Below are 124,675 nucleotides of genomic sequence, written 5' to 3' on the forward strand. Positions count from 1 at the left end.
GTTTTCAGGAACAGGCCCTTATTTTGGATAGCAAGCAAAGAGTAAGTACTAGAGACTGCTACATAAACATCTTATTTTTCCATTAGATCCATGCACAGTGTTCTGCTTTCCTAAGCCCTTCTTCATTCTCTTGTAACTTCCCCAACCCTGAATCTCATCAGAATATTGTATGGAAATTTAAGCAGAAAGAATCGAATAAGCTTGTGAAGTGTTTGTCCTTACACTTGAAGAAAGTACATAACAAAGCCAGAAGTATGTCTTCCCTCAACATAGTTGCTGTAACTGTCCTGGAAATCACAAAGTCAATTCCATTACATATACAGGACGAAAGCTACTAAGAAAGCAAAGCAGGAGAACAAGATTGAGGTGGGAGAACATCTTGAGAACTGAAGTCTTGTCTTATGAGGGAAAGACAGGAGGTATTAACTGATGACTGTGCAGAAAGAATGGAAAAAGCCCATCAATAGTTGAAGCTTATGACTGTCAATATGTCATAAACCATGTAAATAAGAGATTTGCTTTGGAAAGAAAATGACATACTCTGCAATATGTTAAATTTGCAGTTTTGTGTTATCCATACTATAAGAATCTTTTACTCTGAAGACACCATTCCAGCTAGAAAATTGGTACACATTATTACTCTTTTTATGACTGCATGTGTTTCATACTGTGAATTACATTTTTGTTTCTCATGAGTGGTGGGATAGAAGCAGTGATCATCTATTCCATGCTCAGAACAAGATATTTGAATTAATTGTAAAAGCTCTGCTTAGTGCTAACATTTTTATGTTAAACATTAACAAACACACAGACTGCCTGTGACTCTCCTCAGAGGCTTAGTATTAGAAAGCAGAAGCAAGGGAAGATAATGTTTTTATAAATTTTGTACAACTGTAAAGCTAAGATGTTGGAAAAGCACTTCTAAGGTAAGTAGATGTGTGCGCCATGAAAGTCACCTAATTAAAATATTTTTAATACCATCAGACTGGTGCCAAAAAACTGAAATAGACTTTCTTGGGATTACTCAGATCTACCTACAGTGCACTGCTCCATTGTACCACATATTGCATTAGGTAACCTCCACCAACATATGCAGAAAGCATATGCTATATATTTTTCTCACAAAGGTCTTTCTTCATTCTGTGTGCACATGGAGTTGTTTTCTGCTGGCAGCTGCCACACCACTGACACAAGCCTGTGGGATCTACCAAAAATAACTAAGACAAAGTTATTGTCAGTAGGCTTAAATTCACCCGGAAAACTAGACTCAGATCTAGAACCTGAGAAAGGCGGAAGGCAAATGATGAATGAGTATCTAAGAGATGTGCCGTAGGAGGTCAAGAGAAGAAAATATCTTCTTTCATTACCGGTTTATTTGGTCCATTACTGTTTGTTTATGTAATAAACTATTACTAGAACTAATGGCTAATTGATAAATATCCAAAAGGAAATGAAAGTTGCTAGCTGCCGGAAACTTTCTAAGCTCCTTATGTTAAATTATATGCCAAACAGCTATTGCAACCAGCATCATTATGGCATAAAATGAAGATCTAATGTATCTGATGTAATTTACATACAACTACTTTGTTCTTTTCAGTATTACTTAAAATGGTAGAAAACATGGACTCTTTAGAAACTTCTCATAATAAAGAAAATAGTCTTATTTACTCTAATACTACTTATATACTCTATTTTGCCTTGTATTATTCAGCACAATTTGAATTAATGCCAGTATTCTAGTTCGGATAGTTAATACATGTCTCTTTTTCTCGTTACACAGGAAGAAAAGGCTGCTGTGATCATTCACAATTTGTGCAGTGAGGGGGACACAAGTAACTTCCTTTTAAAATGTGCAGAGACAGAATTCTATTTTAAAAAAAAAAGAATTCTGGTAGTTATTTTGACCATGATATACAGATAATATTGACTCATGCCCATCACACAGCCATGGGCTACACAAGCCACCACAGCTAATACTTTTCCTAGTCACCAGCAGTCTGTCAACTAAGTAAAACTTCCTGGTGGTTCTACAATTCAGTAGCCAGACACACATGTGCTGAGACACATGTGTGGACTCCACACAACATTTTTACCTGTAAGATTAATTGGATTTGACATCTGTTATTTTGTTCAGCTTAGAACCACAGTTTGAACCTGTAGAAACTGTTATTTTAAAGTCAGTAAAGCACATTAATAGTGTTGCACTACAAAGACCAATTGCTTTGCATCTCCGCTCCTACCCAGCAGACTCCTAATGTATTTTTGAAACTGTCAGACAAGAGAAAATGATAGAAGTCTAAATTAATTTCAGCATTATCTTCTTTTACACTCTTGCCGTTGAATCCTAACCTTCTAGCAATCAAGTCCCATAACATTACCATGTAATCATACATGGAATTTTAAAATAGCAACCAACCGTGACTGCAGCTTCATAGCCACATTAACATCCTTTTTGATATCATTTGCATTTACTTGGTTTCAGATTTACATGGTTTTATTCCTTGTCAGCTCCAAATATTCTGACGTGCTCTTGAAGGCAGAGAACAAGCATTCTATTATTTACAGAAATTCCAGCATGCAAATATTTTTAAGAACAGACATTTTTTAAAAATGCCTCCATTGCCATTAAAACATATGGGAAAATCATTTACTTCTTAAGATAATGGTAAAACTAAAGGCTAAATTCTTTAAGTAACACTTTATTTTCATAGTAGTCTGTCACAGCTCTTCGTAGTGAGGAATGACATTCCAGACCGATTGTCACAGCGCCTCAGTGTGCACAGTGACCTCCAAAAACATTAAGACACTAAAAATGTGTCTAGACTATGTGTACTACATTATTTTTATAAGGTAATTAGCATTAAAAATCACATATAGATCCTGTCAAAAAACAATAGCACAGCAAAATCTCCCTCATTCGTACTGCTACCTTGCAATGTTTGAATACAAACAGCCTGGACACCTCCCAAAGCAAAAACCAAACTCATTAAAACTAGAGCCAGTTCTTGTTCTTGACAGTGCAGTGGCTTCTGGTCAGTTCCTTCATCCTGTAAATAATAAATACTCTTACATAGTCTTAAATAGTATTTGTGTGCATTACTTGTCACAACTTAAAGCAGAAGGTGGATTTTGAAAACTGGTTGTAAAGAGCAAAACACTTCTATGAATTTTATAGTACAGTGCAAAGTTTCAAGTTTTCCAGTAATTGAATAAATTTTCTCTACCAAATTAGAATGAAGATATATCAGTCCTATCCGTGTAAAAAATAAAACATTATTGCTGTATTCCAGCAGTTTTCAGTACTGAACTACTTGCTTAATGAATAGTGTATCCAAGACAGAGATTTAAAATGTTTTACACTGAAACCACAAAGCAAGAACATATTTTCACTGCTAGGCAATTTCTGGGGATATGTGATGTTTGCCAGGAGTATCTGCAAGAATACAAAAAAATAAAGCACTCAAGACAGACTGTTACTGTCACTTAAAAACAGACTTTGTCTTATTCCTGGAAAGTATCAGAAGCTGATGAATAAGAACATCTAACACCACCTGCTTTCTGCCAGAAAAGTGTCCTCACAACAGCTTCAATTTTGCAGGGTCACTGAAACAGACTGCTTTTAGCTATTTCTTTTTTTCTTATGCTTATAACCAAAGTGAAACCACCATGCTTTTCCTCTCTATCTTAAAGTAGTTTTATTTCCTCGTTGCTGTGTTCTTTTCTACCAACTTGTACTCATCCAACAAGTACATAGAGTTAACTAGGCAATCTGAAAGGTGCTTACCAATAGATAATTGATATTCTGTTCCCACTGTTCAAGTATACACTTTAACAATAAAAAATTCTATGTAAAACACAGCTCAGTGTCAATATGTCAATATGAAACAAGAAAAAATATATTATGTCGCTGTAATCTTGTATTTTTTGCATGTACTGTGCTTCAGAATAATGTTATTTACTTTTTTATGCCCTATGCGGTAGTTTTCAAGGAAGCCTGCTTGGATTGTCATATACCCCTGCTGTTGCCATGCAGTAAGTAACCAGCTTCTGAATTTTCCTTTCAGATCAACAGTCTACCTGTTGGAGCTATCTTTCACAACTTGCTTAAAATGCTTTGTTTCCCTGCTGGCCTGAGGAAATCAAATGGAAGTATGTCTGTTCTTGATATTTCTTCCACTCTGAAATTCCCCAGATTCCATGAACATGAGTGGATGTCTGTTGTCAGGGTTTCTTTGTAACTGAAAATAATTAATAAAAAATTGTCTTGTCATTAGTCTTGTCTTAGGATCCTGAAATATTAAAATTAATGTTGACTTTTTGCTGAGGTAATAAGTTCTATATGTTCTCACTGATATTGGTACAGCAATCTCCTGAACTATTACTTAAATAACTACTATCCTGTTTTGACATCTTACAGAAGTGATACTGCATACTGTTCTAAACTTGAAAGCCATCACTGGATATAAACAGATGACTGATTACGTACATGCAGATCTTTCACAAGTATGATAAGCCAATCAAACTTATAAAACATTGAGAGCCACTTCAGTTGTGTATTCTGATGTCAAGTAACATTGTACACCATAAATAATTTTCCCAGCAGATTCTTACTTCATGTAAGCACATGTTCAAGAATATGACATACATTCATAATGTTCTGTTATGTATGATAGTCCTCATTTCAATATCATCTCACAGAGAGATGTTTAAAAAGCACATGATCTATGCTTTCTTGCTATGTTTTCCTGTCTCTTAGGATGCTCAAAATTTTTATATGAGAATACATCAGTTAGTACTCAAAGGGAATATTATTTGCCTGTATCTTTTTGGCTGATAGCAGTAATGTTTGCAAGGAATGTGCTGAAATGGGTTAAATCCTTTGAACTCTTAATTTTTTCCTATATGAACACAAAGCTTTGCTTCTGATAATAAAAAATATTTACTTCACTGCTATAGAACTGTTGACACAAGAACAGTTTTCAATTTATCTTGATGGAGCTAGTGTATACGACATTAAGTTCACACCAAGATACGTCTGTAGCAATGACTTTATCACTTTACAATGATTCAGAGCAAAGGAGAAGGCTTTGTTCACAAAAACTCAAGTCTATCGAAGCTATAAAATACCCCAAAATATGCTTCATTCCAAATTCATCCCCAGGTAATGATCACATTTCATGGACTGGCTTTCTGAGTGTTTCGTATAATATTTCCCTGAGATTACATGGGTCCTATCAATTTTATTTATTATTTTTATTTGAACTGACATCAGAACTTCTACCAATCACTAACTACAGTGATTAGTCTTTGTACATCTCTCACTGATAAGAGAAAGTCAGCCGTGAGTTGACACACCTATCTGCAATCTTCGTATAATGCTGAAACTAAAGGATTCCAATACTCTATTTCCAAAATGTTCCATTCATTTTTCCGTACGGGATAGCTGTAATCAATGTTGCTTGCTTACAAGTATGTTTGCATGTAATGCTCTTGATAAAATTTACTGAAGATGTTTCATGTAGGTCAACGCAGGAGCTGTAATGCATTAAAGAAGATGAAATTTGTGCCTTGAAGCTATCCCTATGCCCTTGTAATCACAAATGTTTTAGTAGCTGAGCTGGTTCTCAACACAGTTGAGCAATATATCATCAACACTGCAAATGTCTGCTTAAACTTCCGTGACAATGTCATAGTTAATTAAAATGTCTACAGTGCTATTTAATTGTGTCACTCCCAGTTCTGGTCAACCTAGCAAGACAACTCTTATTTGGACTAGTACTGCATGGTTTTCCAGTTCAACCATCTGGCATGGCTACTTGTTTCTCTAGAGGAACCCCAGCAAATGCTGTTGAATATATTCAGTTAACATTTCATAGAATCATAGAATCATAAAATCATAAAATCATAAAATCATAGAATGGCTTGGGTTGAAAAGGACCTCAAAGATCATCGAGTCTCAACCCCCCTGCTAAGTGCAGGGTCGCCAAGCACTAGACCAGGCTGCCCAGAGCCACATCCAGCCTGGCCTTGAATGCCTCCAGGGATGGGACATCCACAACCTCCCTGGGCAACCTGTTCCAGTGCATCACCACCCTCTGTGTGAAAAACTTCCTCCTAATATCTAACCTAAATCTCCCCTGTCTCAGCTTAAAACCATACCCCCTTGTCCTATCGCTATCCACCCTCACAAACAATTGATCCCCCTCCTGTTTATACACTCCTTTCAAGTATTGGAAGGCCACAATGAGGTCTCCCCGGAGCCTTCCCTTCTCCAAACTAAACAAGCCCAGTTCCCTCAACCTTTCCTCATAGGAGAGGTGCTCCAGCCCTCTGATCATCTTGGTCGCCCTCCTCTGCACTCGTTCCAAGAGCTCCACGTCCTTCTTGTGCTGGGAGCCCCAGGCCTGGACACAGTACTCGAGATGGGGCCTCACAAGAGCCAAGTAGATGGGGACCACCACCTCCCTCTCCCTGCTGACCACTCCTCTTTTAATGCAGCCCAGAACATAGTTGGCTCTCTGGGCTGCCAGCGCACACTGCTGGCTCATGTCCAGTTTCTCGTCCACCAGGACCCCCAAGTCCCTCTCTGCAGGGCTGCTTTCGAGTACTTCTTCCCCCAGGTTGTATAAATACCTGGGATTGCCCTGGCCCAAGTGCAGCACCCTGCACTTGGCCTTGTTGAACCTCATTAGGTTCTCATGGGCTCACTTGTCCAGCCCGTCCAGGTCCCTCTGGATGGCTTCCCTTCCTTCCAATGTATCAACTGCACTGCTCAGCTTGGTGTCAGCTTGGTGTCATTTTACTTGTTCGATTGGATATATCACCAACTTCAGTTGACTGGCTACATTTTCAGCCTGGGTACTGCTCCTGTCATAGAATCATAGAATGGCCTGGGTTGGAAAGGACCACAATGTTCATCTAGTTTCAACCCTCCTGCCCTGGGCAGGGTCACCAACCACTAGACCAGACTGCCCAGAGCCACATCCAGCCCAGCCTAGAATCCCTCCAGGGATGGGGCATTCACAACCTCCTTGGGCAACCTGTTCCAGTGCATCACCACCCTCTGTGTGAAAAACTTCCTTCTAATATCTAACCTAATCTCCCCTGTCTTAGTTTAAAACCATTAGCCCTCATCCTATCATTGTCCACCCATGTAAACAGTTGTACCCCTCTCCAGTTTATATGCTCCCTTCAAGTACTGGTAGGCAACAATGAGGTCTCCCCAGAGCCTTCTCTTCTCCAAACTAAACAAGCCCAGGTCCCTCAACCCTTCTTCATAGGAGAGGTGCTCCAGCCCTCTGATCATCTTAGTGGCCCTTCTCTGGACCTGTTTGAAGACCTCTGCATCTCTCTTGCGCTGGGGGCCTGAGACCTAGACACAGTACTCGAGATGGGGCCTCACAAGAGCTGAGTAGAGGGGGACCACCACCTCCCTCTCCCTGCTGGCCACTTCTCTTTTATTGCAGCCCAGAACACAGCTGGTCTTCTGGGCTGCCAGCGCACACTGCTGGCTCATGTTCAGCTTCTCACCCGCCAGGACACCCAAGTCCTTCTCCGCAGGGCTGCTTTTGAGTACTTCTTCCCCCAGGTTGTATAAATACCTGGGATTGCCCTGGCCCAAGTGCAGCACCTTGCATTTGGCCTTGTTGAACCTCATTATGTTCACATGGGCCCACTTGTCCAGCCTGTCCAGGTCCCTCTTGATGGCTTCCCTTCCCTCCATTGTAGTGACTGCACCACTTAGCTTGGTGTTATCTGCAAACTTGCTGAGGGTGCACTCGATGCCATCGTCTATGTCACTGATGAAGATGTTGAAGAGCACCGGTCCCAAGATCAACCCCTGAGGGACACCACTTGTGACTGGCCTCTACCTAGACATAGAACCATTTATCACAACCCTTTGGCTGCGTCCAGCCAACCAATCCTTAATCCACTGAACAGTCCAAACTTCAAATCCATACCTGTCCAATTTAGAGAGAAGGATGTGGTGAGGGACCATGTCAAAGGCTTTCCAGAAGTCCAGGAAGATGACATCCATCACCCTTCCCCCATCCATCGGTGTCATCACTCCATCATAGGCCACCAGGTTGGTCAGGCAAGATCTGCCCTTGGTGAAGCCAATGCTGGCTGTGTCAGATCACCTCTTTGTCTCGTATGTGCCTTCCCATGGAAACCAGGAGGATCTGCTCCATGATCTTCCCAGGCACAGAGGTGAGGCTCACCAGCCTGTAGTTCCCTGGGTCATCCTTTCTCCCTTTCTTAAAAATGGGAGTAATGTTTCCCTTTTTCCAGCCACTGGGGACTTCACCGGACAGCCATGATTTTTCGAATATGACAGAGAGTGGCTCAGCAACCATATCAGCCATCTCTCTCAGAACCCCGGGATGGATATCATCTGGCCCTATAGACTTATTGTCATGGTTTTATGATTTTTGGTTACCGGTATTTCACATCATAACATCATGTAGTGCACTGGGAGTTAAAGAGTTAATGTTCCACTTCCATGGATCGTGGACAGTTCTGCGTACCTGGTTCTCAGAAGAGAAGAAGAACTACACCTCCCAGAGGACTGCGTGCTGTTCTGTTACCATTTTCTGTTCAGAGGGAAAGATAAAAACTGTTTGCATATCACGAGATGTCCCTTCTCTTCCCTTCTGCTCGTCCCAGCAGCATCTCTCTCCCTAGCTGTCTTGCTGCCAGCATTAGAGTAAGGCCTTTTGTTTTTTGGACACTATCTCTCATTTTATTTGATTTATTATCTTCAATTTTAATTATATAGTATTATAGTGTGCTAGTTTGCATTTCAAAATCTTATTTAGTAAATTTGTTTGTTTCTCCTCAGATTGTTGCCGCTGTTTTGTTTTTAGGCCCATCTCCCTACTTTTTTTACCTTTTCCCTTTCCGGGGGTGTGGATCTGTGAGTCCCCCGCCCCATTAGTCACGGAACTGGGCTGAACCTGCATGTAAACCATTGACACTTATATACATGCAATTGCATGAGGAGATCTCAGAATTGTTCCACTGTTACGGTGGGACAGAATCCGCTCCCCACACCCTCACCTAGAGGTTCAGGGTCCTGGCAGACATGGGAAGCCTGACCACCAGCGAAGACTCAGGCAAAGCACTCATTGAGCACCTCAGCTTTTTCTGTGTCTGAAGAAGCCAGCTCTCCATTACCTTTTATCAGAGGGGGAGTACTTTCCCTGGCCTGTCTCCTCCTGCCTATGTACCTGTAGAACCCTGTCATGGTTTTGTGACTTTTTGTTATCGGTATGGAGAGCTCCTGCACTCACAGATGGGTGTCCTTAAAGAGCTTCCAGCTCGATTCTGTTCCTATGCCTTTAAGGACAGTTTCCCAGGAGATCCCACCCAGCAGTTCCTTGAGCAGCTGGAATTTTGCTCTCCTGAAGCTCAGCATCCTGACTGTGCTTTTTCCCAGGCCTGCATTCCTCCAGATCCAAGATCCAGATCCTCCACCAAGTCATGGTCACTACAGCCCAGGCTGCCTCCAGTCTTAACCTCTCTCCTCCGCATGGGTGAGCACCAGCTCCAGTAGGGCTTCACCTCAGGTCAGTGTATCTAATACCTGGACTAGGAAGCTATCCTCATCAGACTCCAGGAATCTCCTGGATTGTCTGCTGCCGGCCGTGCCGCTATCCCAGCAGATATCCGGGTGGTTCAAATCCCCCATCAGGACAAGAGCCTGCAAGCAGGACACTTGCTGCAGCTGAAACAAGAAGGTCTCGTCAACAGGCTCCCTCTGATCAGGTGGCCTGTAGCAGACCCCAACCATGAGATGTCCTTTACTGGACGAATCTTTGATTTTTAACCCATAAGCTCTCAACCTGATCATGGCTGTTTCTCAGACACAGCTCCTCGCAATCTATCCACTTCCTAACATAGAGGACAACTCCCCCACCCCTCGTACCCTGTCCATCCCTTCTGAAGAGCCTGTAGCCCTCAATCTCTATATGCCAGTTGTGAGATTCATCCCACCATGTTCCCATGATAGCAATTAGATCATACTTTCCCAGTGGCGCCACGGTTTCTAACTCGTCCTATTTATTTCCTAAGCTGTGTGCATTGGTGTAGAGGCACTACAGCTTGGCTATCGGCCTCATTGCCTTCTCAGAGGAGCCCTCCCTAATACCTCCAGGGTAGGTCTGGGGTTTTCCCCTAGTGCTCCCAAAGTAACAGTGTCCCCACGCTCTTCTCTGTCACCCAGTACACCCCCTTCTGCAATCATATCTAGTTTAAAGCCCTGCTAACCAGCCCAGCCAGCTTACTCCCTAGAATATTTATGGCCCTTATAGTCAGTCACCTCCCATCCGCCATCAGCATTCCTTCTTTCTCAAGGCTGCATCCCAAGCCATGGTACCCAAAGCCCTGAGTGTGACACCACTCGCAAAGCTATTTGTTCAGCATGTCCACCCTCCTCCTTTTGTGTGAATCCCAGTCACCAACTAAGAGGACAGAGAAGAACACTACTTGTGCTCCCAATCCCTTCAGCAGTACTCCTAGAGCCCTAAAGTCCCTTTTGATTGCCCGAGAACTTCTTTTGCCCGCCACTTCATTTCCAAAGTGGAAAACTAGTAAAGGTTAATAATTGGAGGGCTTGACCAGGCGAGTGATGTTCCTAGCAACATCTCTCACCCAGGCTCCAGGCAGGCAGCACAGCTCCTTGTGGGACGGGTCCACGCAGCATATCAGGCCCTCTGTTCCTGTCGGAAGGGAGTCCTCTATTATGATAGCCCTTCTTTCTTGAGGGTCATATGTCTGTTCCTAAGTATTGAGCAGGACTGAGTTAAGAAAGAATACATACATTGTCAGGAGGTGAAAAGAAAGCAAAGGAGACCTCTGCACCTAGAATTTGTTTTCATGGTATTTGATTTTTTTCTGCATGCAACCATCCACCTGCAATAGATTTTTTTCTGTTTGCTGACTCCATATATCTTAGGATGATATTTTTTAATTATTGTATTAGTTTAATTACTTGTCTGTTGTTCTAGAAGACAGAATCTAGAAAAGCTGTTTTATTTCCTAGTGAATTTTTATACCTAGTGATTTATTCCTAGTGAATAGAGTTTCTAAGAGAAATCAGAATGAGCAGAATACCTGCAGGAATGTATCACTGTTTATTCCACTTGACTGACAATTTGACAAGAACACCATAGCAAACCTGATGAGAAAGCTCTCAGTAGGGACAACTCACTGACACTTGGGAGCCACTCACAGGCACAACAACAGAAAAGAAAAGAACCTGACAATAAACTAACCCCAGAAGGCTGCATAGCACAGCAGGAGAGAAAGCACAAGAATGGGAAAAAATCAGGGTAGGAGTAAACAATACCATAAGAAGCAATGTTATGTTCAGAGAAAAATCAGTTGTGGTGATTGAGAATTATGGACACGTGAAAAATATGCTGTGTCTTTTTTGAGGATGTGTGCAAATACTGAGCTGTCTGCATGCTCACTGCATAGCCAGGAATAAGAATTAATCACGTTTTTCTAGAAGAGAGTTAAAAACAGGATTATGAGGTGACAGGAATTAAAAAGATACCCAATAGTTCTGTGGAACTCCTTCCCAAAATACAGTGCAGATACAGTAAATACATGTATCCTCCAGCATTTGAAGGAGAGATCTATAACTTATTACTGCACAGAAATTAACCAGATTCTGGTCATCACCCTGGCTGAGAACAGTTATCACCTCAGAGGAAAGTTAACATACACCCTTGTTTTCTTCCTCCTCTATTGCACAGCATTTGGCATTTGCTTTGATTTGTTTTAAACAAAGCTCACAAATCACATTTATTTGTTCTTTTGAGTGGTAATATTCGTCTCGTAGCATCCACTTCTGAAGCCTGCTTAAATAAATCAACATGGAAAAATATCAGATGCCTGATTACTCTTGAACTTAAAAATACATTTGGATGATCTTCAAAGGTCCTTTCCAACAGAACTGTTCAATTCCATTCTAAATATGAAAAGACATTACAAAGCATTTAACAAACAAATATTTTTAATCTTCAGTTTCTCTGTTTGAGGGAGAAAACTGTTAAGATTTAGGAGCAAACCTTCACCAGCTGAAATTCAAGTAAGCAAGCATCACAAAAAGCAGCCATTGCTCAGTGGCTTGCCCACATGCATGTCTTAGGCAGCTGCATCTAAGCTGGCAGCTTGATGTTTGCAGAATAAGTTCAGCATTGCCATTCTTCTCTTGATTAAGCACTCCTCTTCTCTCCTGCAATTAAAACTATTTTAAAACTGTCCAAGCTTTCTGAAAATGTGAAGGCCTACAGAACACATTTCCACCTTCAGACATTTTATTTACAGAAAATAGTTTGGACATTACCTCAGAAAAGGCTACAAATTAAAAAAAAGGCTTTAACTTCATCACTACAAATCGTTCAGATTAATTCTCACAAAGGCAGCTCTATTATTTCCACTCCTCTTTCTTCGTGAATACGAGATCATTATTTCTTTCACCTGTGATGTAATATGAGTACAGTGACACTGTTCACAAATGGATCTACTCTTCCTCTCCAGCACCAGATCCAGTGTTATTCTGGTATACATGTCACAGGTAAGTAAGGTCTTTTAAGTGCTTCAACTTTTCCAGAGCTATTACATCACTGTCAGGCCACAGCACATGGAATACACCATAGTCTCCTTAATTTGCTTGTTGAATTCCCTTTTTTTTTTTCACAGTTTATGATTCAGCTGCATGAATAGGAAGAGGGAGGAGCAGGGATTTGTTGATCAGCTGTAGGAAAAACAGATCTGAGACAGAGACAGAATTTTCTGCAGACAATACCAGATGGACGCTGCCATCTCAGTGATGCAGGCAGAGTAACCAGCTCAGTCTGAATACCAGATCCCTCCTAGTCTGCACAAGTACAGTCATCCTTAACTTTTAAAGGCCTCACCACCTAATAGAATAACCTTTAATGAATTTATAGTTAAAAGCTGTCACAGAAGTCAAATCCTTTTTGATGGTAGATGTGCTCTATGTTAGTGGAAAAAGACAGGCATTTGCATAGCTCTCTGAATGCTGTAGATTTTCATCCCAATTCATTTCCAAGAAACTAGGCATAGACTAGACTGGACTAGAATAGTTCATTTGGAACTTAAATGATTATCTAGTCTAACTGCCTGAATAGTTCAGTGCTAACCAAAAGGTAAAGCATATTGATAAGGGCATTATCCAAATGCCATGTGGACATTGACAGTCATGGGGCATCAACCAGCTCACTAGAAAGCCTGTTACAGGCCTCAGAATAAAGACATTTCTTTTCATGTTCAGTCTGAACCTTCCCTGGCACAACTTTGTACCATTCTCATGCATCCTGATGTTGGTTCGAGAGAGAAATGAGGTCATCTCTTGGCCTCCTCGTCTCCAGACTAGACAAATCAAGCATCTTCAGCCCCTCCTCACGGGACATGGCTTCCAGCCTTTTCACCAGCTTTTGGGGCCCTCCTCCAAAAATATTCAAGAAATTTATAATCCCTTTTTATATTGTGGAGCCCAGAACTGCACACAATATTCAAGGTGAGGCAGCAACAATGCTAATAGTAGCAGAAGAATCTGTTTTGGCCAGTTGGCTATGCCAGGGCTGCCAGGGCGCACTGGTGATTCATGTTGTGCCTTTTGTTGGCCAGCACTCCCAGATTCCTTTCTGCTGAGCTGCTCTCCACAAAATCTCCTCCCAGTCTGTGCCTGTGTCTGGCATTACTGCACATCAGGTGCATAATCTAGCATTTACCCTTCTTGAACTTTAAGATGTGGATGATTGCCCAGTGCTCCAGTTCATCTAGATCCCTCTCCAAAGCCTCTTGTCCTTCCAGGCAGGCAACAGTATCTCCCAGTTTAGTAGCATCAGCAGATTTATTAAGGATACCTTCAACTCCTGCATCCAGATCACTAATAACATGTTGCACAGGACTGGACCTAGAACTGAGCACACAAAACAACACTAGTGGACAGCTGCCCGTCAGGTGTAGCCCCATTCCCATGACATTTGGGGTTCTGTCACTGAGCAAGTTCATCTCCCAGTGGAGCACAAACCTCAGAGCTGGACAATTTGTCTAGAAGAATACTGTGAGGTACAGCGTCAAAGCATTACTAAAACCTTTAAGTATGTATCAATACATATATATGTAATGTCCTACGATAATGAGACAGAACAGTTTCAGCAGAACTGTAACAAATATCCCAGAGTTCCAGATTTAAATGAAAAACAATGTGCCTCCTGTACATTAGGGAATATATGCACTCCCTCTCTCTGACTTCTCAGGAAAATCTCTCATTTTCTAGATGCAAGAAACGGACCATGGTATAGTGTTCTGTACAACTCACACTGTGGCTCACTCAGCTCCCCTGTTTCCATTCTGCTCCTCTGCTGTGAAAGCCAGAACATGTGTGGCCACTCCTAGGGTGTGCTTGGCAAACTTCAGAGCACAGACGCCAAGCTCCGGAATGCGTTTTTTCCAGCATCGATATGTGGGACTGTAGCTGTCTTCCTGGCTGGATTTCTTTGAGCTGCTGGCTGGCTCCATGTTTGGCTGCTGAAACTAATGCAGGTTTTGCCAACAGGACTGGTGTGGGGATTAGTCTGGTTTAGCTGTCCTAACCTTCAGGATGCCATGATCCTTCAATTTCCCTTTCAAAAAGACAGAAAAAAAAAAACAAAAAAAACCATACTTTCTTATGTTTAAGAACAAGTTTCTCGAAGCATTTTTGTCAGAGATCCTTTTTCAGTGGGGTTGGACTCAATGATGTATAGAGGTCTTTTCCAACCCCTACAATTCTGTGATTCTGTGATTCTGTGACTTTTGTGGTGCAGGAAGAGGAAGTGCCGTATCTATCTCAACTATTGCAACATACACAGCAAACAAAGCCTTCTGCAAATTCTGCCCATAATTTCTGTGCAGGTCATAGATATATCACGTTGTTTCCCTGACTTGCTGATAGCCACGTGGGAGAACCACTGTGTTGCTATATTTCTGCCTTTTATTTAGGACTGGTTATGTTGAGTATTTTTAAGTTGGCAAAAGGCAGAACAATGCCTTTGTGCCTCAGTGCTATTTGTGTCTCTGAAAACATAGTATAGAGACATAAAGGCAAGTTATGGTGTACAACTTATGGCTAAGCCAAGATGACTAAGAAGAATAGAAAAGAATATCAAGACAAGAACCACTGTCTGCATCTTGAACAAAGGTACTATTACAAGTTTTTCCATGAATCCTTTGTATGCATTTGAGGATGGTAACACTATCAAGATCTACCTGAGCTGCTAGGTAAATAATACAACCCAAAAGCAAGTTGAAGGTATTGACAAGTTAGGAAAGTAACACCTATGTCATTACAGCTTGAAAGTATGATTAGGATGTATATAATGTACACCCTAAAAATGGGCTGGAAAACAGCCCTTCTCCAGTACCTTTGGAAGATTTGAAAGAAACTGTATTTTATTGATGCACAAGGCATTATAATGCTCCACTGGGGTTAATATAATTCTGCACTGATGGGATTCAAGTCAGTGCTTACAGGCCACATGAGAATCTATGATGTGTTTGCTCCAATATCTCTGGTTTCAAGTGAAGAAGTAACTTTTGTACTACTTTCCATAAGAACATCCATTGCTGAGCATAAGCATGGCCTGCAGAGGTAAATACTCTTGGCTTTCTGTGCTTTGAGAAGTTCTCACGCATTTGGTGGCTTCAGTCCTTCCTGGAGCACTGCCTGGGGTGGTGTTGCTCCACTCCCAGTGAGAAACAGAATGCAATTTGCACAGACTGTTCCTCAATCTTTTTTAGAAGACTGAAAGTTGGGAAATGTTTCCATCACTGAAGTGCTTGGAAAAAGAAGGGGAAAAAGATTAAGAAGCCCAGACGCACAAAAACAAAGAACAGGGAAAAAAGATAGAGGAAAGAGAGAAAAGGAAGCAGCAGAAACTGCATCAGAGGTGGATGTATTTAGAGACTACAAGGTTTAAACACTGTGAGCTTATGTGTAAACCACAGAGAAAGAACTTTTCAAAACTAGGGCCTGTCGTTTGGGGCCTGTAGACCTTAGGACACCTCTGGAATGATGTAGTACTTGACAAGTATTAGAGGGTGTAGCAAGTGCTTTTCCAGAGACAATGGCAAGGAAAGAACAGTGAAAAGCACAAAAAAAAAGCCTTGTACAGTTAACTTAAGACTTTATAAATCATCATTCTTTTGTTACTAAGATAAAAGATTGTGCATAGGAGAACTAAAGTATTAAGAGGGATAAGCATTTCAGAAAGATCCTTTTTTTTTTTTTTTTGTCTGGAGGGGATATGGAAAATAAATGAAACTTTTATTGATCCAAGGGGCTTAAACTGAATTTAAAGAGGAAGGAGAGGAGGAGGTTCTTTGATAGGAAAGGACTACAATAATGGATTGAAAGAAAGCAAGAAACTTTAAGGAGTTTGTAAGGACAGAGGTAATATTACCATGTTTGCAACTGGGGACATGAAAAGTGGGTGCATACTTTTGGGTACACATCAAAAGCCTGGGAAATGCTATTGGATGATTCTAAAAGCTCCTTATCCAAACCAGTCTGGTTTGGAGGAGATAGCTTTTCTTACAGTTCATTTCTGTTTCTTCCTGGGGCCAAAACCAGGAAGCAGAGGGAGAAAGAAAAAAAGAGAAAAAAAATGAAGAGGTAAAGAAAAATAAAAAGAAAAAAAAAGAAAAAGAAAAAAAAGAAAAAAAGACAGAAGAGAAAAAGGAAAAGGAAAAGAAAAGGAAAAGAAAAAAAAGGAAAAGGAAAAGGAAAAAAGGAAAAGGAAAAGGAAAAAAGGAAAAAGAAAAGGGAAAAGGAAAAATAAAAATATTAAATATTTAAACAGTGTAAGAAATTTGGATTTTAATTGCATTCTGAGTTGAAGATAATTCTGGAGATTAAAAACAGTATATCTACAGATTCATGGATTCTCTAATTCAGAAGAAAAATATAACCGCAAAAGTAGTCCTGTTCTTTACTGGTATGCGATAGCTTGTATTGTATTTACATAGTCAGAAATTGATAAACATGTATATAGTTATATGAATAGGAAATTTTAAATGGAGCTGTTTACAGCTGCAGAAGTGAGTGAGGCATTATTCTACATTTCTAGAACTTTTGATTCAATTTTGCTTTGCTTTATGTACCCAACAGATATGAAGATGAGGATTAAAAGCATTTGTACGTTATGTTTGATGCTTGGTAAACAGACTTATTTAGTTATGGGAAAAAAACTTTCATATCAAAGTGTAGGAAACTTTACACTGATTTCTTTTAAAAGATAAGGCATGCAAACATTAGAGGTTAGAAGCAGGTCAGGTGCAGAGATGCCAAATTTGCCAGGACCTCAGTAAAACCTGCAAATATAAAATGCTTTGCAAACATTAGCAATGAGATAGGAAAATATCCTTGAAAAATACATTCGAAAAAAAAGCTCACAAAATTCTGCGACCCCTTGCAGCTGTGATGAGCAGAGGCAATGTGAGAAGGGCAGAAAGGAAAAAAAAGAGAAGATCTCAAAAAAATGGAACCAAACAGAATGAGGTAAGTCCCATTGACTTCCTAATTATATTTAGATGACCATGGTATGAGGAAATAATACAGGAATGCACAGCTTTGAGCATCTTACTCCCTTCTTCCTGAAGAATAAAGAAATATAAAGGAACTTCCTCCAAACATACACTAACAAGTATGTAAGATGGAAGAAACGAGTCTGAGACTTCCAAATTAGAGACAGCTGAAAGGGCATCTTTCCCCTGTTGTGTATTCCTAGCTCCCTACTCTGAATTTGTTGGGAAATACACATTGTCTTTTTCTGGAATGTGCAGGTTTATCAACACGGCTTCATCATGCACAATTTAATGGTTCTCTATACAGGTAAAAAAAAAAAGTGATAAGAGTTTAAGGTTGTTTTGTCCTACTGTTTTTTTACTTTCTTTTTTTTACCCCTCTTTCTCTATAACTGTTGCAAACAGGCAAACCCATGGTTTGATTGTGCAATCTTAATGACTCTAGTGAGGTGTTTGGAAATAATCACTTGACAAGCATATTGCAATGTGCCCATTTGTTTCTGAACTACATGAACTCTTCACGGAACTCTAAGAATTCTGGTTCAATTTAGGAGCTCTCAAGACTTCTTTTCTGATAATTCATAATTCAACATTTTTAAATGTGTTTGTGACATTTTCAAATTATGTGGTAGTAGTGTTGCTGGGCATGACAGTCCTCACTGCTATTAAAATGAATTAACGTACTTCGGATGTATCGGCATCCATACAGACAAGCATATTTGGATGAGCGAGAGGACTTGCAGACAGCTTAATTTATTTCACTGTGTTGCTGCTGGGATATATCTTAAGAATCACCTACAGTGATTTCTGTTTGATAGTGATAGGGCAAGGGGGAATGGTTTTAAACTAAAGAAGAGGGGAGATATAGATGAGCTGGAAATTCTTTGCTCAGGGGCGGTTGAGACCCTGGCACAACTGCCCAGAGAAGCTGTGGGTGCCCCATCTCTGGAGGCGCTCAAGACCAGGTTGGATGGGGCCCTGGGCAGCCTAAGGTGGAGGCAACCCTGCCCACGGCACGGGGTTGGGGCTGGGTGGGCTTTAAGGTCCCTTCCAACCCAAACCACTCTGTGGTCCTATGATTGTATGATCTTGCAATGCCTGGGTTCTACCATCCGTGCCCTCACAGAACCTGAATGTTCTACTTAATTAAGCATGAGCTAATAAATGCATTCCAGGTACATCAACAAAACTTAGATTCTCCCACTACAGATAATCAAAGGTCTCTTCTGTATCTATTTACAATTATAATTTAAAGTAACTATTAACATAAGACATTTTCCTTTAAATCATCGGTGCTATCTTTGACGCTCAAAAGAACATTCCTTTAAAAAGCTCTTTTTCAGGAAACTGCATTACATTCAGAGTGCTATGAAAAAATATCTTTCTACATGCAAATGTGATCTATGAAAATTATGTACTTTTCAATAGTAACAGGTTTCTTTTGAACTGCAGTGTGACTGTCAAACAGCAATTGTCAACCAGCAACCAATTTTTTTTGATCTTGACCTAGTATTAGTGTGCATGGCCAAACATAGGCATAAGGGCATCATTCTATTTGCTGCCTCTAAATCACCTTTTATAAAAGCCTAAGAAATAATACTCATTGTGCTGGTATTAGAACAACCTGTCTAACAGCTTCATACTCTGTAGAGTTTTGCTGAAATTGCATCACAACTACATCTCACCTTGAAATCAAATCAGTGCTAGCAAAAAGGTGAAAACCAACATGCAAGGGAATGCAGCTTTAAAATAAAGAAAAAATCATCAATCTAATGCTTATGGACTTCTATCTCTAAATAATTGTTGTGAGAGAGAGGTTAGAGAAAAAATACTGATGGTAACAGTGGTGAGTATGTGCTATTTATATTTTTGATAGAAGGCACATCAATTTGATTTGGCTTGTTTGCCTGTGTGTGTATAAAATTTTAAATGCTAACCTTTTTGTCTCTTCTGTATATCAATGAGTAAAGGGTATCGATATTCCTCCTGATCCTACAATGGATTCACAAAGCCCATTACAACTTCTATTTTCCTTCCAAAATGCAATGGGATTTAACAACACATAATTCAGATTATTTTTATTTTTATTTTACTTATACTTTTACTTAAACTTACTTTATTTTGAAAGCAGCTAAACACTGCATAATTACACTTTTATGTAGCCTTAGTAATTCATGATTCTAAAATTGCATAATATGCCACTAAACATTACATCTTCACTTCCCTGAGTTGTGGACCAGATGGGATACATTCTCCTTAAGCATTCAGACAGTTTCTATTTAAAGGAAAATGTAACTATTTAATTTTTTTTGCAGGAGAGTAACTGTCTGATTTTAGTACTCAGGACTCATGGGATATGTTCTAGGCCAAGTCAGAAACCTGAACTCAAAATACTATCATTGGTATAAAGTTGTGGGTTTTGTTTTAAACATTTTGCTTTTTTTATGGTAATTTGTTCACTAGTTAACACAGAAAAACCTGTATGACAGTGCTTTACTTATGTCTTTTTTTCCAAATTACAAACTCACAGAGCAAAACAAATTGTAGCAGAAAGACAAACATATGTAGGTAATTCTCATAATATTTTCTGTTTCTAGTATGCTAGAAATAACCTTAAACTATGGATTTCTTTTTCTTCCTGGAAATTTCTCACAGTTAAAATAGGAGCGAGTCTTCCAGACCAATTCAGAAGAGTTTATACCTAAAAATAATGGACTTTTGGGGGTTGTTTCAACTTTTGTTTGCAAATGGAATAGTGAAATTTCAGAAACGCAAATGTTATTAACAGGTTCTTTGGGCAGCCAAGTTATCAGGTAAAATATACACAGAGATGATAAATACATAACAAAAAACTGAACACAGGGACCATGCCTCATGTCTTCATTTTCACAGCTCATACAAAATCAACAATTTTCTCCTCCTTCTTCTCCTTCAAACCAGAAGGCAAAATCTGCTCCCAAATCAGTACTGGAAACTTTTGAGTTTGCCACAGTAGAAACAGAGCAAGGCAGGAAAGCCACATATTCCTCAAAACAGTAAGGGTTTGGGTAGAAGAAACACTGAATACGCTACCAGATGTCCCTGAAAAGGTTGAATGGCTGTTTTGTGTGAGTTTGACACAGAACTGAGCCAAATGGAAGTGTTTCTCTAATAGTTTTTAGCCATGGAGGTCTGTCTATTACCTGATGTCTGTCTATCTGTAAGAATTACAGATTCTATAATCATAGAATCATAGAATGGATTAGGCTGGAAGAGACCTTCGAGATCATCAAGTCCCAACCGCCTGCTGTGAGCAGGACTGCCACCCAAGAAGATTTACAAATCGTAAGGATAACTATAGATTATAATACAAAAACCAGTGGTCTCAAAGGATTGTAAGGATTACTGATTACAGATAACACAGAGTTCTGCACATAGTCTATGCACCCGAGATTAGATTGTCTTCTCTTTAGTCTATTTTGGTGGGGTTTTTTTTCCCTTTTTCATATTTTTTTCCAGATGGGTTAACAGAATGCTAAATGCAGAGGGCTGATAGAGAGAAATGAGAATTATCTTTCTTTCCAAATTCCACATTTATAATAGTTAGTAGGAAAAAAAAAAGAGAGAGAGAGGGAAAAGAAGAAGAGAAGAGAGAGAGAAAGAAAGATGCCAGATGTGTGTCCTAGCACACTGATGTGAAGGAAACTTTACAACAAATGTTGACATTTTGGCACTGAGGACATTGTTCTGACTGGGGTCTAAGTGGTGAAATGTCAACATTCTTTACTTCCACCTAGTAAAATATTTGTTATAAAGTGTAAATAAAGACTATAGAGTTTTTCTTCACATTAACTTTCTGAAACATCTGGATTTGTGTTTATATTGGTCTACACCACAGGCTTATCTTCAAAGAAACCTGCTTTTATTTTCTATTTTTAATGGATCCTCTCAAGCATGTTTTTCCAAGTATGACAATATTGTTTGACCATGGGAATGATCTTAAATAAAAAGTGATAAAAAGCTATAAAGAACCCTAGCTGAACCTGCAGGATGCTCATGTGAAAGCAGGTGAAATATGATACAATATGGGACGTTCTAGAAATACATACATTGTACAGACAAAGAACCTTTCGGCTCCAGCTGCTGAACTTAGTAAATAAGAGTAGACATCTATTTCCTTTGTTTCTACATCCAATACTAACTCTCTAACCCAGACTGGCTGGTGGAGAAAATGCAGGCAAATGTATCAAACAGTACACTGGTGACACCTTGTCTCCAGATCTCGCAAGATCTCTCCACTTTGCAAACAGCAGCTCTTTCTTCCCATCCAGCTATCTGTGTAGTGAGGGTCCTTGAGAAGCAGTAACTTTGTAATAGATGATCAGGACACTGCAAACTACCAGGCTACCTTCCACTGGCAGATCAAAATCCACACCTCAATGTGAAAACAGTTAAGTTCAGAAAAATACGCAATGCTCAGTATAAGATATCACACACAAAAGCATTGCAGATTTTAAGATACAACAGCTCTCTTAAATAAATTTTGTTTGTGATACCTTTCAATGCTTCTTGTCATATCCAGTAAATAGCATATAAAAGTACTTACTCCAAAATTGTGTTGTGCCAAAACTACTATCACCCAAAATAGGAATTCCAAAAAAGAGAACTGGCGATGTGGCAGTAGAGTTGAACCATCCCGCCAATATCCTGTCATATTTTGTTTCTGTGCAACAGATGGCAGCAGAGAGGCAGCCTGGCAGTAAGGCGTCTGACAATGGCGCAGTGGTGTGCCACTGAATTCCTCCATGTGGAAACAATGGCACCCGCTGACATTCATCAATGATTGCTGAACATTTGTGGAGACTGAACAGTGGGTGTGAGCACAATCAGGGGCGGGTGGTGCATTTCAGCAGTGGTGATGCAACATGCAGGACAAGCCACACACAGCCATTGCAACACAAAACAAAGAGATTTCAATCCACACTTATCGGTGGATTACATTCAGGGAACTGTGTACAAAGCTGAATATCAGCTTTAATGTGTTGGAAATGATAGTGGTAGTATTGGAATATTGCAAAGTTTGCATGGATAGGTTTCACAAATGCTCACACAGGAACAGAAAGAACACTAAAAGAGTGCAGAAAGAAATGTCCTCAGTGATTTTCACCAAGACGTATCTGCCTCCAAAATTATCTTATAGTAAAACTATCGATTTATTCCAGACTGCTTAGTCTCTTTACAGTCATTGTAGCTTGACCAAAACAAATATTTCTCCTTCATGGCTTTCTTGGCAAATAAGGACAAACAGACCTGATCTCCTGGTGCAAGAAGAAGAAAGTGTGGGGTTATTTTGTCAAAACTTGGATCCTCACAACAAACCCATGAAACACTTAAACAAACAAACACACGAATGACAACAAAACCACAGACAAACAAACAAAAACAACCAAATTGCATCTGAAAATCCTCTCTGAAATGAAATTTTCTGAGTAGAAATATAAGTCCCGTGAAAGATCTCTTTTTGCAGAAAGTAACATTATTGTATTATTCTTTTACTGACTGTGGTTATCTGACTGCTACGTCTTTTTTCGTTTTCCATTCCTAAGATACTTCTCATGGCATTTTAATGCACTTAATGTACATGTGTATACATTTTTGTATAAAAATTAGTAATATGCTGCTGGGATCTGTTAGTCTGTCTGTTTATTTTACATGTATATTTATACATGTATATTTATATGAGAAATATTTTAGTTATTAAACTTCATGTCAATGAAAAATTAACTTCCCAGTGCATTTTTATACAGTAGATCTTCTATTATTGTTACAGTCAGAGAAGTGACTGTAAAAATGGTTCTGTTTATGAGCGTACCAGTTCCTGTGTGTCTTCAAGTCAGCGGGAAGCTATAGTAATGGCTCTGAAGTTATGGAATATATTTTGCAGGCTTTACTCCGGGGACACCAGCATCTACTTTCCAGCTTTTAAAAATGCTTTAGTTTGAAAGGATTCCAGCTTAGCATAAATCCGTGTTTCAATGTATTAGCAGAACTCCAGCGTCACACTTCAGACTTCACAAAGGGCACCTCAGACTTTGCTCATCTTGATTCAAAGATGCTGAGATTTGTTGCATTTGTTAATTGTGTAGTGGTGGAATAGGCCCTAGAATTGTAAAGGAAAGGGAGATGGGAATCCATTTCCCTTCCTACAAGGAGACCTGTGGGAGACTTTTCCCATTTTCCAACCCTTAGGCAAACAAAAATAGTTTGAAATAAATCAGACAACCCTCAGACTCAAACAAAAGGGAAAAATGAAAACTGGCTGGACTCTGCTTTGGAGCAGAGAGCCAGAGGAAGAACCTTTCCCTGCCACTCACAATGACTGTTGGCCTGACTCCTGCTCAGGTATAAAATTTCCAGGGAGCAGAATCTGAAGACTATTATTTTTTCAGACATAAATGGATTTTTCTGCCACAACAGATAACCAGTCTGGACACATACCTGAGTTAAATAATTATTACTTATAAAGGATAATCAACTGTAAAGGTAGGGATTATATTTTTGTGATGCATGACAGTGGGTTTTATATTGTCTTAGTTACTGCTTACTTCAGGCTTCTTAGGAATGACATAGACTTTTTTTTTTTTTTTTTTTTTTTTTGCTTAGTTCTTGTTTTGTTAGGTTTGGGGTTTTTTTTCCACATTGATTTGTTTCTCTTGGCAATTACCATTACAAAAGTGGCAGATCTAGTAAGCAAAACCTTCAAATACGGACTCTGTTTGAATGTGTGCTAGTCTTCACTCATATGGCAGGAGCTGTGATGTTTTGAAAAAGATACAAAAAAAAGCTGATATTTTTAATATACAGAGATAGAACTATAAAAAATATATAAGTTGCTCTTCTACTGATGGTACTTTAAAATATTACAGCTGAAAACTTTTAACAGTTGTTGAGCAATCCATCTTTTTTGGATTCGGTTACTGAAGGATGGTTAGGGTTAGTAATGGGGCAAGGTCAAAATCCTTCCTGGAGACTGTAGACAGGCTGAAGGGAATTCATTGTCTCTGTAAGTTGGCTGTGCTTTTTGTAGCTTTATCTCTCTGATTGACCGACTCTTGTCTTGATGCTCAAAGTGGAAGAATTTGCTCAGATTAGCCCAAATATTCTTCATGTCAGTAGAACAGGGATATGAAATATATTGCAAAAAAACAGCCATGGCAAAACTAGAAATGGGTGATGTTTGGGTCCTTGTGAACTAGAGACACAATAGAACCACAAACAAATATCAGTGCCTGTAGGGAGAAATAATTTCTTTGAAGAAAGGAAAATCTAATGTCTTTCTGAATTGCTTTAGAGAGAGAATTACTCACTAGCAAACAAATGCCAAGCTAAGCCCAAAAAAATGCAGCAGAAAAATGAGGGAACGGAGTCACTGACATGCACGTAGGACTTATGTTCTAATATGCAGTCTCAGACTGTAGTTGCAGTGAGTAACTTGTTTTACAGTTGGATATGAAATCTGCATGCTTTATGCATACTTCAGGTACCCAAAATATCCACAACAGTAGTGCCATTCTGAAAAGTGTTGTGTTCATGCCAAGAAAGAACACAAGGGTAAGCAGTGATCTTAGTGATCTTACAGGTCAGAGAAGGCTGGTTCTATTTCTGTGATAAGGCAACAAACAGCACGTACTCCAGAAACACGTGGGAAAGGAAAGTGCTTCAGCACATTTGGAGTATGTCCATATAGCCTTCTGCTGACAAACCGAGTCCTTCTGCCTATGCTTCAACTCAACTGGATGCCATCCAGCTCTGAACTGGAAACTGCTGTGAGTACGGTGTGATGCCCAAGTTAGTAAGTCTTGCTGAGAAGCTGACTTCAAGCTCAGAGCTGGATCACAACAACAGTGCAAGTTCAGTTCTGTCTGCTGAAGACTGAGCAGACATAGCTCTCGGGTAGAGGAAATCTGAGATTAGATAAAGTCAGTGGATTAGGATTTTGCACAGCAGAGCTCCCTGGAGAAAGAACTAAATGAGACAACACTACCCAGAGTAGCAAAAATGCTTCAAACGCTGTGAAGAACAAGGCAGATTTGTGAAATTGTTGGGAGAGCTTAATTGCGACATCTCTAATTCGGCTCCTTCTGCAGATTGATATATTATCTATATAAGTCTATATCTTGGAACATATATTTTTAGGATAGATTTAAAATAGACACTAAAACATATATTTAAGAGGAATCCCAGAGGCCTACATGCAGTTTTTATTATGTTTATATGAGCACAAGGCAGTTTTTTGGCTTACCAGGTTTGTTTACTAGACTGTAAATACTCGTGACAGTACTATATTTTGGTAAAAACTGCAATTAAATGACAATACCAAATAACCAAGCTTTTAATTTAAATGTTTTAAGCTTTTCAAATCATTTATGAAGCTAAGATATATTTGAAAGCTAAATTCAATCAAGGAGAGATAACTGATCTTGGTCATGTCTCAGATAAAATGTCTTTTGTGCATTCATGAATAGTCATACCCGCTTTGCATTTCCTTCTAAATGCATCATTTCATTTAAGACTGAATGAGGAAAAAAAAAAAAAAAGGTTTTTTACCCCACATATTTCAGGCTAAAATATGTAGCTGTCTTGTAAGCTATGCCTTTTCATCACCAAGCACTTCACTTTGGAAGCATGCTCACTGTGCTTGATAAACATAGTTTCAGAATTTACCATGCTGTCAATTTTTTATAATCAAGTACTCTGAATTTGAAATGGCAAACTAATATACTTTTTTTATATGGAGGAATCCAGTTGGTTCATGCAAAGGTCAGTTCTTCTTTGAGGAAATAACAGAAGTGCTATCGAATGCCAGAAGGGAGAATATTAAGTGATGGGCTGGAGAAAGTTCCTTGAGGTCCAAAAAGACTGAAGAGAAATCCTTTTGTGTTCTGCTGTAGCATGGGGAATAAAAGCTGTTAACCAGTGTTACATGAAGACCACAATAATGGGGCAAGATACGGGAAAGAGAAAAAAGCAAAACAGCATGTATCCCAAATCTGTAGGAAAGATATAGGTAAGATTTATCTATGGACTTCTTTTTTTTTCCAGTTTCTGCAATTGCTTATTGCAATAATGACAGATTTTATTTCTGAAATAAGGAAAAGAAACATCTAGGATGGAGACATATTGTTTTAGTCTAAAATGAGTAAAGCTCTATGAATATGCCTCAGCCCAAACAGATCAGGTCAAAAATAAATAAATACAGCAGCTAAAACTAATATTGGAATGCGAAAAAAAAAAAGGGCTATTGGTGGAAACGTCCCAAAAGTCATTTGATACAAATCGTGTTTTAACATCAGAGTTGACTCTGTATTTGTCAACATGGTATTATCTATAACTTAGTTTAATGACTCAACAGCAATGTCATAATTTTAACAGATTTTCTCAAGAATATTTACAACTGAAAGTATGCATATGTTTAGTGGTTCATATTTAGGGATGCAAACATCGAGATTCAAACTAAATTGCACTGCTGTACCCATACATATTGTGTAACTCTTGTTCCTTCTGTATTTGTGCTGAGACTAAGTACAAGCTGTTTCCTTAGGTACAGATAACCTGGTTTTTTTTTGGTTTTTTTTTCTGCACATTGATTGAAACTGCCTTCATCTTCTTCTGTCAGAGCTTTTACATGACTATATAGATGTTCAAATACATTGTGATCCCATGGATACAGACCCACTGCTCATTTCTATCTTATAGCTGAAAACTACACTAACAAAATTTTAAAGTTTAGCAAAAACATTCAGCCAGCAAATATGCTTCTTGTAGTGACGATTAAATTCCAGCAATGCAGTTTGATTAACAATAAACACAGTGACAATAACACACCTCCAAAACTCCACTATTTCACCTTAATACCCAACATGATGGTTTCAGAAACTGTGATTTTTTTCCCTGCAAGGAGACTTATGTTTGTGAATAATGAGCACTTCAAACCATCGTAGCTCCAAATGACCACAGGGCTGTACACATACTTTCACAGATGTGCAACACAAATGCATTATTTTGAGGTCCACAGCCACATGTCATTTTTCCCTTAGAAGTAACTCTGGCTGCAAGTGTGTTGGAAGAAAGAGTTCCAGTGTATGGAAGTACTCCACCAGATCTACCTTTGCTGAAGTAAAGCTCCATTACTTGCAATAACAGTAGATTACCAGCCATCATGTGAGACATTTCAGAGCCCCAAAAATAGAAGGTTTATAAGTGAAATGTATTTCCATCCAACTGCATAAAACTATGTCACTTCAGATAATTTCAACTGCTTGTGGCAAGCAACTTTACTCTTATAAAATTCCCCCAGGATTTAGTAAAAACTCCCCAGGATGTTGTTTTTGAGTGTGAAGTGTTGTATTTAAAGTTATTCTTTTTAACTGGCTTAAGGAAAAATGTGTTCATCCAAGAATGTTCAGAGGACCCCTCAAGCTGCAGGACTCAGAATACTGGAACTCATGAAACTGTTTGCCAAGATCAGTGAAATACTGCCCTCTTCCGATTAAATTTGATCTAGAGGTAGCTCTTGTTGCAGTGAAAGAGAAGAGGTCTGTAAAAGAATAAACAGACAAAAGACGAAAATGTGGCTTGGCAACTGGGTATATCATCTGCAGTCGTTGTTCAGTGGGGAACACTCATAATTTCTGAGTAGCAAATACAGTGACCACATCAAAGCGAGAGATACAAACAGTCTGAAAAAAATCAACACCCATGGTATGTCTGAATTTTGGGAGCCCAGCATATTGAAAAAAAAAGGTGGCACGAAATGCAACTAGCAGATGGATGATTTAGAACAAGCAGAAGGACACACAGTTCTCATGTAATTAAGTGGTGGAACTTCTTGCTTCCAGGTTTTGTGGATATTAAGCTTTTAAAATGTTCAAAGCTAAGGAATCCAAGCCCCAGAAAGAAAATCAACTTAGTAAAGACAAGCTCAGGAAGTCTCTGATCTGCAAACTGGTGGGTGAGTGTTTTGCAGAATTGCCATTGGCTTGCCTTGTGCCGTTCCCAGGGTGCTCTCTACTGGCAACTACCACTGACTTCTGGTACCTTCCATGCTCACCTTACTGAAATACGGCTTCTTTAGTAGCAAAAAATACGTTGTGCGGTAGCTACCAGTAAGACATTTCACAGACCTACAAGTAGAACAGGGTTCAAAAATAAGATGCAGTCATACACAAAGTCATGCACACTGACCTGTTGGTCCTACTTCTTCCGATTGTTTTATGGTCACTTCCTTACAGAAACATCATCTCTCTGCATCTCACACCAGACTGACATGCAGCGTGGTTCCTGTGAATCACCATGTACCCAGAAAATCAGAGAGCTCTTAGACTCACCATAAAAAAGATTGGAACATGAGAGTCTGAGACTTCATTAAGTGTCTGCAGAACTACTGGTCTAGAAAACAGCTTTAACGTTTCACAACATGAGTCCTAATCCTTCTCACATGTCCTAAAACTCTTGTTGCACATATGAAAGTTGCTCTTGTTCACTCATTTTTTTTTATTATTTTTTTATTTTTTCATAGTAAATTTCCTGGAGAGAGCTGAGGAAGTAATCCTTAACACTCCCATCCTGGTAAAACCCACAATTCTACTCAGTTTTCACATGTACCAAACAAAACAGAAACCACCATGAAGGGGAACTACAGCTTTCTCTCTACCAGTGTGGACTGACATGAATGCCACTTCCAGTTTCACACAATTTTTGTAAAGAAAGAATGATTTAAAAAATTACAATTTCTTCAGAAGCATCATAAAATAGTTCTGTTTTTTTTTTAATTATTAAATACAATCAGTTAAAAAATAACATAGTTTTCTTTGAACTGAATTATTATGGTTAGGTTGTTTAATCAATGTTCAACTGTGATAATGTTTATGTGACACAATTTAAAATAATAAAAACTGCATCCTATTTTGATGCCTGCCCAATTCAGTGCAGTTTAATAAAGAATGTATAAAAAAAGATGGTCCACTATTAACATACGCATTTCTTCAGGAATGTTATAAATTTAAGTGTATACAAAACTGTTCACATTAAAAAAAGAGAGAGAGAGAGAGAGAGAGAGGGAAAAAGGGAAGAGTTCTGGCAAATAGAACTGTGAGCTACATTCTGTCCTTAGGTACCCTGTTGTGAGTGAGAGCAGAATCCACATCACAGAATTTTTTGAGTAGACTTGGTATAAAAGCTTAGTTGCAAAGCAGCCAACCTAAGTGGAATGGTTTGGATCACTTACAGTAACTGCTACTCTCATTTATTAATGTGACTTACAAGGAAGAAATATTACCTTGCACTTGGCCACATTTCTTCATGAAGTGGGCACTTAAGAAGATTTTGTATGCCATGATAGAATGCTTAGTTGCAAAATCATGAAAAAGATGTTTTGTTGCCAAATGTTGTCAGGGTAAAAAAAAATAATTAATCAGTTCTGTTCTGCTTTTGCATCTTGGCATGAGCTACTGTGCTAATAGTCTACACTGGAATAATGAGACGTTAAATTATGGAACATATATGTAGAATCCAGGCGGCTGTCTAAAATAATTCACAAAATATTCCAGCACTAGCTGGTAGGGGAGATGGGGAAAAAAAAAAGGAATGTTTCCCATGGCCATTCCTGAAATATGTGTAATGCAGTTTAACTGAATGTCATATTCTTTAAGGACATGTCACTTTCCAGTTTTCTCAGCTTTAAGTATCATAGAATTGTAGAATGGCTAGGATTGCAAGAGAACTTCAAGACCGTGTAGATGCAGCTCGTCTGCTGCGTTGCGCCACCAGCTCAGGCTGCCCTGGGCCCCATCCAACCTGGCCTTGAGCGCCTCCAGGGATGGGGCATGCACAGCTTCTCTGGGCAGCTGTGCCAGGGCCTCACTGCCCTCTGAGTAAAGAATTTCTTCTTAACATCTAAACTAAACCTCCACTTTTTTAAGGTAAAAACATTCCCCCTTGTCTTCTCGCTACCCTTCTCAGCAAACAATCATTTCCCCTCCTGTTTATAAGCTCTGTTTAAGTACTGGAAAGCCACAATGAGGTCTCCCCAGAACCTTCTTTTCTCCAGGCTGAACAAGCCCAGCTCTCTCAGCCTTTCTTCACAGGAGACATGCTCCAACCCTCTGGTTATATTCATGGTCTTCTCTGGACCTACTCCAGTAGTTCTACATCCTTTTTGTGCTGGGGACCCCAGAGCTGGATGCAGTATTCCAAATGGGGCCTGACGAGGGTAGAGAGGGGGGCAATCCCCTCCCTCTCCCTGCTGCCACCCTTATTTTGATACAGTGCAGGATGCTGTTGGCCTTCTGGGCTGCAAGAGCAGACTGCTGGCTCACGTCCAGCTTCTCATCCATCAGAACCCCAAGTCCTTCTATGTAGGGCTGCTCTCAAGGAGTTCTCCCAGTCTGTACTCATTCTTGGGATGGCCCTAACTCTAGCGCAGCTCCTTGCAGTTGGCCTTGTTAAACATCATCATGTACAGGTGGTCCCACTTCCCAAGCTTGTCCAGGTTCCTTTGCACAACACCATTTCGTTCTACTGTATCAATAGCACCACTCAGCTTGGTGTCATAAGCAAACTTGCAGAGAGTGCACTCAATCCTTCTGCCTGTGTCAGTGATAAAGATGTTAAAGGGCATTGGCTGCAAGATGTATCCTTGAGGGACACCACTCATTACCAACCTCTACCTGGACATGGCGCTGTTGACCATAACCTTCTGGCCGCAGCCATCCAGCCAATTCTTTATCTGTCAAAGAGTCAACTCTTCAAATCCATATCTCTCAATTTTAGAGATAAGGATGAGGTGTGGGATCATGTCAAAGGCCTTACAGAAGTCCAAGTAGATGACTTCAGTCAGACTTCCCTTCTTCCCTTCCATCAGTCATGATGCAGTTAGTTCATCATAGATGGCCACCAAATTAGTAAAGCACAGTTCTCCCTTGGCAAAGCTGTGTTGGCTGTCACGGATCACCGCCTTATCACCTGTCTCAGGCTCCCTGGCCTGTTATTTTCCAGATCTTCCTTTCTCCCTTTCTTAAAAATGAGACTCACCAGAGACTTTGCCTCATAGCCAAGACCTTGCAATGATGATGAAGAGTGACTTGGCAGCTATGTCAGGCAGTTCCTTCAGGATCCTGAGATGCATATCATCTGGCCCCACAGACATGTACAGTCTCAGCAGGTGTTCTCAAACCTGCCCCTCACTTACACTGGGAGTGGTTTTTCTCCCCCAGTTAACCTTATCCAGCTTTGAAGCTAGGCCTGGTTGGAGAAATAAGATGCAATAACACGCAGATCTCCTTTTCAACCAAATTTTCCATTATTCTATGGACCCATATATAAATGCAGATGTCACACTTTAAATTTTCAGCTGCGCACATCGAAGTCTGACACTGGCTTAGCCAATACCTTTCAAAAAATCTTTTCAATGTTTAATTGCAAGATATCTGTAACACTTGGATACAGAGATTCCTACATCACATGCATGATGTGGAGCACGATATGCCACAGCCACTTCATTGCCTGCAGAGTGGGCAGGCAGTGCTCCTTCAGCCTCATCACCAGTTGCAAGCTAAGCAAAAATGATGGAAGCAATGGGACATGTAGGCTGCATCCCTGATGCACCCCAGACAGATGGAACAGTGGTGGTCTGCCCCTGTCTCTGCCAGCTCTGCCTTTCACTGCAGGCGAGCCACTCACCTCCAGGACTTCTTCAGCACTCAGTGACATGTCCTGCCAAGAGAGCTGTGCAAAGTGCCTGAGTGGTTCTTGTGCTCTGAGTACTAAAGCCAGGAAGGCCTAAGAGAGCAGGGGGAGAGGGGCGATAAGGACTCCCAAAGATCTCCTTTTGGAATGAAAAGCAGTAGCAGAAGCCCTTGGGGTAGGTAGACCTGAGGGTCCCCCTCCAGCCCTGCTCCAGGGAAAGTGAGGACAAAGGTCCGAATGGCAAGATGAGCACTGTATTGGAGCATGGAAGGAGGGGATCAGGGCAGAGAGATGTGGGGCAGGATGGGATGAGCCTATATGCCCTCTTAGAGGTGAGAGGCAGAAGACAAGAGGGGGGGGAGGCCTCCTCTCTCCTCCAATGCTCAAGCCCAGGCTGGGCTATGGCCTGCTGTTGAGAAGCCCTGTGGAAAGAGCTGGCATACCCAAGACTCTTGAATCCCAGTGATATATCTCAGTCAATGCTTGAGTTAGCACAGAGTACCTGAAGGTGCTGTTCAGGAAAGGCACAGGAACTGGCTGAAAGTCTTTGGTGCTGCTCACAGCCCTGGCACCCTCCTTGTGCCCACAGCCCCAAGACCACCACCATGTGGGACACAGAGCACCCCACAGCCAGGCAGTGGGGAGAGGAGCACTGGAAGAGGCTGCCTTTGCTCATCACCCAGAGATACTACTCTCCACAAAGCCACACTTAGAGAGCAAGTCCACAGTCCTGCTTAACCCTGCCTCATGGGACACTGCCATCTGAGCAACTGATGAGAGAATGGTGCACCTGAGTGCAAAAACTCAGCAATGGGCAGGGGAGCAATGCAGGCAGAGGAGCCCTGTGGACCTTCTCAGTCCCAGCAGAGTGCCCTGATTCATCTCTTCTTTGAAGTTTCAGGGAAGAAGGACTCAGTCCTGGTAGAGCCAGAACGAGATACCTTGAGATGATACAACAGTACAGCACAGCAGAAAGCTGCAGGCTACGATGAGGCCCTTCCTCAGTCTTGTCTGAGTTACCCTTATTTATCTAAATTCCTTTCTCTATACACCATTCAGAATTTTCACTTTGGCTTCAATTCTACATCTAAAACCCTTCTCCATCAGATTACAGAACAAACTCAGGAGGTTCTTCACATATGATAATTTATGTTATAGAAGAATGCTATAAATAAATATAAATAAAACAGATTCAGTATCAATCTTTAATGCAAGCCAAATTTAAGAGAAAATTCTTCTCTATTTAAAGTTGTTGTTACTCAATAATAATTAATTTTAATTACATGTGATAAAGGAATCTCTGCATCCAGGCATTACAGATATATGGCAACTACAGATTGAAAAGATTTTTTGAAAGGTATAGACTAAGCCAGTGTACCTCTTTGACATTTGCTGCTGAAAATTGGAAGTGCAACATTGGTGTTTATATACACAACTGTCACAGTTACCTTATATGTGGCCATCAGGCTGAACACGCATAGTAGTAGCTCTGTGTCTGCTGACTCATGTGGGTATTTTTTCTCTCTCTCACTAAAATTACTATTTTTTTTCTTTTCTCTCTTCCTCTCCTCTCTTATGAAACAGCTTTTATCTCAATCCCCGAGTTCTTTTGTTGTATTTTTTTTTCTTTTCCTGATTCTCTCCCCCATCCCATTGTGCAATGAGTGAGTGCAACACAGTGTGATACTGAACTGCCTGCCAGGTTAAACCACAACACAATCATGCAGGTATCCCCCATGCTGCAATCCCCTTCTCTGCTGCAGAATGCACTTGCACTGAACCCAAAGATGTTCAACAAGGCACAGTGCAAGGTATTGCACTTGGGTCAGGGCAATCGCAGATATGTGTACAGGCTGGGAGAAGAACTGCTTGAAAGTAGCCCTGAGAAGAGGTACTTGGGTGTTCTGGTGGGTGAAAAGCTGGACATGAGCCAGCAGAGAGTGCCTGCAGCACAGAAGGCCAACTGAGTCCTGGACTGCATCAACAGAGGGACGGCAGCAGGGAGAGGGATGGGATTGTGCCCCTCTGCTCTGCCTTTGTGAAGCCCCATTTGCAGTACTGTGTCCAGGTCTGGGGCCCCTAGCACAAGGACATGGAGCTGTTGGAGCAGGTCCAGAGGAGGCCATGAAGATGATCAGAGGGCTGGAGCACCTCTCCTGTGAAGAAAGGCAGAGGGAGCTGGCCTTATTCAGCTTGGAGAAGGCTCCTGGTAGACCTTGTTGGGGCCTTCTAGCTCTCGAGGGGAGCTTACAAAGAGGGAGGCCCACTCTTTACATGGTCTAAGAGGGATAGGACAGGGCAGAATGGTTTTAAACTAAAAGAAGGGAAATTTATGTAAGATGTTCGGAGGAAATTCTTTACTCAGAGGGCGGTTGAGGCCCTGGCACAGCTGCCCAGAGAAGCTGTGGGTGCCCCATCCCTGGAGGTGCTCGAAGCCAGGGCCCTGGATGGGGCCCTGGGCAGCCTCAGCTGGTGGGGGGGGCAGGGGCAGCCCTGCCAATGACACGGGGTTGGGGCTGGGTGGGCTTTAAGTTCCTTTCCAACCCAAGCCTTTCTGTTGTTCTATGATTGCCTCAGAGATTTCCTTGGAGCTGTTCAGAAGCCGCTTGGATGTGGTGCTGGGCACCCTGCTCCGGGTGTCTCTGCTGGAGCAGGGCTTGGAACAGCTTGACCCAGCAGTCCTGCCAACCTCAGCCGTTCTGGCCGTTCTGTGATTCTTGAAGCAATTCTAATCCGAGTCAACAGCTGAAATGCATGACAGCACTTGTTCAACTTACAGTAGTACCCTTTGGCAGCAAACGCCTTGTTTTAATCACACAGCTACTCAACAGAAAACGGCCGCCTTATCAGTTTCCAGTTGCCGGAGCCCTACCGGCCAGGCCGCCGCCGGGGGACGGCACCCTAGAGCTGACACGGCCCCGCCGCGCTCCTCCCTCCCCCGCGGCGCGATGGGCGCGGCGCGCTGCGCTGCCTTCGCTTTCGCTTTCACTTCCCGGCGTCGCGCGGGCCCGCAGGCCGCAGGTACGGGCAGCGGGAAGCAGAGGCGGGGGGCGGCAGGCCGGGGGGGGTCGGGCCGGGGCGGAGGAGCGAGGCCGCGTCCGAACCGCGGCGATTTGGAGCTTTCTTCCCTTCCTCAGGTGGCCGCCGCCTGCAGCCGGTCCACGATGGCAGCGCCGCGCTGGGAGGTGGTGGTGCTGGGGCTGGCGAGCGTGGCGTGGTGTGTCAGCCGTGCCCAGGGCGGTGGCGGCAGCGCGCAGTTTCCCTGGGACAGGGTGAGGCTCCCCGGGCACGTTGTGCCGCTGCACTACCACCTCCTCATCCATCCCAACCTCACCACGCTCACCTTCACCGGCACCGTGGCCATCGATGTCACGGTCACGCAGCCAACGAGGGCGGTCGTCCTCCATAGCAAACGCCTGCGCGTCAGCAGGGCTGGCCTCGAGGCGGGGGCCGGGAGCACCTGCGCGGTGCGGGAGGTGAGGGTGCTGGAGCACCCATCCCGCGAGCAGCTGGCACTGCTGGCCTCCGAGCCGCTGTGCACCGGGCACAACTACACCCTCAGCATCCAGTACTCAGCGAACCTCTCCGACTCCTTCCACGGCTTCTATAAGAGCACCTACAGAACCCGGGAAGGAGAACTCAGGTATTCTTTTCTTTCTCTCTCCTTCTCTCCTTCTCTCCTTCTTTCAAAGCAATAAATATGATTTCTTTGATAGTAAATGTAACTGGCTTTAGAATTTGTTGTCACCTGCTTTAGGAATTTTTTTTCTGAAACCATTCTTGAGGTTCCTACTACAACTGAGAAATAAAATCTCACCAAACTGCGCAGTGGGGAATTACAGAGACTGTCTCTTTTTTCCAGATAGCAATGTGGTTCATAACATTATAGAACAATAGAAAGGTTTTGGTTGGAAGAGACCTCAAAGCCCACCCAGTTCCAACCCCGTGCTGTGGGCAGGGCTGTCCCCCAGCAGCTGAGGCTGCCCTGGGCCCCATCCAGCCTGGCCTCGAGTGCCCTCAGGGATGGGGCACCCACAGCTTCTCTGGGCAGCTGTGCCAGGGCCTCAGCCACCCTTGAGTAAAGAATTTCCTCCTCATCTCTAAGGCTTTAGCAGGCCTTGGTCCACCAACATATACATTGATTCCCCTTGAGTATGGTGAGAGGAAAAGGCAGGGGACTTGTTGGGCTCATAACAAGTTTTCTCTTGTTCTGCAACCCTTTCCAAGGTGGTTTTTAAGAAACTTCATCTGCTCTCCTCAGTTCCCCACCACAGATTGAGAAACAGCAATTCTTAACATGCAAAATACTGTGATAGTACCTATAGTTATTTCCTAAGTATGAAATTACTCACTTTTTACACATCAAGGTGTTAAATTCTGTGCATGTGAAGATGTGTGGACTACAGCTCTTTCTTTTTTTCACTTAGAGTGCTTGCATCAACACACTTTGAGCCAACCTCTGCAAGAATGGCCTTCCCCTGCTTCGATGAACCAGCTTTCAAAGCCAGGTTTTCAGTTAAGATTAGGAGGGAACCAAATCACCTTGCCTTGTCCAATATGCCACTGGTAGGTAGATACATTTAACGTTGTGCAATTGCTTGGTGGCCACTAAAACAATAAAGTAAAATGAGAATACCCAAGCATGGGAATGCTTGGCCTAAACATTATGTCCGTTCTTTTATGACAGAGCGCTATTGCTGGTAGTTTTGACACAAGTTTAAAAATGAATGCAGAAAATTATGCATCCAATGGGTTCCTGCTTCTTAGTCATGGTTTGAGAATGTTCAACATGATGCGGCCTCCATAACCTGTATTTTATATTTTATTCCCAAAACGCTTTCTGTCTTTGTCGTAGGTTTTGAAAGTTAATGATGAAATATGTCTGAATACAACATGACATGATGCCTGTTTATTACCTTAATTATCTGCTAAAAAAGACCTTTTATGTAAAAAAAGAAATAGTTTAGCCTTCAAAAATATCTCAGTGAAAATGCTGTACATATAATGACTGCAAATGTTGCTTGCACTTATGTCTGCATAAATAGGGTAAGTTACATTTTGCATATCTGATCTTAATTTGTGCATAAGAGATTCTTTCTAAGTTCTTTGATATTACTGGTTCCTGGTTTGCAAGGAAGCTAGCCCTTAAAAATGAAGTAATAGTACCTCCCCATGCACACAAAGTACCTCTCAGAAAAGGAAATATTTTGAAAGTTGGTTTAAAAAAGCAATTCTTAACATAGAGAAATAGCTAGAATAATGATTTTTTTTTTCATTATTTGGTCAGTCTAAGTTAGTTAGCTAAGGTTGTATGAAACCAAGAGGAAAAATGGGTAACTCCAACAGATGACCCATCTTGTTAGCAAGTAGATACCTGAGACAGCTGAATCACTGTCTGGAGGAATTTATTTCTCTCATGTATAATAATTGATGTTTAGATTTAGACAATTTAATTTGATTTAATTGATTGATGTGCTGCCACACACTGAAGAAAATTGAAACAGCAACCAGTATTTTTATTTATCTAGTTTTAGCTCTTATGAGTGAAACTACTTGTATATATGTGGTTTCTTTCTTTGTGTAGGGAGGATAGCCATGGGAATTACTTCTTTCCAGTGTCTTTTTAATGGTCTTAGTGAAATAGGGAAAAAAAACCACAGCACTTTGTGGTCCCAGAATCCTCATGCATACTACCATTGAATGATGTGATGTGCTTGTTTTTTTTAGGTGAAGTCCGTGAATATAGCTTCATGGCTTGTTGAGGACCATTTTGATACCAGTGTCAAGATGAGTACTTACCTTGTGGCCTTTATTGTTTCGGATTTTAAATCCATCAGCAAAGTAACCAGTCGTGGAGTTAAGGTAGGTCTTTCTCATTTTCTAAGAGCTTTGTAAGAAGATCTTATAGGGAAAGATATACAGTTTACTTTTCAGTTAAATCACTGCATCTAAACATCTTGAAGTTCTACATGGATGAAAAGACAGAAGGAAATTGGTTTTGTAATTGTATGATTGAATGATTAATTCGCATTATGACTTTTACTAGTATCAAAATCTTTTGGTAATATGCTTGCTTTTTATATACCTACAGGCATGTGTAACATAGTCTCATGTAAGATTAAAAGGAAATTAAACTTTGTTATCTTAGAAAATCAAGAGTAAAATAGAACTGTGTAGCTTGAACAACTCCAGCATGATAGGGGATGGAAATTGTAGAAGTCTTTGTAGGAGCATAATGGTTGCAGAGGGTAACTTAGAATTTTTATTTCTAGTTTTGATCGTATTTTTTCTGGACTGTTAAAAATCACTGTTGCATGAGAACAGTTAGATATATGCTCTAGAGTAACTTTTTATGATTATTCAAATACCAGTGTTAAAGAACAAATGACATAAGGTTTTGAAGGTAGTATTAAAATCCTGCTTGCTCATGTGCTGTAGGTTTCCATCTACACAGTACCAGAGAAGATCAACCAGGCTCATTATGCGCTGGATGCAGCAGTAAAACTTTTAGACTTTTATGAGGACTACTTCAGCATTCCCTACCCCTTACCAAAGCAAGGTAAGCATTAAATAATCTATTTGATCATAATAATATTCTTAATAATGAGAACAGAGAGAAAAATAGCATAGAATTAGTAATTTAGATATGACTGGGCTGGCTTTGGCTCACAGGCTTCTAAACATTCTGCCTCACCTTACTTAAGAGTAGTTCTAAAAGCTACACTGAGAACTGAAAATCTTTGTATTCTGTATAGAACTTTTTTTGAAGTATGTTTTTGCTAATATATTTAAGGAAGTCCTTAAAAGTATGTGTGATATATGTGCCTGTGCACACACTGTGATGAAGTGGGATGAGTGGGTAGCTGGGTTCTTGCTGGGTAAAATAATCCTAGCAGTATTTTAATATTCTTTTTCCCTTTTGTTTTGTTTTCTAGATTTAGCAGCTATTCCTGATTTTCAGTCTGGTGCTATGGAAAACTGGGGGTTGACCACATATCGGGAATCAGCGTTGCTGTATGATCCTGAAAAGTCCTCAGCATCCTCTAGGCTTTGGATTACTATGGTTATAGCCCATGAGCTGGCTCACCAGGTGAGATTTAGGAGTAACAGTGAAGGATCAGAATGGGCCCATGGAGTGGTCAGCGTCGGTGGATTCTGTGTGGGTGAGGGGACGTTAGAAATACAAACTGAGAAGAGCTGCTCCAGTTTGAGGGTGTTCTCCTCTGAACCGTGAGGACTATTTCTAGTAAAGGAGTCTAGTCAGGCTGCACAGACATAGAAGGCTATAAATATGTTTAATTTGGAGCTGCAGTACCCTGGTGCATTGCACTATTGTCAACCGTTGAAATTAGTTGTGGGGCCTGACTATAAGTACATAAAAGTCTGGAAAATATTCATATGTGGCCTTCCTACCAAACCTGTTTTATTTACAAGGTTTCAGAGAATGGAAGGGGAAACCAGTGCTTTAGAGTTTTACCATTAAAATAACAAATGAAAGAGCCCAAAGCTAGCTATAACACTAAAAAAGATGTTCCTTAGGAGTCAGTAAAGTACTATAAATTCAGTTTCATACAGATGAGCAGCAGCTTTTCTGACACGCTGGGTACTTAATTTCAGGAGCTTGGTGTTTTTGTTGTTTCAGTGGTTTGGCAACCTAGTTACCATGGAGTGGTGGAATGATCTGTGGTTAAACGAAGGGTTTGCAAAGTTTATGGAGCTCCTGTCCGTAAACATTACCCATCCAGAACTGAGAGTTGTGAGTAGCATTTCCTGCATTTTTATTTTATTTCTGCCTTCCAAGTCCATTAGTTTGTAAGGATAAAGACTGAGCAGTTTTGTGCTGTGAGCCACTTCTTAATTTCTCTTCAAAGGAATGGTCTGATCTGAACTCTGAAGTGTGGGAATGTTGATTGAATTGCATGTAATTATTTTCAGAGACTGATGATGGAAGTTAATAATTGCAATGAAATAACATTCTTTTTTTAAAAGTTATTTACATTTCCAAAAGTGTGGAGAAATGATTTTATCTTTTTCTTCATCACACACAGTCAGTACAATCCTAGTGAAGACCCTGAGATCCTTCCGCTAGCTTAACACAGGTCCAATATAAGTAATTTTGCATAGCTCCACCAAAGTGACATGCACTGGGAAGATCTGTGCAGTATTTTGCCATAAAATTACAGAGGAATGATGATGAAGAAATTCACCATTGGATTTTTGTGTTTGTTTTGTTGTTCTTGTTGTGTTTTTTTTTTTCTTTAATTTGTTTTATGGTTACTGACCATTCTTTCTGTCATCTGTTGGAATGTGCACATGCTTTTGTGGAGTTATTATCGGCTCTTATTAACTGGACTGTCTAAGTTTGTTTAGAATGGTAGAAGTAATTTGGATATCTTCTGTTAATGTTGGTGTTTTTTTTCTGTGCTCTGCAATAAAAAGAAAGATGCTTTGCTTTCTTTGTGTGATGTGAAGATTATATGTAATGTGAACTAACTGGGAACTCAGTAGTCAGTGAGCAAAATGTAGTAGCAATAATCATTTCTGCCTCCCATTAGGAAGATTATTTCTTAAGAAGATGCTTTGATGCCATGGAGGTAGATGCATTAAATTCATCCCATCCTGTGTCTACTCCTGTGGAGGATCCAGCTCAAATTTTAGAAATGTTTGATGAGGTTTCATACGAGAAGGTAAAATAAGTAACTGTTTCTGTTGTCAGTTGTCCTTTGTACTGGGCATCCACCCAAAGTGTTAGTACACGTTTTTATGACTTGCCTAATTCCTTGTCCAAAACGCCTGAATGTAGTTCAAATGGTGGTTTCATTTTCTGTCTAAAAAGAAGGGGGTTTACTCCCTCTTCTCTGTTCTGTATCAATTTAAACCATTAAACCATTATTTCAGATGCTTAAGCCAAGCAGCGTTTTTCACTGTAGCATTATACGGTGCCCATTCTATCTAGTAATTAAAAATATAATAACACAGTTTACTCAGTCCAATATATTTTTAAGAAAGGTGATCATGAAAACCAAATGTCTGCTTAGATATACATAAAGCCCAATTATTTTTTAGTCAGAGACAAATAAAGCCATACTGCTATTTAGGTGAGTAGCATGCTGAAAAATTTCCCAAAGAAGCATTTTGCTGTCTAAGGAGTGGTTCTGTAAACACTTTGTCGCTCTTTTTGTTTTAGGGATCTTGCATATTAAATATGCTGAGGGACTACCTGACTGCCGATGTGTTTAAGGCTGGACTTGTACAGTACCTACAGAAATACAGCTATCAGAATACAAAGAATGAAGATTTGTGGGACAGTTTGACAAATGCAAGTACTTCTTATTCTCATACTTTTTTCAAATTTCATAGCTTTTCATTAGTAATTTGTTTCCCTTATACCTAAATGAAGACTGCAAATACTACTTACAGCTATAACATCAACTGATGACTGAAACTCTTTTACAGATTTGTCCCACAGTAGGTACTGACAAAGGTGAACTACAGGGTGACGGCTTTTGCAGAAGAAACCAACAGTCATCTTCAAATGCAGTAAGCATCTAGTATTTTACTCTTTAGTATTTGGAAGTTTGACATTTATCAGAGTCCTCTCATGTTACTATCCTGTGCTGTAGGATTGGTACCTGTACAGACAGAAATCCTACTTCTGTGCCCAGGGCTGACTGGAAAACTGCACTACTTGAAGAGATGTCAGTAACTACGCTTCCCTGGAAGCATTCAAGGCCAGGCTGGATGGGGCTTTGAGCAACCTGGTCTAGTGGGAGATGTCCCTGCCTATAGCAGGGGGGGTTGGAACTAGATGATCTTAAAGGTCTCTTCCAACCCAAACCATTCTGTGATTCTGTGATTCTGTTAACTATTTAAAAGTGTCCACAGGAAGGTCAGCCAGAGATGTCATGATATCCCACGTTCCATCCTAAACTTTTCTATGCAGAGCTTACAAATATGCAGCAGCTTTTATGAAGTCCTTACCTACTCAGGTCTATTTCATTGTCAGTGTACTCCATCTGTCTTCCTCCTCTTCTTATGTGTCTCTTTCCCCTCACTAACAAACAGCACTGGACCAAAGAGACTCTTGATGTGAAGGCAATGATGGACACTTGGACACTGCAAAAAGGTTTTCCCCTGCTAACCATCACAGTGAGAGGAAAGAATGTCCACCTGCAGCAGGAGCACTACAGAAAAGGAGCAGATTCTCTTTCACCCACAGAAAACGGGTAAAGAAAATGGGTAAATCTCAGGGCACAAACTACAGTACTCATCTGTGGCAAACACAGCTACACTGTAAGAGCTTTTACTATTGTTTCTTAAGGAAGGCTGCCTGAGCCAACTATGTGAGCGTCTTTATGCAGCTCAAGACCAGCACCGCTGCTGCAGTAGGTGCAGTTGGTCAGACTCTGAGTACCTGGTTGAGGTACCAGTTGCTGCAGAGCTGCAGGGACTAGGCATCTTGGTGAGCTGAATAAACCTGTGCTACAGACAAGCCAGTGGAAACTAGGCTTGAAAGTTCATACTGTTGCAGCTTCACTGTTAATAATCTCCCAAGCAAACTAAATTAAAACTGGCTAGATGCATGTGAGTCTGTACTGAAATGAACAGATGTGAGTGCAGATCATGGCTGTCATCTACTACAAAACTGTTAGACTGAACTAAGTTGGAGAAGGTTTTGCAAAGCTCTTTCATTAAACAAACCATTTCTGTTTTGCAATAGGTACTTGTGGCACATTCCACTAACCTACGTTACCAGCAACTCTCACACTGTTCAAAGATTTTTGATGAGAACCAAAACAGGTAATTTCTTTGACTAATTTGATTAATTTGATTAAAGTTTAAAAGCTTTTTTAGCTCTGCAGGGTTTTTTGTTTTTTTTTTTTTGCAGAACTGACAATGAGATAAACTTTTTTTTATTGTCATCTTAATAACATCACTATAACAATCTCTTATTGTATTCAGAAACTGTGTTGTAATTTTATTTAAATTTCTGAAATTAGACACTTCGTGGGTCTAATCCTAGAATGTGTTTGAATCATTAACAGAAAGGAGTTATATTTATGTTTGCAGATGTCATTATCCTTCCAGAAGAAGCTGAATGGATTAAATTCAATGTGGACATGAATGGTTATTACATTGTGCACTATGAAGATGATGGATGGGATCGTCTGATCAGCCTTTTGAGAGAGAACCATACAATGATTAGCAGCAATGACAGAGCAAGTCTCATTAATAATATCTTCCAGCTTGTGAGGTAAGATGTTCTATCCAAGACAAAAAACAGACAAACTGCATTTATGAGAATGTCATTAAAGAAGAAATGTTGATAATGGATATATTATTCCTTACCTCTTTTAAATAGTATCAGAGCATGTTCCCTACTTGCTTACAGCTATGTAAGCCCAGGATTTGCAGTGGCTTTTCTAAGCATATTTAATGGAACAGATCAGAGGACATAGTAATTCTCATGCTCCAAACAGTCCCTGATGTGTTTGCAACAGCATTTAGCTTACTGTTTCAGTCTTGCTTTTGAGAAGGCAGGTTTGCAGCTAAGTTCTCTGTGAAATACAGTATTTGCTGTGTTAACTTAGTGCCATGCGGTTTTTAATTGTAACTTCAGAGCTCAGTTTTCACCGGGAAGCAGCACATACATGTGTACCATCCCTAACAATGACCTGTTTATTGTAGTAGTGAGGCCTGTCAGACAAAATTACAAGACTTACAACTCTATGAAACTGAGCCCTCAAGCTTTTTGCAAGCTAAGGGTTTCTTTAAAGACACTGTCACTCTTTCTACTGTGGTGTCACACCAAATCTTCTTAGGTTGCCTTTAACTAGCAACCCTCTTCAGCACTGAAGACACTGAGAGTGCAAACATGGCACACATTTGGTGAGGTGAAAAGAATGTGTTAAGTCGTGGAGCTGGCAGAGACTGCAGTAGTAGAAGGTATTTTGTCCATTGCTAACATTGTGCTAAGGTCTGCAAACAAAATGGAGCATGTATATGTTTTAATAAAACCTCTGTTTTCTTTGAATGTTTTGCTCATAATCATACCAATCTCTGCTATAATTTTAGCTTCCAAGGAAGGTAGGTGTGAATATTCAAAATTTTGATTCAAGTATTCTTGTGAGGACACAAAGTGCTGTCAGCACATCTTCATGCAACCTATTAAATCTGTCAAGGTTTTGCAAGTGAGCTAATGCTGGGAGAGCATTTATGTGGAAATCCTGATGTTCACTAGGACTGTCAGGTCGTTGTATCTCCTGCACCAGAGGTAGCTGTCCTTTTTCTCTCTCAAGTTTAAGAAAGGAAAATATGGAAATTACATTACAATTTCCCTGATCCAGCTGATGAGCAAGAAGGCAATTAAGTAGGGCATAGATCTCTTACTCTCTAATTCAGATGGAGTTTTTTAGACCAGAATAGAATCAGAAGTTGAATTCTCAGCATGAAGTTTCATAGAGGAGAAAATGAATAGATTTGAAAGGGGGGCAAAAGCACGTCATTTTCAGTGCAGGTGTGCAGTGCAAGTACGCCAATGGAAAGTGATGGGCTGGGAAAGTGGTTTTGCTTTTAAGTTTGTCTTTTAAGTTTAATTGTAAATTGTTTTATCCCCTCTCTTCTACTCCTTAGAATAAAAAAACTGTCGATTTCTAAAGCTTTTGATTTAACTTTATACATGAAACGGGAAACACAGATCATGCCCATACTCCAAGGTATGAACGAGCTGGTTCCTATATACAAGCTCATGGAGCGGAGGGATATGGATGACACAGAAAAACAGTTAAAGGTAATACTTTAAGTATCTACAACTTCATAATTCTGCTTGTACCCTGCAAAATGCGCCTTCTGTAAATATTTATTATTGCCTTATTTTAGGACTATATAGTCAATCTATTTAAGGACCTAATTGACAAGCAGCTTTGGAGTGATGAAGGCTCAGTGTCAGAGAGAATGCTTCGGCAATCCCTGCTGCTGTTTGCATGCGTGCGCAGGTACCAGCCCTGTGTGGACAAAGCAGAAGAGTATTTTTCGAAATGGCAGAAATCCAATGGAACCTTAAGGTCTGTTTTCTAAATAGGACTGCCTTTTCTAATGCTGTCTTTTCTGATATTCTGTTTAATTATAGCAGAGTTAATTTATGAAAAGGGCTAAACTGTGATCCTTTCTACAGTCTGAAGCTAAGTCTACTCAGTTGCATTTTTCAAGTTTTGGCTTCCACTTCTTTCATATTTTGACAAATATGATACGCCCAAACTATCACAGACGTCACTTGGTAATCCACAACTATTTTTGTTCGAGATGTTCTGAAAAGTGAAAATTACGTGTGAATGTATTCTCTCTTTTACGTGTACAGCAACAGGTTCGTGAACTTGGCCTAACTTGTGTTTCTCATCATGACGTAAGAACTCTCTAAAACACCCTTCCAGAATGTCTCTGAGAGGTTGCTCTGGGCAGAACAAAGGCAACCACACTGGTGTCTGACTAAATACACAACAGCCATGAAAGGAATGTTCAAAATAAGGAAGAAAAACAAAATAAAAGGAATGAGTCCAGTATTTCAGGAAAATATTTCCAGGGCAGGAGTCATATCATGAGACAGTCTGATTTACTTAACTGTTTCTCAGCAACAGGCATCACCTTCTAATTCTTATGATGGACCAGTATTTCTTAACACACTGTCTGTTACGCCAGTTAATGCATGACATGGTTGTATTTCTACTTACATTCCTAGACATGGCACGGAGAGTAACTTGCTGTTCAATTTGTTGTAGGCTGCCAGCAGATGTGAAGACAGCAGTGTATGCCGTTGGAGCACAAACATCTGAAGGTTGGGATTTCCTCCTTAGCAAATACCAGCACCACTCCTTCAGTGTAGACAAAGATAAAATTGCATCCGCTCTCAGCCTCACCAGGAATAAGGACAAACTTCAGTGGTGAGTAGCATGTTACACAAGAAAAGTGCACTTGGGGGAAGATACACCAATTATGAAACAGGAACTAGAGTTGCTCCATCTTGTTTCACAGCTGTTAATTTGAGGATTTCTGAAATACTTTATGGAGTTAATACAACAAGAGGCTGCAGCACTTCCTTCCAGGGTTTTAGTGCCAGGAGTCCATCTGCAGTTGGAAATTGGGCCAAAATGTAAAGCTATTCTGATACCTTACCTTTGCTTGACAGACACCTCTTTGTTTATCTTTGTAGTTACTTTGATTGTAGCTACATATGCTGTATTTTTCTTACAAAAACCTGAGTTTTCCTGCTTTCAGGAGTTGAGCACTACTGAACTTTTCAGGTGTTCAAACTCAAAAGCTTGATGCTTCTTTAATCAGCATACAGGTATATTAAGTAACTGTAGTTGTGAAAGTAACATTAATGGGAAAGGTGGATATACACCATAAAAAGTTTGAAGTCACCCCAAAGAAACGATGTCTCAGGACCTTTAGAAATGTGAACTTTTTACAACAGTAGAAAATACTGAGGGAATAATCATTTGTCATTGTTATCTACTGGTCTAAACAACTTCCATTTCTGCTACTAATTCTTAGGCTAATGGATGAAGGTCTGCGTGGTGACATCATAAAAACTCAGGATTTTCCATATATTATTGTGTCCATTGCCAGAAACCCATCTGGCTATCATCTTGCTTGGACCTTCTTAAGGGAAAACTGGGAGAAACTCATCAAAAAGTAAGGAACAGAAGTTGTTTCACTTCTGTCTGTATCCAATCATATGTTAAAACGCTACTTCCTACAAAATAGCACACTTTCTGAGTATAGGTTATTCTTTCTGCTAGATTTGAACTCGGTTCATCTTCCATAGCAGGCATTGTCACTGGAGTGACAAATCAGTATTCAACAAGGCCACAGCTTGCACAGGTAAGCCATTTTAACATCTTAAAAGCATGACTAGTTATGAAGTATCAGAGTAATATCTAGTATTTTCCTTGGAAAAGATTACAGCAATGGAGCTGGATTACTCAAGGCAGAGCATTAAGCCAGTGGCAAGGAGAAAGATGGGTGTTATTTAAGCAGAGGACTTGGATGCAGAGTATAAACGTGTATGCTCAAGGGCTCGTGGCTTCCCTCTGAAAAGTAATAAGGGGGAAAAAAGAGGTTTTTGACTGAGCAGAGTGATAGGCAAATGCTGAAGGGCAGTGATAAAATATACCAGTGTTCCCAGATGTCATACACGATAATCAATTTGTCCACTTATTCCACCATTTCTGTCAATGTCAAAAAAAAGAAAATCAAGACTGGTCAGTGGGCAGATCAGAAGTCCTACAAGAGCACCCCTGGCAATTTCTTTTCAGAAGCTGTTTTCTGCTGTTGCCAATTCAAGATTTCCTGATTTAGAGCAAAACACGAGCAGAAATAATATGACTATATTAAATCCAAAATGAAAGAACACAAGGAGCAGTACATTGCTTTGTACTTGGTTCTCAGCCCTCTTTTTAGATCTAAGTGAACTCTGAAAATGTGTCTGTAGTGTGTTGGCCACTGCCACAGACTGCAGGGACATTTCTGTGCCCTGCCCAGAGGTGTGGCTGCATCTCCCTCGAGGATCTGCAGGGCTTAGATGTATATATTTTTTTTTCTGGCAGAAAACTGAAAGGGGGCATGGACCTCCTCATGTAGGAACATCTTCGTTCAGTATTTTAACATCAACACTTACTTAATGGATGTTCTCTCTGGTGAAGTCTGTGCTGACACACAGCTGTCCTGGGTGCAGGTGTCACGGCTTCAGTGACCACAAGGGTTTGCTGCAGGAGCAAAGGACGGGTTCCGCCCACGCAACATTACATCTCTTGCAACTGGATTTTTTTTAATAATCTAATTTTAAATGTAATCTTCATCATCTTATGGGATAGAGTGGTTATGAAACCTTTTAAGATAACTTTTTGTGTCAGGTGGTCAAGTCAGGTCAAATACCACAAATTTCTTGCTGTTCTTGCTATGGAAGCGGGAGATGCTGCTGCCCCTTCATTCATCAGCTTTTCTTTCAATTTTTTTAATCAACAGGTAAAAGAATTCTTCAGTTCTCTGGAGGAAAAAAGTGCGCAACTTCGTTGCATCCAGCAAGCCATTGAAACCATTGAGGACAACATACAATGGATGGATAGATATTTTGATGAAATCAAAATGTGGCTGCAAAAGAACCACCCATAAGTTAGGATAGCTTGTTTGTAATTTGTTAGAAATAATTTAAAGGCACTGAAAATTCAGGGCTAGAGGGACAGCTCAGCCTAAGGTGTTAGTTCTTTTGGAGGGAGCTTTCAGCCTTCTGCTGCTGACTGAAAATATTCTTGCATTTCTAAGTCACATCAAAGAAAGGAGCATGCATATTGTGTGTGTGCACATACAAAAAATACGTTGGGGAATCTGGATTTAGATGATTCGTCAGTTTGTTTTAGCTGGAAATTTTGCTTTTAATGATTCCTTGTACAACTAACTGAAGTGCAACTACTGCTGTAAATACTCACTGATGGTTAAAATGACAGATACTCGTTTGTAATGACCTTTATTTATTAGCTCAATGATGATGATAAGGATCGTAAGGTAATTACTCAGGCAGTTGATGAATATTATGAAGGAGGCATACATACTTAAGAAACATGAGTTGAAATCCTGGAGGTGTTTTTATTTTTATTTTTTTTAATACCTGATAGTGAATGATCTTCTCTGCTTACCTACAGAAACTTTTTAATTCAAATACTAATAGTAAAAAAAAAAAAAAAAAATTGCCATACGTGCCTAAAATCACTTGATTTCTTGCTCCTGACAAGCATGCCCTTTATGTAATTCCACAGCTTTTTATTTTCTCTGCTGTTCTGACCTGTCTCTGTTACAATACTGGCCAACACAGCCAGAAACCTCCTAACAAAGACTGAGATATAAGGATAAATGCACAAGCTGGAACTAATCATAAGCTTTCAGCTGTGTTTTGTTCACATCTCACTCTACTAGGAATAAAACCTGCTCCAAAAGTGGAAACCTACAATTAGAGTTCAGGAACTCTTCTGAATTCTGCTATTAAAGGCCAAAAGTTCGGTCTCAATTCTTTAAATACTGTTTCCTTTTGCTCGCTCTATCCATTCTTACATAAAGAATCCTGTACCTTGTCACTCACTGAGGGAAACAATTCAGAACAGGATGTGCACCATGTGTACAAAAGTTTAGGAATTTTTTCAGCTCAATACTTGAGATGGATTTAGAAGTTTTACTTTCTGATGAACAACTGAGGTTCAGTTCTTGGCTTCTAATGCCAGTGGAACTTAGCTAAGCTACTGCGGTACTGTATAGGAGTACTGCTGCTGATGTGGTTGACAGGTATAGAGCTCCACCAAAATGCCACCTTCAAACTGCAGGGAAGGGAAGGCTGGATGACTCACAGCATTTATAACAACTTTGAGCAGTTGACAACCAGTGTTTCAGGTACTGTTGATAGCTGCTTGCTTTAAGAAGTTTTCGGAGCAAACTGAAAAGGTGATTATAGTAATAAAAAAATTTTTTACATGGTTCTGGATAAAGCACTTCATTTCTATGTGTGTGTTCTTTTTTTTTGCTATTGTAAGAAAGAATTAATGATGTTGCTGTTTTCTGCTTTATCTGCTTCGTTTTCAGCTTCAAGGACTTTTTTTTCAGTTTCTCAACTCTGGGGAAAGTTAATAAGTAGCATTGCTTGCCCTCCCTGTAGCAGCCACACTCCTTCTTTTTTAATTAACTCAAAAAAAAAAAAAAAAAAAAGACACCTTAGGGAAGCATCAGTTTGCAAGCATATATCCAGATACACTGCAGCTCTCTGTATGTATGGGACAAAAGGGAGAATCACCAACAAGTACCCTGATAGGTCATTTATCCCACAATAAATTTTATTCATAGAGTTGTATGAGGTGACAGGCTAATAAAACATTTTAGACACACAGATGTGTGTGTCACGAATAAAGCTTGCTCACTATGCTAAAAGCACTGGGTACTGAAATTCTTATGTCAAGAATTAGTCAAGAATTGCAACAGTTACAGGCGTGCAAAGCAGGGTTCAGAGACTTGGTTAAAATACGGGTTTCTCCCGCCTTTTGAGATTGACCATTCATCATTCGTATATATTATGTCCCAAATTCTAACTGGACTTCTTCAGCAAAATAATCACTTCATTTGTTTCGAAAAACTCCTGTGTGTACTCACTGAGCTGTTCTGGGCCTGAGGCCCAATTTGGCCCAACTTAGCTGCTATACAGCATGAAAAACCAAGGGGAAGGAGGAAAGACCTGTAGGCTGGCTCTCAATCAGATTACCGAGGGCTTCATGGAGCACCTCTAACAAGTACTCACTCTGCTTTTTTAAATACGTTGTATTCAGTTTTAATAGGTCAGTGTATTTTTTTTAATTATTCTTGCTTTTACCTTCCAACAACTACTCACATAACAGCTGTAGTAAATAAAAAAGTTACAGACATCACGGTGCATTCTTAAAAACTTTATTAGTGTGACACAGGTTCTCAGTACGGACTGCAAAGTACAGTCAAAATTCTGATTATCCTCCAACTTTCATCTCAAGGCCACCTCTGTCTGCCACACTTCATACTAGAATCAGGTAATGGAATCATTGCAAATACTGACCCTAGTATGACCTTCTTCTGTAAGCTAACAGCAAAGCAGTACATGTGTAAGGATGTGCAAAAAGATGTTTTGCAAGTAATGAAGACAGAGGTAAACAAATGGAAGAACTTGGTATACCTAGGTCCCAAAAGCTCTACCTGCAGCAGACGTACTAGAAGGTGCCTGCTCTTGCCTGTTATCCTGAAGACTTGGTGAAAACGACATTGTTCCTTGCTGCAATAAATTCTGTTCTACTTCTGCATTCTCTCCTGGAGTGTGAGGAACAGAAGCAAGGACCAGAAACAGTGAAAAAGAAAAAAAAAAAAACAAAAAAAAAGTACATCTGTCAACTTTAATTTCTCTTTAATCTCTGCTAAGGCTTATGCACCTTCATTTTTTTCTTGTGTGATTATAATGGTGTTGGTGGTACACAGTGATTTTTATTTTTTCAGTCCAGGAGACTCCTGAAATTATGAAAGAGCATAGATGCAATTGAAATTCAAAGAAAAAAAAAAGTCCATCTTATCTGGAGTGGTTTTGCTATGGTTTTACCTGCAGCTAAGGCATCATCAAAAAATACCTGTTCTATTATTCCTGATGAAGCAGTTGATCACCAGTTTCTCATTCCTTACGCATCCACAGCTTATCTGTGGTTTCCTACCAAGAAAAAATCAGGAAAGACCGTGTACAACCAGGCTGAGGTGCACTTGTGATAACTAAAGCTCACTGTATTCCAGAATGCTTATTACACTCACTGCAATGTTAAAACCGCTAGCACATGCAAATTCTTCTGAGATTTACAGGCACTATGTGGAGATTATGTGCAAAAGTTTGCATTTTCTTTTTGGCATTGCTATTAATTTCTGAAATATATTTCTTACAAATATAAAGCATCCTTTTCCTCTGAGAACTCAAGAAAATTACAAAAAAAATTAAAGCATATTGGAACAATAAAATGAAAGGCTAGAAAAAAAACCTGATCTACCGGAAAAAAAGAAAATATGAAAAAAGTCCAGGAAATACCACAGTACAAAAAACATCTAGAAGAGCTACATGCTTTTTGCACCAGCTTTTGCAGCAATAATTATCCCCAATAAAAAGAAGACTTTTCACATCACGTGCCAACATCCTGAGGGGAAAAAAATGAAATAAAGGTAAGAACATTAACATGTAAAAAAGAACAGTTATAAAATATCTAGTGACAGAAAGAAACCCAGGAAGACAAAATATCATAAGAAAGGAGGTATTTTTTCAAAAGCGATACTGCAGTAAGCGTATCAGCTTGCTGCTGACACAGAGCAATTACGTGTCTTTGTCCTCCCCATCTGAAGTCTGTTGCTAAATCTTCACTCAGGATTCAGGTTCATCCATTTACTGATGAAACCTGCCGAACCTTTCGGATTAGCCGTGGGGTTTTTTTCGGTTTTTTTTGGTTTTTTTAGTTTGCTTGCTTTGTTTTGTTTTGTTTTTCTGACTGATGCAGAAATAATGACGTAAGTTAACTGTCCTAGATACAGCAACAATCAGTCAACATATGCTGCTTGGTCTTTGTAAATTCCACGTAAACGGTCTTACTAAGGAATCAGTATTGAATGCTTTGTAATACTTAAAATTACACGAGTTTAAAGAAATTTAGCTACAGGAAATAGTTTTGTACCAGCTGTAGGAACAAATGAAAAAAAAAAACAGTAAGGCCTTTTCTGCATCAGATTCTCTACTGAAGTTTGAAGTTACTCCACGTGTTTCTCTGTCTCTAATCAGAGTTTGCTTTTAATTAAAACAGTTACTAAACTTATCTTTAACAATGCCAGCATGAATTGTCTTTATGGTAGCTCAGAGAACAGATAAGAACATATCTCACCTAGCCAGGTTAACATTTAGCTTGTTTTCTGCTTCTCAGATTTGCTGCTGGAGGACTGTCCCCTTGCCTAGAGAGCAAAAAAAGCAAGAGTATGAAAATGAACAAAGCTAAATCCAAACTTACACAGTGACAGATACTCATCAGAAATCACAGTGATCCAGTCATTACTCAGAACCTTAAAAAAAACCGCATATTTCTGGAATTAAAGACCTTCCACTTTTACACTGAGAACAGTAAGGCACTTCTGTTGCTATACAAAAGAAATGTGCAGCAATTTCACAGTAAAGAAAAATCCTTTCACTTAAAATGTAAAGAACATTTCCAGACCAGATGTTAGCACACTGCTGCAAAATTCCCCCCGAAGTAGGAGCACATAGTACAAATCCAAATTGCAGCTGCTCGTCTGTCCCAATTACAGTGCATATTAACCCTGACTGTCCATATTGTAATATATTTCTACCTTTTTATGATCCTTGGGCTTTCTTTCATCCTTTGCGATTGCTTTAGTGGTGACAGTTTCCTTTCCACTTTTCTCCTACACTCCAAAGAAGAAACATAATTACAGTTACACACACATTACAGAACTGATGGCTCTGACTCGAACAACTGCCGTAACACATTATTTTAAATACAGTAGATGCAGGCTGCACACATATAACTACTGTCCTTAATCCAAAGCAAGCTGGAATTCGGGAGTCCTGCTTAATACTGGGGAAACTAAGGTGCAAGAAAGTACAGAGACATAAAAAGGCTGGGCAGATTCTGTATCTAGTAGAGAGCAATAATGTTGCAGCAAAGGATTTAGCTCAAAAGGTCATCACGAAATAAAACACCTTTTAAAATCACAGAATAATCTAAGCTGGAAAAGATTTTCAAGATTACCAAATTCAACCATCAATCTGGCCTATCAACTGCCATCACTGAGTGATTCAGTGCCACAGTCCCTTAGTGCCACATCTACATGTCTCTGAAATACCTCCAGGGGTGGAGACTCCACCACTGCCCTGGGCAGCCCACTCCAATGCTCAACCACTCTCTCTGTGGAAAAATTCTTTCTCATTGCCTATCAAAAACTCTCACAGCTCAACTTGAGGCTGTTTCCTTGCATTCTGTTACTTGCCGCTTGAGAAAAGAGACCAGCACCCTCCTCAGTGCAATCTCCTTGCAGGCAATGGAAAGAGTGATGAGGTCTCCCCTCAGTCTCCTCCAGCCTAACAACCCCTTTTTCCTCAGCATCTCCCCATACATCATTTTCTTCTCCCTTCACCACGCCAGTGACAAAAGGCACAGTGGATGTCTCAAAGACATACAGGTCATCACCCCCTGTCTAAACTCAAGATAGCAAAGGCGAGATTAAAGGTAAGTGACAGCAATTAGAAAACAAGTCTCAGAGTGCTGCTTCCTCTCAAATGTGGATCAAACCCCAGTCCTCTTCTTAATACTCTTCTCCAGCACAGCCATCCTTTCTCACAAATCTAACTATACCACCACTGTTACTTCACTTCATACAGACATACAGAACTTCTCTGGGAAAAGTCTGACAGGTGTTTGTCAGCTGTGTTATAAGTAATTCTATGATAAATACTGCTTTTCCCATTACAAAAACTTCTCCAGTGCATTCTTTCTTTATCTTTCTTGTCAGCACTGCTATTTTCTCTAAAATACCTAAAACTCTTTTCTAGTCCTAGCATTTCTTTGAAAACACTCTTGAACTAGATGATTGTTAAGGTCCTTTCCAATTTAAATCCTTCTATGGTTTTATGATTCTGTGAATTCCAGCTTACAACTACTGTCAGGTAGCACACACATCATAATCCAAAGATTTATCTGCCCCCTTATGCTTTTTCTGTACAAAACCCATTATGAGAATTCTCAATTCATATCTCCAAGCCTATCTTACCTCTCTAAAAAACCCCAAACACCACAAACACACTTTCTTCCGAACACTAAGTACAGGGGAAGACACATCAGACTTCTCTTATAGTATTAAAAATCATTACATTTTGAAAGCACATTCCAAAGAAGATATGTCTGAACCTAAACTCAGCTATGGCAAAGAAAAGAACTTTCAGAGAGTAATGAAAAACCGTTTATTTTGTATGTTACTAGCAGAAAATGTCCTACCTTTGAGTGCTGTGGTGTGGCAGGAGTCTTTGGACGAGTATCAAAGTCACCTGATAGGGCATCAATAGCAGCAGAGTCATCTGTAGGCTTCTGCAATAATGTTAATTATAAAGTTAATATGTGCTAACTCCTGAAGGCCAAATTAATGTTTTTGGCATTTAAAAATGGCTTAATTATCTTTTATTTAAATATTTACACACATATATATAATGTACGTCTTACATGCATTAGCTCTACAGAACAGATGCACTTATTTGAGGTTTACAAACTACACAGTATCTTTGAATACCAGACCCCAGCATTACTAGCATAGTTGTGCAATTATAATGAATAGTTATTCTTAAGAAAAGTTTTGCTGTCCGCTGTTACTATTACCTACTGCATTCAGTAGCATTTATGACATTTTGCAGTAAAACTAACTTTAAGCCTCCAACTGCCATAGATTAAAAAAACAAAATAAAAGAATTCTTAAAAAAATCAGAGCGCTCAGCAAACAATCACAGAACAAAAATATAGGAGATTTTACCTTTTGCTCTTTGTTTTTCAAAGCATCCTTTGGTGTTGGCTTGACAGGTTTACCCTTTGAAGGAATAAAGATTACATCGTCATGTCAAGCTGGTCAGATTCTTCTTATGATCCAACACATGCTTACATATTGCACAGAGAGTTTTCAGATTATTGTGAAAGTTGAACCGTTCTGACCTGACTTCTTTCTTGCTTGTGATATATATTCAAAACCAGTTCAGAACGTATTTTCATTCCCTATTACTTTGACTATGTTTGTAATTTCACCTACCTTTGTAGTCTACTGGAAAAACAATTCCTTAATCTAGAACAGATCAAATCACTGCCAGAGCAGTCACTCATTACAGTGAATGGCAGTTCCACAGGGCTTTAGGTATACCACAAAGGTTACACTTGTGTATATACTTTGTCCTCAGATTAGAAGCTACCCAGAAAAAATAAGTAATGGTTGTAAATAGCTCCTGTATACAGGAGACTATGAACAATACCTTCTTAAGGGGTGATGTGGTATTTGCTTTCTTGTTTTTTTGGAACAACTAAGAAAATGCGTCAGTGTAACTGAAAACTGTTCTGCTAAATCTTCATGATGATTACTAATGGCTTGCTAAAATTGATTTATTTTTTCAGACTGCCTATAAAACACAACATTAGTTAGACTGTTGGCTTTTTTTTATTAAATCAAATGTGTGAAAGGATGTAGACAGCTTCTCTTAAGTATAAAATATTTATATATTGAACTTTAATACATAAATATAGCACACACACTTACTTCCTTGTTCAGCTTCACTGCTCTCCCTGTAATTCCACAGAGGAAAGACTGGCATATGTGCACAAATTTCTAGCGTTACAGTAAAACAGTTAAATAAAAACCAACACAGTTTTTCCTTACCTCATCAGATGATTCCAGAAGTTTCCGGTAGTCAGGTGGAATAGTATCATCTCTTTCTCCAAGTTTGTCTCTGTGTTCAGATTTAGTTTTTTCCTGAAAGCATTTAGTTTTTAACAATTTCAGTACTTGTATTTTTTCCTGTTCCTATTACACTTTAATATGCAACTGGATACTTATTTACTACATAGGAGGATATTCTCTGTTGTGCATCATATTAACAGTTTGATAAATACAAAATTAGTAAAATTAGTTTGACAAATGTCATAAACATAAGAAAACTGTAAGTCAGTGTTCATTAAAAAAAATCGTGACAGCTGCCTCTTTTGAATTTAAAATTTCAGAACTAATGGAAAAAATCCGTATGCATCTATTTCACAATGAAGTATGCTCAGTGCCTGAAAGTTTTATAACTACAAGCTCTCAACAGGTGCACCTACTCACTAAGTTATATACCTAAATATGCAGCAGCAGACCAGCATAAAGAAAACAGTTATGTCAAAATTACTTTAGAATATAATAGAACAGTTCTCTTGGAAGGAATTTTCAAAAATCATCTACTTCAATTGCCTGACCACCTTAGGACTAACCAAAAGTTAAGTGTGTATTTTTCAAGCATTATTCAAATGCCTTTTGAATCATGATAGGCATGGGTCATCAACCACCCCCCTAGGAAGCCTGTTTCAGTGTTTGGCCACCCATGTAGAGAAGAAATATTCCCAATATCCATTCTGAACCTCCTCCAGCATAGCTCTGTGCTTCCCAACCAGCCACTGGATCCCAGGAGCAGAGTCCCATGCTTCTCTCTGCTTCACTTGCTCAGAAAGATGCAGAGAGCAATGAGGTAACTTCCTGGACATGCAGAAAGATGAGATACTCAACAGGTTCTCTGCCTCAGTGTTCACTGGCAGTCAGGCTTCTTGCCATTTCTCATACCATATAGGTATGGGCTGCAGAAGAAAAATCCCTCCCACTGTAAGTGAAGAGCAAGTTCAAGACTGCCTCAGGAGGCTGAATGTGCATAAGTGCATGGGGCCTCACGACATGCACCCTAGCGGCCTGAAGGAACTGCCTGATGTGGTTGCCAAGCCACTCTCAGTAACATTCAAAAAGTCATGATTGTCCGTCCACAATGACTGGAAAAAGGGAAGCCAAAAATCACTACAATGGGACCTCATGTCAGATTAGAAACCTTCCCATTCTGAGTCTATTTTATTCATGGTTATGTATAGTTATTATACTCCAGAATTAATCCTTTAAGTATTTCAGTTTACAGTTTACTACAACTACTAGTATTATGCAGAGATGCATGTATTTTAATTATTAGCAGAAAGGCCTTTATACAGTTATATGAAGAAGTACTGAATGAGGATGAAACAATCAGAAACGTGCAAGTAGAAAAAAAAACAGAACAGGTAAAACACATATCTCCACTGATTAACTTCATGTCTGTGGGGTTATAAAACTCAATGAGGTTCGATAAAAAGGCCACAACACTCATTTTAGAAACAGAGGCCAGAGAAGAAACCTGAAAAATAAGTAGAATAATGACAGTAAAAGGCAGTGAAGTCAAACCACTGCAAATTCCTGTAACATTTTAACAATTATGCAAACAATTGCTAAAATGTATTAAGTAACTCAACATCTTCCACAAAATTCACAAAGAATTCATCTGACTGAAGACTGCCTGCTTAGAAATAAAATAATAAAACAATAAAATAAAAAATTAAAATCTTCACTTTTCTGACACAGCAAAAGTTTCAGAACATCTTTTATTACCTTTACTTTATCCACAACCGGTTTGTTCTCATCAGGGTCAGGTTCTCTCTGCCCCAAGGAATCAGACAAGAGATCCAAAGCATCATCCATCTCTTTTCCTCCCTAATAAAATATAAATACATGTGAGAAACTGAATCCACTGTAAAAATGTTGTTTTTTATCAAGCTAATAAGTACTAACTCGTACTGTCCACTTCAGAGAACAATGAACAGTCATCTCTCCGTTTTCAATTGCAATGTAGTCATAACACTTGGGGAAAAAATATCTGTATATTGAAGACATACAGAAAACAATTTCAAGTAAGGATTATAGAATTGATATTAAATGTTTTGTTTTGTTACACAACAGAATTAATGAGAACAGTTCTACAAAAAGATCTTTTTTTTTTTTTTTTTTTTTTTGCTAGGAGTCATTCACTTTGCAAAAATCAATGGAGATTAGTTCCTTCATATTCCTCTTTCAAATTAGATTGGAAACACTAGAGGGAGCTCGCACTGCATATATCAAAATGGAAAAAGGCCCCTACATTACAACTCAATGCAAGAAAAATCTTGGTATTAGAAGGAGGTCACTGAGCTACCTGGGCCTTCACTGACATTGAATTCTTTCGCATTTAGGCTTAAAAGATGACTCTGCCACTATGATGATGACCACGCTATTATTATTTGCAATACTGATATTATCTAACCAGAAAAAGAATGGTGTGGTTCTCTTAGAGACCAAAGCCTAAAAACGAAGCTATTTGCATGTAGCTATCTATCTGCATCTACCCACAGAAATGTAGTGCCCAAACCCACTGGTGTCCTCTGTAATTCTGGAGGAATCAGCACACAACTGTGTTCCTCGTTTTCAAAATGCAGGCAGGGAGTTTTCAAGAACAGACTGGAATATGACAATATTCAGACAAAACAGACAGAACAGTCTTCAAACTCAGTCAAATACAAGATGTCCAGAACACATCAAGCTCTTTTTTCCAGATGAAAAAAAATTTTTTTCAATCTCAATAACCTTTATTAACAATAAATTACTTAACTTTACAATGGCCTATACTGATAAAACTGACCTTATGACACTCCAAACTCTCCTCACCAATCTTTTATCTGAAATATGGATCTAACAAAAATGTTGCTTACTGACGTAGAAGCTAGAGGAGCTGCTGAGTGCACCAAGGAAACTGTAGAAGCAGAGACAACATCTGAGGAATCTGCAGTTTTTTTACCCTCCTTGGTTTTCTGAAACAAGACACAGAATCATTATTAATAAATAGAAGTAAGAGAAAAATATCAAATTCCATGCATTTGAAATGCAATGCCCACATCGTAATTTAAGGACTTTCTTTTTCTTTGAAGCTTATTTCAGATTGAAGTATCTTCCTGAGCGCAGAGTGCAGGTGTTTTGCATCTTAGCTGATTCATGTTCAAACTTCCATCTCAGCTACAGGGTTAAACCCTGGCATAGTTAAGTCAAAGGCAGGTTTCACACAACTTAACAGTAGGTAAGATTTCACCAAGCCGAATCTATATCATCAAGAAACGTTTTCCAGAAGTCTCTAACTCAAGCACTATATATGCAAGCAACTGGTAAGAAGATGCAGAAGCTAACTTGTCTAGCTTTTTTCTAATTATTAAAGTCTTGCTCTCTCTTCCACTAATTTCCTGCTACAGGATTAAAATTTAATTATTCAGGAATATTTGCATAAAAATTAAGGGAAAAAATAATACCCAAGGTTACTGAAATTATATGAAAATACATCTTTAGATGATAAATATACTCACCTTTTTTACACTTTGTGTAGGTAATGGTGCAGATTGGGCTGGAGAAAATCCTTTTGTCAAACCTTCTAACAGATCATTTTCACTCATAGGCTATCATTGAAAAGGACAAAAAAAATCAGAAGGTGTATTTTAAAACTCAATACTAGCAAATCTTACAAAGGTTTGAGTAAGTCCTTAATGAATGCAATAGTCTTCTAAATATTTAAATATTCACTCTACCTGGGACTCATCTTCAGGTTTTATTAACAGTGGTCTTCCATCTTTGTCCTACAAAAGAAAAACCCCCTTACATTAAATCAAGCAGTCTTTTAATGATCGTGCAATGTAAGAACTCGGATAGAATTCACTTACTGACGGACAGTACTACAAAAGAAAAGGATCTAACTAGCAACCTCTACCATTTATTACTGTTACCCAAGGCGCCATCTAAAAAACCAAGGTCCTGCAACTTAAAAACATAATGACTACTTAATAGTTATTCAGCGTGTGGATTCTGAGCTCCCCTAATTTTCTGTTTCTGTGGAAAGTAAGTGGCAGAATTAAGTAACATCCCAACTTCCAGGTTTATATCAATACTGCTGAATGAAGAGTCCAGAAAGGCTGTGTCACACTGGTACCTGTGGCAAGTGCTGGGCAACATTTGGCTATATGTAAGCAACCTATGTATGTCAAATGAGTTGTGTAGTGGTGTCATTAAAATATGCACTTGAAGTTTGTTGTTTTGTGGACTTTTTTTAAGAACAGTTTTAACTAGTTGTGATTTATTAAATTTTACAATATGATGAAAGACTCCAGCATACTAATCTCAAACAAAATTACTCATGTGCAGGTACTTGCATGTAAACCATTTCAATTCCTATGCAGGCATCTAATGAAGGATGTCAGATAATCCAGGAAGTATAAACCATGACCTTTACATAGTGTAAAAATGCTTTAAGTAAACATCAACATATCAAAATGAAATACAGCTTCAGTTTCATCCATGTACACTGAGGAATGAAAGGTAAGACTAAAATAGAACATTAAATGTATTACTTTTACATCTGTTAATCTGTACTCTGGAGGAATTGTTTCTTCACCTTCACCCAGTTTTTTGTGTTCTTTCTGCTTGGTTTTCTCCTTTGAAGGCAAAATAAAATTAATAAAAACAAATAGCTACATCTCAATAGAAACTCAAACATGCAAGTTTTCAATGTCTTCAGTTTACTAATCCAAATCAACCTAATTCAATCCAAAATCCAGATGAAAAAAATCTCATGCAAATTCAAAGAGCCCTCTTCAAAAAGGACGTATCTATCTTCTTGTTTCTTCCTACGTGTAGCAGCAGTAGCTCCACCTATCTCAATGAAGATGAACAGAGTTAAGAATATGGGCAAGTATGAATCAATGACATAATAGCAATGTACCTCTGAGCAAAAATTCTTGATTTTGTTTGAAATGCACTCTGCAACTACCTTGACTGCACAAAGCCTAAGCAGAGAATGCAGAAGCCAAATCCACAGAGGATCACTCCCTATAAAAATTGCACGAGAAGATGATAAGCAAGACATCACAGTAAAACTAACTGGAAAATTCTGTTTGACACAGTCCTAGCACACCTGAAGACTTGTTCTCTCTTTTTGGCTACATTCATTAGCACTTTGCCCATAGTCTGGGGTAGTAAACTCTGGCATTCAGACCATGACCACCAACAGTATTCCCTTTTTCAGAGACTTATTTAGGGCTCCATTTAAAGTAACAAGATCAGTGACAGAACACAGTTTAAATGATATTCCTAATTTAAACAACTCATCACCAATATTGTTCCTTTCGAAAAGTACTAAACTATATGCCATATCCAATGTGCATGTAACCTCTGCTTTGTTTCTGCAGTAACACACAAGCAAAAGCAGTTTTCAGAAGCTGAGAAAAGATGAAGTACTACTAATGGGCACAAAGACAATGTACTCACTGTATTCAAATTCTACTAGTATTTCCTAAGCAGAACACAACTTATTTCACAAGTAAATTTTCTTTTTTGAAAAGTGTCAATATTACCTCCAACTTGTTTAGCCTGCGGAAATACAGTAACAATGAACATATATATACCAACAAAGCATTTTATGAGGTCTGATTATTCTTCTACCTTAACTTCGTCCACAGCAGGTTTCTTTTCATCTGGATCAGGCTCCCTCTTTCCTAGACTACTGGACAAGGCCTCTAGTGCTTCATCTGCTACATGACCAACCTGCAAGAGTATTGGCAGGTATACATCAATATACTGTATTGATACATTATTTGTTTGGAATTCAGTTGCAGCTGAAGAAAATTCCTCATACACTACAACTGCCAGACACACATTACTGAAGCTAAAAAACTGTTGTAGAATTTCTTCTTCCACAAGTCTTTATTAAATTGACTAACAGCATCCCTTTTGTAGCATTGAGGGCTAGAGCAGACTACAAGAACTGTCAGTTCAAATCCCTCTCAAGATCTTCCCTGTTGACCTTCCCTGTTAAGTTTGACACGCGCCACAATCCTCTCCAGCCAATAAGTCAGCTTCATCGGGGGACCAACTTAAATGACTCTATGCAAACGCACATCGCATCTGCAGGGCTATGCTCTTACTGGCATCATGAAGATGTGATGGCATGGCTCCCATGACTTGAGTGTTGTAATGGAAAGATGCAGGCTCCTTGGGAAGGGTAGACAGGGGAGACGGGGAGGGGGTGTTTCCTTCTATGTCAAAGACCACCTGGAGCACATAGAACTCTGCCTGGGGTAGAAAGAAACTGACTGAGGCCTTATGGGTCAAGATTAAAGGATGAACAAAGAAATCTGGTCAAATTCAAACTCAAAAAAGAAGTTTAAAGAGAGTGAAAGCAAAGATGGCTAATCTGAGAGAAATATAGAGACACTGTCCAAACATCCAAGGATCAGGCTGGGAAAGCTAAAGCCCTGAAAGTAAATTTGGCAAGGGACATCAATGGCAACGAGAAAGCTTTGCTATAAGTACATCAGTGAAAAAAGGAAGACAAGAAAAAGAAATGTGAGCCTTCTGTTGAATGGGCTAAACAGGAGACTTGGTTACTTGAGATACGCTGGAGGCTGAGGTGCTCAGTGACTTCTTCGCCACATTCTTCCCTGGCAAATGTTCTAGCCACACTGTCAAAGCCCCAGAATCCAAAGGTAGGAACTGGGAGAATTAAGTACTGCCCACTGTACAAGATCAAGCTCAAGACCATCTAATGAACCTGAAGGTGTACAATGCCACAGGACCTGATGAGATGCATCTGCAGATCCTAAGGGAACTTGTGAATAAAGTTGCTAAGCCATATTTGAGAAATTGTGGCAGTTCAGTCAACCAAACCCCCATTGGGACTGGTGAAATGGACAGTCCCCATTCCTGAAAAGGGAAAAAAGAAAAACCTAGCAACCTGAAGGTCAGTTAGCCTCATCAACATGCCCAAGAATATCATGAAGTAGATCCTACTGGAAATTATGCATGGAAATCAAGGAGGTTACTGTTAACAGCCAACATTGCTTCAATAATGGCAAACTGTCTGTCAAAGTTCATGATCTTCCATGATGGGGTAACAGTATTGGTGGATAAGGGAGGAGCAACTGATGGCATTTATCTGACTTGTGCGAAGCATGTGACACTGTCCCACACAACATTTTTGTCTCTCAGTTGATGAGATGGGGATATGACAGATGGGCCACCTGGTGGATAAGGAATTGGCTGGATGTAGTGGCTTTATACTAAAAGATAATATTTAAATTAAATATTAGAAAGAAATTCTTGACAAAAAAAAATGGTGAGGCTGCCTTTAGCTCTGACTACTCACAGAAGACGCAGATGCTGGAGCTGAAGACTGCACAGAGCAAGCTGTGGCACGAGGGACTACTTCATCCTTTGCAGTTTTTGCAGACGCAGGAGCTGAAGGCTTCTGAAACAGGAAAGTTGCATTGCATTTTATCAAATATGCTCAGAAGCCCGAAACATACCTGTTAAGTGTTTTGTTTTGCTTTTTGTAAATACAGTACAAATGAAGGGGGGGAAAGAGTCCAAATTTAAAGCTAGATCCCCTTCAGTTGAAGCCTAAATGACAAACAGAGTTGTCATAGTGCATGTTCCACTGAGAGCAACAGAGAAATAACACAGAAAATGAAAATATTTTTTCCTGAATGAACAGCAGCATTATCCAGTCTTAACAAAGCACTTACTGTTAGCATTTTCAAGTGAACTAGACTTACTTTGGATGTACTGCTGGGCTTTGATGGTTTGGATTGTACTGCAGGCTGTGCAGGGCTGGAAAAGTCTTTTGAAAATTCATCAACAAGGTCAGATTCACTCAAAGGCTGCAAAAAAGGACATACGTGGTATGGCTGACTCACTGCCTATTTTTAATTTATTTTTCAAGAATTCTACTTCAGGTTTTCAGAAAGAAGACAAACTTTTGTAGCCTACACCAAAATAACCTCTGATATTTACTTCCAAGAAACACCATGAATTATACAGTGCAAGGAACTAAAAAAAAAAAAGCACAACTACAAAAATCAGAATGAGTCAGTTTCCTTGATATTAAAAGCCAACATAACTGTAGAGAATGTTGCGTGCAAAATTTAGAGAACGTTATGTTCGATATGGTTTACTGGGCTACTGAAAACAAAAATGCAACTTTCTAACTCGAAAAAAAAGAGAATACTAATATTTACTATACCCATGACATGCTGTTTCAGTATTGAAAGTATAAATTATATAGAGGTATTGGAAAGCGGCAGCATCAGATTATGATTCTCCCATTTCAATATTTTTTTTTCGCAGCAGAAGTATAGCTCCCTCAGAGGCAGCATCACCTAGAAGTTCTCAGCTTACGTAGTGACTGCTGACACTCAATGTTTTCCCCTGTGAATACTCCACAGAAAAGTGAGTAAATTGCAGCTTTACTTCTCTGCTGTGCAAACTATTAGAATTTGCTGATACTATGTGATTCAGTACTATGTGATCTAGGTAGGTCTGTAATCTATTACAAATGCTTCTGTGATCCTTCCAGCTCTTAGGTTCACACCTAAACATTAGCTGATTTATTATCAGTGATAACCATTAAATTGCTACGTGGAATTCATTTGGTGAAGACTTATTAAGTTCATAATATGTATAATGATATTCCTAAAGGAGACTCCTACCTTTTTCCTTCTCACATTGTTTCCTTTGTTGGCCATTTTCTCTAAGTATTTCTAAAATACTTAACCACAAAAAGCCCCACTTTTCATAACTACTGAGTTACTCTTTAAATTGCTACATCAAAAAAGCATTCAGGAAAATCAACTCTTTTTCACAAGTTTTTTAACATGTGGTTAAGGGTATGCAAAAAGAAGATCCTAACTAGTAGAAACTCCAGCTGAAATCATGAAAAGAACGGACTCTGCATTCCCCAGGGATTGAGAATGAGATGCTAGTTGATTTGAGGATTAGTCAGCTAGAGACAGAATTTTTTTTACTTTGTTGCTTTTGATTTCACAGATCTAAATTACTGATGACACCACGGGAATACTGGTGAATATGTCTCACTGAAAACTCTCTTCTTCAAATTACAAATAGGGACATAGCACAGAGGTTAAAAAATCCCAAGAAAGAAAAACAACAAAAAAAACCCACGAAACATACATGCACCTGACATTAACTTAACTTTCATGACAAACACGCAATTATACTTGTGTCTCAGATTGATAGGGGTATAAGAGCACAGGAACACTTATTCTTCTGTTAACAACTTCATTCTTTTGGTATAAGACCTCCTGTTTTGCTTTGGTATTTGACCTCATTCATAGTATGGATCAGCTTCCTTTAATTCGTACTGTTTTCCTGCTTTGGAGTGGTTTTTTTCTAGGAATGCTTTTCTTTGTGCTCCCTGTGAAACAATAGGACTTGCCTCCTAACATTAGTTCTGGATCCCTCAAGCTTCCTTTTTTTTCCCTTGTGACATGTTTGTCAGGTATTCCTCTGTGCAGCTCTCACACATCACCCATTCAGATGGCTGAATGTCTAAGATTTGATAGACACAAATTTACAGAGATGTAAAAGTCTTGTCGTCACTGCCTTTGTCTTCCTCCATACTTCAAGCTTGAATACTAAAAATGACTTCACATTTCTGTTACAATAGCACTGTTCCATTTTCACTTAGATTGGTCCTGCCTTTCACACTCATTTCAGCAGAATGAAGGTTAACTGTACTTTTCCAATTCCAGCCCAGATATTTTGGCAGCACTCTTCAAGTCATCACATTTCAGTTCCATTCTTTTCAGTTCCTTTTCTTTTTCTATTTTTTGCTTTCCTCTTGTACTTTTTCAAGTAACCATTACACTTTTTCTTTAATCCATTCAATCTATCTTGCACTTTCTAAGCCATAATGGATATACCTCTTGGGAAGTCCAAGCTGATCTCTGTATTTAGAAAATGTCAGCAGCTTTTTGCCTCTTGCTGGTTATATTAATCACCTTATATTTGACGACTAACTGTCAGGAAAACATTGATCTTCCTTCCTTACCTCTATCTGTATTTCAATTGCTCCAACAGACTTCTACAGGGTACCTTATACTATTTCTTTATGAAAGCTTTTCTTTGTGTTAACATTTATTTCAGTAACTCTGTAATACCTAAGTAACCTCTAGATCCTTTTCTCACTTCGATCTCCTCATTCACAGCCAGTAAATTTCAATAGAAACAGCCTCCACTTGACTCTTCAGATTATTGCTTTTTGTGCAAGGAATTAGACACAAACAAATCAAGAGATTTACATAATGGCACAGAGAGAAGTGATGACAGAAGGGGAAAAAAACAGGGTATCTATTCAGACTCCTACAGTATTTTCAGTTTTCTAACCTTAGGTTTTTCTTCAGGCTTTGGAAATACTGGTTTTCCATCTTTATCCTAAAAATAAAAAAAGCAAGTATTATCCATTATTACAAGAAATAATTCCATATTCCACAGTCACCTCAAAATAATAATGTAAGACACACTGGCTGAAATCAGTGACCTAGTAACAGGCGTTTCCCTAAACAGAGGTAGGTCTTACATCACCAGGTTAGCAGATTTAAAAAAAAAAAAAAAGGGGCTATCAAAACAATAAAAATGGGTCAAAAAACTGAAAATAAGCTTTCATTCCTATCAGTACCAGTATTCAGTATGAATTAATTCCATAGCAAAACAGCAGAAATCAATCCAGTGGAAACGTAAGTTCTGAGTACAAAAGACAAACTCCTTCACTTATGCTAACAGGAGGTTAAATTTCACATTCATGTTTCGACAGCCTTGAAACCTCGAATCAAGGGGTTGAAGTGCTCCACTCAAAACAGAATGTTAACATACAGCTCCATAGTTTACATACCAATTTGTTAACATCAATTATTCTAACAAGTACAAAAAAAAATTCAGTTCTGTAAGTGAAACTGAACTGCACGGAAAACACATCTCAGTTCTACTGTTGGCTTTCATAAGCCTGAGAAATCTCCATCACTTGAATTCACAGTCTGAAGTGGTTGTTTCCATACTGTTTTACATTAGTATTTCAAGGCTACTCTGAAAAAGAGCAGTTTTCCAACACTGACACTTCATACCAGAAACAAATCAAATCATTCTTCGGGAAGGAACATGCGAGCTAGGAAGATCATATCTTTCCTGATGATGTCTGAAAAAAGCCATGCTTGTAAGGAAGGAAGGAAACCAGAGAATTATCAAAAAGGTAAAGTAACTGGTTGAATACACTACTGCAGCTTGTTTTCCCCATGTTCTTTCCCTGTCTGTGACCAAAAAAGTGTTACAGGCAACTGTCCTATTTACAAAGCAGTGGAAATTTAAAAAAGACTTACCAACTCTGGAGTTAGCCTGTATTCTGGAGGTATTGTATCATCACGTTCTCCAGCCTTTTTTTCTTTTTTCTCTTTAGCTTTTGCCTGAAAAAACGAAGTACAAAAATATTTACTTAGAGAAACAAAAACTTACCATACATTCAACATCACTATCAAGATTGTTCAGTCTATTGTTCAAAGAAATATTAACATCAGATAAAATTATTCCATATATCAACATATTCAAATTCAAAGAATCACAGAATCATTTGAGTTGTAAGAGACCCGAAGTATAAAGGACAAGTTGTACAGCTCCCTGCAATGAACAGGGACACCTACAGCTTGATCAGGTTGCTCAGAGCCCATGCCTGACCTTGAGTATCTTCAGGGTTTGAGGCATCCACCACCTCTCTGGGCAACCTGTGTGAACCTGTGCTTCACTATGATTACTATAAAAAACTTCCTTCTTATATTCAGTCTAAATCTTTTAGTTTTAAACCATCTCCCCTTGTCCTATCACAACAGACCCTGCTGAAGAGTTTGTCCCCTTCTTTCTAATAGCCCCCCTTTAGATACTGAAAGGCGATAGATACTGTGAATTCCTCAGTTTACTCTTACTCAGTTTCTGTGGAAAAAAATAACTATGGCTTAAGAATCAATGCCATAAAAAGGACAATAGTTTTCGGTTTTTTAAACACATAAAGCTCCAGACACTGTTCAGAACCGTAGCTTCATGGCCAGTACTTTTAGACTTTTGGGGAAGTACAAAGTCCCGAGGTTCCCTTGGATTGCAACACTCTGACAATACAAGTTGCAATTATCTATTTGTCATCAGCTACTTAAACACAGCTTTTCACTCTCTGGACTTTCTTCATGAAGCAATGCATCCACCAAGATTTAAGAAGGCCCAGACTCAATCTCCAATACAATGTGCCCTTGTTCGTCAAAATTACACTCCAAGATCTCTTTTCAGCAATAACTATCCTTCTGCTATTTGCCTGCTTTGAGCTGTAAGTGATGATGAGATGGGGATAGTGGGGTTATAAGCAGAGTTGCAAAACTAAACTAAAAAGTCAACGTACAACATACAAAGTACAGCTACTGCAGAAATCTTACTGTTGAAGGAAGAAAATAAGACTAAGACACAGCTAAAGGCAAGACTCAAATTCTAAAGACAATGGGATTGGTGGAAGAAGGAAAACATCTCACAAAACACCAAAAAGATTTAGTAAAAAGTAATCAAACAAGCAATATATGCAAAGCAAAGGTCTTGTACAAATTTTACCCTAGTGCACTGGGAACAAAACAGAGGAGCTACAACTAACATAGAGCAAGGTATATGTATTCACACCTATATAGCCAAAAAATAAAATTCTTTCGTTTTACAGATTGTCATACGATATTCTATCTCATTCCACTTGGGATTTTTTAATCTCTAAATTTTCCTACCCAAACTAGACTCAGACACTCCTTAGGCTTTTGGCATGAAAGTTGCTGTGCTGTTATTTTACATATTTGCACAGTATCTAACAAAAACGATCTAATATTCCAAGGAACATATATTTTTTTTAATTATTTTTTAATGGAGCAAGATCATACCTCTGACACCTCTACAATAGTGCTAGCATCCTCTGATTCGGGTTCAGGTTCAGGTCCACCAATAGTAGCCATAAGAGCTTCCATTGCATCCTCTTTCATTTCCTGTATTTATGAAAATATGCAGATCTTTTTGTTATTTCTTTAAATTGACAGAAACTTAAAACTTTTTGCTGTATATGAAGCAAACAGCCAGCAGCACCCCAGTCATTTCTACTTGGCTACATTTGATTTTTGTAACATCACACTGAAGCATATGGCAAATCTGGGGAAAAAATTGTAAGGTCACACACATTCTCTCTGAATAAAAAAAAATGAATTGTTTGTAAAATGTTAGAAAACAAAATCACACCCAGACTTTAAATACAGCTCATATAGGTAAGAAAAGTTACTTTACTCCTCCAGTCAAAAATAGGAGTCATTATACAGAGGAATAAAGTCATGAACTTATCTGATCCATCAAGACCAGATCTTTCAAATGCTGGATAGTCTGCACCACCAGAATTCCTAATATTCCCTTACTTTCTTGGCTCAACAGGATTTTCAACTGAAATGAGGATGACAAGACAAGGCATACTGAAATTTTAATTAGAGGTTAACTAGTCAAAAGAGAGACCTTTATACCTCTTTTGATTTTGTCTTCTTCTCTTTAGGAGCAACTGAATTCTTGACTGAACTTGCTGCTTGTGCTTGCACGATTTCTCCTTCCTTATTTTGTTTCTTTAACACAAGACCAAAATGAGAGAGATTTAAGTAAAGGCAAATCTGAAAGAATATTTCGCAAAAATAAAAGGAAGGGAAAACTGCCAACATTATTTTAGAGTAAAGCATTATGATAATAGCAGTATTTTACTGCAGTAAAAGATCGCACAGTGAAAAAAAAATCAATACCTCTGTTGTCTTCTTTACTTCAGCAGTAGCAGTACTACAGGTAAAGTCAGATGACAGGGCATCTGCAAGCTCATCATCTGTCATTGTTTTCTGAACAAATTTTGCAAAGTAGGTTATGATTACTGAAGTTCAAATATCAGTGCTGTCAAACTCAGTTTAAAATCTGAATATGTTTCAAGCATACTCAAATGATACTTCTCCTTACTTTTTCATTCATTTTTCAGACAAGCATTTATCCTTATATATTGAACTTAAAAGTAGCTAAATTAAATCAGCTTACAGAATCATCTTGTAAGTTTAAACATTCAAGTAAACATTGCTAAAGAGATCATAACAAGACTAGCATGTACACCTGCTGTATCTTCCCTGTGTTATCACTATGCCAACTATTTTGTCCCTTTATTATTATATATCCAATACCTTTACAAGTATTTATTTAACTTGATTCGGTTTCTGCCAATTCCTACCTCTTCATTAAAAAGGAAACAAAATCCCTGTGCTCAGTTCTTAGTTTTATCTGTATCTATGTTATCTGACAGCCACAGACCTCTCCCACTTCCTGGTGTTTTTGAAAGACAAACAACATTTTAATTTTCCAAGGAACCCTACAATATAACTGGGTTATTTTCACCCCGCAATACACACATAAGGAAAGACTTACTTCAGAACGTTCATCTACTTTTGGTAGGCCTCCATCTTTGGCATCCACTTTGCTCTAAAAGGAGAATTAATTTTGTAGTAATGGGAAAAAAAACATACAGAAAGAAAGAAAACAGACCAAGAATTGTGTGTTTTGTTAACTCACTAACCTTCAATAATGCAAGGTAATCTGGAGGGAGGCTGCTTTCTCGTTTACCCAGTTCTTCCAAGTATTCTGAAGAAATATTTTCCTTCGAAAAGAATGTACACATCAATGTTTTTATACTACTGTTTACTGAAATAAATTTCTAAATTTTCTTAACGATCTACAGTGATTTTTGGAAAGAAAATACAAGCATTGGCTATGTCTCAGGACCAATCCTGAAAAACAGCTACATAACACCTTTCAGAATCTACTGTCATGCATATGCATATCAAACAGTTTCAACTGTGCATGTCATCTAGCAGAACTCTGCCAGATTACTTCTGTAATAAAGTCATTTAAGAGTATGACAGACAATATTACCCTACATGTGCTGAATTTTAGATATTTACTAATCCCAACTTGTTTGTCATGGCTGAGCAGTGAATTAGGCTTGTAATCATAACTGTCCTTATACGACTCTCCTACTATAACTCTGAAAATACGCACTCTTCCTCAAATTCTCAATATTTTACTCTAAGTAGATATGAAAGCTCCTAGACTCTTTGTAGCTCTTTTACACTCCATTAATGCCTTCTGTAAAGGTGCAGGAAGACTGTGCTTGAAAGTCAATTCAAAAAGCAACTTTATTGTCACTTAACCATGTCCTGCTGCAATGTATACGTAATTATAGGATTTTTCTAGTACTGAAAACCCCTAGAATGCAGCTGTTTAAACTGCATTTTGCCTCTTAGCAGATTTAAATAACAATTACTGCATCAATGTATCAGTGAGCAACTGCAGATGTGTTTTACAGATGAATTTTCCAAAAACTGGAAAGTGTTAAATACCGTAATTTCTGGACCAGTGTAAACTGGACTAGGAGCCACATCTTCTTCAGATCCACCTAGCGTATCTATTAGGCTGTCCAGTGCTGACTCATCCATAGCAGACTAAAAAAATAAGCAGAGCATTATAAAACATACAATTCTGTGGAAAGAAAAATATCACCTGGTGAATTCGTAGAGAAACTTTAGAAACTAGACCAGAAAATTTCCTTGAGCAGGTCTAGTATTTGCAAATATTTTCAACAAAAGCCCTTCTTAAACTCAATCCCAGTGTCAGTAACAAGATCCTTTGTACTTATATACTAGCTGAAATACATATACAAACGTGAGAAATAAAAATTGATTCATTTTATGCTACTTGTGGTAAAAATTATTGTAAATAAATCCTACCCGACAGAACACAAATGACATGCCATTAGTTGTTTACCTATTCCTTCAGGTAGTCCTTCACCACAATCCATAACTACTACAAAGCAATACTTCAGCAATTTCAAATTTATTTTTTCTAAAGCAGAAATGTTTCAGAAAAAGAAACATTCCCTGAGGTCAATTTACAATGGAAGCATTTCTCTAGGACTGCATTGACCAACCTCAGTATTTGGTTTATCAGCTGCAGCAACCACACTCGAAACAGCACCTGCACCAGCTGCACCTGCACCACCTGCTATGGATGTCTTCTCAGTCTTAGGCTGGAGAAATAAGAGAAGAATTAAGAGATCATTTCATTATGTGACCCTGTATTAAAAATTCTAGAGGCACTACAAAGTGAAACAGAGACATTCTACTCAGGCACATATATCCACTGTTACTCTTTATCTACACTTTGACTTAAAAAAAAAAAAAAAAAATTAGTTCCAAATGTTGTCCAAGGGGTTTGGAAGCTGGGTATCTGCAGTTTGCACAATGATACTGAGACTAGCCCAGAAGGTTCAGTTCAGAGGCAACATCCACTTATTTCAAACCCAGCAACTGGTTAATACACCTGCATAGCACCCAAATGCTTTGGCAGAATGATCTTACCATCTACCTGCAATACTCTGGAGCTATATGTTGCTTCCAGTATGATTCAGCATACAGTGTGATCTTGCAAAAGCTATGTAATTTTAAGAACTTTATCTCTTTTTTTTTTTTTTTGCCAGCAAAAGAAATTTGAAGTGCAAAAAGATTATGGCTTCCCCTTCAAGCTACTTTTTAAAGCTTTCATCTGCAGCTAGATGGTGGTTCTCAACACACTGTTAAAACCAGCAGCAAATTTTGCTCAAATAATTGAGTGTCAACTGCCTGCCTATTTATTACAACAGGGAATTCAGTAATGGAGCAACATCAATACAGACTTCAGACTTCTGCTTTGCTAACATTTACTGTAAAAAAACAAACAAAAAAAAAAAACAAAAAAAAGAACAAAAGAAAACGCTAGGTTGTAGTAGAGCTGCAGGAGTACTTTGTGGCATTTTGGCGCAGTCACTCAGACACATGCAAATGAGAAGACATGCAGATGAGAAGATGTAGATCCTGACTCTACCAGACTTTGCTCCAGTATTTTCCCCACTTGCCCCTCTGAAATGATTCCTCCTCAACTTCTTCCAGCACTTCTCTTCCTACATTTTTTTTCCTACAGCCTTGCAGTTAGGACTACCATACTGCAAACAGATAACCTGCTGACCTCTGCATTTGGATTAAACACTGTTAGTAGAAACACACTTCAAACTGCACAGGTAAAGAAGTCCCATGCTGACAGTTTTCATATAAATGAAGCACTTGCTTGACTGACCACGTGGTCCCTTCTGTTCACTTTTGGTAATAAAGGTGCAGGAGAAAAGACTGAAGAATCAATCAATTCCACAACACCGCAAGAAACTTCCAAAAAGCTTCCAATATATGACAGAGGAGTCCCAAGCATGTAACATACAGGAAAATAGCTAAGCAAGGCTACAGCTGTAGTAATCTTCATATCACTTGCCTGAATAAAAGTCACAGTGTGTTAGACAATGTAAACAGATGCACAGAGAGGACAACAAAGCGCACATGCATCAGGATTACCAAGCAACAAGTACAAACTACCAATACTATCTGCCACTGAAGCTGTATCTGCTCTACAGCCAATCCTTACCCATTAATGCTCTCATAAGCTAGCTGAAATTGGCATAGTCCAGGGGTAAATTTAATCAGTGTGTAGAATTTGAAATTTCTAATGTCTCAAATTTACAAAAAATTTGGCACAAAAAAATACAACAAAAAATTTAGCACAAAAAGAGGTATGTCATATTCACCTTTAAACTTAATACAGTTTCTGAGTTTTTCCTACATTTTGACTTCCAGAGGCCATCTAGCTTCATAACGTTCAGCACAGAATTCTACATCTAGATGGATTCTTAATTCTTAACATAAAAAATAAAAACTGGACTGCTACTTTTACTGTACCTGCACTGTGTCTGCAGAGGTTACTTGTGAAGGCTGCTCAGCTGGACTTGTAGTTTCCTTTCCTGGTTTAGAAGCTGTTATCACAGAAGGTGTGATTGGGCTTTTTGCCTGCATGAAGAGAAACCGTTATCAATATACTGGGAAAAAATATATATATATAAATAAACAAAAGAAAGAAGAAAAGTATCAGGGAGGATTACGACTTACGCCACTGGATTCCTTTTGCTTCTCTTCAGATGGTTGATTATTTTGAGAGTCTTTTGGCTGTCATAAAAGAGAAACTTAAGATCATTTACCACAGTTCAATGCTAGGAAATATGGAAATATGACCTACACTACTTAAGTAAATTAATCTACAAATAAACATCCTTAATAACCAGAAGTACATGAGAAGAAAATTTATCCCTGTCATCTACCAAAATTCAGAAATTTGAGCTGGGAGGAGGATGCCCTTACTGCCCAGAACACACTCTGAAGTGGACAATCCTTCAAACACTTGCCTTAGTATAGCTTGTTTTAAGAAAAAAAAAAAATAGATGCAAGACTCTATAATTACAGACACATTTTGAAAACAGCAGTCTTTAAAGAAGTACTTGTTTTTAACCAGCTATGCACAAAATATGCTTCTGCTGACATACACATGCAGTTTTAGAGGAGTTAGAGACAATTTATCTTTCAAACTGTATTCACAGAGAAGGTATGTAGCTAGAGAAGCTGTCACAGGGACAGCCATACCTAGGTACTGTATAAATAGAAAACCATGTTTACTCCACTCTCTACTACTCATTTATCCTTTAAAAAAAGTGTTATTTTAAATTGTATTTCCAACTAGCACAAACTGAAAAGTGAATAAGCTTTTCTTACATACTCTTGCTAAACTACATCTCTCTGGCCAATTAGCCTCCCCTTTTTTGCAAACTAAGGCTGAAGTAACTGACCCTTTGGGCTGGATGGTTCTGGGGGAACGGGATTGGTTGTTTCTCCTTCATCTTTGAGACGTTTTGTTATTTTTCTAAGACAGGTTTACTACCTCTTTCTGGAAGGTGGGAAGGGTAAAGTAGGAGAGTGAGCAGAAAAAAAGGAAGGAACTTTAATCCTCCCTACAATGAGTAAGTCAGTTTGGCCTATAGTTTGTTTCTCTTCAGATAAATTTGCCTAACAACAAGTGACAGACAAGAAGTCCAGACTTCAGGACTGATATCTGAGCAAATTTGAAACTATGTCCTAAGGCTGCTATCTGCAAAAATGAGAACACCAGCTTTCTCCACATTTTCCTGCCCACCGTTCATCTAAATAAGCACAAGATGGACTTCCTAAGCTGTTGTAAAACAATAAAGTGCATACTGACTGCTCTCCCAAAGTACTACCTTGCTCTTTTGCACGTATGGTACAGGTATGGTACTACTCATTCAGCAGTTTTGTGCATCACAGTAGTAGCTAAGAATTTATCCTATCATTCCAAAGTTAGTCAAAAAAACAAGTGCAATGGCTCTCTAAGAGTGAAAGCTAAGTGCTTACTTTCGTTGATTGTGCAGTTTTTTCAGGTTCTGTTTGGATTGTTGGTGTGGACTGAAACGTAAGAAATGTATATTCAGACAGAGATTAATACATTTGTGTATTTCTAAGGTGTGAGCTAATTTAAAGAGAAATACTATACTGGTTTGTACTTGTGCTATGCAACTAACATGCTGCAATTTAACGAAGATCTGGCACTGACTTTCACTCCAGCCATCTAAGAACTGTCAATGTATACAAGCACATACAAACACTCCTCATACCCAAGACTGAAAGGAGACATTACAAAGCCATTAAACAAACAAAATAAATGGATTAATTTGTATATGAAAACTTTCAGCAGCCATGCCATAGAATTAATTCCTATGATTCACCTCTAGTATAGTAAGCTCCAAACTAATATTAACAGAAACAAGTAAGAAACACCACTGAAAAGCCAAAGGATAGATCCAGATGATGAGAAGAAGGAAAAACTGAAGTGTAATGTCTTTGTCAGTGATATGGACAGTGGGACTGAGTGCAATCACTATATACAGAGGGACTTGGAGAGTCTTGGGAAACACACCCACATGCAGTTCAACAAGGGCAAGTGCAGGGTGCTGCACTTGGTTTGGGGCAATCCCAGGTATGTACACAGGCTCAGAGAAAAACTCAATGAGAGCAGCCCTGCAGAGAAGGTCTTGAGGGCTCTGGTACACAGAAAGCAGGACATAAGGAAGCAGTGTACATTTCCAGAAGGCCAACTGCATCCTGGGCTGCATCAGTAGAGGGGTGGCAGCAGGGAAAGGGAGGGTACTGTCCCTCTCTGCGCTGCCCTCGTGAGGTCTCATCTGGAGCACTGCATTCAGGACTGATGCCTCCAGCACAATAAATACATGGAGCAGTTGGAGCAGGTCCAGAGGAGAGCCACAAAGACAGTCAGAGGCTGGAGCATTTCTCCTACACAGACAGGATGGGGGAGCTGGGCTTGTTCAGCCTGGAGAAGACACCAGGGAGACCTCACTGTGGCCCTTCAGTACCTTTACGGAGCCCACAGGAAAGCTGCAGAGCAACTTCTTACAAGGGCATGTCAGTGACAAGGAGGAATGGTTTTAAACTAGTAGAAGGGAGATTTAGGTTAGATGTCAGGAGGAAATCCTTTACACAGAGGGTGGTGAGCCCTTGGCACAGCTGCCCAGAGAAGCCATGGGTGTCCCATCCCTGGACGTGCTCAAGGCCAGGTTGGAATGAACCCTGAGCTGGTCTGGTGAGTGGCAACTCTACCCCTGGCAGAGGGATGTGAATGGATGTGCTCTGAGGTCCCTTCCAACCCAAGCCATTCTGTGATTTTATGATTCTAAGTGCCAGCTGATTCATCACAGCTTTCTTACTACTCTGCTTTTGCTGTCGCTACTTTAACTGTGCTATGATTAACAAATAAAGAGCCTATGTGTCTTCTGGAAAGCCGTAAGAGGATGCCGAAGAGAAGAATGTAGTATAGGTGAAAACTTCAGAAGTACTCAATGCAGAATCAATAGGGGAGATGGTTTCTTCAGGGAAGCATAATTTAATCTGTCACTGATAGAAACAGCACTAGGTGCAAAAAATCTAAAAGCACACATGGAGAGCTACACAGTATTATGCATGCAACAGAGCCCATATTCCTGCACTGTCACCCACAGAAGATAATGGCAGTTGGAATGGCAAAGCTCCAGAGGGTGGTGGGAGCAGAAGAGCTCACAGCAGCTGTGCCCAGGCAGCAGACTGTGCCCTTTACCCCTACTGATGAATATGCTTTCCCCACAGCTGAGCAGGCACACCGAGAGTACGTGTCATTGCACGGTATCCACATGCAGTAAGACAGCTTTTGAACTCAGGAAATACAGCCTCAGCTGGAAACCCCCCTTATTCCTTTTATCCTACTAAGGACTATGAGCACATTTAAAGTTACTAAGAGACAAACAACACATTATTTTTTTCCATCAGCCTATTAAAAGTCAGTGAGCAACCAAATAACATTCTACTAGCCTGCAATTTAAATTTGTTTGTTGCCTTGTAATCTTTTCCTGTTTCAGCTGCCAACCATTACTTACCATTTAGATATGCCTAGCTTATATTTGATAGCTGTCTAGATAAAGAAATTGCCAAAACTTGTTTATTTTTTGTTATGGTAATAACAATAACAATAATTGCATTAGGTAACACAGATGTAAGTTAGGCTGGCTGTCTTTAACAAGAAAAGCATGCCCATCTTTTATGACAAGAATGACTGTTTTCCAATTAGTAAAACACAAGGATTGATTATACAGCTTCTATATTGAAGAAGTTGTAGTCAAAAGACAAGACAGAAAACAAGTGCAAAGAACAAAGGCAAGGGTGCTGTCCAACAGCCAACGATGGGTGATTTACAAGAAAATGACATTTATGAAATTATCATTAGGTGAATAAAACTGTAATAACACTGGGGGGAGCTATATACACGCCATGAAGCATGTCTGTCCTAAAATGTGGCACTGTTTTCATAAAATCCCCTAAGTCCTTTGTACAGCATTGTTCAGATTTTTTTTAATGAAGAAACTAAGCTGTAGACGAGAAATATATGCAAAGCAATGTTAGTCAGTATCGAAGCATGAAAAAATAAATTCCACTACTTCACATACTTGTGCTTAGCTACAAGACTGTCTCAGAAATTTGTACCTTTACTTCAGATGGCTTCATAATGGGTGGTTTTGATGCATCAGCAGAGGGAGACAGCTTCTGAAAGAAAAAAAAGAAAACAATCAGTTCTACTGTGCTACACATATTTCTGTACAGCGAGTATAATCAACCTGAATCCACTAGATAAACAGCCAAGAGTTAAAAATAGTGTTATTGAAAATTAGATTTATCATTTTATATCTTTTATCTTGCTTGTATTTCTCCTATATGTTTATATAGGATTTTGACAACAGATCTTGTAACAACACATTTTTTCCCAGCATGCACCAAAGGCAAATTTCATATCAAGTATCAAACTCAAATTCTGCTCCTGTACTGAACTTAAACCTACTGCGCAGGATTCTTCCACATTTCCAATTGCTTTATAAAAAGAAATTATGCTTTTGGATTTACTAGTTACTCACACAAAATATTTAGCACTAAACGGGAAGCTCAAAAATTTTGAGATGAGAAGGGGTGGTTACTTTCCATGTAACACACACCAAAAAGTGTTTATACATATCACAGAATCCATTCAAAAGAGCTAGGAACAACGAAATCCACTCTCTAGTTTCAGTGATGTTACCTTAAGAACAGCAGATGTTTTACTTCTCCAGTAACTGTATCAGATTTTACAGCTCAGAAATTAATATTTTAATTCTCTCATCAATACTTTATACAAATGTAACACTACCTCTCTACCCTGTTTATTGTTTCCCTGCTTGAAGCTGTATTTGCAAACTCAATTGCAGCAATGAGTTCATAGTTTGCATGTAAATGAACAGCACAAATTTTAAAAAAAAATTCTGGATTTCTTTTTCTTCAGATGCTTACCATGCCTTTTACAGCATTAAAACATGCATAGTATGAAGGAACTCAGACGCTGCATAATTGTTCCATTCTTGGAGTGACCTCCACATAGAATTTTTTATCATTTTCTTTTCACAGGATAAGTACTTCTCAAGAATAAGACAGAATTTGTACAGCATTTAAAAGGTATGCTACGAGGACTACACAGTGCTCTCCCTTGTAACGCATCTGATACCTTGCATACCTTGGTAAGAGGTTTAACAACTCTAAATATACACTAGAGAGAATCTGCAGTTGCCACGCTACAGAATCGTAAGCAAATAATTTCCACTTCCACATATGTATATGCATAAGGACTGATTATAACATAGGTGAGAGCTTTTGTATAGGTGGAGATGTATGTAAGAATTTTTTAAAGCCTCCTACATCAGGACAAGGAACAAATGTTCATAAACAATCTTTTTTATACATTATCACCATCAAGTAATCTGCAGGCAACATCATGTTTTTTCTTATTTTGGTCTGCAACATATTTTCCTTTCCTTACCTCTCCATGAAATTAATCTGAATTCCTTGTACATGACTAATAAGTACGTATCTGTTCTACACCTTTGCATTAGTCATCCTAGTCCCTATTAATTTCACAAAGATACGTTTCTGTTTTCTGCACAGTATGATTTATTTATCATATATGCGAACCTTATCCCTTCCTCCCCTGCAAAAACTCCCACACCAAGCCTTTTTCCTGCAAAACACTGAAAAACTATACCAAAATCCAGTACAGCGGCATCACCTCAACCTGCACACATCCACCATCTCTGCAGCAGCTGACAGTGACAGCAAGGGGACAGAGAACAGTTAATAAATGGCTGCTGATCCACCTGTGGATGTTACAAGGGCAACACCACACTGCCATGGTCTTCCAGCTCCCCCAGGCCACAGCGTGCCTTGTTCCATCCACACAGAGCCTTTTGCCCCAGTTCCCAATACTTGGGGCCTCTAATTTTCACATCTCTTCTTCCAAGGCATTCTGTGCCCATAGCCTGTAACCACACTGAGCCTCACAGGGTAATGACATAGAAGGCTGCCATGGTCTAAGTATTTGTTTCATAACTACCACGCAGCCTATAAAAACAGTCTGACTCCTGCAAGTCCATTCTGGGTGACAGTTTCTTACTGTGGGTTGTCCTGGTTTTCCTATTCCAAGGGACATGTGCCTCAGCCAGCAGTAGGCAAGCTATGAAAATGTTGTATTTGCTGCAGCCCATCAATCGGACTGCAGAATGGGTGAAATTTTGTCCCACAAGCAGCATAAAAATGCATGTCAGGCTTGGAGGTAAATATTAAAATGCTGCCTAGCAACGGGGATAATAACTGCCTGACGCACAGCTGCCAGAGAGGCTTCAGCACAGCAAAGCATATCCTGCTCATGAAAATGGATGGCAAACCCCTGCCATGGCCTGGGTCAAAGAAACCTGCCTGGAGAAACAGAAGAGCTTAAACTGCCCAATAGGAAAGTGAGAACAAGGGGAGCTCAGCTGCTGGAGGCAAGAGACAGAAAACCAGGCACAGGGTGGCAGAAAACACAGTATTTCTTGCACTGTTTCAGACATAAAGGGCAGAGCCTACGTCAGATGGAAAGTGAGCGTCATCAGCACTGATGCTTTTCCTGTGGCTGCACACACAGCTCTGGCCCCAAGACACGCAGTGGTGCTGGCAGTGCTCTGAAGCCCCTGCTGGCTCCTGGGAAGGGTCTCTACCTGTTGGAGGCTGCTGTACAGCCCTTAGTAAGGCACCTGGACTGAGTCCAGGCTGATGGATGAACATGGAAACAGACCAAAAGAGCTCAGATACTGATGACTGTGAGTTAGAGAATGGTGTTCCAGGAAGATCTGCTAAGACATAGGGTCTGTTTGATAAGAGAAGGGGTGCCCTTCAAAACTGGCCTGACAAATTTAACAGGACATTCCTTATGCTAATGCTAAAAAAGAGCAGTGACAGAAGAGAAAAAACAGTCCAAAATCTTTTCAGATTTTTCAAAAACAAACAAACAAAAAAAAAAACCCAAATACATGGAAATAAAATGGAAGTAGCAACAGGAGAGGAGATAAAGTAAGGGTGGCAAACATCAAAAGAGAATAATTTTAACTATTTAAGGAAGTGAGGGTAAATGCCTTTCAGAAAAACAAAACAGCAAAAGAACCCCATACCAGTTCTCAATTATTAAAAGCTGCAAAACACTGATACTACACTGCACACAATGCAGCAAAAGTTATCACCAGCTTAAATTATTACTTTTGGAAATTACGCAGAAAAAAAAGTATCAGTCTGAAGACAGTCCTTGCTTAGCCCTGAAAAACAACCATAAGGTGCAAGGTAGCAGCCAGCTCACTGAAAAAAGAGATGCTGAATATATTTACAGAACGATACACAAATAGACATTAACAAGAGAATAAATAAGAACCAACAGAAAGCATACTAAGTCAATGTAACACTGAATACAATCAAATGTGGCAAAAAGCCTGGTGAATAAGAAAGAATCTCTGTGGGACACACTGATGTCACAACTTTTCACAGTACTTTGAATAATGTTTTTCTGAGCGAACAGGGAGCTAACGCTGCTACATTTGCTAACTTAATTCCTCCAGCATAAAGGAAGAGCTTCAAAGTAGTCTCTGAAAGCATCTGTGAGGCTGCTCTCAGGTCAAAGTTTAGATGCAACACCAAGAAAAAACAAAAGCAGGTGAACAACAGAAGATATGCAGGCAGTACATTAGACAGCACTAACAAGAAAAACACAATTTTGCAGTACCACAAGTTGAGATATTACTGCCAAAAAACAAACAAAGGGGAATCCAAGATAAATTCTGTAACTGATAATATAAATATAAAATACAGGAATAAATTTCCATCTTTTTGGCTTAAGCCACTTTAGGACAAGTGCTAGCACAGTTTCGGCCATCACACTGCAGCACAAACAGAAAACAAAGAGATCTGAAGATAAGTATTTGAGGGAGAAATGAAAAACTGAGCCTGAGGACTTTACAGAAAAAGGAAGACGGCAGCTTTTGTCCCCTGGTTAGAGAGACAGAAAAAGATGGGCAAAGAATAATAATCCAGCTTACTATTGTAGCAAAGAATCTCTCAGTTCAAAGCTCAGAGATTTTTCTTCACAGGAGGACAGGCACTGCACTGCTGCCAAGATGGGCCAGGCACTTCCAGCCCTGGAGCTTTTTGGAAGGCTCAAGTAAATGTCTGCTTAGTGACACCACTGTGCTCAACCTAGGAAAGAAGGCTAAAGAGCTACTTGAGTACTCTTTAGGGCTTACACACCTTTCATAGGTAGCTGGCAATACTTCCCAGGCTTAACAATTAACAAAGAAGTTATTATTTCAATATTATTATCTTACATAAGATGCAGGGAAAAACATCTGCTGCAACAAAACAATAATACATAAATGTATCATTTTAATGTGCAATTGTAAGTTGGGCTTGGTTATTTTAATTATAGCAATGTAATACAAGGCAAAAATTTGGTTTGTCTAATCAAATATGGTTGCTTCTTTAAATGAATGGTTCTGTTTCTAGAAGTGTGTGTGCAAGAAGCAACAAATCCTGTTTGGAGAACTACTGTGAAATAACAATTGATTATTTCACTGCAGTGTAAAATGCCAATTGAGTTGTTTCAGGTTAAATCTCTTTTAGAAGCATATTGCAATGGCTGTGAAACGCTTACCTGATTGCCATGAAGCAGAAGTCTTTCACCAGGCAGAAGGTAGGCCAAGAATAGTATTAACAGGCCATTAGTGCATTTAACAACACATTTTCTAACAATGCAAGCAAAGCTGTACAAATTTAAAACTGGAAAAAATATAGCACTTAAACTTAAGAATGGAATTTATGTAATAGCTCAAGTAAAAATTACAAGTTTGAATGCTTCTATGGCATTTCTATCCTAAATAATTCTGGAAGTATCCCATTACTACGCCTCTTACTCATAAATAGTTTCACTAAGAAGTTGTTAAGAAAAACTTCTTTTTAGCAGAAGAAAAAGAGAAAATGAGAATTCAGGCTCTTGTTAACACTGTGGAGATTTAATATTAGAAACTTAATAACATGATATAGATTTTCACTTTATACCTGCCTATACTCAGGCTATGGTATATTTACACAAAACACTCCTACTATATATGCCACTCTGTTGACTTGATATAATCAGTTTCTTTTTAGAAATGACCAGCATGATTTCCTTTGTTAATAACCTACACTGAACTGACTTTGTTACATTTAACCAACAGCACAACTTTTTCAATATTGAAATTTATAATTTCATTAGCATTAATGCAATGCTAGTTAAAAAGGTCTACTGCCCATGACATTTAATGAGAGAAAAAAATATCACAATCCCTAGAGGACAGCTAGTTTTTTCTGCAGCCTGTGAAATCATTTACTAATGTTCCTATCGTGACACCACTAAACTCATTAAAGCCCCAGCTCAGCAAAGCTTCCCAACTTTGCACTTGATGACATAAAGCAAAACAAGCAAAACAGGATTCAAGTGCACATGCACTGAGATCCACTTAAACAGTTTGAAGAAATCAACACCAAAAGCACGAATTCAACAACACACATTGTTTTAAATACTCAAAAACTAATAATCATTGCTAGGAATGCCTCCTTGTTTTCTGTGCTTTTAATATCTTTAAGTTCAGTTGGTATGAATATAATCTAAAAGTCTATGAAAGCTATTATCACTTAATATTTCCACTTCTACAACTTAACAAAGATAACAACAAAATTCATTTTAGAGATAAGCTGAGTCCCACTAAAAAATAAAAATAAAAAAAAAATAAAAAAAGCCTACACAGCTAAAAGACAGTGAAAAAGATCTGTTCTTCCTGAATGACTACTCACAGTTCAGAGCAAACATGGAGTACAACCAAAATACATTCATCAGCAGATGGAGGAACAGCAGGTATACTTGCTAAGCATCAATCTGAAATGTCACTGAGACTGGCTACAGGTTAAGGGAGCAAAAGCATTCAGTGTGTGGAGATGGCCCATGGTGCAAGGAGATGAGTGAATGGAGAGCTACACATTGAACCCAATCATCAGAAAAGACTAATAAGGACATTCCCAAGTATGACCTTAGGAGCATTTCAGAAGTGGAGTTTCCATCTGATGACCTTCAGATTACATGCAACTGCCCTCCTAAGCAATACTAGGTCTGATAACAGATACTGGGTTTATTCAATCCTGGTTACTATTCCAGAAAAAGTTTAATCCTAAAATACCATTCTGAAATTTTCTCACCACACAGAATAAATTTTCACTACAAATATTAAACTATAACCAGGAGCAAGATCAACCATCGCCTAGAGATGCTAAAGTAGCACAAAGAAAATGAACTAATGCATTAAAACACAATGTTGTAAAGAGATTGGTCTGAACCAAGAATGGAAGAGCTGAATAGCTCATGAAGCTGCTTTACGGCCTCAAGCACTGCAAAATATATTGAAGATCACACAGCACATTGAGCAGTCAGCTTTCATAACGCAGACTCACACCTCTTGTTTTCTTCTATTTTGATTACTTAGAACAACATTAATGCCATTTAAGCACAGGAAAGAAACGTGGCCATACTTAATCACTGTATTTTAACATATCGGCTAAAGCTTACAGATAACAGTACTCAAATTTAAAGTAAAAGGTTTCATTCAAACAGTAGTAACCAAGTTTGGTCACTTGGGATCAACTGTTGTCAAAAACAATCTGTGAATAAAATCAGTAATAAATTTACTGTTAAATAAATAAATTTAAAAGTGAAGAACAAGGCTTTGCACCACCTAGAAACTGATCAGACAAACCACCTTTAGCTTAGAGGTATGTTTTAAAATTTCAGCAATCTGTGTCAAACACAAAACTTCATACTGACACAATTTTTTATAGCATTATTTTAATGTTACTATTAAGACTCCTGAACAGCTGATACCTCAACAAAAAAGAAACAAACAAAAAGAACCCATAGCCAAACACAATGCTGAGTGCCAAATGTCAAACAACTTTAGGACATTTTTGTACCATTGGACTCTTTCAAAAACTTCCAACAACTTAATTTCTGGTTACTCACATGCCGGAAGTTAGGGGCACACAGAAAAATTTAGAACCATCCCACAGATGATGGTAAGACGTAACATCCCTATTTTTGTTAGTATCTCCTACCATGACTGATATTTTCACATGGCTTTGTTTTTTTTGTCTTGGAAGTAGAATAAAATAGTTTGCTAGTCAGTCACAGAAGATGCACAGTATCTAAGCATACTATTTGATCTGTGCATAGACGAAATCTGACCAGGAAAGAAAGCCAGTGTATACTTAACATAGGAAAGGAGAGTTCACCTGCTGCCTTCAGGTTCTGTGCACATGCAAATAGACCATGTCTTTAATATTATTGGCTATGCACTCCCTGTCTAAAACGTTTTATAAATGGAGTTAAAAGCACAGTCTACAAAATCCAGATTAGAGATCTCCATCATAGAATTCAGGCTTTACTTCACTGGAAAAGTTTTACAGTAAAAAGCATTCTACTTTCACACTTAACTTTTCATTGTCAAAAAGTTCCCAAAGCTATGCATGCAGAACTGCTCAGAAAAGACACATTTTTGAGCATCAGGTAAAACTATTTATTGGGTATAGAGAAATGCCATGAAAAAGTTTTGTCATCATTAGCTTTTTTTACAACATTCTGTTCTTCCTACTTCTTAAAATGTGTTTAGTCATCTGCTTTTGGAAAACTGCTGTTTAACTTACAGTAACTTCCCCAAGTTGGCACACACTGGAGTTTTATTTCCATTCAGTCATATTCAAGTATTAGAAGCAGCGTAACAACACTGTCACCACTCGACTCAGGTTCCCACTGTGCACAACAGATTTCTGCATTACAGTAGCGTATGTAGTCATCACAGTAGCAGAACTCTCTTTTTTTCATAGGTAGTTAAAAAACTCTCTTCCCAGCTCCAGATTTTTCTACATAGAGGTGTTCAGTAGAGAGCTAATAGCTGTAATTATTATAGCTATTGCTATTTCTGTGTATGGTTTCAAACAACAGAATGTTCTAAAGCTATCTGCAGTAGCATACTGCAAGCTGATAAGAAAACACCAGAAAAACAAGGTATGAGGTGCCAAACACATGCAGCTGCTGAGTTCAGCTAGGTTTTTTGTCACTTGGTCTGCAGTATGACCAAGGGGTGGCATGGAAAGTCCGGCCTCAGGAGGGCAGGAATAGAAACCACAAATTACAAATCAAGACAGCAGTCTTTAAAGTAGAGGAGTTTAAAAAGTTAAACCATATAATGTAAAAGACCTCATCATAGGACAAAAGCTCTCCAAGGTTTTGAGCTTAATTATTTTTCTTACAATAATCAAACCAAGCAATACACATAATGGCCAGCCAGTGGTCACAAGAACTAGTGAGGGATAATGTGAATTACAGATTGGGTTCAGAACAGAAGTATTATTAACAAAGCTCTATGAACTCATAGATACATTGCTGCATGTGACAAAGGTGTTTTATGCTAAAATGATGGGAAAATAAGATAGGAGAAACAAAAGTCAACAAAAGGAATTTTAGTAGATTTTTGCTTTTAAAATATCAACTCACAATAACTCTGCATAACTAGGAAGGAAGTTCAATATTAATTCACAATTCCAACTTAAAAAAGCCAGATTAACACATTTCTGGTTTCAGGATAGGCTCTTAGGAACAGCCAAACTTCCTTCAGAAGGGCTCCATGTATGCTCTGGAGTGAATAAGCACATTAACCTTCAATTGAAAAATATAAGATATCCTTCTCTGTGAGGCTCTGCCATGCCTCACAGAGGTTCCACCCTAAGGATTACAACTTTTAGCATTTCTGCGTAGCAAGACATAAAGGCAGGCAGACAGATTACTTCTTGTAGTGTCATTAGGCTTCTGAGTTCCTCAGGAGTAAGTTCACAAGGCCACACACCTCCCTGCCTTCCTGTTGGGTTCTTCTTTTTGCAGAAGAGAATCTCATCGAAGTTCCAAGCTTTTGTGAATCCATGTTCTAGCTCAGGAAAGCAAGAGCAGAAATGATGACAATGACACACCGACGGCTAACTCACTGACAAAGGAAGTTCCTTTGCTTTCTGGAGATAGAGGTTTCTCTGGGGCTCTTCTCTACACCCATTTCCCATCCTCCAAGTTCCACCACCTTTAAAGTAACACACCTTTGCCTAGATTTCAAACTGGGAGTGTCCACCTAAGGATTAAAATTATAGCAGCAGTGTTGCGAGACAACACTGGCTGATCCATGACAACACTGGGACTCATCTGTGAAACAAGCCATTCTGGAAGTCCAAGATCATGAACAGATTTTTCTGCTAGTTCTACATGCCTGGCATACTTAACCACTCCCTTAAAAACAGAAGAATAAAGTAGCACCATACTGTATTACAGGCTGACAGTAAGAACTACTTCAGTCTAGAAAAGAAATGCCTTTAAAAAAAAAACAAAAAAAACACAACCACCAACCAACAGGTTTTATGTTGAAGCAGCTAATGTTAAAAAGTTTCTCTCACCCATTCACCACTAGCTGGCCACTATGACTATTATCTAGTTTGACTACTGTAATAAATATGATCAAGCTCATAGCCTTCAGGATGAATCAAAAACTCAACACAGGTCTGCAATGTTCAAGAACTGTGTGTTATTTAACATACTGTTGTCATTTCCTCCAAAGATGAAATGGAATGACTCTGGTAACTCCTCATAAGAAGTTAGACACTGTTTTCAGATGAAACAGAGAACACTAATAGTTATGCATCAGAGGTTTAATTTTACAGTAGCTAAAATCTGGCATATAATAAGCAACACCCACCTAATTTCTACTACTACAGAAACAGCAATAATACACAATTTAATAAAAAGCATTTCTTCCCCCTATGGTTGTACACACCTGAAATTTTAGCATCATTTAGGTATCAAGTACAACAAACACTTGTTGTCAAAATAGTACTGACACCTAAACATACTTAAACCAAGAACTAGCTCTTACAGGTCACTCCACCCTGACTACACAATGCTCTGTGCCACGGGTATATTAAGCTCTGCAATTACATGAGCTTTTGACGCAAGGACAGCATAGGCTGAAAAAATAGAGGGGGAGACGGAGGCGAGGGGGAAGAAAAAAAAAAGCCACCAGTACAGTAATATAGAACAAAACAAACACTGCTTAAACAGTCAGCTCTTCCTCATGCCTCTCATGTCCAAGATTCTGCTATGTCATGTAAACAGTTTCTTCTGTAACACAAATAACATGCACTCTTACCAACCTGGAAACTAAAAAAGTCATTGGCAGCAAGTAAAAATAATTTTGAAGGCAGCTGAAAGGATCTTGTGAGAAGCCCTGGAAACCAGTAGTGAGTTTTACTTCAGCCCACAAAAATACCAGAAAAGAAAGGCAAAAAAGGAGAAGTGCAACAAGAATGCGACTGAGTGCAAAGCAGAGGTAGTATGGAAGAAAACCCAGTAAGAACAGCTAGCTTACATGCTACAGGCAGGCCTTCTGCTCCCAGCAATAACGCCCTGGTGAGGCTGTTACTCTCACGAGCACCCAGCAGGCTGTGGTTTCAGTTTCACAGCACCAACCAACCCCGTGCTGTCCCGCAACTAGTGGCACCACCCACCCTTGCCAGCACCCATCGTCATCTGCATGTAGGGAGGAGAGCCCAGGCACGCCACAGCGGGCCTACACCATGTCACTGCAGGAATATAACCAGTGCCCTCCACACTGCAGTGCCACAGGACACACCCCAGCCTACCTTCGGCTGCAGATGGAAGCCCCGGAGGTGGAGGGACCTGTTACCACACAAGGCAGCACAAACAGCCACATGCCACTTACCTGCAGGGCTCAGCTCCACAGTGGCATTACACTCAGCTCCCCAAAAGGAGCTTACAGCTGCTGAGCTTGCAGCACTGGTGCTGAGGGAAGGAACTCACTCACTTCCCCTAACCAATATTAATGTTTGTGTATTCTCTTCTCCAGGCTGAACTAGCCCAGCTCCCTCAGCCTTTCTTCACAGGCAAGGTGCTCCAGCCCTCTGAGTATCTTCGTGGTCTCCTCTGTACCCATTCCACAGCTCCAAAATTCTATTTATCAGAAGAAATGAAACGGCTGGGCCAGTTGATGCCACTGTAACTTCTCTGACTGTTTTAATCAGAATATATTCTAATAATTTATATTTATTTAGTAGTTAAAAGGTGTTTAATTTAGAAGTCAAAAGTTTCAGGTATTCCTGAAATACCAAACATGACTAGCTCTCTAACTATTACTTTTTTTTTGCACAGAATCAAATTCTGAACATGTGTAATCTCAGAATATTTCTGTTTGTTTACTTCCTTGCGTGTTTTTAAAGAAAAAGCCCCAACAAGACTAACAAATACTTCAATCATTTTTCATAACCTCTCTGCCCTTTACTTCAAGGATCAAGAAACTAAAAGTCATCCCAAGAAGGAAAGTAGAAAGAAAGTACCCAAGGATATGACAAAGAGTGATAAGGGAAAGTTTTCTGAGTGAAGTACAGAATCTTTTTTTCTTAAATGATCACAGTATTTTGATTTATATCCTTGCAGAACATTACAACTTATACCTTCTGCGGTTCTCTTGAGAGCAGAGGCTTATTCCATGGCCCTACTTTCCAACAAGCTTCCGGTGACCAAAGCCACCTCCTATAGCATTACATGACGTCAGGTCTTCCACACAGTTTCCATATTCCTACAGATTACACTTTTAGTGTTGTGGTCCACTTTTAGCATGTCTTTGCTACCAAGAAAACCAGCACTGTCCTCCACAATGACACAGTTCTTATCCCTTTAAAGTACAGGGTAACCCAGCAGCAGTAACGCTAAGAGCAGCTCACAGGAAACACCCCATAACCTTGTTACAAAGCACCCACAGAGGGTCTGTGCACCCATGTGCTCTAAGGAGAACACGAAACAGAAGTTTTCATTTAAATCTTTCAGAGAATAAGCCCCAAATGGCACACAAAATCACTGTTCGCTTTACTGACAACACAGGAATAGACGTATCCATTTCTGTGGACACACCAAATCAGTACTGCAACTTCAGGTGTCCTCTGCTTAGAAATGGCTTCCTTTACAATAATGCGTTTGTATAAAATTGAAAAAAATAAGAATTTTGCGACAAGTACAGTACACAGCACCAAAAAAAAAATTCCAGACAATATACTGAGAACAGGAATCAATCTTCATTATAACCTCCATATTCAGACTTGAGAGAATTTCCAGTCTAATGCAGAAATAGTAGGGCCTTTGCTCAATGATGCTTAGCAATTATTCCATCTTTCTCTTATTTTCCTGTCTTGCACATGGCAGAAGATTGAATTCCTTTCAGAACAGTGCTAACTTGGATGACAGTCAGAAATAAGTAATCTTGAATTTCTTATATCTTTATGATCAAGAAGCTTCCTCTGAAAACATTCAGTGTCAGTCAGGTCTGAAATAAAAGTAATTCTTGCTGAATGCTGCTGAATTCTCCCAGCACTGCTTCAATAAACTGTCCATGGAAGTAACATGGGCAATAATGCTCACTTCATTAAACTAAGAACCTAGCAACAAAATATAAAATAATTATAATAATTCATTGAGTTCACTAAGATTAATGCCAAAAATCTTTTGCACATAAAAACATTAAAATCTGTTTGATATCACCACATAACAACACAAAGATCCAAGAAAAATAGCTGGATCCAGCTGTAATCAAATGTTAGTGCCTTCTATTAAGAGGTATTAAAGAACATTACTAATGAAATTGGTATTCCTTTTGGCTAAGGAATTGGTAAAAATAACAATGTAAAAGACTGTAAAAAAAAATACACCAATGCTGGCACATCACTTCCAGAACAGGAAGGAGGTTAGTTCAGTTTTAACTCTTCACTGCTGCCTGTTAATAACATCGGTGTGACCTCCTGGTTTGCTAATTTGGCAGCTAAGAAATACAGAAAAAAGGCTGCTCAACAGCAAACAACAAATGTTAACAACCCTTTCTGAGTCTTTCCTTTTCCCTCCATTTACCTGATAGGGTTCTGTAGAAGGCATATGCTTGCTGAAGATAACTCTGGTACAATGTAGCAGCCAAACAAAACTTGACACCAAGAGAAAGGCTTCTGATAGCTTGTTTTAGAAAAAAATAGCATCAGGAAGAAATCAGAATATTTATTTCAGTTAAATGTCTTTAAATTACTCATTTAGATTTGAGTCTTACAGAAAATGGACACGTTAAGTTTGCTGATTTGTCTTCCTGAGTGAACGCAGAGGACACAAAAGCTATGCAAATACAAAAGAAAGGAGAGTGAAGAGGCAGCATTTCTACCTTCTACCATGAAGACACAGGCAACCAAGTGTAAAACCTGTGTAAGAAGACACTGAGCAGACAGATACAGCTGAGTAATACCAGCTGCAGTGATGGGAGCTTAGGAGTGGAATAATAAAGAGCACAGGCAGAAGAATGACAGCTCAGACAGTGCAGTGAAAATGAAGCCAGACAGTGAGTCTAAGGAGTGTTCACATTACAGGGTAGAGTCACAGGAAAATTAAACTACCGACATATTAGCCAGGCATTAAACAATGACAAGTACTCATCACACACAAGCTCCTGTGTCTTTAAACTTAGAAACACAGACAAGCCCTAGCTGAACACAAACCAGCAGTTACTACTGTTTACTGACTATCAGATGAAGAATCAGGCCATAACACAGAGACCAAAAAAACACTCCAGCTATTCGGTTTACAGTAAGTAATTCCACCAAAGGATCACAGTAGATTAGAAGATTGAGCAGCTGCAGCAGCTCTCGCTTGCTCTCATCCCTTCTTCCCCACCCCCCTGACAAATTCAACTTTGATTAAATACATTAATGAAAAGGATTAATGACCAACAAAATGATTAAGGAATTCCTGGGGATTTCACACTCAGAACACATTTAAGCTACAACCAGGGAAAAAAAGAAAGGAAGAAACAGCAGTTGTCAAAACCTGCTGGAATGCTTCTGATTGCATTAAAGGCATTGATCTAGTTTTTGCAGCAAAAAAGAGAAAAGGCTGCCTTTGCCTTCTAAAGGAATACCTCCTTCTCTGTAACATTCACACATGTATTAAAATAAATCTTTTAAATAGGTATTTTTAGAGACCTAAAATAGTACAGAAAAGAATACAGCTTGCCAAATAACTTTAAAAAGAAGTAAAAGTTGCAAAATCTACATGAACAGAACAATTAATCAATTTTGCCCTAATTTAACTAATACTGTAGTATCACAGAAAACGGCAAAAATCAAAATACACAGTTAAAAGAAAGTTTGGTCCAATTGAAGAAAGGTAGTCATGGCCCAGCAGGAAGTAAAACAGACTTAAAATGGTCATTGATTAAGAGTTAATTATGACAGCAGGAGGTATGTACTTTCACAGCACATTATCCACACAGATGAATATTTTGTAATGTCACAGAAACTGAGGATGCATGAAGTACGAAGAAAACACATAGACTAGGTTGTCAGAAACTAGTATGATGATGCCTGGCAGTTTGATTTTGTCACATTTTTTTTCCAGGCATTATTTTCCAGTTCTTATTCTCAGTAGGATCACAGGCATTGTATGTTACACACTTAATGTGAAAGACAGGCTTACGATAGAAATAAAAAGGAATAACAGAATAATAGAATGGCTTGGGTTGCAAGGCACCCAGCCCCAATCCCTGTGCCATGGGCAGGGCTCCCACCCCTAGCTTAGGCTGCCCAGGGTCCCATCCAATCTGGTCTTGAGAGCCTCCAGGGATGGGGCATCCACAGCTTCTCTGGGAGGCCTGTGCCAGGGCCTCACTGCCCTTTGAGTAAAGAATTTCCTGACCTCTAATCTAAATCACCCCTCTTTTAGTTTAAAACCATTCCTCCTTGTCCCATCACTACACCACCTAAAGAAGAGCCCCTCCCCAGCTCTTCTGTAAGCCCCTGCTCGAGCCTTATCTAGGCTGAACAACACAGAGACAGTCCCTACCATGTGATCTACATGTGACTTACTGAATTGAGAAAGGCACTGGTAAACTTACTGGGTCAGAAAAGCAACAAAAATGTCAGTGATAGACAGAAACACTAAAGGAAAGGGATAACAAGGTTTATATCCTTGCATTATTCATTAATGAATAGAAAGAAATAACTGTTTAGATAGTATTGCAGTGTCTTTTGGGAGTATTATTTTACAAAAGCACTGACTAAGAAGTAGAAAATGTCCTTAAAATGCAGAAATACGTGCTGCCGATATTTCATATGATGGGATATCTGCACTTACAGAATATGCACTTAACAATGGCTACACCAACTATAGCCATCAGTTCATGTGTGACCACAATTAAAGTGTATTTTTAACTTCCTATTTCAATATTTTGAAAGACCTGAGGATGCTTAAAAGCTGTGATCACTGTTTCTCTTCATGAAGCACCAACTGTACTTCAGTATGCAAGTCATCTTTATAATGTCTCTTACACTAACTTCTTGAACAACTGAACCGCTCCAAGGAATGTAAAAGCAAAGGAAGTAACCAGTGCTTTGTTCTCATTTGGTCCTGCTGAATAAACAGAATTTAAACACACAAGCAGTATCTAAGAATGAAAAAAAGAACAACAGCCATGTAAGTCAAATGATGTTTGTAACTGATACTGACAGGATGGTTTTTTTTTTGTTTTGTTTTCTAAATAAGTAGAAAACTAACAAAGCGCACTTGAAAAGGGAAGCAGTCACCACATCTGTTTCCTCAAGAAGCCAACCGTAGCCTTCTACTGACTTGTATTCCCCTTTTATTTAAATTTACTACAGTTCCTATCGAGACATAAACATGTCTTAGTGATACTGAATGCTGGCAAACATAAATTGTTTTCTATCGCACTCTAGGGAATAAAATAATTACATACTCTCTTCACTTTTCAGAGAGACCATGTACTTAATTATGCATTACCTTAGCAGGAGAAGGTGCTCCACTTGTCTGTGTTTTGGGAGGCTGACTGACATTTGCACTTGCTGACTTCTTCTGCAAAATAAATGAAAGAAACATAGTAAACAAAAGAAATGTTAATGGTGAAGAAGAAAAAGCAAGTAAAATTGTATATTGAAAAAAAAGCATTACAAAAATTCTATACTAGAAAATCCCCATAAGAACATTTTAAAAAGGTAAGTTATCCAAAAATATGTTTTCCTATGTAACTTGAATTCACACTGTTTTATTTCAGATGGCTTTGCCCAGCCCTGAAGTTCTCTAGTACTGTTTTACAGAACAAATAAAAGGGCCTAGGGCATCTCCCATATGAGAAAAAGCCGAGTATCCTGGGACTGAGAGGAGATCTGATAAATGTTTACAAATATCTGAAGAGACCTGGGAAGCAAATGGATGAGGCCAGGCTCTTCTCGGTGGTGCATAGTGACAGGACAAGGAGTAATGACCTAAAGCTTGAACACGGGAAGATCCACACAAACATACAGAAGAACTTCTCTATTGTAAGGGTGATGGAACACTGGAATAGGCTGCTCAGAGAGGCTGTGGAATCTCCTATGGAGAAATTCAAGACCCATCTGGATGCCTGTGTGACCTACTGTAGGGAACCCGCTTTAGCAGGACGATTGGACTTGATGATCTCTTAAGGTCCCTCAACCCCTGCAATTCTGTGAAATTTATGCTATCTCCCTGTGGCAGAGAGACAGGGCTAAATCAACAGTAGCCAAATATACAACAGGAACAATTTATGAGTAAGACTTTAAAGTATTAATTGCATAAAGTAAGATGGGAAAGTTATTGCTCTACAGAAATAACTTTAACAACATGGGAAGTAACAATATATCTCAGGCAGGGAGGTACAGATACAAAACTAAGAGCAAAATGATGGCTTTTCTAGTTAATAAATAAACTTGCAACCGAAACAAAATAGGACATTGTCATGGTTTTATGATTTTCGGTTATTGGTACTCCACATCATAACATCATGTAGTGAATGTACCTGGTTCTCAGAAGAGGACTACTACATTCCCCACAGCACTTTGCTCCTCTGTTACCATTTTCTAGCCGGAGGGAAAAGATAAAAGCTCCCAGTACAAAAACTTGCAGATCACGAGACCTCGTCCCTTTTTCCGCCGTCTCTCGTCTTGGCAGCACCTTGCTCTCCAGCCGTCTTATCGTCGGTAGTAGAGTAAGGCCTACCTTGATTTTGGGACATTCTCTCTCTCTGTATTGGATTTATCAGCTTAAATTGTAATTATTGTGTGTTGTACTATAGTGTGTTGTTTTGCATTCCGGTATCTTATTTAGAAAATTAGTTTGTTTCTCCTCAGATTGTTGCCGCTGTTCTTTGCTCTCAGGGCCATCTCCCTACCCTTTTCCCCTTTCCCCTTTTCCCGGGACGTGGGCCCTTGGGTCCCCCGTCCCCTTTGTCACGGAATCGGGCCTAACACCTGTAAACCGTTGACAGACATCCTCTCTGAACGTGCACTTTTCAGCAACAGCTGTAATGACATCTAGTGAAGACTAGAAAAAGCAGCCATTAATAACGAACACAGCAAAATGTATCATGTCTTTGGAGGCAGCAGATGGATAAGACCAAGCCATTTTCTCAGACAAATGGAAGCTGAAGATCTACAAGACAAAGTGTTTACACTTCAATTACTCTCTACAGCAGAGAAGCAAGTAGAAGGATGGCTCAGATATCATACCAGAAAACCTTCATTCAAACTCAGAAACACCAGTTTGCAAATGATTGTGCTCTAGCTACTTCAACAGAATAGCAGTCAGAGTCTTCTGCATTAAGGTCATTTCCACGTCACATTCTCATTTCAATTTTGCTCCAAAACACGAAACCGTCTCCATAAGCAATGGTGCACATTCAACCATCAACATCTAGTCAGAGCCTGGGAGAGAGGGCTTTTGTGACAATTTACCTAAGACTAATATCACAAAAATTTAGCCCAGCAGTACAGACTGAGACAAAGTAAGATATCCACATCAACGTGTTCACGATTAGTACTGAAAACAACGACACTCAAACAAGACTTCATAGCATGTCACAAAAAAAGAAGAGCAATGGTGATTTCCCCCCTTAAAAGAGTTTAAGAACACGGCCACCTCCTCCAGACACTCCAGACCAGGACACCTCCTACCCAGCCACTGGAGTCTCCTGCAGACCAGTACTACCCAGTACAGTTCTCACTGGGTGTTGGAGCCCAGCCCAGCACCCAGGGACATCATCTCTCCACCCAGGCAGACAAATGCAGCTGCAACTTTCCTGTTCACAGGTTCAGCCAGCAGAAAAGTGAAGCATATGTCAGAGACACATGCACGCTGGTACTGTCTGTCTTCAGCAGCACCCACAGACAGGAAATGCCCACCCGGATAGTCCAGACTAGAAGTAGTAAGAAATCTATATTTCAAGTGAAATGAACTCTTGTTCCAACAATTAATTTATGTTAATCAGTTAAACAGTACAAGGAAGAAATGCTAAAGTGGCTAAACCAAACATTTCTCTGTTTAATGGTAAGTGGAATAGTAGAAAAGATACAGGTGGGAGACAAACAAAAAATAAGGAAATCCATTATTCTGCTTTCAAGTAGGAAAGACAACCTGGAGATAAGTTACACAGAAATTTACAACACCACCAGATCAGTATCCTTCACTGAACACTGAAAATGACAGGCTGAGTAATAACTTTCAGTTTCCAGGGTTATCTTTCTATAGTAACCTCTCTGCTATCTATCCCGTAATACATTTGTAAAAGAAGAAAAATTGGCAACATCAAGCTACCAGTTTCATCCTTCTCCTTGGCCTATTAAAATAATGATGCTGGGATGTACAATGCTCCCCTCAAGCATACCAGCTCTGACACCCTTTATCAGCAAATCCATCAGCGTTGTTCCTGTCTTCAACTCCTCCTTGGAACAGAAAAATATTTTTTTCCTGTGACAGTCTCAGACCCAATCAGCTAAAGAATTACCTTGCAGCTATATTCAGATCTCATTCCCCCACCTGACCATAACAGAGCTAATAAATTATGAAAGCACAACTTATATCTGAAAAGAACTAGAAGACTTCAGCAAGACTTTTGACACCATCTCTAATAACATCCTCATGAGCAAGCTTACAAAGTGTGGGAGAGAAAGTGGACAGTGAGGTGGACTGAGAACTAGCTTACTGGCAGAGATGAGAGGGTTGTGATCAGTGGCACAGAGTCCTTTGGCGGTCCATAGCAAGAAGTGTTTACCAGGGGTCGGTACCGGGTCTGGTCTTGTTCAACATCTTCATCAATGATCTGGATGATGGGATAGAGCCCACCCTCAGCAAGTTTGCCAATGATACAAAGCTGGAAGGAGTGGCTGACAACCAGAAGGCTCTGCAGCCATTCTGCAAGACCTGGGCAGCCTGGAGAGTTGGGCAGAGTGAAACCTAATGGAGGAATACCTGTGGAGGAATAACTGCACACATCAGCACAGGCTGGGGGCTGATCTGCTGGAAAGGATATCTGCAGAGAAGGACCTGAGTGCCCTGGTGGAAAGCAGTGCAACAAGCCAGCAGTGTGCACTTGAGGCCACGAAGGCCAATGGTATCCAGGGGTGCGTTAAAAACAGCGTGCTGAGCAGGTCGAGGGAGGTGATCCTCTCACTCTACTCTGTCCTAGTAAGGCCACATCTGGAGTACTGCTTTCACTTCTGGGCTCCCCAGCTCAAGAAGGACAGGGAACTTCTACAGAAAGTCCAGTGGAGGGCCAAAAACATGCTTTGGCGCCTGGTGCATCTCCCTTATGGGGAACGGCTAAGAGACATGGGACTGTTCAGCCTAGACAAAAGACTTAAAACCTTTGGTAATTTCTGAGGCTTGATTCTGACCTGGATAAGCAAAGCTGAAATGAGCAGCTGGGTTCATCATTTTTACATTCTGTATTTCAACCTACCGGCCCATCCCAAGTCCTCAGGGCTGGGGACAGCCTGAGGCACATGGCACCCCAGGGCACTGTGAGGGAACTGCCTTTAGTTAGTGAGCTTTGAGAAGGCTCAGGGAGGGTGTGAGTGTTGATTACATTTGCCTACATTTGCCAGAAGCATGGAAGATGAAACCTGACTCTTCTCGCAGGTGCCCTGGAAGTATGGAAGGATGAGAGGCACCACGCATATGCTGGACCATGGACAACTCAGTTAGGCAAAAGGAAAAGACTGTCACTACGACAGTGCTCAAACATGGAACTGCAGCCCAAAGAGGCTGGAGGTCTCTGTCCTCCCCACGGTATACACACTTAACCAAGCTTGACTTAGTCAAACACACAGAACCGACAATCAATCCTCTAAACATGTCAATTGCACCAGAGGCCTTCACAAAATAGTATGAGCCAAAGGGAGAAAAGCTCTGAATTAGCTGAGAGGGAACACCTGTCCGTCTGGACACCTTAATAGTTGCTACTACTTCCTGCAACTATACAAGGCATGAAAGCAAAACACAAAAGCATCCAGGAAAAGGGACACATTAACATCACCTGGTACCATGTTAATATAGGCACAGCAAGTCGTCACCAGAAACATGAATTCAAATGGCTCAGTTCTTAGTTCAACAACAGTCTATTGAGGTACACAGAGGAACTAATAGGGGACAGCCACCGACACACCTGTGTCCCTGCCACTAAGCTCTCTTCTCAAGATCCTATTCCAGATATTGAATCTGTCCAAACTACTTCTCTAGAGGCATGATTAATATCTAGCTATTCTTTATGCACTGCCATGGATGGCCTGGCTACACCTTCAACCACACATTCCACGACCAAGGAGAAAACAGGCTGAGGACAGCAATCTCTAACTGGCCTTCTCATTCTCACAGTGGAAAACCCCACCACCAGGCCTCAAGGACCATAAAAGCCCTCCAACTGACCCCCCGTGATGTCCCTGTACAGCTGCCCAGATGATGTCAGGCCCCCTCCTGCCCATTCCTCTCCTCTGGAGATCAGGACAGGAGAGATGCCACTTTCTCAAGCTCCAGCGGCGGGGATGAGTAATGGGAAAGAACAGCTGATGCAACCCTCAAAACTCAACAGTTTTTCATGATTGCATCTCCTGTGGCTCTCTGCAGGGTGTCAGTATGCTTTGCCCCCTCTCTGCTACTCGCTGGCACTGGGACAGCTCCACACTAAGCAGCTGCAGGGTAATTGAGAACCCCTTCCCTTGACCCACTTGGTATACTCCAGGCATCTGCAGGGTGGCTGAGAACCCCCCTGCCTGGCCCACTTGGTACAATCTTTCAACTGCCTCACAGCAAGGGCTGTAGGCCCCGACTCCCAACTGCCATGTTTTCGTCACCATGGGACACTCAGAACCCTATCGCCATGGCCAGCCCTATAAACACAGGGACCCCGTCTCCAGAACCCCAGTCACTGAGCCACGGCAGCCAGTGGCACCTGGTCTCTGCAGGATATACAAGAAGCTTTCCCCTGGAGGACTGAGGATGGGTCACCACCTTTCAAGAAGAGGCGGCTGACTGAAAGGGATGATGACATTGAGCCTATGGAGGTGGACCTGCCTGACAGTCATGGAGAGCCCATGGAGGTGGATCCACCTCTGGAGGATGACCTGATGCAAGTGGATTCCCTTCCACTGGAGCACACCAGTCACCACCGTATCACTGTCAGGCTGGCCAGGAAGAGATCGTGCCCCAAACACCATCGCAGGGGCACCAGGATCTGTCCACCTCCATCCAAATGGCTGCCTTGATGTTGGTGCTGATCCTCCCATCCTGTAAGTTTACTGTTAGAGAGCAGAGCCCCAGCTCAGGGCCATCCTGTAGGCTTACATGGAGCCTCCATTTCCTGGTAATTTTTCTTTGGGCTCCTACAAGCCCATCGTTCTCATCCCACTCCCTCATCATAGAATCATAGAATTAGCAAGGTTGGAAAAGACCTACAAGATCACCTAGTCCAACTATCCACCTACCACCAATAACCCCACTAAACCATGTCTCTCAACGCTATATCTAAATGTTTCTTGAACACTTCCAGGGACGGTGACTCCACCACCTCCCTGGGCAGCCCATTCCAGCGCCTGACCACTCTTTCAGAAAAGTAGTGTTTCCTAATGTCCAGCCTAAATCTCCCCTGGTGCAACTTGAGGTCATTCCTCCTCGTCCTGTCACTAGTTACAAGAGAGAAGAGGCTGACCCCCAGCTCACTACAACCTGCCTTCACGTAGTTATAGAGAGCAATAAGGTCTCCCCTGAGCCTCCTCTTCTCCAGACTGAACAATCCCAGCTCCCTCAGCCGCTCCACAGTAGGCCTGTGCTCCAGACCCCTCACCAGCTTCTCCTCGCCCTCCTCTAAACACGCTCCAGGGCCTCAGTGTCTTTCTTGCAGTGAGGGGCCCAAAACTGGACACAGTACTCGAGGTGGGGCCTCACCAGTGCTGAGTACAGAGGGACAATGACTTCCCTACTCCTACTGGCAACACTATTTCTGATACAAGCCAGGATGCCATTGGCCTTCTTGGACACCTGGGCACACTGCTGGCTCATGCTCAGCCCAGCATCGACCAATACCCCCAGGTCCGTTTCCTCCACACAACCTTCCAGCCACTCTGCCCCAAGCCTGTAGCGTTGCCTGGGGTTGTTGCGTCCAAAGTGCAGGACCCAGCACTTGGTCTTGTTGAACCTCATCCCACTGGCTTCAGCCCAGAGATCCAGCCTGTCCAGACCTCTCTGGAGGGCCTCTCTAACCCCAGGCAGATCGACACTTCCTGCCAGTTTGGTGTCATCTGCAAACTTACTGAGGGTGCTCTCAATGCCCTCATCCAGGTCATCAATAAAGATACTGAAGAGGACAGGCCCCAGCACCGACCCCTGGGGAACACCACTCGTGACCGGTCACCAGCTGGATTTAACTCCATTCACCACCACTCTCCGGGCCCGGCCCTCCAGCCAGCTCCTTACCCAGCAAAGAGTGTACCTGTCCAAGCCACAGGCTGCCAGTTTCTCCAGGAGAATACTGTGGGAGACAGTGTCAAAGGCTTTGCTGAAGTCTAGGTAGACCACATCAACAGTCTTTCCCTCATCCACCAGACGGGTCATTCAATCATAGAAGGAGATCAGGTTGGTCAAGCAGGACCTGCCCTTCACAAACCCATGCTGGCTGGGCCTGATCCCCTAGTTGTCCTGCAAATGCCGCATGATCTCCCTCAGGACAATCTGCTCCATAACCTTCCCTGGCACAGAGGTCTGGCTGACAGTCCTGTAGTTCCCCAGATCCTCCTTACAAGCTTTCTTGTAGATGGGAGACACATTGGCAAGTCTCCAGTCTTCTGGGACCTCTCCAGCTGACCAGGAACGCCGATAGATCACAGAATCATAGAATAGCCTGGGTTGAAACGGACCTCAAAGATCATCGAGTCTCAACCCCCCTGCCAAGTGCAGGGTTGCCAACCACTAGACCAGGCTGCCCAGAGCCACATCCAGCCTGGCCTTGAATGCCTCCAGGGTCGGGGCATCCACAACCTCCTTGGGCAACCTGTTCCAGTGCGTCACCACTCTCTGGGTGAAAAACTTCCTCCTAATATCTAACCTAAATCTCCCCTGTCTCAGCTTAAAACCATTCCCCCTTGTCCTATCGCTATCCACCCTCACAAACAATTGATCCCCCTCCTGTTCATACGCTCCCTTCAAGTATTGGAAGGCCACAATGAGGTCTCCCTGGAGCCTTCTCCAAACTAAACAAGCCCAGTTCCCTCAACCTTTCCTCATAGGAGAGGTGCTCCAGCCCTCTGATCATCTTGGTCGCCCTCCTCTGCACTCGTTCCAAGAGCTCCACGTCCTTCTTGTGCTGGGAGCCCCAGGCCTGGACACAGTACTCCAGATGGGGCCTCACAAGAGCCGAGTAGAGGGGGACCACCACCTCCCTCTCCCTCCTGACCACTCCTCTTTTAATGCAGCCCAGAACATAGTTGGCCCTCCAGGCTGCCAGCGCACACTGCTGGCTCATGTCCAGCTTCTCGTCCACTGGGACCCCCAAGTCCCTCTCCGCAGGGCTGCTTTCAAGTACTTCTTCCCCCAGGTTGTATAATACCTGGGATTGCCCTGGCCCAAGTGCAGCACCCTGCACTTGGCGCTGTTGAACCTCATTAGGTTCTCATGGGCCCACTTGTCCAGCCTGTCCAGGTCCCTCTGGATGGCTTCCCTTCCTTCCAGTGTATCGACTGCACCGCTCAGCTTGGTGTCATCTGCAAAATTGCTGAGGGTACACTCGATTCCATCATCTATGTCACTGATAAAGACATTGAAGAGCACTGGTCCCAGGACTGAGCCTTGGGGGACACCACTCATGACCGGCCTCCACCCAGACATAGAACCATTTATCACAATCCTTTGGCTGTGACCAGCCAACCAGTTCTTAACCCACCGAACAGTCCATCCTTCAAATCCATACCTCTCCAATTTAGAGAGAAGGATGTGATGAGGGACCCTGTCAAAGGCTTTGGAGAAGTCCAGGTAGATGACATCCATCGCCCTCCTCCCATCCACCGATGCCGTCACTTCATCGTAGAAGGCCACCAGATTGGTCAGGCAAAATCTGCCCTTGGTGAAGCCGTGCTGGCTGTCTCGGATCACCTCCTTGTCACGTATGTGCCTTAACATGTCTTCTAGGAGGATCTGCTCCATGATCTTCCCAGGCACAGAGGTGAGGCTCACCGGTCTGTAGTTCTCCGGGTCATCCTTTCTCCCTTTCTTAAAAATGGGAGTCATGTTTCCCTTTCTCCAGTCACCGGGGACTTCACCGGACAGCCAGGATTTTTCAAATATGACAGAGAGCGGCTCGGCAACCACATCAGCCATCTCTCTCAGAAGCCTAGGATGGATGTCATCTGGCCCCATGGACTTCCACACATTCAGTTTCAAGAGGAGGTCTCGAACTTGTTCCACTGCTGCAGTGGGACAGAATCCGCTCCTCTCACCCACACCTCGAGGTTCAGGGTCCTGGCAGACATGGGGAGCCTGACCACCAGTGAAGACCGAGGCAAAGCACTTATTAAGCACCTCAGCTTTTTCCATGTCTGAGGAAGCCACTTCTCCATCCTCCTTTATCAGAGGGGGAACACTCCCCTTGACCTGTCTCCTCCTGCCTATGTACCTGTAGAACCCCTTCTTGTTATTTTTCACATCCCCTGCCAAGTTCAGCTCAATCTGCGCTTTGGCTTTCCTGATCCTATCTCTACACATGCGGACAACAGCCCTATATTCCTCCCAGGCTACACAACCCTCCTTCCACTTCGCATACATTTCCCTCTTTTCCCTCAGTTTAAGCTGCAGGTCCTTGCTCAGCCATGCCGGTCGCCTGCCTCCTCTGCGCGATTTCTTTTGCTGGGGAATGGAGAGTTCTTGGGCTCTCAGGAGGGTGTCCTTGAAGAGCTGCCAGCTCTGCTCTGTTCCTATGCCCTTAAGGACAGTTTCCCAGGGGATCCCACCCAGCAGTTCCTTGAGCAGCCGGAAGTTTGTTCTCCTGAAGTTCAGGGTCCTGACTTTACTCTTTGCCAGGCCTGCTTTCCTCCAGATCACAAACTCCACCAGGGCATGATCACTACAGCCCAGGCTGCCTCCAATCTTAACCCCTCTAATGCTCTCCTCCACGTTGGTGAGCACCAGGTCCAGTAAGGCTTCACCTCGGGTCGGTCTGTCTAATACCTGGACAAGGGAGTTATCCTCAACAGACTCCAGGAATCTGCTGGACTGTCTGCCGCCCGCCTTTCCGCTATCCCAGCAGATATCCGGGTGGTTCAAATCCCCCATCAGGACAAGAGCCCGCGAACACAACACCTCCTGCAGCTGGAGCAAGAAGGCCTCGTCCACAGGCTCCCCCTGATCAGGTGGCCTGTAACAGACCCCAACCACCAGATCTCCTTCACTGGACCGATCGCTGATTTTAACCCATAAGCTCTCAACCTGGTCGTGGCTGTTACTCAGACACAGCTCTTCACAATCTATCCACTTCCTAACGTAGAGGGCAACTCCCCCTCCCTTCCTGCCTTGTCTGTCCCTTCTGAAGAGCCTGTAGCCCTCAATCAGAGTATTCCAATCGTGGGATTCGTCCCACCACGTTTCCGTGATAGCATCCAGATCATAATTTTCCAAGCACATCACGGTTTCCAGTTCCGCCTGCTTATTTCCCTTGCTGCGTGCATTAGTGTAAAGGCACTTCAGCTGGGCTTTCTGGCACACTACCTTTCAAGAGGGGCCCTCCCTCAAACTTCCAGAAGAAATCTGAAGTTCTCCCCCACTGCTTCCTAAAGCCCCAATACCATCTTGTCCATGCTCACGTGTTATCAAAGCCACCAACCTCACATCATTCCTTGTGTTCTTCCTACAAAAGGGTGCGTTGCCCTCCTCATTCCTCCCACAAGACTGTGGGATCTTACTAGCACAAGCCCCTCCCAGAAGCACTGGCTCATTACATACAGGGTCCTTACTAGTGACCCTGGTTTAACCCCCACCCCCCTTCATAGTTTAAAGCCCTTTCAATGAACCTTCCCAATTCCCACCGTAAAACCCCTTTCCACCAGTGGGATAAGCTACTCCTATCAGATGCTGGATGATGGAAAGCAGCTTAGATGCTGCTATTAGATACTATTATTATTATCTTATTATTAGATGATGGAAAGCAGCTTGGCTATCTCCTCCGCCAGCTCCCTCAGTACTCTCGGGTGGATCTCGTCCGGTCCCGTGGACTTGTGGGAGTCCAGGTGGAGTCATCCTCATCATTCCCCAAGATTTCTCATCTCTTCTTCACCAAGTCCTGAGGAAGAAGGCAGGGCAGGGACTGCCAGCCTCTGAGCTGGTGCACTGGGGCAGTGGAAGGAGTCCAGCAAAGGGACATGAACTCCCAGAGACCTCAAACACCGCAGGGACGTAAGGATCATATAAGTTTACAGTCACCTGTGGGCACCCCAACTCGAGGCCATCCTGCGGGCTCACATGAAGCCTTCATTTCCTGGCAACTCTTCTTTTGATGGCCAAGGCTCCTACAAGTCCTTTCTTCCTGTCCCCCTCCCTCATCCCTCCTCAGGGGAGGAGAAGAAATCAAGCAAGTGACAGAGGCACTGCAGAGAAGCACACTTTGGTTCAGATAAGAAGTGCTGAACTTCAGCAGGAAGATCCAGTACAGATGCTTCATTTGGTTTTTTTTTTTCCAAGACAGGACAATCAACAATTTACAAGTAAAATAAGAATAAAATAAAAACCAGAACACAAAATAAACAACTTTTATAAAAAGAAAAACAGAAATTGTGTTTTTTTGTTTTTTTTTGTTGGTTTTTTTTTTGCAATTTTAGAGTTTGCATGTAGATTCCCATGTCCCTTCCTTGTATTCCCCCGCAGAGGAATGTACCCTTGAGCAGGACACACTGCCATCATTTGCAGCCTGAGGAATAATCACAAAACTGCACAGCCTATGTATGGCCCCATGCTCTGCCTCATCACCATCTGGTATGTTGGGGGATATTTTACATAAAGCCAAAAGCTTGGATAGCCGTGGGTCACCAACTGATGTGCCGGAAAGGAGGTCTGCACAGAGAAGGATGCCAGTGTCCTGGTGGTGAACAAGCTGGCCATGAGCCAGCAGTGTGCCCTTCTGGCAAGGAAGGCCAATGGTATCCTGGGGAGCATTAAAAACAGTGTGGCCAGCAGGTCGAGGGAGATGATCCTCCCCCTCTGCTCTGCCCTGGTGAGGCCACATCTGGAGTACTGCTCTCAGTCTGGGCTCCCCAGTTCAAGACAGTGAACTTCTACAGAGAGTCCAGCAGAGGGCCACAAAGATGGTTAGAGGCCTGGAGCATCTCCCTTACAGCAAAAAGGCTGACAGACATGGGACTATTCAGCCTGGAGAAGTCTGAGGGTATCTTATCAATGCTTATTATCTAATAGACAGGAGTGAAGTGGATGGTGCCAGGCTCCTTTCAGTGGTGCTCAGTGACAGGACAAGGGTCAATGTGCACAAACAGAACACAGGAAGTTCCATATAAACATGAGAAAAGGCTTTTTTACTGTGAAGGTGACAGCACTGGAACAAGCTGTCCAGAGAGGCTGTGGAGTCTTCTCTGGAGACATTCAAAACCTGCCTGGATGTCTCCCATGTTGCCTGGATGTTGCAATCTACTGTAGGGAACCTGCTTTGGGAGGGGAGTTTGCCTTAATGATCTCCAAAGATCGCTTCCAAACCCTACAATTCTGTGATTCTGTGAGTCAGTAGCCTGTACAGAATTGTGTATGAAGCAATAAAAGTTGTGGCACACAGATACTTACAGTCTACTCTTCAATATTAGAGGTTACTTCAAAATAAAAAGCCAAAACACTGTTTCAGAATAGAATCTTAATTATTCCACATTTAATAAAGCTGAGATGTAATGTCTATCACTCCGATATGTTGATTTTCCCACTGGAAAACTGCATTAATACTGGTATCCAGAAATACTGATTACATGTTCATGATGGGCTACACCATTTGATTTTTCTTTATGATTTTGCTCTAAGAACAACTACAGTGATGTTTGCTTTTATGAAGAAAATCATCACATGAAGAAAGAACATTAAACAGAAGAAAGAACATTAGCCTTCAGGAAAGGCTTTTAACAACTCCAAGCAGTATATAAACCTGTAACTTTCAGTCTTGGATTCAACAATCACATGGGCAATGAATTTCTTCCTTGAATAGAAAGAATCTCGAATCATAACAACTCCCAATGAATACCAAAACTTATCTGATATAGTTTACACTTAAAACCACTTTTTATATCTTAGCCAAAGAAAAAAAAAGCAGAAAAGAAAAATGGGCAAACAAATTAGTACTCTACTGCCCAAAACCACTCCACTTCTCCCACAGAGGTTTGATCTACATGCAATACATTACTCCCCTAATGCCACTGGATGTCCCGATAGTCAGCGCTGGACGGTGTCAATCTTCCAGGTTCCCTTTGAGATCCGCAGAGAGAGCCTAATCATCCTGCCGAGCAATCTTTTTTCTCTTTTTAACTATTCAGTGAATACAAAAGTCTTATCTAGAGTGTGACTTTTCAAATTAGAATAAAAATACAAGTGCATCTGTAACAGTACATAACTTTAAACCAGCACACTGATTGTTTTTACTAATTGTTTTTCTTTTCAAAGAGCAGTGCATGAAACCCTAGACTCCTCAAATGATCCAACAATTTTCATCTTCATATTGATTGATTGCATTTTCCCATTACAAAGACTAAAACTATGATCAGAAAGCTAGTGGTAGAGCAAAGCCACATTCCGGTAACTTGAAAGCACTGTATTTGTCATTCCAAGAAGCAATAGGCTTAGGAAAAAAAAAAAAAAAAGAAAAAAAAGAAGAAACAATACAGTTTAAAATAAGTAACTTGTTATCTAAACAGAAAGAAATCTCACAAATGCTCTAATCAAAGTTACTCATGGCCCTCCAAAATCTGAATCAGTAACACGCATCCTAACACATTTTTACCAGTCATAGTGTCATTGCTCAGATTTATGTGCCTGGACTCCAACTAACTCTAATGTTTGTTTTGGATAAGAAATCCTGCATAAGGATTAAACAACGTCGGATAATGTTAGAGGAAAGACTCAATTTTAAAAGAACAGTAGGGTTTCAAAGCCAGTTATTGCTATCATGCTCTCAAAATAAAGAACATATTTCCTGTTTAGTAAAGAATAATAAGCTAAGGAAGTGGCACATATTCTGTCTACACTGCTTGAAAGCATGACTTGAAATGGCAGTAAGTATTCATATGGATCTTATTTCATACCATCTCTTAAAATTTACTGCTGCTCTAATCTGGGGCTTCAAATTCCTAAAACATATCACTTTGTCCTCCTTTTAATTCCTCATTTTCACATTCAGACAGCAGCAATGCAAAAACTAGGTATTTAGACTGATACAGAAGCTCTCCTTGATATTTCACTCTATTTCACTCAATAGAAAGATAACAGTTCGTTCCAGATTTTGTGCACTTAATAACATCAGCATGAGCCAATTCAAAACATAGGAAGTGTATTTCAAACAGCTATCACACACAACAGGAATGTTGGCATCAAAATTAGGAACTACACATATGACTATGTACTAAAGTACACAACAGCCTGCAATGGACAATGTCATATTTATGTATTTTTAAATATACTAGAACTAATTTTTTCCAAAGTTAACTAATCCGAATCATGCCCGCCTGAATTTTAATCTAGCACCTCTGTTCCTTCTACAGGCATTGCTGAACTTAATGCACACACTTCAAAACTACTTATTGTGCCTCACGTCAAAGTACAATTAAAAGAAAAGCTTGTAAAAAAGTCTCACTCTGAACCCAACAAATGCTATCAGACTGCCTAACACTTTGGAATGCTTCACAGGAGATTAAGGCAAGATTAAGATTTGTGCTTGGATCCGTTTAGCTCAGACTCCCAAATGAGGAGTTGCCTTCTTTCGCTAAGCATTCATCCCCAGGAGCATCACACTGAAGGGGCAATATCAAACACAGAAAAAGAACATGACAGTGTGACAATGCTGTAACACCGCATCTACCCTTCTGAGACCAGCCGAAGTGTCAGGCAACCAACTTCCCTCTCTTCAGCAGTGGCAAACAGTAGATACAAAGGAAAACCAAAACAGCAATGTAAAAATAACTCAGATATATGTTGATAGTCTTTCTAAATATACTCTCACAGACTCATAGACTAATAAAATCTATGGCCCAGTAACTTTAATTTCAAGATATTTTATAAACAATCCTGGGTTTCTCTGCAGTGAATTTTCCTCTCCCTGCTTAAAATTATTTATCTTCTAGCATCCAAAATATTCTGTAGCACTAATTCCTTGATGGCATGCAAATTCCAAAGTGACCTGAAACTGGTGGAAGCGTACACATTAGCTTGAAGACGATATTAAGATGAGAGGTAAAAGAAACCAAGCGCGTTGTCTCTCACATACTAAAACTTCACATAAAAGCTGCCAAAAGTCTTAGAACATCGGGAGGAAAGGAGAAGAAAAGATATTTGCTATTTCTCACATTTTACAGTGGTGTCTTGCAAACATACTGTCTCATGACCATAACATCTCAAGTTTTCACAAAGTGAGGAACTAAAGGCATGGATATGGGAAAATGGCAGCATGTTCTGCAGCATGGCAGGTACATCCCAGCTGCAAATGCATCGAACAGATTCAAGCGCATGGGCAACCACCAGTTCCAACAATGATCATTTCTTTTATGCTCATGTTTACCAGACACACATCCACAAGCAATGAAGACATTTCAAGGCTGACTTAGATTCTCAGTAAGTGTCTGATCTTCTTTAAAATGTGAATTTAACAATTTTAAAGTTCTGAAACGCAAGACACAAAGAGCTAAGGTGCATGTCCAGTAACTTGAATCTCTGTCTGTGAGTACTGCCCAATACAACCATGACACGTGTACATGTTAACTTTGGATCATGTGGATAAAGAGCTGCCTGTATCTTTCATTTACATACTGTAACACACATGAATTTTCCAGCTCTGTCACCTCTAGCAAATCTTTCATTTATTCGTACAAGATACTGCACAGCTACATATTCCCTTGACCATCGTTAGATTGACAGATGATGCATATTTCAACCTAAAGCTGACCACTCCTGGGGCAAGCAGATCACTCAGTCTCTCTTGAAGCTTGAGCAGTACTGTTGAAATGAGACAAACAGGATCTCAGTGTGAAGGCGTCCTTTCCTTAATCTCATACAAGGAGTAATGAAGCAAAGGAGATCAACCCTTCCAAGAGGAACACGGGCCTGTAGAGCAGGAATGCACAGCCTTATCCCTCTCAAACCATTACACAACATTTCTCTGTTGCACTAGATGAAACAGCAGTGAGAATTAGTGCACCCTAAGTGCTTCCAAGTAACTATCACTGGCTGCTATGAAGAACCAGGGTTAAAGTAAAATGGGCATATCACATTAAGGCCACATTTTGGTTTTGTTTTCAGAAACCAAACAGACTCAAGATAGCATTCTAGAAGAAAGAGAGACTTAAGTTAGAACCTTAATATTGTTGTAAAAACAAAAGTATCTGGACAATAAACTTATTAGCAGTCTTCTTTTGCCAGTTTGGAACAGTAATTCCACCATCAAAAACTACAGACTTCAACTCCCACCAGTCCCACAAAAAGGTAAGCACTTCCACATTAAAAGCAACAACATGCAATCAAAAAAATCTGATCTAAAACTAGGAACGTATCAATGAATAGCATTGTTGAGGAAAAACTACCTTGTCTGGAGAGGAAAGGACCATGTACCCAGTGTAGACACGCCCTTTTTGGTATTTGGTCAGGGAAGAGTGGTAATTGCTCTCACCATCTACCTTTGAAGATGGTAATAAGAGCAATAACTGCTCTTGATAGGCACAGCAGTTGAAAACACTATAGCTTAGCCAAAGATCTTTTTCCAGACAGCTTCTGCTAAGACCAAAGTATCAGATGTACCTACTTACAGCTTCCCTTGCACAAATAACTGATATTTGAAGCCAACAAGTAGACAAGTAGTAAATGTTTCTGTAAATTCTTCTCTTTGTAAACCTGCTGCTAACCTTCCTTGGAAAAGTAATGTTCCCATTTTGCATCAGCTGAGAGGAATTAATGATCAGTACTGGCAGTTGCATCTTGGCTCAGACAACGCTTTCTTCTGCCGCACCAGAGTGACTCACCATAGTACACAACATATCTCTGTGTGACTAACAGGGTTTAGGCCTCCTGGGAGTAGTACAAAGTACTGTTACGAACACTGTCTGCAACCCATACAGATTCTGACCATCATCAACAGCCTCTATGATCAGACTACAGAATTGCCTGCTGTAAACTCCATATTATAGCCCAGCATGAACTCCTGACCAGGAAAGTTTCATTCTTGAAAAAGACATATCTTCAGAGTAGTATTTATTGAAAATACAGCACTGACCACACATATGCAAATGTGTCAAGATATGGCCCAGATGTGAAAAACTTATGCATGAATATTCCCATTTGGAAGAAAATCCAGGGTATAATCAAGGTCGGAAGCATGACAGAACACTCCACTTTATCCCTGCTTCCTGACAATCAAAAAGCCAGAACCATCAGATGTGTATCAAAGTGTACCTGCACTGCAGAACACACAAATCCACTGAGATAATTTCTACTGATATTAACGTGAAGAATTTGTGAAAGGAGGAGACAAGAAAGAAATCATTACATGGCTCTGCAGCTAAAGACAAAACCACACATACCTGGAATGAATTGTGTGACTATGGTAAACAGTTAATTATCTGAAAATTACCATTTTGCTATTAAAGGACAAAAATTTCTATCAGAGGAAATTCATTACCAAGTTTTTCTTGTTAATATATTTGAATTCTTGAATTTACCTCTGTTGCTTCTTTTTTCTCTCCTGATTTGGAAGAAGTTCCACTTGCTTTCTTGTCACCCTGCTGTAAGTAAAGACAAGACATGTAAATATTAAGATCTTAAATTACACCTTCCATGTTGAGAAAGTCCCAAATATCTTAATGCATGTATGATGCACCTCTCACTCACCACAATACAAAAGAATAGAACAGTAAGTCTTCCTTCTCACTAATGGACAGAATTTCTAAATCACAGAATGGCTAGGGTTGGAAGGGATCTTAAAGATCAAATAGTTCCAACCCTTCTGCTGTGGGCAGTGTTGCTACCCACTAGATCAGGATGCCCAGATCTCCATCCAACACAGTTTTGAATGCCACCAGTGATGGGGCATCCACAGCTTCTCTGGGTCGCCTGGGCCAGTGCTTCATCACTCTCTGCATAAAGAATTTTCTCCTAATAGCTAATCTAAGTCTCTTCTACTTTATAACCTTTTCCCCTCATCCTGTCACTATAACACCATGTAAAAAGTCAGTCTCCTTGCTGTTAATAAGCTCCCTTTAAGTATTGAGAGGCCACAGTGACATCTCCCCAGAGCATTCTGTACTCCAGCCCTCTGATTAGCTTTGCGCCCTTGTCTGAACCTGTTCCAATAGCTCAAAAATTTTCTGCTGAAGCCCCAAAGTCTGGATGCATCACTGCAGATGTGACCTCATGAGGGCAGAGCAGAGGGAGACAATCACTTCCTTTACCCTGCTGGCCTCTCCTCTTTTAATGCAGCCCATGGATACTGTTGGCCTTCCAGACTGCAAATGCACACTGTTGGCTCACATCCAGCTTTTTGTCTACCAGAATCCTCAAGTCCTCCACAGGGCTGCTCTCAAAGAGTTCTTCTCCCAGTCTGTATGGGATTGCCCCGACACATGTGCAGCACCTTACACTTGGCTTTGTTGAACCTCATCAGGTTCACGTAGGGCCACTTTTCAAGACTGTCCAAATCCCCCTGGATGTCATCTTCTCCTTTTATTCTATCAACTGCACCACTCAGCCTGGTGTCATCAGCAAACTTGCTGAGGGTGTACTCAGTCCTGCTAAGTTATTGAAAAAGATGTTGAAAAGCAGCAGTGCCAACACTGACCCATAGGGGACACCATTCATGACCAGCCTCCACCTGCACAAAGAGCCACTGTCCTGCTGGATGACTTGAAAAGATTTCAGTCAGAAAGTAATGACTTCAATAGCACTACATTTAACACTATTGCTCTTGTGAGAAGTTCTATAAGACACCACTATTCATGTTATCACTAAGCCTTGATTGGCACAGCACTCTCTGATACTTGCTTTGTTAATGCCATCAGTCTCACAGACTTCTGTAGGAAATGAACAGCTCTAATAAATTAACACTACATGTCCAGCCATGACCATGCACTACAACATCTAAACTTTCCCCATAACCATTCAAACACTCATGATGTCCAATCCTCCTTACATGAAAGAAATCTGTTATTATGACTTCTAGAACTCTGCTGTTAATACAAAACATAAACTGTCATGGTTCAGGCACAGGTGCACATCGAAAAATTCAGTTCCTCTTCAAAACTCCTGTGTCATCCCACCCAAGACATTAAACTTCTTCCTTCCACCTAACCTGATGGGCCATTAGACCCATGTGTTCCCCATGTGTGGCAACATACAGAATATTCAGCAAGAGCATAGTATTCAGCACAGGCTTTATTTTGCATCTCTGATAACAAAGTACGGTCCCTCAAACAAATCTTTTTCAACAGCACACTGTTTAATTTTAAAATTAAAAAAAAATGCAAAAAGCCAGTAATTTTCCCCATGAATATAACAGCTTTATTATGTTGCTTTTTATCTAGTACCTCAGCTAGTGTTAAGCAACTCAGAGCAACCCCAGAGCAACTCAGACATCAGAGAATGAGGATTCACAACCATTTGGTTTTGTTGAGAAAAGAGAGGGGATGAGTTTAGAACCGTCCATTCCTTTCTGTTTTGAAGACTGAGCAGTAGGGGAAGTGTGCTAAACAACTTAAGTAATGAGTTCCTACAGCATTTTTTTTGCATGGCTACAACTACAAAGCAATGATCCATGTATCACTGGACTATCTTCAGGTGGAATGTGCTCAAGCACAGCAATAAACAGGCTGGGGACACAATAGCTGGATGAACAAATATAATTAAAAGAAAAAAAAAGGCACATCTCTTACCCATTTCCATTATGGTAGTACAGGACAAAAATTTCACAGGTTGTTTTAAACAACTTCTAATAATTAAAGATTTTAAAATCAGTACAGGCATCACTAAGGCACTTGAAAACTTTTAAAATTGGAAATACTATTCTCATATTCCAATTTTGACTTTTCAAAGGAAAACCAAACCACATATGCTGTCTTTTCAGGTAAGAAGTGGATTGATTCACTGCCCCATAATAGCACTTTCAGTAAAGACCGAATTGACCCCGTTATCTGCAGTTTTTATTACTACAGCAAACACACACTACACACATACCAGTAAAAGCAACATCAATAGATCTCCTTTTGCTGACAAAATGGTGACTCAAGTGCCAGCACAGCTACAAGGTTCAGGATGTATGGCTGCTGCTCAGCAGAATTATTTTACGTAGACCAGGCTCTGATTCTAAATGGACACCCTCATTACAGGATCACAGACTCATAGAGTCATACAATATCTCAAAGTGGAAGAGATCCACAAGGATCATCAAGTCCAACTCCTGGCTCCACACAGGACCACCCAAACCTAAACTCTGTCTGACAGCATTGCCCAAACCCTCCTAGAACTCTGGCACCTGGGGCCGTGCCCAGTGCTCTGGGCAGCCCGTTCCATGCCCACCACCCTTTCCCTAACCCCAACCTGCCCCTCCCTTGACACAGCTCTGTGCCGTTCCCTCGGGCCCTGTCGCTGTCAGAGAGAGCAGAGCTCAGCGCTGCCCTCTGCTCCCTGTGAGGAGCTGCAGCCGCTATGAGACCTCCTCTCAGCTCCTGTGCTCTGCGCTGAGCATACTCAGGGACCTCAGCTGCTCCTCACACACCTTGCCCTCACACACTTCTTGCCATCTTTGTTGCAGCACAACACTCTAAAAGCTGAGCACTACCCTGAATGCAGCTCTAGAACTTACTGTTATCAACACAGACAGCTTGTGGACAATTGCAAAAGCATACTGCATAGACCGCAAGGCTTCGCTGGCTTCCCAAAAAGACATTAATTATCATCATGGAAGTTGGTTAACAAAGCAAACACATCATCCTGTATATTGCACATACGTCGTCGCTTTCACTGGTTTGTTCCCTCAGGTTCGGGCATAGCTTTAAAAACAGTGACACCAACTGAAGTCCAAAATGATTCTTTTTTTCCTTTCCAAGTCACAGAAAGCAGGAAACTTACATAGATCATACTGTGTACACCAGACTTCTGCCAGTGCCAAACCAGGTACAACCTCTCCTCCCTATGTCCACTTCCACATCTTCACACCAAGGAAACCCATGCAACACACGATTACAGCATCAATAGCGCTCCCAGGACTACTGCACTGTGTCCCAGCAGGTGGCTGGAGTGCAGAGCATCCTAACCTAACCATCAAGGCTCTTCTCCCACCTCTAGACCAGGCTGTCATGCACAGAAACCTGAGGTTCCCAGAGAGAGCCTGGGGGGCAGAGGGAAGGGCAGAACAAAGGGGCTGGCAGTATTCCCTCAAGGAGATCAACTGCACAACCCTGAGAGGCCTTAGGGAGGCCAAGGACTCCAGCTCTGGCACACTTAAACTCAAGTCAGGCAGAGGATAGGTGCTTGAAGCCTTTCCATCAGAAAACTGTGTCAAACAGCATCTAGAATAAATGAGACTCCGATTTAAAATTCAAATATCGTTTAAACTCTTGGAACAAGCACATAAGTCCCCACCAAAGTGATTTTTATCCAGTCACTTGGAGTCACACACTGTGTACACATTAAGCATGGATGCTCTCTGGCCTCAGATAATAAAACAGTCTCTGAAAGCATTATCTCACCTGAAAATCTGCCACCGTGAGGAGGTAAACTAGGAAAGCACAACTTTCTAACACACCTTCTGCAAAGATCACACTGGTTCCGTGAAGAGCTTATGCTTAAGACATGAGAAGGGACCCTACTTTAAAAATGGCCTTCACCAGCTCCATTCTGCTTTGCATTTCCAAGCACTGAGTCTTCTAGTTTAAATAAATTAATCAACTAGCAAGAAACTCAGCTAAGTTTTCCTGGGATGGTACGCATGCCTTGCTCTTTTATGTCCCCATGTGGGTGAGAGAGGTTGCTTTTACTTTGGGCATTCTGTCCTTTTTCTTGCTCACTTTTCTTACAATGCCAAAGAAACATATGCACATGGTAACAACATACCCATACTGATGGCAGGAGCAGCTCCAGCTCTTTCACCAAAAGAGCCATAATACACTTTAAGTGACATTTTAAGTTTAACTAACTAATTTGCAATGGCTTCCTGTGGTTGTTGAAAAAACAAATTGGCCCCAAATATTTTCCACTAAGGACAAAACAAGCAAAACTGCTCATAATCACAATATCTGGGGGGAAAAAAAAAAAAAAAGTATCATGAACAACAAGATTTATCCTGAGATCTTCATCTTGTTCAGCATGCACAAAACATCTTGACACTATTGCTTCAGCACATTTACCTTCAGATTGAAAGAGCATTCATAAGCTGTAAAGTAACTGAAGTAACCAAAAAGCATGGTGCAAAATACTAATAACTGAATGCACAACTGCATCCTCAGCTTGCACTTGTAAAAAACAGACCTCAGCTAAGGGTCTTGCTCCAAGTCATTCTTTCTAAACCTCAAGATTTCCATCAGCACTAATAAGCCCTCAGTTCGAAGATGCTGCACAGCATCTCAAGAGGTCAGCAATGACATTCAGTAACTGGGTAAGAAGGGAAGTCTGTCTGCAACACTCTCAGCTGAAGTCAACTAACTCTGCACTACTGACGTTGAAGAAGGCAATCATTTTATGCTGACAGGAATCTGACCATCATTTTTCAACTGAAATTGGGAAAAAGACAGAGATATTTGATGCTGCCAAGAGAACTCCCATATGAAAGATGTGCCAGGGCCTACCATCAAGGAAATGTACAGAAGGCATTGGTGAAAGGCAGATTCTTTCTACAGACCTTGCATTATGCCTTGCACACATCATCTAGGAAAAAAAAAAACCCAACAACCAACACCTAACAGAACAACTGTTGAATGTCTTGTGTCTGCTCATCTCTTCCTTCTCTCCTGCTGCACTCCTTGATCTATTAGATGACAACGCCCTCCAGGAAGAAACTGCCCCAATAAATGATAGATGTTCACATGGACAGGGAGGACACAAAGGCCAGCAGAGATGTTCTGATACCGTAACTACACAAGACTGCTTCCCAGCGGAGCTTGAGAGGATTGGTTGCCTATGTGAATATGGATAACGAGGTGGTCTTAGTATCTTATTCTACCCTGAATTCAGTGGCCAATGACTGCAGAGCCATCATCACTTAGTGCAGCAGATCCCAAACTTTCCTATTTCTGACTTTGTGTTATGGAGTCATAGAATCAGCTAGGTTGGAAAAGACCTACAAGATCACCTAGTCCAACCATCCACCTACCACCAATAACCCCACTAAACCATGTCTCTCAACGCTATATCTAAACGTTTCTTGAACACCTCCAGGGACGGTGACTCAACCACCTCCCTGGGCAGCCCATTCCAGAGCCTGACCACTCTTTCAGAAAAGTAGTGTTTCCTAATGTCCAGCCTAAATCTCCCCTAGTGCAACTTGAGGTCATTCCTCCTCGTCTTGTCACTAGTTACAAGAGAGAAGAGGCTGACCCCCAGCTCATTACAACCTGCCTTCAGGTAGTTATAAAGAGTGATAAGGTCCCCCCTGAGCCTCCTCTTCTCCAGACTGAAACCATGATCATCATCATGGTGATTACCATCACCATGCTCTATCACTGACTTAACACAACAAGTAACACTCAAAAACATCACTAATCCATCATCCAAGCTACTCTAAGCAATGGAAAAGCGCAATTAGAAATTAGAGGGATCCCATTTACCTCAGCAATTATTCAGAAAATACATTAAACTGATATTTTCTCCAAAAGTCATCTTTCACTGTATATAGTTTCTCTAGAACTTTAAGAGAGGGCAGGCTTCTTCTCACTGCTCCTCTGAAAGACCAAACGCTTCCTGCTATGACTAATAATTCAGACGACTTCTAAGCAATTACAGGTCCTGTCAGACTAATGAGCACTGACCAAGCTGAGCTGAACTGCACAGAGCCGTGAGAGCTGTGGTTTGCTCAGAGACTGTTTGGCAAGCCAAAACTATTCCTGGCAGCTCCATGACCTACCTGCAGTTCCGAAAAAAAGGCACACTGTAGGATTTTTTCCCAAAGCAGAAACAAACCCACGCACGCTCTGCCCTACACTGCACATTGCTAACTGCTGAGTTTTAATCAAATGGCATAGTTTAGTCACTTTGAGAGCTTGCATTATTCAGAGTAACACAAAAACAGCCATCAGCACGAACAAGGCCACGTTCCAGCATCGTTCACACAAAAAGCACAGCTGAATTACGGAGCCACATCCAGAAAACGCCAGGTTTTCACGTGGCCTAACACACAACAACACAAGCACGTGAAGAGCGCCCACCGGCCGCCCGTCACTCCCACCCGCCCGCTCATTCCCAGGCTCCGTGCCACAAGCGGGCGGCCCCGCCCCCCGCCGCTGTGTGGAGCCGTGTGGAGCCCTCCGCAGCCGCACCCCCGCATTTACCATGGCATACCACCAGCGCGCGAAAGCCATGGCGCTGCTCGCTGCTCCGCACGGCACGGCACGGCACGGCACGCAGACGCTCGGGCCGCGCCCCAGCAGCCACCACCCTCCGGGGGCGGCACCCGCCGCGGGAGCGGCCGCGCCCCAGCCGCCACCAGGCCCCGTAGCAGGGCGTTGCCGGCGGGGGTGCGGGCCGGGCAGTGGTCAGCGTAGGCGAGGGGTTTGGGGTCCTTCAACGTAGCTGCCGTGCCCCCCGCCCGCCTGGCCCAGCGTTCCTACCGCTCCCCGCCCCGCCGCTCCCTGCCCACCTTACCGCGGCGGGGCCGGGCGGCCCCGAGCCCGGCTGGGACATAGCGGTGCGGCTGCGGGCGGGGGGCGACCGGTGGCGGCGCGGAGCGGAGCTCGCAGCCGGGCCGCGCGGCCAGTCCCTCCTCTTCCTGCCGAGACGGGGGGGGCCGGGACGGGGCGTCTCAGCGGGCTCCGCCAACGCGGGAGCGGCTTGCGTTGTGTGGCTGTTGTCAAGGTTTGGGGCGGGAGGGGGAAGTGTCGACACTTTCTGACTTTCAAGTGGAGTTAACTGACAGTTATACTGCTTTCTCCCACCGTAGAAGGCCTTTTCCCGCAGTCTCTTGGCAAGGCTTGTGGATTCTGACAGTCCTCAGTGCAAAGCTGCTCGTCCCGTGGCCTCAGCCTGGAACATAGATGTGTCCTGCAGCACTGAAGCTCCCGTCTGTAGCACTTACTGGGTACTCGGTTAGACAGCTTTCCCAGTGCCCAGCCCGTGGAATCCTCCCAGAGCTGAGCTGCTGATGGACAACAGTACTGGCAGCTCTTCCAAAATACGGCAGAGGTTGTCGTGGTCACACAAAGCAGCTGGAAGTTGAATCATGACTGAGCAACTGTGATCAAAACAGATATTCCCTATAATAAGTAATAAGAGCAGCAGTGGTTCCTGGATGCATATGTATGTGCTGAGGTCGTGTACAGCAACAGAAGGAACAAGAAGTTTTTAGGGAGTGCTCCTTCCCTCACCAGCCACTCTCCCTGAAGCAGGAGGATGAAGTCCTTCCCAGATGCAGATCAAAGCCAGCTGCTGGGAAGCAGCCACAGTTGGTGCTGTCAGATGGGTGGGTGCATGCGAGGCTTCAGGAATGGCTTCAGCCTCCAGGATAGAAGCAGGGTGGGTCAGGCACATCCTCTGCCTGAGGCATTCACTGCTCTTCCTGAACCGGGTGCACTCATCACTGGCCTTTGAAGTGATTCAATAGCATGTATGGGTTTTGCTTTCCACTCTGCCTAAAATTTTAAGCACATGAATTCACTGTGACAGGAAGAACAGCACGCAGTCCTTCAGCTGCAGGCAGAAGGCCTGTGACACAGCACTCCACGGAGGCAACTTCGTGTGCTTCACCCCTTCTATTGCTACGTGCCTCGTGACTGCAACCAAAGCTGTCAGTGACTGAAATCCTGGAGTCACACAGAAATGAGGTGGTAATACAGGAAAAGCTTCGTGCTGATCAGCGTCCTGTAGGGTGTTGAGAGTTCTGTTGATCCAGCACAAGGTCAATTTTAAGCTCTACTGGTGGGAAGTTAGGCATAAGACATGAGGTTTGAAACAACCCTCAGAAATCCTGTTCAGCTCTGCCATACATACCTACACAGAGGGACATATTCCAGAAGGACTCAGCCTGCGTCACTCTGTGCATAACACAGCAGCTCTGCCTGGCTCAGAAGGCGCGGTGGATGCCCTCCAGCATGGGATAGCTGCAGGGAGGAGCACAGAGCCTTAATCCAGATCCTGCAGCAGCTGCATGCGCCTGCAGTGTTCTGGAGATTGACCAGGTTTCTGAGTCGTGTTATTTTTTTTCTGTTGCATTTTCTAACGCTTCCTTCAAAGCATCTGCAGTTCTCGTGCAAGTGAGCAAACCCACAAATGCATGCTGAGATTTTACATGACTCTGGGAGTTCTGTGGAGTGCTGATCGTGAACAGACACAGAAAGATGATGGGCAGTCCAAAAATTGATTGTTCAGTGTATGTCAGCTGGAGCAACAGTGGCAGCCACATCAGGAACACAGGCTTTTTACTACTGATAATGTGTAATGGATGCAAGTATTTAAAATCACTGGTTTTATGTTTTTAACAGGCATTTAAATATGCATTTTGTGGGTACATTTATACTTTATCCAAGGCATTGGCAGACAAATTGGAATGCAGAATCACCAGTTCATGTTTCTCTACCACACTCAAACTCCAAAGGTCTCCAGTTACTGTGATATGCCTGTGGATAAAAAGGTGCTGAAAGTTTTGCCAAGATCCAATTATTTTTTTTTTGCCAAGTATATATATATTATTCATGTAACTTCCATAAGAGTAGTACTGCAAGTTTGTGAGTCATTCAATAAATACACAAAATGAAATTTAAAATTTCCTGTATAATTGGATTTTCATCTGTGACAGTTTAAAAAAAGTACAGAAGTATAAAACGAGTCAAACAAGTTGTTCACTTAGCCCCCCCACCCCTTTCCTCTGGGGAAGAGACTCTTGTCACAACTTTTCTTTCTGTTTTCTTTCTTTGAACTCCAGACATTGCCTTCTTATAGCCATTGCAGGATTTACTTTTTTTTTCCTTGGCTGCCTGCAGTCCCACCCTGCTTTAACACACCAACATTAATGAAGACACACAAAGTATATTTCATTTCTTCTTCTACTGCTTCTGTTCACAAAGCATTTGGTAAATGGAAATTGTTTTTTTTCAGTTACAGAAATCCTATTTGTTGATTAGGGCAAATAGTTTGATAACATTCTTGCAGTATAAAGCTGTGTTTCAAACCTTTATTATTAAAAAAGAAATATTTATCTCTGTATATTTCTATACCTCTATTTTTCTATACATTGTAAACATATTCTCTTTCATCATATAAACTATATATCCTCTGTTTGCTTAGTGTAGTTTGAAGACTTCCTGCTGTACAGCATCTCACTGCTAAATGGAAGTTTGCTTTGCGCAGACAGAAGTCTCGACCCTTACACTAATCAAGAGAAAATAGGTTTTGATTCTATAGTCTTCCTTGATTTCCATTATTTTGTAAATCACAAAATATTGATCTGGAACTTAATTCAGAAAATTAACTTTGAAATTAAATAATTCTTGAAGCTGAATTTCATTGATATATACAGATATATACGGATTTATTGAAGGTTTCTTTTCTCCACAGACAGTTTCTACGGGTGAGGCCCAACAGTGCTGTCAGTTTTGAGACTTGGCAGAGATTTAAGGCAGCTAAGATAAGATTGCTGTATTCCCAAAATAGTTGTGACTGTTGGATGGAGAGCAGTTTAGGAATGTGTGCTTCGAGTCATTTATTTGTTTCAGTATAAACACAGCTTTTAGTAAATTACAGGCATTTCTCTGGATTGGATACAGATAAGAATGGTACAAGGTTCTGTGATACCCATAAAGTGAGATCTAAAAGGAAGTATAAAATGTTAAGGTAGGCGTTACCCTAATGAATGTCAAGCATTGCAACTATGTAGGAGCGGCTAACCTGCAGTTTCTGCCTGCATGTTTTATCTAAAAAGACCTTCCTGTGATAAAGTATATTCTCTCAAGTATAAAGTAAATAACAAAATTACAGCAAAATTTGTCTTTGACAAGTCTGATCTTCTATAAACCTGGAGGCACTCTGCTTTATGCAATACTGCTACATAAGGAAATGACAATAGCCTTTGTCTCAGATTCTCAGATCATAGACTGTGATTGGTTTATAACTAGCTAAACCTTTAGATAGCACTGTGTGAGCTGAGATGTAGAAAATCTGTGTTCAGCAATTGTAAAGTCTTTATACACTAGAAGGTCTCAAAATTAGTATAAAACCATACTAGTAGAGTGAAATATACACCATTTAAGCACAGTTTGCATTTTCAACAGGCAGAATTTAACAAACTCGGTTTATATCAATTCCTTATCTTGCAAATGTAAAACTCATGTGAGAGATTAAAACTTTTATATAGTTCCAGGACATCTGCTCTCTTAATTTCCATTTGACACTGAAACAATGCTTTTCCCTTGGGAGTACAGTAATTCCCTCCAGCACCACTCTACACCAGTCTCCAAAAATTGAGGTTAGGCAACGGTCCCCTTAGTGCTTTCATCAGTTTGGTTTCAATACATTCACTTTTGGGGGGAAAGGGCGGACATTTATTCTACTGGGGACGGATTACTGCCAGTTTTGTAATAAAAAATACCTCCAGATGAAATTCTTCCTGGGATTATTAACATTTGCAGAGACTTAACAGAGGAAGGGTTATGAAAAATAGCTGCAGGTTTCTGCACATCTTGCAAAACAAGCTCCAGTGTGGTTTGCATCAGTTTGCAAAGATGCAGTAAATCATAAATGTGAGTAACTTCCCATGGGCCATCCAAGGTTAATGAAGATGAGGTTTTAAGTGCCACCGTATCATGATGTACTGTGACTTTTTTCTACTTTGTTCTGTTTTCTTTTTCTCACCTACCTGCGCACAGATCCACACAAAATCAGTGCTCAAGAAGACCAAGAGAAATAAAAGTATAGTTTATGACTGATCCAAAAGCAAAAATAAAACTAGCACTGTAATATTTTATATATTGCATTCATAAATAGTGTATTTATACAAAATATGTCTACTTATCTGAACATATATGTAGTGTATTTATATATACACACATACACGTGTCTGCCTCGCAATGTTTTTGAACAATTCTATGACATAATGCACTATATCATTAACCAGTATTCTTGTGATTCCCACGTAAAATAAAAGACTAATGACTAAATATTAAACAATATTCACTTACAGCAAAACAACACTGAAATATATAGTTAATTTAGACTGAACTTATGCAACAACATATTAACCTTGAGACAGAATTTCAGTGGAATCCTTGGAGAATCTCTAGAACCAGGCGGCAATCAGAAGAGGAAGGAAAATAGCTCCTCCATGTGCCTCTGCTCTGCCTTTGTAAGGGACAGCCACAGCATGAGCCTTTAGATTTGTGTGCCTTTAGCTACCATGGCACAAGCAGCACAAAGTGGCCCGGTTCTTTCAGCAGCAGAAAAGGTGGTCATTTTTGTATCTGCCCCCCGGGCCTTGCAGGAACATTCTGATGCTGGTTAGAAAGCACAGAAGTGCCAAGCCTACTAAATATCTTTTTGTTTGTTTGTTTGTTTTGCTTCCTGCAAGTGTTTTGTAAACTCTTCCTCTTTGCTGCATTGGCTGGGAGAAGATGCTCCTTCACATATATTTTCCGCAGCTGCCTGTGAAGTGAGATGTCAGAAATTATGAAAGTATTTCTGTAGTATTTTCTTCTGCACTTGTGGCAGCTTATACAAAAACCTCAGGCAAACAAGAAATTCCTGTTGATAGGGAAGGAAATTACAGTGCTGTGCCCTGCTCATTCTCATGAGATGCAACACGCCTGTCCTTCCTACAGGGATGCTGCACCTAGTTGGCTGGGTGTGTGTCCCTACAGCCATAGTCTGTCCAGTTGCATTTCTGGGGAAGGAGGAGGCTTCTGCCTTTGCTGTTGCTAAGTGGACGTGGTGGAGGGGTGAGGGAGGCCACATAGTGTGCTGGTAGCGGATAAAGGTGTTGACCTTGAGGTTTTTTTATGCACAGCACTTTCAATCATACCACATTTATGTTCTGATTATCAAGCTTAAAGGCAGTTATATCAGCAATGAAGAAAAGTTATTATATACGTTTTCCCCTTTAGTATGCAGACTGTGAGAAGTCTTGTTATGGTTTTGTGATTTTTTGTTGTCGGTATTCCACATCATTACATCATGTAAGGTACGGGCAGTTAAAGAGTTAATTCCCCGGTTACTGTAAACTGCCTTTTTTGGTGTGGCCCTCTGAGGGGGAGGGGAGGAGGTGCACTCCCCAGGGGTCTTTGCGGGAGAGGGGGTGGTGAAACCACGTGGGAGACGCGGGGTCTGTTCTTCCCAGCCCGGCGGAGAAAGCACGTGGTCCTCCTGCATTTTACTGTGTAAGATTTTCAGCCTGTAAACCCTCTATCATAATTCTACTAGCCTCATTTTGATATATTTAGTAAAATTAGTTGTTCCTCCTCAGATCGGTGCCGCTGTT

The 124,675-nt window shown here is 40.6% G+C and overlaps 2 protein-coding genes across 6 annotated transcripts; one reads left to right on the top strand and one right to left on the bottom strand.

Moving 5' to 3' along the window:
* On the top strand, positions 35,068-49,867 carry ERAP1 (endoplasmic reticulum aminopeptidase 1). Its single transcript, XM_021379928.1, has 19 exons — positions 35,068-35,349; positions 35,466-35,971; positions 36,756-36,894; positions 38,056-38,190; positions 38,767-38,887; positions 39,264-39,418; positions 39,971-40,084; positions 40,884-41,015; positions 41,516-41,647; positions 41,785-41,868; positions 42,394-42,554; positions 43,049-43,128; positions 43,399-43,582; positions 44,962-45,118; positions 45,208-45,392; positions 46,104-46,265; positions 46,879-47,019; positions 47,127-47,208; positions 48,352-49,867. Exons 1-19 carry the CDS (start codon positions 35,083-35,085, stop codon positions 48,496-48,498), a joined length of 3,084 nt encoding a protein of 1,027 aa, XP_021235603.1. The 5' UTR covers positions 35,068-35,082; the 3' UTR covers positions 48,499-49,867.
* On the bottom strand, positions 50,789-119,001 carry CAST (calpastatin). 5 transcript variants are annotated; one of them, XM_021379929.1, is made up of 30 exons: positions 118,861-119,001; positions 111,735-111,797; positions 94,285-94,356; positions 78,435-78,494; positions 75,762-75,812; positions 74,451-74,507; positions 74,244-74,351; positions 72,413-72,511; positions 71,826-71,927; positions 71,003-71,083; positions 70,855-70,908; positions 70,194-70,283; positions 69,927-70,022; positions 69,306-69,407; positions 67,728-67,811; positions 66,742-66,789; positions 64,113-64,217; positions 63,704-63,805; positions 62,002-62,103; positions 60,912-60,995; positions 60,096-60,143; positions 59,877-59,966; positions 59,235-59,333; positions 58,102-58,203; positions 56,326-56,418; positions 55,438-55,491; positions 54,912-55,001; positions 53,248-53,327; positions 52,788-52,854; positions 50,789-52,055 (listed from the first exon to the last, which is right to left on the bottom strand). In XM_021379929.1, exons 1-29 carry the CDS (start codon positions 118,897-118,899, stop codon positions 52,797-52,799), a joined length of 2,313 nt encoding a protein of 770 aa, XP_021235604.1. In that variant the 5' UTR covers positions 118,900-119,001; the 3' UTR covers positions 50,789-52,055; positions 52,788-52,796. The 5 variants fall into 5 exon arrangements, with proteins under 5 accessions (XP_021235604.1, XP_021235606.1, XP_021235605.1 ...); XM_021379931.1 differs by having other exon boundaries at positions 53,248-53,322; positions 118,861-119,000; XM_021379930.1 differs by lacking the exon at positions 118,861-119,001 and adding an exon at positions 118,548-118,641.

This window comes from Numida meleagris, chromosome Z (assembly GCF_002078875.1).
Source record: "Numida meleagris isolate 19003 breed g44 Domestic line chromosome Z, NumMel1.0, whole genome shotgun sequence".
Taxonomy (NCBI): Eukaryota; Metazoa; Chordata; class Aves; order Galliformes; family Numididae; genus Numida; species Numida meleagris.

What these genes read in the sequence shown, in the direction of transcription:
- CAST (XM_021379929.1), bottom strand. Translation starts at nt 118,899, where the DNA reads ATGTCCCAGCCGGGCTCGGGGCCGCCCGGCCCCGCCGCG. An exon ending in CTATTGTAGAGGTGTCAGAG is followed by an intron (nt 67,812 to 69,305) that starts GTATGATCTTGC and finishes TCGTTTTTTCAG; the next exon opens with GCAAAAGCTAAAGAGAAAAA. An exon ending in CCACACCACAGCACTCAAAG is followed by an intron (nt 53,328 to 54,911) that starts GTAGGACATTTT and finishes TCTTCTTTGGAG; the next exon opens with TGTAGGAGAAAAGTGGAAAG.
- ERAP1 (XM_021379928.1), top strand. Translation starts at nt 35,083, where the DNA reads ATGACAGCACTTGTTCAACTTACAGTAGTACCCTTTGGCAGCAAACGC. An exon ending in CTTTCACCCACAGAAAACGG is followed by an intron (nt 42,555 to 43,048) that starts GTAAAGAAAATG and finishes GTTTTGCAATAG; the next exon opens with GTACTTGTGGCACATTCCAC. An exon ending in ACACAGAAAAACAGTTAAAG is followed by an intron (nt 45,119 to 45,207) that starts GTAATACTTTAA and finishes GCCTTATTTTAG; the next exon opens with GACTATATAGTCAATCTATT.